Genomic DNA, 144179 nt, shown 5'->3' on the forward strand with positions numbered 1-144179 from the left:
TCCCGCCCATCCGTAACAAACTCTGAAATCAACCCGACGACCCGCTCCTGTTTCTGCATCCCAGACTTCACAACCTCGGCCTGTGCCCTACGAATAGCATCTAACACCGGAGTCATCACCGTCAATCTCAAACATACGTCCCGCAATGGAGTACCCTCCGCCCTACGACTCAATGCATCGGCTACCACATTAGCCTTGCCTGGGTGATATAGGATCTCACAGTCATAATCCTTAACCACATCTAACCATCTCCTCTGACGCATGTTTAGGTTGGGTTGATCCATCAAATACTTCAAACTCTTATGGTCCGTGTATATGGTACAACGAACCCCGTACAGGTAGTGACGCCAAATTTTGAGGGCGAACACTACTGCCCCCAACTCTAAGTCATGCGTGGGGTATCTTGCTTCGTGAGGCTTCAGCTGCCTCGATGCATAGGCTATCACATGGCCCCTCTGCATCAACACCGCACCCAGTCCCGAAATCGATGCGTCGCAATATACGACAAAGTCCTCCATCCCTTCCGGAAGGGCCAGAACTGGTGCTTCGCACAGTCTCTGACGAAGTGTCTCGAAGGAAGTCTGCTGCTCGGGTCCCCATGAAAACGTAACACCCTTTCGGGTCAATTTGGTAAGTGGCACCGCGATCTTGGAGAAGTCCCTAATGAACCTTCGATAGTACCCTGCCAATCCAAGGAAACTCCTGATCTCCGCAGGTGACTTCGGTGCCTCCCATCTCATTACCGCTTCCACCTTGGCCGGATCGACCAATATCCCTGCCTGATTTACAACGTGCCCTAGAAATTGAACCTCCCGTAACCAGAAGTCACATTTGGAGAATTTTGCATATAGCTTCTCCGACCTCAGTACCTCAAGGACCTCTCTCAAATGTCCCTCATGCTGCTCCCTAGATCGCGAATACACCAGAATATCGTCGATGAATACAATCACAGACCGATCCAGCATCGGCCTGCACACCCTGTTCATGAGATCCATGAACACTGCTGGGGCATTGGTGAGCCCAAAAGGCATCACCACGAACTCGTAGTGCCCATACCGCGTCCTAAAGGCTGTCTTCTGGACGTCCTCATCCAGCACTCTCACCTGATGGTACCCTGATCTCAAATCAATCTTGGAAAACCAAGATGCCCCTTGCAACTGATCAAATAGATCATCGATCCTCGGTAACGGATAGCGGTTCTTAACGGTCACCTTGTTCAGCTCCCGGTAATCGATACACATTCGGTGTGAACCATCCTTCTTTTTGAGGAACAGAATCGGTGCTCCCCACGGCGATCTACTCGGCCGAATAAATCCCTTCCCCAACAACTCTTGAAGTTGCGAGGACAATTCCTGCATCTCAGGAGGTGCAAGACGATAAGGTACCTTCGCAATAGGCGCAGCCCCTGGAACTAGATCGATACCGAACTCCACTTGTCTCGCAGGAGGTATTCCCGGCAAATCCTCGGGAAAAACATCTGGAAACTCGCGCACCACTGGAACCTCCTCCACCGTCTTCGGTCTCTCAGAACTCTCCCGCGTATCCATCACATATGCCACAAATCCGTTACATCCCCGCTGTAGACATTGCCTCGCCCTAGCGGCCGAACAAAAAGCTGATATCGAACGGGTACCCTCGCCGTACACCGTAAGAACTCCCCCACTAGGGTCTCGTATAGTCACCAACTGACGCTCACAATCGATGACAGCGCTGAATCGGCTCAACCAGTCCATGCCTACGATGACACAGACATCACCCATCGCAATAGGAATTAGGTCAATCGGAAATGCGACCCCGAATATCTCTAGCACACATCCCCGAAGAACCTCCGTAGCACAAATCACCCTCTCAGCCGCAATGGAAACACTCAAAGGCCGACATAACGGCTCACGACTAATGCCGATATGCTGACTAAAAGCTAACGATACAAACGACCTACTCGCACCCGAATCAAATAATACTAGAGCAGGCATAGAGTTCACAAGGAAAGTACCTACACATATATTAACATAAGCATAACATTTCGACCTTAAATTAAATACATGAATGATAACATACCTGCCACAACATCGGGCGCAGCGCGGACCTCCTCCGCAGTCAGCTGAAAGGCTCTACCGCGAGCCCTCGGGGCCTCGACCTTCACCGGTCGGGTCTCAGTAGTCCGGGTAGTAGATGTAGTTCCCTGACGAAGTTGCGGGCACTCGGCCTTCCGATGGCCTGTCTGGTTGCAGTGAAAGCAAACCATAAACCCCTTAGGGCAATCCCTGGCAATATGTCCCTCTTTGCCACACTTGTAGCAACCACCAGCTCGACACGCCCCCTCGTGACTCTTGCCGCACTTCGCGCAAGTGCGACCCTTCGAACCTCCTCTCCTCGAATCAGCGAACTTAATCCGCTTGGCTGCCGGCTGAGACTGGCTCTGATACCAATTGTAACGTCTCAAATTTTTAAATAAATTTTTCATTAAAAACAAAACATCATTATTCGACAAAAGGGTTTATTCCAAGTTTATTTCGAAATTTATAAATAATAAATCTCCAGGATCTTCAACAGTGGCAGTGTGTACGTGTCACGCCGGCGCCTTCCCACGGTCATCACTAGTACCTGAAAAACATAAACACAACTAGTAAGCATAAATGCTTAGTGAGTTCCCCAGTATACAACTTACCCACATACGCCTTCCGGCCCGGACCTTCCGGTCCTCATAACATTGCCTTCCGGCCCATAACATATCGCCTTCCGGCCCGTATAGATTGCCTTCCGGCCCATAGTATTTCGCCTTCCGGCCCATAATAGTATAAAGCATAACACATATAGCATAACACACATAACACACAAGTCATACATCATACCGTTCTTTCTGTCACATAAAGTCTCGCCTTCCGGCCCGTATAAGCATACATCACATATAAGCATACATCACATATAAAGCATCTACCTCTCTAGACATAGCATAATATAACACATACGACCTTCCGGTCTCACAGTCAAACCCTTCCGGGTGAAGTATAGTGAGAAGACTCACCTCGTAGTATGCAAGCTATAAACCCTTCGAGCTACTCGCACTCGATCCGCTAATCCGCAGGTTCCCTATAATACCACATACCTCTATTAATGATCTTATCAAACAAGACAATTGACCCTACTAAGTTACATACAGGTCAACGGTCAATCTTGACCAGACTCGTCGAGTCTAAAGGGTAACTCGACGAGTATAGACACCCTGACACTACTCGCCGAGTCTGAAGAACGACTCGACGAGTTCCTGTAGATCTTCAAGCTACTCGCCGAGTCTAAGAACAACTCGACGAGTTCCAACAGGTCTTCAAGCTACTCGCCGAGTCTGAAGAACAACTCGGCGAGTCCTAGTGAATCTTCAAGCTACTCGCCGAGTCTGATCATTGGACTCGGCGAGTCCTCGCCATGCAGCCAATCCGCTGCCTCCTGTATTTCGCATGATTCCAAAACATATAGATATGGGACTTCCTGGACCTTCACATATACTATTACAGGGGTTTTTAACGCCTATAACAACAATATAATCTAACAAATCCTTAAATGGGTTTCCTAAACCCTAACTCGCATACAACGTAAAAGTTACAGATTTCGATCCGAAAATTACCTGGAAACGTGTTCCCTGTGTCTCCAAACCTCCAGTACTCGATTCCTTTGATCACCACCTTGCTCCTCCTTGTCTAACAACCTCTTCAAGCCTTCTCAAGTCCTCTCTCTTGCTTCAAATGCTCACACACTCCCAAGAGATCTTCAACCGGCCAAAAGACGCGACATGACGGCCATAAGATCGTTATATACGATCAGAAAATGAAACGGCTAGGGTTCAGCTGAAACAGCGTCGACTCGCCGAGTCCTTACTTGGACTCGTCGAGTCCAGTCGCGTATCTGCGACTGCGACCAAGACATGACCCTACTCGGCGAGTCATGCACCTACTCGCCGAGTTCCCTCTAAAATGTGCCCAAAAATAATTTAAAGAAATACCTGGATTTCCGGGCTGTTACATTCTATCTACTTCAAATCTACTTAGTGAAAGCGTTTCCTCAGCATTGTTTTCATGAATCGAAGAGAAACCTTATGAAACTTAGATTTTTATAGTGTATGTGTTCCTATCCATATGAATTTGTCAAAAACATAACCACAAGAGGAGATTAGTGACAAATCCAAACTCATATGGAATGAACTTGTTCAATCTTAACTTCTTGCCACATGGCAGCCCAAGGGCCTACCATTGCTTCCAAGTAGTTATGCAAACAACTGAGAACTCGTAGAACTCACATGCATAGTCAATTTTTAACTGGAATGAGCACAAAAATAAGAATATGTCAACATGATAGGTTACAAACCTCAAGTCGTGTGCTAGTGATAAACAACAAGCTTTATTCTTAATTAGTTCTTGGGACCCTTTTCAAGATTATTAAGACTCCCACTGACTCCATGACATATGAGATTCTCTTGTCAAGAACCATTCCTTGACAAAAAAATATTCAAGAGTTAGTGTGGATTCTTATAAAGAAAAACACTTTACACTAATGGTCTTAGTTGGTCTTTGTCTTATCCAAAACATCACAACTTACCAATTTCAAATGTACAAGAGTAGAGAGCATTTTTCTCTATATTTGACAAGTGTTATAATCCTTTCTTAAGATTATGTCACTCAAGTTACAATCTTGGTGGGTTACTTTAAGACTCAATTTTGGAACGAAGTATGATTCATCTTTTGATTTAACCATTTCAACAATTCACGATTCCTCTTCTTAGTCAAACAAATGCACTAAGATGTCCTTAGAGGATCAATTGTGATATGGTTTTTCATAATCATTAAGATCATAAAACATGATACTAAAGTACTCTCCTATCTTTTCAGATTGGAGAAACTTTTATCTTTCTGCCTAATTTGATTCTTCTCATTCGTTCTGCCATACATTGAAACTTTTCCAATGTTTCAGAATTATATGTAAACTTGTAAACACAACCATATTTACTAAACTTTAGTAAATCATGACGAATAGCCTTATCGTTCTTTGTGGTGGACCTGATCAGCGCACAACCAAGTGTGCCCGATCTCCTAGTCCTTCACTTGACTCATATATACATGTGAACAAGGAATTAGTCTTAATTTCCCAAAGATGAAGATTCTCATTCATCACACAATATAAGTTGCATAATTCCAAGTTTCTATCCAACTGAAACTTGGGTGATGAAAATATTTCCTTATTTGGTAAATTATGACACTATCACAAATGACATAATCAAATCCATTTTCCAATATTTCTATCAATGGAATCATATAAACAACAATTTTCACAAATCCCATTGTAAGGATACTTAAAATAAATAAAATCAAAATTTCCCTTTTTATTTTAAAAATGCGGAATTTTTTTTCCTTATAATGCACATAGATATGAAAACTATGTTGTTATCTATTCCTAAGCAATCTATCATAATTCTTAAGCATCAGCTCAAAATTCTGATCTTCGAATCATGCGACCGAAATCCATCTTTGCGATCAGATTCAACATACTCTTCTTCTAAGCTTCCGTTCTTTTTTCCGATTCTACAAAACATCACAATGTGACCTAGTCACATCATGTAATAAGAATCTCCAAGTAGGAACTTAATAGAGTTAGATAGTGGACTTTACCAGAAGCATAGTCAAATTTTTTACTTTTACCATCCTAGTGAACTTTCAGGTAAATAGGGCAGCTTTGCAACCAATGCCCCTTCTTTTGGCAATAGAAACATATGGAATCTTTAGTAATGGTACATGTGACTATCTCAGACACAACCTTTCTCTTTACCATTTGGTCAACCGGGTTGACTATGGCCGATCCCTTTCAACTGGGAAGAGAAGACTTTTCTGGACTTCAAATGTTTCCATTGTCAATGTCCATGTAAGTTTGGGAAGTAGATCTTCAATCAAATTTGCTTTACCAGTGCTCCAAATCATTGCTGATTTAGCAGTATTAAGCAAATAGGTAAGATCATTAAGGGTCATGTTGTGATATGTCATCAGGGAGTGACTAAAGAACCCATTCAATAGCCAACTTTTTCGAGACTTCGACACTTAACTCTCCTAGCTTGTCAATATGTGACTTCATATCTAAGATGTGAGCACATGTATACAATGCTTGCCAATAGGGATTGAGTAACCTTAAAATTTTCAAGAACTTGTGGGTTAGGGAGAATAATTGCAGGAGGTGGAGGAAGTGAAGTATGATTTCGAGTCCCATTAATGCACCACAAAGGGATTAATCTTTCACCTTGATCGACATGTGGGATATCATCTTCATTAGGAAAGCTTTATCCAAAAGGATAAGGAAGACCATAGTTGTCATAACTAGACATCTATGAGGGAGAAATTCAAGCTTAGTTGATTTAAGTCCTTAATATAACACCCAATATAAGATATTAAGGCTAGGACCTAACACAAATTTTATAACTTGGAAGATGGATGTCGTAATCTAAGCTACAAAATATTTGAAGGTAGGTAAATGACGATTTACCAATTTCCACCATGAAAAATGAAATTTAACATTAGATTTTAAATGAATTGAAACTCCTAGATCTTTTGAGATTCATTGAACTCTTCAATGACATGTTTAAATCTCGATTGTGCCCTTCAAGTTTGTGACTGGGATGGCGAGAATCATAAACAAGGAGTGAATAACCATGAAAATTAACTTGGTACACTTAATGTTATAACCACCTAATCAATGTGTCGGTTAACGACACACGCTCCATTGATCTATGATTAACATCAAGCTACCCTTTGCCACACTTTCTCAGTCCCAGATTAGTGTGTCGGTTAACCACACACGCTCCACTAATGACTTAACAAGGTGCAAAGTGCAATATCATGGGTTAGCACCGTATTCACATTTTCCTAAGTAACTAAGATTAGGAATTTACAAGTGTTTAGTTACTTAGTATTTTATAGGCAGTATCCTTATACCCGCCCTTATAGATCGGCTTCGTGAATGAGGCCTACTAATGGTAAGACTGACTTGTCTTATACATATATAAAGTATTAACTTTTAATATTATAATAACATAAGGGTGTATTCTACATATTTAAAAATACTTGGTGTTTTAATCTATTAATTTAACTATACTCTTAATTTAATTAACCTTAAACCATGTCATTATGGAGTTATTAACTTTCTTTTAGTTAAACACTTTAATTAATTTAATAAAGTCCATAAGGTTTGAATTTTAACCTTTTAAAATTCTAGGATTTGCAATTCAAGTAAACATGAGAGAGAGTTTACAAATTCCAAAACTTGAGGGCAAGTTTTGAAACTTGTCAAAACTTTTCAAATCCATAACTTATGAGTTTAAAGTGGTTTAATGAAAAACCCTTCAAGTTCCACAACTTGAAGACAAGTTATGGAAGACTTTAAAATCATTTAAGAGAATAAGACTCTTCATTTTCATAACTTATGGAACTTTATGAGTTTTAAAATTCTTGAATGAGACATTTCATGTAACTTGAGGACAAGTTACAAAACTCATATCAAGAATATTTTAGATCAAACTTTGAACAATAACTATCATCATACAACTTTCTATTGATAAAAAACAAACTCATAAATTAAGATAATTCATATCAAACAAATTTCAAAAAACAGCCTACTCATATAAACTAATACAAGTCTTGAAACTTTGACAATTATCTAATAATTGGAAGAGAATCATCATACCATAACAACAAAATCAAATTTTATGAACAAAAACATTTTGTGGTAATGATTCTAATTCAAAACAGGCCAAAAAACTCGAAATTCTGCTGTCTGGACTGCCACCTCGTCAAGTCCCATACTGGGGTCGACGAGTCCAAGGCAAAATGCATGCTACTCGGTGAGTCGCCCAGTGGACTCGACGAGTTCACTGGGCAGAAGGCAAAAATTTCGATTTTTTCACTTTGAAAACTTATAAAACATCAAGTATATTAGAAAACAACCCATGGCTCTGATACCATTGTTGGGTTTTAGTATACTACAACATCCTATGGTGCACATACAACCCTAAATGCCTTGGATCTATGTTTTCTCTAATTATACATGTAATGGTGTTTCCAAAGCATTAAGCCTATAACTAGCATGCAATTTGTCATAAACAATATGAAATACTAGTTGGAATGACATACCTTTTATGTAGCTTGAAACCTTGTTGTATTTGTCTTAAAGAGCTTAGCACCAATAGTGTGGATGCCTCAAATGGAATCACAACACACCATGGACAAAGGTGGCTCTTGAGAGAGAATCTCCAAGAACCAAAAACACCTCCATGAACTCCCAGAACTAGTGTATGAGTTTTTTTTAGCTATAGAGCACATATTTATATGTAGGATTCCAAGGTTCATGGGTATAACCCAAATCCATACCCATGGGTTTTATGATCCATGGTTCATGTGGCCCAACTCTTTATGTATCCCTACATAAACTTGTTCCAACATGGATCATAAGCCCAACACATATAAATATAACTAATTACCATAATTGGTCCCCATAGATTTAATTAGTCTCTTTTGATCACTAAACTAATTCTTGATCATTACTAATTAAATCATATGATTTCATATTAATATATTATAACTTATAATATATTAATAAATCATAAATAACCTCTTCTCTCAAAAGTCCGTCTTAACAAATTGTCCTGATTATATGCAACCCAAATGGACCATGCTACTCTCGGGTTAAGTACATACCAATTATAGTTACGGAATTAGACACCTAATCCAACAGAACCTTGGATGTTCAGGAGGATGTTGGGATGGTCGGGGTAACCCGGGAGCAGGAGATTTATTTGGAGCGCCTGGGGAAGAGGGAGCCAGAGCATGTGCAAGCAGTTGAGGGTCATGCGAAGAGACCCAAGACTTCAGATCAACGATTGAGGGGACAACAGGGTCGGGTTCGGTACAGCTCGTGCGGGAAGCAACACGATGGGGTTTGTCGTTCCAGAGCATGGTCTGCTTCAAGTATGGAAGGTTTGGTCATGTCAGTCGGGATTTTCCTTAGGGAGCAAGTTTGTTATGTTTTCGCTGCAATCAAGTGGGCCACAAGAAGGTCGACTGTTTGATGTTGATGGGTGAAGCAGTGAGTGCATCTGCTCCGGTATCTTTTAGGATCTAGGATGGTTGTGAGGATGGGACAGGAGACCCAGCGGGGAGGAGCCGAGTATTGCAGTGTCAGTCAGGGGAAACCATGTTCCATCTAGTGTTATTGCAGTTATGTTTTCTTTTGCTTTCTTCTTGATTATTAATAGAATTTATATTGATTTGGAATTTTTCTTGGGTTTGGGCACGCGTTATTTCTAGTTTTGGTTCTCTGCTATTGTCTGGGTTATATCGTCAATAACTATTATATGCCATTTTTTGATGGCAAGAGTTACTAGTGGGTCGTATTTTGATGAGCGGGATTAAGTTGTTCGGGGAGTTATTCCGGTCCTTTGTTGGGTTCAGTTCAGAGGGTTGATGAAGAGATCTTTAGTCGATTCAGCAGGATTAGTTCTTCAGCAGAGTCAGAGTTCAGTCGTGTTATATTTGTATTGGTATGACCATCAATTGTCCATGGAAGAACATGTGGGTTCAATCACTACCATTGCTATGGAAGGAGTAGTAGCAAGGAGATGGTGGTGATAATAGCATGAGTCGTTTGGTCATTATAAGTGCCAAGGGAATCTTATTATCACAATGATTGTAGATGGTTAGAATTCATAAATTCTTTTGACGACAGGAAGTTTGAGTGAAGATTCGCCAATTCAGAGCAAGGCTGATGGTCTTAAGTCGCCAACATAAAGGGCCTGCAGAATTGGTGCGGTATCATGGTAGGTGATTGGGATTATCATACTTGTTAAGATTTCGAGAGTATTCTTTTGGATTTCAAGGGGGGGGGGGGACAATCATCGAGTTTGGCTAGTAATGGAATGCTAGTATTGGGGTAAGCATAGGTTATAGCCGGATCATGTTATATGAAGATAAGATGGGTTGGGAATCCATCAAATTTTATGATATAGGAGAGCTTCATCGAATCCAAGTGGAGCAGAGTTGATCAGAATTTTTGGGAGTTGGATTGGGTGTGGAACTAGGGGATGTTTCACATCCCAACCAGGAGTAGAGACGACACAAGTAGCCGCCTCGGTTGAAGTTGTGTAAGTTGGGAGTTCAGGAAACTTCCATAAGATGGTCGGTGTCTTCTTTGTTATGCATAGTAGGCTTGTGATCGAATCTAGCTTGAGGGTTGTGCTAGAGTCTCGTTTTTTGTTCTTGTTTGATGAAGGCTTTGGGGTTTCGAAGCATGACCCGAACACCTGATTGGAATTCAGTTGGTTGCAGGTTTGACTAAGGATAATTGGGGTTGAGATGATTCGAATGTGGTAAGACCTATTGGATTTAGTGTCTAAGCCCATAACTATAATTGGTATGTACTTGATCCGAGAGTAGCATGGTCCATTTGGGTTGTATGGCACCAGAACAATTTGTAAGGATGGACTTTTGAGAAGAGGATATACATGATTTATTAATATATTATAAGTTCTAATATATTAATATGAAATCATATTATTTAATTAGTATTGATTAAGAATTAGTTTGGAATTAACTTTATGATCAAAAGACACTAATTAAATATAAGGGGTTGATTTGGTAAATCACTTCTTATGGTGTAGACCAATGATCCATGATTCCTTATGTTGGGCTAAACCCATGTGACAACCCATGGATGATTCGTGGAGGTTTAAACCCATGGAGCATAAGGAATATGGAAAGTCATGCACATTAGGGTTTACATGGTGTAACCCTTGTTTTGCCACACTATATAAGAGACTGTAAGGATACCAAAATCGGCAACTAAGTGATCTTAGAAGAGTGCTAGCCGAATTTGTGAAGCAAGGAATCCTCTCGCAAGTCCTCCATTGTTGGTGGTGTTGTGTGAAGCATTTGAGGCATCACATTTGGGGTGCTAGGCTCTTAAAGGTCCAAAGGAATCAAGCTACAAGAAAAGGTATGAGTTCTAACTAGATTTTGTTATACTAGTACCCATGTTTGTATGCTAGTTAAGGAAATGATTTGGAAAATAATTTTGCATGTATAATTAGAGAAAACATAGATCCAAATCATTTAGGGTTGTATGTGCACCTTAAGGTTATTAGGATGCTCAAAACCCTTCAGTGGTATCAGAGCATAGGCTTGTTTTCTATTATACTTGGTGTTATAATGATTTTCAAAGTGTAAAAATCGAATTTCTTCCTTCTGCCCAGTGAACTCGCCGAGTCCCTTGGTTAAATGACCAACTTGACGAGTCCAGTTCATGTACTCGCCGAGTTGGTGCTCCAGTGGGCAAATTTTCGACTATTGGCTAGAAATTGGATTAGGATCATTATCCCAAACTGTTTTTTGGACCTTGAAACTTGTTTTTCAATAGGGTAATGATCATGCATGTCCAATTAAAATATAATTGTCAAAGTTTCAAGATTTATATTTGTTTATATGATTTCTTGAAAATTGTTGATGTGAATTATCTTTGCTTATGAGTTTTGCTAGATCATAAATATTATTTGACATTTCTTGTTATTTTAATTGTTGATCTAAATGCCTTTTAATGGACTCCATAACTTGACCTCAAGTTATGGAATTCCAAAAATCTTTTCCTTAAAAGTCATTAAAACTCATAAGTTATAGAAACGAAAGGTTTTTAGTTTCAAAACTTGCCCTCAAGTTTTGGAATTTGTAAAGTCACTTAAGATACTTTAATTTCAAACTCTAGAATTTTAAAAGTTTAAAATTCAACCCTTATACTTTATAGTATTATAAGTTTAATAATATATATATATATATATATATATATATATATATATATATATATATATATATATATATGTTGGGTTTTATGCATAAGAAACATTCCTATGTGCTCATACAAACCCTAATGCTTGGATCTAGGTTTCTCTATTTTACATGATTAGATTCCAAGACTTACAAACCTAGATCTATCATATATAATTCAAAATTATCATAAAGAAAATAGATCTAAGTGGTTTACCTCTTCCAAGTAGCTTAAATCCTTGTAATCTTCTTGATCTTGAGCTTAGAGTCACAAATGTAACTCCTCTAATGGTTCACAAACCCCACAAGCAAGAAGGCAATATGAGAGAGGGTGAGAGATGCTAGAAATCATCCTAGGATTCTCTTAGAATCAAGTGGTAGCCGATTTCCATAGCCTAGGGGTCTTATTTATACTACTAGCTGTTAGGGTTTCAGCCTAAACTCTAATGGACAACTTAATCACCAAGCAGCCCATAGAACCTTCTAGATTAGGGCCCTTGGACGAAAATATGATGGATCCCCATCATAATTTCGTTCCCCCTTAGTCCATTAGGTTCTCTAGCCCAAAACTCAACTATCATGCATTTGACAGTTTATACCCCTTTATTTAATTAGTCTCTTTTAGTCACCAAATTAATTCCAAATTAATTTATGACTAATACTAATCAAATAAATATGATTTCTCCTTTAATATATTATTCTTATAATATAGTAATAAACCATAACATTCTCTCTTTCTCCTTAAATTACCTTGTTAAGTTGCTTTGGAGAAGGCAACCCAAAAGGACCATGCACAACCGGGTCAAGTACATACCAAATATAGTTACGTGATTAGACACTAATCCAACAGTCTCCCACATGGATAAGTCTAATAACTATATCTCACATATGACTTCAGAATTCGATTAGCAATCGTAGCTCTTATACTCTGCTGTCAACTCTGATCAATTTGTCCTTTAGATAAGGGATCGTATAATCATCTGTTCTAGATATCATGCTGACAATGCTTATTGTCCAGCACTTGTTCCTCGATTTCCGATTTGTTTGACATAGAATTTAGTTGAACACATCAACTTCATTCTAACTGAGCCCGACACATAAGTCAAACCAAATCATCAAGTGGCCAAGATATCACTTTTATTCTCATAGAATAAAAGGAACAGATCAACTTCGACTCATATGCATCTATTATTCACTAATTGAATCATGCACAATAATGCGTTTTATAAAATCAAGTTACTGATGCGTTTACACATCATCAAGGCATAACCAACCAGCAAACAACAACCATATCTCTAAGTTTTAAGACTATATGATATTATTGCTTTGCGATCACTTAAGGCAAAACACCACGAAGTGATACCAGCAAACTCGGGTTTATTCCAATGCTCAAATCATATTCATAAGCACTCATGAACTTTGCAGCAAACCTTTGCTATGCCCAAAACCTTTTAGACAATCTACAAACAGTTCATGACAGTCTTCATTCATATCTACTTCCAAAATATGACCGACTGTGGACTGTTTGAATAATCCTATCATTCAGGAAGTCAAAACATGCAAAATGGAAACAATAGATAAATAACCAACACAAGATAGTAGTTTTACTCATAAATAACACAATTTTTGTAACACCCGAAATCAGAAAGGTCAAGAAAGGAAAGGAAAAACCCTAAGTTAAAGAGGGTTGCCTCGTCGAGTCCAGGGAGGAACTCAGTGAGTTGGAGCGGGATCCAGGTGTAAAGCAAGTGACCGACTTGGCGAGACGGCAAGTGGACTCGACGAGTCAGGTCTGGGTTGGGAAACCCTAATTTCGGGACTTGGTACCTTATTTAAGCATCTTAATCTCTTCCCTAGGGCTCATTTGCGGCCCTATAGTCCAGAACCAGAAACCCAAAGCCTCCATTGTTGCTCAATCAATCTTTCTTGCCAATTTGGGTGATTTGAAGGAAGAAGGAGGAAGGCACACATTGGGGATTCAAGAATTGGCAGTAGATCCATAGTTTGTGAGGTCTTCCAGAGCTTTTGAAGGTAATGAGTCGCTACCTTCCCTCTTTTGCATATAGATCAACCTTTATCATGGGATTTGGGGCTTTTAGGACAAGTTTATGAACCATTTCGAGTTAGAAGCCCAGATCTGAAGTTGCTACTTCAGATCTATGTGTATCTTGGCCTAGAGAATCATAAAGCACCAGTCTATGGGTTGATTGTTGAGCCCCTTTGTCTCAAACCCTAGTTTATAGTGATTTGAGCCTAGATCTCGTTAGCTACACGTAAAGTTTGCCACTTTACGTAAGGAATAGGCTTTAGAAGAGTGGATCTACAGTTTGGAGTCCATGCATGACTCAAAAGTCCTCTGCATGTATGTAGATCTGAATGGACTCGGCGAGTCCTTTGAGTGGACTCGGCGAGTAGCATGAAGATGGGGAGGAACTCGACGAGTGGGATGAACAACTCGTCGAGTCGGATGAAGTTAAGCATGAACTCGGCGAGTTGGAAGAACAACTCGACGAGTTGGTTGAAGATTGCCTTGGACTCGGCGAGTCTATTAGTGGACTCGGCGAGTCAGGTCGCGAAACCCCAATCCCTTCGAGTTGAGATTCGAATCAGTGAGTCGGGTGGAGACTCAGCGAGTTGGACAGGTCAGGACTCGGAAATAGTTGGACTCGGCGAGTCATGGACTGACTCGGCAAGTCGAGTCGCGAATAGAAAGACCCTGAGCATATGAACTCGGCGAGTCATTAGGTGGACTCGGCGAGTAGGGTTGACCTGGAAGGTTGACTTTGACCAGGACTTTGACTTTGACTAGAGTTGAACTTGTTGACTTTTAGAGGACTGTCAGACTAAGTGTCATATTGATATTGGTAGCTCGGAGAGCTGGAGGAGCAGCGGCTCAGGGGATTGTCGATCAGCAGCCAGAGGATTATCGCCGGAGCAGCAGCAAATAGCTTCCAGAGCCATACACTTAGCAGCCAGTTCACGAGGTGAGTTTCCTTCCAGTAGGAACGGGTCTAAGGCCATAATGCCGGCCCGTTTAGCTAGCAGTAGTTTTCGGATTTTGATCCGATGCAGTAGTTAGTATGTTTGATGCCTTCGTGGCTCAGACAGGATTTATGTGTTATGTGTTCCGGGCTACGGCCCGATGCAATATGCAGTATATGTGTGTTCATGCTAGTTGATATGTTTATGTTATGTGATGTTCAGTTAGTTCCGGACTTTGGTCCGATGCAGGGGGCAAGGCCCCAGTTAGTCCGGACTTCGGTCCGATGCAGGGGACAAGGTCCCAGTCAGTTAGTCCAGACTTCGGTCCGATGCAGGGGACAAGGTCCCAGTCAGTTTCCGGACTTCGGTCCGATGCAGGGGGCAAGGCCCCAGTTAGTCCGGACTTCGGTCCGATGCAGGGGACAAGGTCCGAGTCAGTTTTCGGACTTCGGTTCGATGCAGGGGGCAAGGCCCCAGTTAGTCCGGGCTTCGGTCCGATGCAGTGGGCAAGGCCCAGTATGTGCTTTATATGTTATTGTATGGTATGTGGTAGATTGGGGGAGTTTACTAAGCTTCGTGCTTACGGTTTTCAGTTTTGGTTTCAGGTACTCAGTTTTCAAAAGAGGAGCTCGGAGAGATTGCAGTGCACACACCATAGTCAGTTAGCCTGGGAAATGTTTTACTCTGATAATGAGATTATGTTTTGAATCTAATACTCGAAAGTTATGTTATGACTTATGATACGTTTTTATAAATATGGTTTTAGTAATGTTTTAAAAAGAAATTTTTAGTTATGATTTTTGGGTTGTTACAAGTTGGTATCAGAGCATTGGTTTGAGGTATTCGGGCGCACTCCCGAGTGTGTCTGAACTCAAACTAAGGAAGTGGTATGGAGTTTTCAAGAGAAAAACCATGGTTACAAAAGTATTTTGAGAAAAGAAAACATTTTTAGAAAAATATAAGGAAAAGAGTTTTAGAAAAAGCAAAAAGAGTTTTGAAAAGAGAAAAGGGTGTGGTGCATGCAATCAGCCGAGCTCAAGTAAGTACTCCCAAATTACCCATACAAGTTATGTTATGATTATCAGTATCAGTTTCAGTTTCAGTAGAACAGCATGCTAGAATAGGATTAAGGATCTAGGATGATGCCTTATGTGCCTGCTTTATGTGTTCAGCTTGATAAGAATTCCATGCTAGTAATGAGTAGACAATGGTAGGATAGCCTGTGTAGGTTATGCCTGATAGTATGAGCTTAGCATTGTATGCTAGTACAGTTTCTTGTTATGAGAATAGTTTTGCCTGAGTATGTTTCCTTTATCCGAATGCTGCTTGCTTTGTGCTTTGTGGGACTCTGAGTGATGGGAGTTAGCCATTAGGTGAATACGTCACATCACATGTGATCAGGGTTGAATAATCTCAGAGTGCTGGATTTGGCCCTACTGCGCATCTCTCGTCTGAGTCTAACCGTTGTAGAGACGAGACTTTTACTCGAAGGATTATCCGAGCCTCACTGCATGTGATGGTATTCAGGTGGTGGCTAATTGGCATTACGAGGAGGCCTTCAGCAGCTGAGGATTGGTTTGGGTGGAATCAGAGGTTCCCTAGGGCAAGCCTAGGATGAGAGTAGCAGAGATCAGTAGTAGAGAAAAGGGGACTTGGTGGAGTTGAGGTAACTCTTGAGGAAAGTACGGATAGATGTGGAAGGTAGTATGGGCCCGTACTACTGAAAGCAGAGGATCCGTACTCGATTCAAGAGGGGCCAAGACAAAAACCAGGGAACTAGTAGAATGTGTGAGAGATTCCGCAGCAGTAGTGTGTAAATTGATCCGGAATTGTTATATTTTTCCAGCATGGTGACATTGCGCGAGCTACCAGTTGGCAGTTCAGGTGCCGGGGAGGGATCTAGCTCGGGCTTTAGAGCCGGGCAGCTTGATGATCAGATGAGGGATTTCATTTCCGCCGAGATCATGCGCAACATCATTGATCAGACTCCAGTGATTTTCGGTTCGGTTAGAGAGGCCATTGTGGAGCTCATGGACAGTCATCTTGAGGCCTTTAAGGTCGGGATAGTTTCAGGACAGATTGGGGCTCGTCTAGATCCCGATTCTTATGGAGTTCAGGGATCCATTAGGGATGGAGATCCCATTTCTAGTTTTTACCATCAGGGGACAGGAGTGAGTGGGGCACCCTGTCTCCAAGAGAGACCTCTGTATGATTGGATAGTTGAGGAAGTTTCGCGAGCCATTCGCGAGGATCTGCCTGACATGGTCATGAGGATCACTGATAGATTGATCGAGAGGCTCCAGGGTCTGACAGCTGTTGTTCATTCGACGGGCAGGGAGTCGGAAAGGAAGAGGAAAACAGATGAGACTCAGGTAGCCACAGGTTCGGGTAAGAGGCTCAAGGGTTCGGATTTGAGGACGAGGAACTATCAGAGCCACAGTCGATGTGGGAAGTGTGGTAGGACGCACATGGGTACATGCAGGCATAGAAGTGGTGGTGATGCTGGATGTTTCAAGTGTGGCCAGATTGGCCATTTTAGCAGAGATTGTACTGTTACCATCGCCCATGGACTTGATCCGATATGTTTCCATTGCAGTCAGAGGGGCCACAAGAAGGCCCACTGTCCGAGTTTGTATACAGCAGGGTAGATTCCAGCTCCTGCCCTTGGGACTTCAAGTACCGCCAGTGGTTGCCGAGGCCGGGCAAGGGCGCCCACGGCTCGGAGCCGAGTTTTCCAGTTGATTTCAGCAAGGATTCGAGCAGCACTGAGTGATGGAGGTATGTATCTTTTACCTCCCTATCAATTATTATTCATGTTATTATTTGTTATGTTGTTGCATTGATATCAATAAGTATATGTGTTGGGGGTATTATATTACCTACTTGTGACGGAGTGTTATGCCATCTGCATACCATGGGATTAGAATGGTGAATTGGAGGTCGTTCCCTCTAGATCAGGTTACTTCAGATGCGGTGACTGTAACATGTATGTGTAAGATCCAGTAGTGCCTAACTACTTGCGGAAGGTGTTAGTCGGGTAATGATCAGTTATATTCTCAGTAGTGATAATCCAGAGTTTTTAGTGGTGTAGCTAGCGGTCAGTAAGGAAGTGGGTTGGGGATGTGCACCCCAAACACAGGTTCTTGGGATGTAGTCCCTAAAGCAAATACAATTAAGGATCGAAGAGTGCTCAGTCAGAAAGCAAGAAGGGTGCGGATCTGATAAGAGTTAGTTGGAGCGCTGGCAAGGGTAAACGTTGGCGGACATCATATCGCCCTTTTAATGGAAGGAAGGTTGGGAATCCTTTCGACCAGTGAGCAGTAAGGAATTATCCGAATCCAAGTGGGGGAGAACCCTCCGGGTATACAAGGATAAGAGCCACGTAGACCCAGAATGAGTGCGCGGCCTCTGAGAAGAAAAGATAATAGCATAGTGATTGATGGATTGAGAAGTTCAGAATTGGGAGTTCGCGGACCTTCCCAACAGTTAGTTCATGTAATCGAGAGGGTTAGAAGCTGGTTGGGAATCCAGGATTGGAGGACCACCTGTATGGCTCAAGTGAGTCGGAATGAGGATCCTGAGAACGGTTAGCAAGAGATGCTTTCGTATTAGTAGCCAGTGACAGAGTCAGCATGCAGAATTGTGTAGATTCAAGAGTTGGGAGTTTGGAAACTTCCCAACAATAGCTTCTTGTATCCGGATTAGTAGACGGTTGGTTTGGGAACCAAGCCGAAGAATTCCTCGACGAAGCGCTAAGTATATCAAGGATATAAGATGTCGAGGTTGATGCAGTATTCAAAGACTGAGGGCTGGTTTTGAGAAATCAGGATGAGAAATCCCTAACAGGACTAGGGATAGTTAGGATGTCATCAGATAGTAGTAGTAGTGTTGTAAGTCTGTGGGGGTAGCTGTAGCATTCACTAGCAGTCAGAAAGTAGTAGAGTGTTGTAAGTCTGCGGGGGTAGCTGTAGCATTCACTAGCAGTCAGATAGTAGTAGTGGTGTTGTAAGTCTACGGGGGTAGCTGTAGCATTCAATAGCAGTCAGATAATAGTAGTAGTATTGTAAGCCTACGGGGGTAGCCGTAGCATTCACTAGCAGTCAGATAGTAGTGGAGTGTTGTAAGTTTACGGGGGTAGCCGTAGCATTCATTAGCAGCCAGATAGTATTAGAGAGTTGTAAGTCCGCGGGTGTAGCCGTGGCCTTTATCAGATTGGTAGGCAGCATGAGCGCGTTGTTGGACGCGGGAAAGCAGTAGTTCCCACCCGTTCGGGTGCAGCAGTGAGGATATGGGAATCCACGGGTTAGATTTTGGATTTCCCAAATGGTTCAGTTATGGCTAAGTCAACAATTTGGCTATAGATCGTCACATCAGTTATGAGATCAGAGTAGCAGTGGACCGTTGGGGTTTGGGTATGTTAAGGGCTACCGTCAGTCTGGGAGCCATCATGTTGTTAGTCGTGGAATTGATGATGTCAGGATGTGACGTATGGACCCGATCGGTTGGATCGGAAGGTTGTTAGAGCCACAGTGACAGGATAACTAGTGGAAACTAGTTCCAGAGAAAGATTTCGTTTAGAAGTCATGGGAGCAACTAAGTGAGGAGTCCTTTGACTCCACAGTTGAGTTGGAACTCAGCGTTGCAAATAAACGACGAATGACTAGAGACCAGGAGGGTCTCGAGATATTTGGGAAGCAGCCATATGTCAGTTCAGTGTTTCAGGTAGTTCAGTGTTTCAGGCAGTTTAGAGTTTCAGGCATGTTCAGTATTGCAGGCAGTTCAGTGTTTGGATAGTTTCAGAGTTTTGGACAGTATTAGTATTTGTGTTGGAATGCAAGTGCTGACGGTATAGTTGGTTGATTTGGAAATGGCAAGTCCCTCTCAGCAGGATCAGTTGAGCCTTCTGCCAAGTATAAGTGATCTGTAAGGATAGCTAGGCAGGTAGCTTTTCTTTCAGGATGGAAGGCTCGAGTTAGTAGGAATTGAGTAGTCAAATGAGAGATAAGTAGGCTGGTTCCAGCAACATCGATTCAGTATGGATGGCAGAATGGATAGAACAATTATATATAGTCGAAGTATCTTCAGGAGTCGCTGGGAGCGACTAGGAGATTGCGATGGAGTGTAGTGACCGGTGGGAGTCCGGTAACTCAGATATCGGCAGATTAGTTAGACTTGGGTAGTCTCAGTGCATCCGGTAGGCGGATGAGGGGCAACAGGATTTTCAGTCGGAGGAAGTAACATTGAGGAAATTATGGAAAAGAGAAGGATTCAGTATGTACCAACAGTAGTGACCAGCACTGTGAGTGGCTAGACTGATGGACAAAAGGGTGTTAGTTTTCCCAGACAGAGAGTTGGAGGCAGTTCGCAGAACAGTTGGCCATAGCAAACTTCGAGGACGAAGTTTAGTTTAAGTGGGGGAGAGTTGTAACACTCGAAATCAGAAAGGTCAAGAAAGGAAAGGAAAAACCCTAAGTTAAAGAGGGTTGACTCGTCGAGTCCAGGGAGGAACTCGGCGAGTTGGAGCGGGATCCGGGTGTAAAGCAAGTGACCGACTCGGCGAGTCGGCAAGTGGACTCGACGAGTCAGGTCTGGGTTGGGAAACCCTAATTTCGGGACTTGGTACCTTATTTAAGCATCTTAATATCTTCCCTAGGGCTCATTTGCGGCCCTATAGTCCAGAACCAGAAACCTTAAGCCTCCATTGTTGCTCAATCAAGCTTTCTTGCCAATTTGAGTGATTTGAAGGAAGAAGGAGGAAGGCACACATTGGGGATTCAAGAATTGGCAGTAGATCCATAGTTTGTGAGGTCTTCCAGAGCTTTTGAAGGTAATGAGTCGCTACCTTCCCTCTTTTGCATATAGATCAACCTTTATCATGGGATTTGGGGCTTTTAGGACAAGTTTATGAACCATTTTGAGTTAGAAGCCCATATCTGAAGTTGCTACTTCAAATCTATGTGTATCTTGGCCTAGAGAATCATAAAGCATCAGTCTATGGGTTGATTGTTGAGCCCCTTTGTCTCAAACCCTAGTTTATAGTGATTTGAGCCTAGATCTCGTTAGCTACACGTAAAGTTTTCCACTTTACGTAAGGAATAGGCTTTAGAAGAGTGGATCTACAGTTTGGAGTCCATGCATGACTCAAAAGCCCTCTGCATGTATGTAGATCTGAATGGACTCGGCGAGTCCTTCGAGTAGACTCGGCGAGTAGCATGAAGATGAGGAGGAACTCGACGAGTGGGATGAACAACTCGTCGAGTCGGATGAAGTTAAGCATGAACTCGGCGAGTTGGAAGAACAACTCGACGAGTTGGTTGAAGATTGCCTTGGACTCGGCGAGTCTATTAGTGGACTCGGCGAGTCAGGTCGCGAAACCCCAATCCCTTCGAGTTGAGATTCGAATCAGTGAGTCGGGTGGAGACTCAGCGAGTTGGACAGGTCAGGACTCGGAAATAGTTAGACTCGGCGAGTCATGGACTGACTCGGCGAGTCGAGTCGCGAATAGAAAGACCCTGAGCATATGAACTCGGCGAGTCATTAGGTGGACTTGGCGAGTAGGGTTGACCTGGAAGGTTGACTTTGACCAGGACTTTGACTTTGACCAGAGTTGAACTTGTTGACTTTTAGAGGACTGTCAGACTAAGTGTCATATTGATATTGGTAGCTCGGAGAGTTGGAGGAGCAGCGGCTCAGGGGATTGTCGATCAGCAGCCAGAGGATTATCGCCGGAGCAGCAACAGATAGCTTCCAGAGCCATACACTTAGCAGCCAGTTCACGAGGTGAGTTTCCTTCCAGTAGGAATGGGTCTAAGGCCACAATGCCGGCCCGTTTAGCTAGCAGTAGTTTCCGGATTTTGATCCGATGCAGTAGTTAGTATGTTTGATGCCTTCGTGGCTCAGACAGGATTTATGTGTTATGTGTTCCGGGCTACGGCCTGATGCAATATGCAGTATATGTGTGTTCATGCTAGTTGATATGTTTATGTTATGTGATGTTCAGTTAGTTCCGGACTTTGGTCCGATACAGGGGGCAAGGCCCCAGTTAGTCCGGACTTCGGTCCGATGCAGGGGACAAGGTCTCAGTCAGTTAGTCCGGACTTCGGTCCGATGCAGGGGACAAGGTCCCAGTCAGTTTCCGGACTTCGGTCCGATGCAGGGGCAAGGCCCCAGTTAGTCCGGGCTTCGGTCCGATGCAGGGGACAAGGTCCCAATCAGTTAGTCCGGACTTCGGTCCGATGCAGGGGAAAAGGTCCCAGTCAGTTAGTCCGGACTTCGGTCCGATGCAGGGGACAAGGTCCCAGTCAGTTTCCGGACTTCGGTCCGATGCAGGGGGCAAGGCCCCAATTAGTCCGGGCTTCGGTCCGATGCAGTGGGCAAGGCCCAGTATGTGCTTTATATGTTATTATATGGTATGTGGTAGATTGGGGGAGCTCACTAAGCTTCGTGCTTACGGTTTTCAGTTTTGGTTTCAGGTACTCAGTTTTCAAAAGAGGAGCTCGGAGGGATTGCAGTGCACACACCATAGTCAGTTAGCCTGGGAAATGTTTTACTCTGATAATGAGATTATGTTTTGAATCTAATACTCGAAAGTTATGTTATGACTTATGATACGTTTTTATAAATATGGTTTTAGTAATGTTTTAAAAAGAAATTTTTAGTTATGATTTTTGGGTCGTTACAATTTTATTTATTCATCAAATGTCAAGTACAAACTGTCTATTACACGTTTCCTATCTAATCTAAACTTATATCATTCTTCAGCCCAATGCTTCTAGCGTGCTGCAAGTGTTTGGCCCTACTTAGTCTCTTCGTAAGGGGATCTGTTGGGTTTTCTTCTGATGATACCCTCTTTACAACGAGGAGTCCCTCTTCTACCCGATGTCTGATAAAATGGTATTTTCTGTCGATATGTCGAGATGTACCATGATCTCTCGGTTCCTTGGTCAAGGCAACCGCTCCTTCATTATCACAGAAAATTTCCATCGGCTCCTTTATGGATGGCACAACTCCAAGGTCTCCAATGAAGTTCTTCAACCATATAGCCTCCTTCGACGCTTCGCTCACCGCAATGTACTCTGATTCACATGTTGAATCAGCTACGGTCTCCTGCTTAAAACTTTTCCAAGTCACTGCTCCTCCATTCAGGGTAAAGACCCAACCCGACTGCGATTGGAAATTATCCCGGTCCGTCTGAAAACTAGCGTCACTGTACCCTCTTACCCTTAAGTCATCACTCCCACCGAGGACTAGAAACCATTCCTTGGTCCTTCGCAGGTACTTAAGGATATTCTTAACTGCAATCTAATGGGCTCTACCAAGGTTCCCCTGATATCTACTGACCATGCTTAAAGCGAAGGCCACATCAGGGCGAGTACAAGTCATAGCGTACATGATAGAGCCTACTACGGAAGCGTAAGGTACTCAGCTCATATAAGCTATCTCTGCCTCTGTACTCGGGCTCTGAGTCTTACTCAGCTTGGTATTGCTTTGGATTGACAACTCCCCTTTCTTGGAATTTTCCATACTAAAACGCTTTAGTACCTTGTCCAAGTATGTATCTTGACTGAGTCCTATTAGTCTCTTTTCTCTGTTTCTTACTATCCTTATTCCCAGAATATAAGCAGCCTCTCCGAGGTCCTTCATAGCGAAACATTTCCCAAGCCAGGACCTGACCTCCTGCAAGGTTGGGACATCGTTTCCTATGAGTAGTATGTCGTCGACATACAATACGAGGAAGCTCACTATACTCCCACTTATGTGTTGTGATTTATTGTGATATGTGATATGCATGATTCAGAGTTTACAGAGTTAGGACCAGTGGGTCCACAGAGTTATGAGACCAAGAGGGTCCCACGAAGATATTCGACCGGAGGGTCAATAGAGTTACAGCCTTGAGTGGCTGATATGTGTTTATGTGGTATTTTGGGGAACTCACTAAGAAAATATGCTTACAGTGTTATGTGTGGTGTTTCAGGTACCATCGATGATCGCGGGAAGGCGCCGGCATGACTCGTACACACGCACACTGGAGTTTATATGTTTTGATCTTGGGGTTTTGTATTAAGATAATGATGATACAATGTTTTAAAATGTGGATGTGAATGAAATTATATGATTTATAAAATGCGAAAAATTGTTTAAATTTTTACGGTGTTACGGAACCGTTAGTTATTGGTTAACAAAAATCAGAAACCGAACCAACGATTTTTAAAATGGTTTGGTTATTATGGTTCGGTTATATTGGTTAATTTGGTTTTGGTTCAGTTTTTCGGTTAATATGCTCACCCCTAGATCTAATCATGAAGCTTTTTGTTCCCCATATTAGATATTCCTAGCTTTTCTATTAAACCAAAAGCTAATATAGTAAGGGTCTTACATTATTCTAAAAGGTTCAAATTAATTACCCAACCATAATAGTAAACCAAAAGTCCACTAGTTTGCCCTTGAGTTGGAGGCTGATTGTCTCATTAGGGCCACCAATCAGTTCATAACCTATGAACACAACTGGTACACTTGGCCTATGACTTAACGCCTTCAGCTCTGCCCCTTTGGGTGTTCATCAATCGCGAATACTGTGGCATTTGCCCCAAAACTACATATCAGAGTCTTAATGGAATGGCACATGCTACAACAACTTTTGTTGAATATCACCGCTGGTTTTTTAGATATAGGGGCGTTATGCAGAAAAAAAAATCACTACAAGGATTGAGCCCTATGTAGACGACAATTATGGACTCTGTCTAGACGACTTGTCGTCTCTAAAACTTATACCGACGACATGTAGTCTGTAAAAATTCGTCGGTATAGGTCCGTCGCTAAAAGTCGAAAATGTTGTCGGGATAGGTGTCTTCGGTATAGCATAGCCAGTCCAGACGACACGACGCCTATAAAAGGTCGCCGGGATTGATTTTCGAGGAAATAAAGAAAATTTTTATTCGGACCCTATACCGACGACTTGTAGTCGGTAAAAGTGTGACCTTATAGAGATGACATTTCTTGGAAAACTTGATCAATACGGACGACATGTCGTTTGGAATGGAAAAATTGTATTTACAGTTATAAAGCTATGCAGACGACATGTCGTCTCTATAGCCATTTTTTTAATATTTTCCACAGGTTTCGTTATATATACCAGTTAAAACAAATCCAAAAGGGATATTTGCAGAATAATATAAACATAACATAATATACCATTAAAATCCAAAAACACTTAATAAACATAACATATCATTCATAACATACCATTAATTTAATTTGATTTTACAATTAATTTAATATTTTATTTTTATTGATTTTTTTTAAATTAATTCAACTTTACTTTATAATTAATTTAAAACTAGGGAAGAATCCCGCGTTGCGGGGTTGGATTTGTAAAAGAAATTCTTCAGTTGAATTTCAACATTTGACTATTGTACTATTGTTATGAACTACAAAATTCATACACAAATAAAAGTGACCAAAGGGATGCCGACTAAATCCTCCAAAGTGCTACTTTTTTTTAACCCCTTTGCATTTATTATTGCTAATTGTCCAAAAGGCTGATACTTAGGAACATGGCTTCCTTCTGCAAGTCCTTCTTAGCTGATTATTGTGATTACTGTTAAAAAGCATGAAAATATTAGTTAAATAGGTCAATATTGATCACTCTGTAGTTATACGGTTAGGTTTTTGGAAAAAAAATGAAAAGAAATTACAAAAAAAATAAGAAAAAAAATGTGAAAATACAAAGTACATTGTTGTTTACTTCATTTACCATCTAAATATGGAAAATGCACTAAATGGCAATGTACTTTTGCTTTTGAGTGAAGAGGGCATGATACCTTAAAAAAATCAGTAATTTTAGCTGCCCGTTCTTTCTGTTCAAAAGTGATCTGGGTACCTTGGCAGATATTACATGGGATCCAGTTTGTATAACGAAGCATTCATATGATTCCAAAGCTTCTGGCACCTAAAAAAACACATTGAAAAACTCTTACATCAACACCAAAATTATTATCATGTCCATATAGTTCACTTCAATAAGATGAAAGAGCATACAAAATCAAGTTGAACAACTTTATTATTATGCACTGCAGTTCCCAATTTTCATGTCGTACCTTGAAAACACCCAAAAATGGGTAAAAAAACAGCCATTTCCTTAAAAAAATTCTTGTTCTTTTTCCATGTGAACTCGGGATTTTGCAAGCTGAAAGAAGAAAAATCAATTTTTAAATGAGAGATATATAACAAAACTATTGAATTGAAAGCTTCTTTACCTGTAAGAAGATACTTTGGGGCTTGATGTGAGAATCAAAACATTCTTTTGGTATCTTCTTAACCTGACTCCTGTCTGAATGTGGACAGAAAACCATCCTAAATCCAGTCAAAGCAATCACATGAGAAGGCCATGGTCACAAAATCAAAGCTATAGAGCCATAAAAAAATCGAACATAATTGAACCAAAGAACACATGTATGAAGAGGAAGATTATTTTACCTATGCCTATAAGCAAAGCAAAGAACCATTTAACTCCCACGTAGTACCAAACATAAAGCTTTCCTCTTCGTGCCTGCAGTTAGAACAGGTTAATAATTTGCGGTTGCTAATTAGATTGAAGTTGACAACAACAATATTTTCCCATGGACAACTCTTCACACTATAAAATTTGCGACAACCCCAATGGGATTACCTGAGGATTGCTCGTGAAACCTACCGACAATCCTTGTGAGGCACTGTATGTAACAGGTGAACAACCCTAATCAAGGAAAAATAGGGGAAAATAAAGGGAGGAACAATTTCGCCCCGCAGTAGAATACAGATGAGTAGAACATGGGAAAGGAATAGAGATTACAGGTTCCTCTTATCTGGTGGTATAGAAGAAAAAATCGGACATCCAAAGAGTCGAAATCCAAAAGAGAAAGGGGGAGAAAACCTTTGGGAAGCCGACTGGGATCGCCGAAGCAATTGAGAGGAAAATGCCTAGGCAGCCGACCGGAAAATGAAGACCGAAAGGGTTTTTGTTGCAGCTAAACCCTACAGAAACGACATGCCGTCTCTATAGGTAAACGAAAACGGCGTTGTTCCTCCTAGTTTCATTAAAAAATAAAATAAAACAAAACAAAAATGCATTTTCATGCGGATTGGTCCTATCGTTTTCGTCTGTCATCTGGATAGCTTGACCAAAACGACATCGTATTTCGTTTTTGCAAGACGGATAAAAAATAAATCAAAATTAATTTTTAAGCACCCTATAAAGATGACATGTCGTCTGCATAAGCTGACCAAAACAACATCGTAATGCTTTTCTGCGACAAAGAATTAAAATAAATCGAAAATATGTTTTTAATTCCTCCTCCCGACGACATGTCGTCGGTATAGAAATTCGATATACCGCCAATATTTTTCCCCTTCCCACCGAGCCTATGCAGACGATTTTTCGTCTGTATAGCTTTTCTGGTCAACGACATATGGTCAATGTTTGAAAACTCTGTCCAGACGACATGTCGTCTCTATAGATCGACTTTTCCCGACGACAAATGTTGTCTGGATAGGTTTCGTCTGCAAAGGGTTAGATCCTTGTAGTGAATGTTTGTTATGTGAATGAAGACCTTACATTGAGGAAATGGGAACTATATATAGAGGGTTAAGGGTGTTGGAACCAACCTATGTGAACAAACCCACTATAGAAAGAAGATTATAAGAACAAAGTAAAGCAACACTTTGCTGCATGATCTGTTGTAAGGAGAACAGAAAAGAAAAAAAAAGGCAAGAAGATGGCACAGCTTTCACATCTTATTCTCTGCTTGAAATGGAAATTACAGAGCGACTCCTAAACCTAGCTTATAAAAGAGAAACTAGCCCAGAAAACAGAAAACAGGGGAAAGTAACAAAGTATCCTAAATGTTAGCTGTATATTTATTTGTGCTTTGTAATGTATCTTTGTATTTTTGGTATCTGTGTGGCCCTTCTATATTTTGCCCACAATCATAGATCTTTCCATATGTTGTATTATATATTGGTGGAATGCATTTTGTATTGACAGGGAAAAAACTCTCGTTAACAGGGAAAAAACTCTCGTTAACATGGTATAAGAGCATTAAATCAACCCTAGCCGTTTTTTTTTCCTGCTCTGTTTACTGTTCTTCTCCTCTTAAGTCAATTCTATGGCTTCTCACCTTGATAAGATGTATGGAATCACCAACATCAAGTCATATGTTCCTTTGATCCTTGATCTTGACAGACTAAACTACGATGCATGGCGTGAGTTCTTCAAGAATCATTGTACTGCATATAAAGTTTTCGGTCACCTCGATGGCACCAATCATAACCCAGCCGATCAAGATTGGTGTACTGCTGATTCAATCGTGAAACAATGGCTATTTGTCACTCTCTCTCAACCTCTCATCCAAACCATATTGACACCTGATGCGACGGCCGCTCAATTGTGGAAAGCCATTGAAGACCTTTTTCGTGACAACAAAGAAGCAAATGCAATAGAACTCGAGAATCAACTCAGAAACATTGTTATAGGTGACTCCACTGTTATGGAATACTACACACACACATCAAAGCCATCTCTGATCTCTTAACCAACATCGGTTCCAAAGTTCCCGAACGCACTCTCGTCACATACGCTCTTAACGGATTGTCATCAAAATTCGATCACATCGCCAATACAATTCGTCACAGAAATCCGTTCCCTACACTCCTGGAGATGCGATCTATGCTCTCCATTGAAGAACAAACACTTTAAAATCAACAAAATCGGATACCCCAAGCCTCTCATACGGATTCTTCATCATCTCACCACGTTTTAAATGCCAATCATCAAACTCAATCTTCTAATTCCAGCAACATCCGAGGCAATAATCATGGTGGCGGTCGAAATAGGGGTGGTGGTCGAGGATGGAATAGTGGCAGAGGCAGACATGGCCATCGCAATAATGGAGGCGCATTCTCGTTTCCGTCGGCAGCTCCTCATCCCAGCGGACGCTGGGTTTTCATCCCAGCCGACCAGCAATCTGGGCTCCTTCCTTCACCTAATCAGGGTGCTCGCTGGCCCACTCCCTTGCAAACCCAATCAAGACAGCAACCAATTTGGGCCAATCAGCACACAACCCTACAAGCATTTTTTGCTGGACCTCAACCACTTCAGCCATTTAATTGGCAGCAGGCCCAGAACTTTGCGGATCAACCCACAACATTCCCTCAAGCTTTCACTACTATGAACCTTCAGGACCCCGGAACGACAGATTGGTACATGGATACCGGGGAGACTGCTCATCTTCATGCTGACTTAGGTATACTCAATTCCATTAAAAATAATTGTAATAATTTTTCAGTCATAGTTGGTGACGGATCTCGCATTCCGGTTACCCAGGTCGGAAACTCTTCTCTTTATCAACATCCTTTTCGTCCTCTAAGTCTTAAAAATGTCCTTATTACACCTCAAATTATTAAAAATCTCATTTATGTTCGAAAATTGACTCGTGACAGTAAATGTTCTATTGAATTTGACGAGTTTGGTTTTTCTGTGAAGGATTATCTCACCAAACAAACCCTCATTCGATGTGACAGCACGGGCGACCTCTATCCCTTCTCAAAACAACTTCCTCAAGTGTTTCTCAGTGTTAGTTCTTCCACGTGGCATCAACGACTTGGTCATCCCGGCACTCAAGTCTTCAACCATTTACTATCAAAAAAGTTTATCTCTTGTAATAACAAAGATCCTAGTATCTTATGTCATGCTTGTCAACTTGGCAAGCATGTCCGTTTGTTGTTTCATTTATCTCAAACTGATGCTAACTTTCCTTTTCATGTCATTCATTCCGATGTTTGGACTTCCCCTCTAATAAGTCATAGTGGAATAAAATATTATGTTATTTTTCTTGATCAGTATGCTCATTTTGTGTGGGTGTATCCGTTACGAAACAAATATGATGTTTTCTCTAAATTTCTCCATTTTCGAGCATACGTTAATAACCAATTCAAAACCGATATTCAAAATTTTCAATGCGATAATGGCAAAGAATTTGATAACCAACACTTTCACCACCTTTGTGCCACTAATGGCATTCACATGCGCTTCTCTTGCCCCTATACGTCCCAACAAAATGGTAAATCCGAACGTATGCTTCGAATCCTCAACAACATCATTCGAACCCTGTTATTCCAAGCCCATCTTCCACCTACTTATTGGGTGGAAACTCTTCATATGGCAGCCCATCTCTTAAATATTCTACCCTCTACCACTCTCAAACATGACACTCCATTTCACAAACTCTTCCAGAAACACCCCTCCTATACTCACCTTCGTGTTTTTGGATGTCTTTGTTACCCCCATCTCAACAACACTAGCAAACTCCAACCCCGATCCACTCCATGCATCTTCCTTGGTTATCCTTCCAATCATAAAGGATATCGATGTCTCGATCTTCATACCAAAGAAATCATCATTTCCCGGCATGTTGTTTTTGATGAATCAGTCTTTCCTTTCGGCTCAATGACCCCTCATCAGTTTCCCAATTATGATTTCCTTAATATTGAAGATCAACGGAACTGTTTTAACGATCCAACCATTCCCTCTCAACCTTCCCTTCATCATCCCGACCCAAGCACAACCACCGTCGATACCACCACCCAACACCTTGAAAGTGACATCGACTCCACTCCCTCCTTGTCTGCTTCGGCGTCTTCTCCTTCTCCTTCCACTCAACCCCCTCTCACCCAAAATAACCCCCCACCACACTCTCAACCCTTTGTTCCTACCTCCACTCGCACTCATCATATGCAAACCCGTGCTCGTCATGGAATCGTCAAGCCCATTGATAAATTAAACCTTCACACCCAGCCCTCCCAATCTCCTCTTCCCAAATACTACTCTCAAGCATTTCAAGACCCAAACTGGCACAATGCTATGACGGAAGAATTTAATGCACTTATTTCTAATGGGACTTGGGTACTTGTGCCTTGGCCCCCCACTGCAAACGTTGTTAACTGTATTTGAGTTTTTAAGAAGAAACATAATGCAGATGGATCTTTCGCTTGATATAAGGCACAACTGGTTGCCAACGCTCGCAGTCAACAAGTTGGCATTGATTGTGATGAGACTTTCAGCCCGGTTGTGAAACCGGCTACCATCCGGACTGTCCTTAGTTTGGCTATTTCACACCACTGGCCGGTTCACTAGTTGGATGTGAAAAATGCATTTCTACATGGTCACTTACAGGAGACCGTTTACATGCATCAGCCCCCGGGCTTTCGTGATCGATCTTTTTCAGATCATGTTTGCTTACTTCAGAAGTCCATATATGGACTCAAGCAAACTGCGAGCGTGGTATCATCGGTTTGCTCAATTCATTACAGGGTTCGGCTTTACTAACAACAAATCTGATTCCTCTTTGTTCATCTACAAACAGGGTGCTCAGACTGCGTATTTATTACTTTATGTTGATGATATCATTTTGACTGCATCATCTTCCATTCTTACATAAGGTCATCACCACTCTTCGATCAGAGTTTGCCATGACTGACCTAGGCACCCTGAACTATTTTCTAGGTATTGCTGTTACTAGAGACAAACATGGTATGTTCTTATCACAGCAGAAGTATGTCACCAAGATCCTTGAGCGGGCTAAGATGCTCAATTGCAAACCAGCTTGCACTCCCGCTGACACATCAGCTAAATTTGATGGCACAGGTCCTCCTGATCCGACTCTCTACAGGAGCCTTGCAGGAGCTCTTCAGTACCTCACATTCACGAGACCTGACATCACTTATGCAGTTCAACAGGTTTGTCTTTACATGCATGATCCTCGAGAGCCTCACTTCTCCGCTCTCAAGCACATTTTGAGATATATTCGAGGTACTCTTGATCACAGTTTACAACTGTATGTATCTCCGTCTCGTGGTCTTATTGCTTTTTCTGATGCCGATTGGGCTGGTTTCCCCACCACACGTCGCTCCACTTCCGGCTACTGTGTTTTTATGGGTCAAAACCTCCTCTCTTGGTCGTCCAAGAGACAAGGTACCATTTCGAGATCCAGTGCTGAAGCTGAGTATCGGGGAGTTGCAAATGCTGTTGCTGAGAGATGTTGGTTGCATAACTTGCTTCGCGAGCTTCACTACCCACCTCCTTCTGCTACACTTGTGTATTGTGATAACGTCAGTGCCGTTTATTTGTCCACCAATCCGGTTCAGCATCAACACACAAAACATATAGAGATAGATATTCACTTTGTGCGAGATAAAGTCGCTATGGGTCAGATTCGAGTTCTTCATGTCCCGTCTTCGTCTCAATATGCTGATATCTTCACCAAAGGACTTCCTTCCACATTGTTCCTTGACTTTAGATCCAGTCTGAACGTCCGTTCAAGACCTTCCGTTCTGACTACGGGGGGATGTTAGCTGCATATTTATTTGTGCTTTGTAATGTATCTTTGTATTTTTGGTATTTGTGTGGCCCTTCTATATTTTGCCCACAATCATAGATCTTTACATATGTTGTATTATATATTGGTGGAATGCATTTTGTATTGACAGGGAAAAAACTCTCGTTAACACTAAACTCGTGCAATCTACAGCCAACATGGCTTTGACATGATCAATTAAATTAAGGAAACAAAATGACTAAACCACCCTTCTTATTTACAGATTATTCCAACAAAGAATACCTTATCTAATGCCAAGGATAACTTAAAAGGAATATGATGTTGCTCGTAAAAGATACCTTATATATCTAATGCCTGAGATTACTCTTAAAACTAATGGAATGGTGGACTTTGTAGGCTGCATGTGTAATTGGTGCAATAATTAGTATTAAAAAGTAACGGGAATAATCGGACAAGGGATCGAGAATATATCTTTGTTAGCTAAAGATAGAAATTGGATTTTAGATTATCTTTACTAAGACTCCAATGTGTGCATATCTAAAGTAAACCGAAAGTTTAACGACCAAGGAAGTCAGAATTTTGAAATAGTTGGATGCTTATTAAATGATAAAGTCCGTACAAGTAAGGAAGAGGACTATCCCTAAGGATTTAATCACTGTTTCTTAAGATCACTTAGTTAGTTAGTTAGTGAGTGCCACGTCCACTAACTCTTCTTACTGAAGAAACCACTAAGGACGCCATGTAGTGGCTCCAACTGAAGAGGTAGTGAGGAAGACATGCTGTAATACTTTTTAGCAGCAGTTACTGAAACTGTGGCCCACATAGTCCTTTTGTGAAAATATCCACTGTTTGTTGTTTTGTTGAAACATGTTTTGGGAGAACAAATCCAAGTTTGAATTGATCACGAACAATGTGACAATCAATGTCTAAGTGCTTGGTTCTTTCGTGAAATATTGGATTTTTAGTAATGTGTATTGCTGCTTTGTTGTCACACCATAAATCCACCGAAATTTTCAACTCAATCTTCAAATCCTTTAAAATGTAACTAATCCATAAGAGTTCACATACGGTTGCAACTAAGCTTCTATATTCTGCTTCACAAGACGATTTTGATACAGTTTTCTGCTTTTTAGTTTTCCAGGACACCAATGAACTTCCAATGAAGATACAAAAACCTGTTAATGATCTTCTTGTATCACTGCAACTTGCCCAATCTGAGTCACTAAATGCAGTTATGTTATTTATTGATGAATTTGCTTCAAAAAACAACCCCTTTGAGGGACAACTTTTCAAATACTTTAACACATGTATTGCAGCCTTCCAATGTACCGTGGTTGGAGTATGTAAGAACTGGCTCAATTGTTGTACAACATGACTTATGTCTAGCCTTGTGAAATTGAGATACAAAATTTTTCCAACTAACTTCCTATATCTCTCTGGATCTTTCAAAGTCTCCCCACCTTCTGTACTCAATTTTATGTTTTTGATTGTTGGACTTGATACCGGTTTTGCCCCTGTTAATCTTGTCTCAGATAATATGTCCAATACATATTTTCTTTGATTTACATATAGCCCTTTTTCAGTTCTGAGTAATTCAATACCCAAAAAATAGCTTGCATCTCCCAAATCTTTAATTGTGAATGCTGCATGTAAATGATCTTTGACCTTGTGAATTTCTTCCTTATTTGGTCCAGTGATTAGAACATCATCAACATAAACGACTAATGCCATAAATATTTCGCCTTTACCTTTTGTGAACAAACAATGATCATGTGAAGATTGTTTAAAATCAATTTCCAACAATTTATTGCAGAATTCCAAATGCCATTGTCTACTGGCTTGTTTCAGGCCATAGAGAGATTTGTTGAGCTTGCAAACCTCTCCTTTTTTTGCTTTTCCATACCCTTGAGGAGGTTGTAAATACACCTCTTCATCTAGAAATCCATGTAAGAAAGCATTATTGATGTCCAATTGATTTAATAACCAGCCTCTTGATGTAGATAAAGCCAATAAAATTCTAATTGTAATCACTTTAGCTACAGGAGAAAAACTGTCAAGGTAATCAATTCCATAAATTTGATTATACCTCTTTGCAACTAGTCTTGCTTTATACCTTTCAACTGACCCATCTGGATTAAGTTTAACTTTGTAAACCCATTTTGAACCGATCGCTTTCTTGTTTTGTGGCAAGGGCATAACTGTCCATGTCTGATTGTTTTCAAGTGCATCTAACTCTTTATTCATTGCTTTGATCCATTCTTCATTTCTACAGGCTTCATTATAACTTGTGGGTTCTTGAATTTGAGAAATGGTGGATAAGAGGCTTTTATGTGTTTGGGTTAATAAATCTGAATGGTAATAAGGGTATGTAGGAGGAAAATGAGGAGATGTGAATTGCTTGGTATTTGAGGTTGTAGCATCAATAGTGTTACAATGCATAATATAATCATTATGCCAAGAGGGTTTCTTTCTTTCTCTTAAACCAAAACGAAGATTGTCTGCTACAGGAACATTTTGGTGATTTTCATTATCAATATCATTTTCTTCAGCATACATGTCTTTTTCACATTCTTGTTGTTCTGGAAAGTTGAAGTGTTCATCTTCATTGATAATATCAAACTCATCTGGATTATAATCATTTGCTGGAATGAAATCATTTGCACACACTTCAAAATCTTCAATTTCATTCGAAATGACTAATTTTTCATCACTTGAATTTTCTTTTATGCTCTTGTAAGGAAACAATGACTCATAAAAGATGACATCTCTGGACATAATTATCTTTTTGTCTTGTAAATCATAGAGTTTGTATGCCTTCTGTCCATGATTGTAACCAATAAAACAGCACATTGTAGCTCTTTTTTCAAACTTCGTTTTGTGAGGTATGGTATTTGTTGCAAAGCAGAGACACCCAAATACCTTGAGATTATCATATGTAGGATCTTTATTGTATAGCTTCTTATATGGAGTTGACCAATTTAAAACTTGTGTAGGAGTAATGTTGATGATATAGGTAGCCATCAAAATAGCATGTCCCCAAAAATGGATTGGTAATTTTGAAGAAAACATTAAGATCTTGCCACTTGTAACAAATGTTGGTGTTTTCTCTCAACTCTTCCATTATGTTGAGGTGAATAAGGAGCAGTTCTTTGATGAACTATTCCTAATGAAGAGAATAAATTTTGACAATTGTGATTAATGAACTCACTTCCATTATCAGTTCTGATAATTTTGACAGTTGTGAGGAATTGATTTTTGACATATACAAAGAAATTAGACAAAGTCAATAAGACTTGAGTTTTGTCAATGAGTAAGAAAGTCCATGTTGATCTAGAAAAATCGTCAACTATTGTTAGGAAATATGATGCTCCTGTGATAGTTTTTGATCTATATGGTCCCCAAAGATCCACGTGAATCAATTTAAAAAAAGAATCAACACAAGAGTCACTAACATGAAATGGAATTCTTTGTTGTTTTGCAAGATGACATGGAATACAAGGAAGTGACTCATCAATAGATTTCTTAGGAATAAAAGTCAAATGACTTAATACAGACTCAGAACTATGGCCTAATCTCTTATGCCATATGGAATAACATTCCTTATTCTTGAAATGAGCAACATTACAAAAATTGAATTTCAAATTCTTTGAAAGATTACAAGAATTAAGAATGGACTCTATGTTTGCAGACTCTAAACTAAACTTGTTTAGAACATAGAGATTGCCCATGACCTTTCCAATGCCAATGATTTTAGCAGTTTGAAGGTCCTGTAAAACACAATAAACAGGCAGAAAAGTGAATGCAATGTTAGCAGATGTTGCTAATGCTTTCACTGAAAGAAGATTACATGTGAATTGAGGCACATATAATACATTTTTTAGTACAACTCTAGAGTTAAGAGTTATTAAACCTGTATGAGTAACAGATTTAATAGAACCATCAGGTAAAAAGATAGGGGTATAATTGGAAACAGGAATTGGATGACCAATAGAAGAAAGTTGAGCACACATGTGAGCAGTTGCTCCAGTATCAAGAATCCATGTGTCAACATCAAAATGACTAGTTTTGATGGAATTGAATAAGGAAATATTCATACCTGCAAAGTCACCAAAATGGGACAAATTTGCAAAGTGAGTATCAAGATGTTGGTTGTTCTTCAAGAACTGGGTAAATTGCTGAAACAAATTGTTCAACGACTCGTCATTGTTGGGATTTGCTGATGTTGCTTGAACATTTTCTCCGACTTCATGTAAAGGATTTTCATTTTGTGCATAAAATGATGTATTGGCCATATGAGCAGAATTTGACCCAAACTTCTTTTTCTCTTTCAACTCTTTATACCAATCAGGATAACCATGTAGTTTGAAACATACATCCTTAGTATGACCACCAGATTTGCAATGATCACAGTACTTATCAGAATTAATTTTTCCTTTTTGCTCAAAATTTTTCTTTATTTGGAAGGACTTCTTGGTATTGTTGCTATATTTTGGTGTTCTAGCAAGCATTGCGGAAACTTCAGTAGGATTTGCAAAGTTAATTTGCACTTCTCGTTGTTTTTCAACACTGAGTGCCATGGAATATGCTTTATACACACTAGGAAGAGGATCTAGAACCAAGATTTGGTTTCTTAAACTATCATACGTGTCGTTCAATCCCATAAGAAATTGCATCAATCGTGTAGAAGAGTTATGATCAGAAATAGCTTTTGCAGAGCTACAGGTACATGAAGGAATTTGAACAAGAGAATTCAATTGATCCCATAACTGTTTAAGATTGGTATAATATTTTGAAAGTGATGAATCACCTTGACTGATTGAAGCAATTTGTCGTTGCAATTGATAAATCAACGGACCATTGCTCTCACCGAAGTGTTCTTCTAATTCAAGCCACAATTCTCTTGCAGTCGTCGAGAAAATGAAGGCTCCGACTATCTCTTTTGAAATTGCGTTCAGAATCCAAGATCTGGCCATACAATCATTACTTATCCATTCATCTTGTCAGTACCAACAGATTCTGGTTGTTTCGAGGTTCCATCAACAAATCCGGTTTTCTTCTTAGCTCCGAGAGCTAATTTGATCGAGAATTTCCACTGCATATAGTTTTCATTTCCAGTGAGGAGATTTGAAACAAGAAACATCGTGTTGTCATTTCCTTTTGGATTAAGAACAGATGAAGAAGCACTGTGTGCATTCGAGTTTTGAATCGGAATTGAATCCATTTTGATGAACTCAGATCTATAACGAGGATAAGAAAAAAAAAAGAAAAAAAAAACAACAAAGATCAAAGGATCGTATGCTCTGATACCATTCCAATATGAGTAATATGATAAGAAAAAGAAGTAACAGATGAAAAACTCCATTGATTTACATAATGAAGCTCTGAAAGCTAATTACAGAGTACAACCAACAGAATGAAATTTACGTCTAATTAAATCTGTTTTAACAACCTCTACATATTTACAGATCTAACCTTCATGAATCTAAATATTTACAGAATAGAGAATTCGAGGTCTATCTTGATCCAGCTGATAGATGTATTGGATGAATATATCCCCTCATCTTTGTTGGGTGATGATGGTGATGGGTCAAATGAAACCGTACAATAGGGTATAAAATAATTTATTATTTCCTGGTCCTAGATATGGCCACATACATGCACAACCCAAAAGCCAAAACATGAGGAAATTTCTCACATGTGGTATGAATCGGAGGAATCATTTGTATAACTGGCCCAAGCTGAAAATTAAGGGACGATTATATAGGCTCACTAACTTATACAAAAATCGATATCAATAAACTTATATTTCGACTTTTGTAGACATTCATTCATATTTCCCTTGTCTTGAGTGCTCAAGTGAACTTTCTTTACCATAATAATATATACCATTTCAACATTTTCGTCATGGTTTTTGGCACAGAATCTGCCAATATAGTTTTAACTTTACATTCTTTGTTTTCTGATTAAAAAGGCGGTTAGTATATATGGACAAACATAAGACAACCGAGTCCTGGCATCACATGTCTTTTTTCTATTTTGCTGCATCTTTATATAACGCTTTATATGGTGTGGGGGTGAAATAAGATAAAACTTTTGTAAGAAAAAGCGGCTTCAAACTTCAAATATAGCTTGCATAGCATGGTCACATAAAGTAAATTCATGATATTGCTATGAACCCTAAACATGTTTTTTTGGAACTTATTCTTTTCAGTTACAGATATTACTTCTCCAAATATAGATCAAGAACCAAGATCAGTAGTAAAGCATGGAAATCTCCCCATTTTGTCATCATGATCTTAATGGGACAGAAAACTGCTGTGTCATAATTAATGGTATCTTGATTTTTCTATCCATATGTCATTTTGCTTCATCATAGTGACTCACTGGTATGCACAAGTTTTCTGTGTACATGAAGAGGAGACAAATAAAATAAACTGTAAATATTCCCTTAAAAGTTAACTGGTGAAGTATGATGATACCTATATTATTGATAGGTATCTCACTACATGAACAACATAAAAGGAACCCAAGAACGGATTCAATTTATCCATGCATGTGTTATTATATATAGGGTCTAATGCAAACTATTAGTATGATGTATACGGGTACTTTGAGGTTATCCAAGTAAAATCTTGTAGAATATAATTGATCAAAGTAATAACATCAATGATCAATGACTGAATGACCACAACAGAGCCTTTGAAGTATAAGCTTCTATAATGGTGGGAAGGAAAAATTGAAAATTTTGAATATTTCTTGTGCTTCAGTTGCTTCTAGTTGCAATTAGGCCTCCTGACTCTGATGGGCAACCAGAATACGGTAAATTTTTATAGTGGCCCTAGCATTTAGATCGGTGCTAGAATATGAATGTTGTGAAGCATATTAATTAACACACTTTTTAACATCAAATTCTAACACTAAGAACAGTATAGCTCCTCAATAACATCGTATCTCTCATTGCTTATCAAAAAGTAACGAAATTACATATGGAAGTTAACACATAAGTTATCATTGCCTCATTGGCAGGAGAAGAGCAAAAAAGAAAGCTGAAAACATTTCTTTCTGTTCCTGTTCTAATGACTAGAACGCATCAATCTGCTGTTCATAGTTGTGTCAAAATAGCTCCAATCTCTACAATATTGTAGGAACTCTATTCTTCAATATGTTTGACTAAAGCCATATAGCATTAGCATTGAGGAGTAACTGTACAAGCTGACCCTTAAGATGAAGGCTCATTATTTCATTGGCACCACCAATGAGCTCTTCTCCTATGAACACAGCTGGCACACTTGGCTTGCAACCTAATCCTCTCAGTTCCTTCTCTATCTGCTTCCCTTGTGGATGCTCATCTACCTCATAAACTGTAGGATTTGCCCCAAAACTGCTTATCAGTGTCTTAATGGTGTAGCACATGCAGCAAGAGCTTTTGCTGAATATAACCACAGGCCTTTCCTTCACCAGTGCTCTAACCAAAGCCATTTCTGGAAATTCTAGCAGTTGATGTTTTATAAAAGTATTACAAAACAACACTAGATTTAATTAGTAGAATAAATCGTTGCAAGTGAGGTTGTTAGAGGCTGTATGTAGAAAATTTGGTGTGATGTTTGCTGTGAGTAATCTAAGCTACTGCCATGGCTATATATAGTGATAAGTCTTGAACTTTTTGGTCGGTGGTACTTTTTAGATTCTGCAAAAAAGATCATATTCTTTATCAGTCTGATAGGAAATTACTGTTGTGTAGAATATAACAAATTAAAAGTGGCTTCTCGTTGGTTGATAAACATGGCATAAAAGTACATCCAGGAATGACATCTTTAACCTTAAGAATCTGTTATAAAGTTCTTGCAACTACATCTGTGGGTGGGTGGTTTGGTAATTACATGTCATGTGTGAGCGTATATTTGTCAACTAATTTAAAGCCTAGAGCTTTATTTTTTTTTCTTAGAACATCTGTTTAGATGAGGAAGATGCTTATCCATTGAAATGCTGATAAGGTCAAGCATTTAAAGAAAAGCTCAAGGACATGATGCATGGAATTGTCCCACAAATTATCATCCATGTGAATCACTTGCTTAGTGTATACACAATGTGCACAAAATGTTATTTCTCACATCAAGTCATTCTTTGTGAATAGGCTTGTTTAGCATCAAACATATGTTTATTAAGTTTAGCCTACAAGTTAATTAGCACAAAAATTGCAAGGAAATCATAAGAATATGATACAATCTCTAATTTCACATGCCCTTATACTTTATTGTCTTATTTTGTGATTTGGATGTTCTTAGTTGCGGGTTCTAAGGCTATACGGTGTGGGGTGCGGTTTGGAACCGCGATGCAGCCACGTGGACCGCAAACACCGCCCCCAGGGTGAGGTTTCGTGCGGCCAAAACCGCAGTGCGGCTATAGAAGACCGCGTAATCTGATTGGTCGGGTTTCTTCCATGTTTTCTTTCATGTATTTTTTTTTTCTTTTTAACCATTACTCCATCTCTCTCTCTCTCTCTCTCTCTATATATATATATATATATATATATATATATATATATATATATATATATATATATATATGTGTGTGTGTGTGTGTTACTATTTTAACCATTTACACCACATTCACACCACCTTTACACAAATATTTACACAATCTTTTCATCCAATTTTTTTTTGAAAAATGTCTTCTTCCGAAAGGCCTAGCAAAGAAAAAACACCAGTCAGAAACACCAACACCCCAATACCTTCTTTTTAAAATTATGTTTTTATTTAAAAAAGAAGTTTTATTAAATTAAAATAGTTAAAAAAAAAACAAAAAAGAAAAAAGAAAATAAAAAGTGTGTCACCACTCCCTTGGTGTGACAAGAGACCACACTTGTGTGGTAAAAAATGACGTGGCGCTTATGTGGCGGGGAAGGGAGTGCGGTTTCGATAGCATCACTCCCTCCAGCCTAAAAATGTAGTGAAAGATCAGCCCCTCTTTCTCTCTCTGCCAGTGTTTTGTTTGTCTTTTTGTGAAAAAGAATTAAGAAATTGTGTTGTACACTTGAAAGTACATATGAATCTAAGTATTAGATGCTGTGATCTTACTGCAGCCTTAGGGAAGGATAACGATTTCCCATGTGGCTACAGGACGATTTGCATATATAACTGCCTCAAAACAAACTGAAGGGCCATTTATGTTTGACACTTGACCAACACATGATTATGTTGGTATTGCCATTTCATCAGTTTATTCGTGTGCATTTGTTAAAGATACCTCTTTATTTATTTATTTATTTATTTATCAAAAGACACTTTTAATAAATATATAATTATTAACTCTTTTTTGACTACTATGCACTATGTTAATGAAGAATGAAATAGATTTGCAATTGATTACTTGTCATTTTGTTGCACAACATCTGTTCATGTGCTTGTGAAAATGCAAAAGATCACCAAATTAAGCTTTTTTCTGCAACAAATTGACAAGATTTGTGGGTGAGAATGCAAGAAATTGTACGCTTAGAACATCTCCAATGAGAGCTTAATTATTTATAACTTATTACTATTCATTCAATCGCTTCACAATCGTATATAGTTTTTTTTTTCAAAAAAAAAAAAAATACTATTCTATATATCAAATACTTATTATTTATCTATTATAATATTACTTTCGTAAAACACTAATTATTTAAATAAACATGTTTAAAAACTCTTTTAGGTTTAAAAAACCAGTTTTATTTTAAATTTCAGTTTATTTTAACAGCTTGTTGATTTTAAAAACCAAACAATTTTCTTTTTATATATTGCCGACGTTTGGTACACCTTTTTTTCCTATAAAATTATGCATATCTGGTCTGTAGATTGTATTTCTTTTACCTCTTAAAAACAAACAACACCCAACACAACAAAAAAAAGTCCATAGAAAGTTAAAATAGCTCACAAAGGTCAGGTCTATCCCTTCTAGTATAAATGAACCTCAGGAAAAGTGTACCAAAATCCCATTTGCAACTTGTTTTAAGCAAAAAATGGTTGCATTTAAGCTAAGAACATCCTTAATGGTAAGCCTATCCTGTAACCCAACTTGGTGATAGGCCAATGTGAATATGGATGCAAATATACTAATCTTGAAAATAGTTTTACGACATATCTATAATCAAGAAATTATGAAACTTACCAAACACAAATATCTATCTATGTAACATATGTTATTTGTTTGTATTTAAAAAAGAAACTTACAACATAGTAAAACATTATTAGATTTTCTTTTTTAAAAAGAAATAAAGAAATCAAGATGTTTCCTTTCTTCTTTAAAAAAAAAAATCCTAAAACCTCTTCGCTAGACTCAATAAAAGTTTAGTAGAGTTTTGTCAAATCTTGTGACATCATAAAGTGTTTTTCATTAAAATCCAAACCAGTTATATCTACCCCTCATCTTAATTAACATTTTCATTTTGGAATAAAACACACACACACACACACACATATATATATATATATATATATATATATATATATATATATATATATATATATATATATATATATATATATATATATATATATATATATATATATATATATATATATATATATATATATATATATATATATATATATATATATATGTGTGTGTGTGTGTGTGTGTGTGTGTGTGTTGGTTCAGGCCCTGTTTCACACAACAAAAACAGAGTAAAAAGAGAGAGAGGATGCAAGGCAATTTTTCTGTGTTTATTCCAATTCTATTAACTCATCGACTACAAGTATATTTAAACAAGATAAATTCACCCTCCCTGCGTCTTAATCACTTGTTGCTTGCTTTAAGAACACAAAGTTCTTATGTCTTGCCCTTGCCAAAATTTCTATTTTCTTTCTTTTCTTGTTTCTTCTTGCTACTTGCTTTCTTGCTTACTTGCTTACTTGCTTACTGAATCTTGCTAACATACAACAACCTTCTGCTGCTGCATCTTTCTTCCTCTCCACCTGCTTGCTATCTTCGGGATCACACCATCACAGTCGGACTGTCAACACCACTGTGAGCCATTAACTCCACAGCAGAGCCGGAACATACCACAACCAAGAACCACCATGATTTGATCCTCCTTTCTGTGTTTCTTTCTTTCTGCCTTTCTGTCTTTCTTGATTCTTCTTTCTTCATTCTATCTGCTGATCTCACATGTTTTTTTTTTCGTTCTCAGCCCTGCAGCCAAAGGCTGCTCCTCCTTTCTCTACACCGACTCTCAAACCTGCTTCAACCTGCTCTGATACCAAATGTTGGTTCAGGTCGTGTTTCACACAACAAAAACATAGTAAAAAGAGAGAGAGGATGCACGACAATTTTACTGTGTTTATTCCAATCCTATTAACTCATCGACTACAAGTATATTTAAACAAGATAAATTTAACTACTTATCCTAAAATTACTGCACCTACTGCCCACTAAATCTCTACCTGGTATACTTAGTCATACTCCTAACAAAAGACTAAAATACCACTACAAGGAAAACGATCATTAGCGGCGACAAAAGTCGCCGGTAATAGTAATAGCGGTGACGCGTCTCGCCGGTAATAAGTCGCCGCCACTACTTCGTCGCTATTGATGAACTTGTCGCCGCTAATGATAGATGTCGCCGCTAATGATAGACGTCGCCGCTAATGATAGACGTCGCCGGTAATTACAATTTTCATTTTTTTTTTGTAATTAACGATTTTGGTTACCGTTAATAATGTACTCGGTAATTACATAACAACATTCGATTAAATATCAAAAATAATAGTGTCGACGCTAATTACAAAACAAACATCCGATTATAATTAATTAATTATCAAAAGTCATAATATCCGATTAAATATAAAAAGTAATAATGTCGCCCTGTATTAGTGTCGCCGATAATTACAAAAAACAACCAAAGTTTTACAATCTACCAAGTAGCAAAGCATGACAACGTATGCAAATAAAACTCATCCTGGCCTACATACCATCATCTTCGTTCCCATCGTTTCCTCGATTATTTTGGGATTGAAAAAACGAATACAGTTCATCCCTACATGCCGGGTCGTTCAACATTGCACGAAGATTTTCCAACTACATAATTAATAACAACATATATAAACTTATAAGTTAAGTTATCAAACATAAATAAAAACTATCAAAATACATTGCTATTTTTAAACTAAGACAAAAAACCAAAGTACGTTGTTATTTTTTGCACTTGGGACAAAAACCTAATTACCAAACTTTTTAGCAAATAATCACCACAAACAAAAGTAGATTGTTTTACCTGTGATGGTATGCTGATGGTGGCGAACGCTGTGGAATCGGCAGGAGAGCAAAAGGTTTACGGTCGATGCCTCTAATATGGCCACGTCGCTCTCCTAATACTTTCTCAAACGCAACTCTTTCTTAAGCGGGTGTTAACTCACTTTCACCTTGAGTTTGTTCTAACAGCTCTTCAACTAACCGATTTTGTAACTCCGAAAAGTGAGTAACAATTAAGTATAAATAAACATTTAATTATATGATAAAATTATAATTAAATACTTACATATTGTTGTTCCGCCTCAGCAGTAACAAATACACCATTCTTATTGGTATGAGCTTTGCGAAACGTTTCCACTCTCTTCAGGTTCTGTTTAACTTTAAAAGTTAGATTATATTTTAAATAAATAATGACATGTATCATACGTTACCTTCTTATAGCAAGTACTGCTATACGAGCTCGACCCCCCACGATTCACATTTGTTTGCTTTTCACGAATTTTTTTTGTTCCTTTCTGAAGCAATTATGTGTTCGTCTGTTTGGAAATACTTAACTGCTTTCTTCAGTTATCAACTTCCATACCCTTTGGAGGGTTGGCTAATGCTCCCGGGATATCTTCATACCCTCCGACTGACATAAAATATTCTTTTGCGTCAGCTTTACGTTCCCGATAACCTTGTAACAAAGCTGCTTGAAAACTCTTTGTCAACATTATAAGTTAATTTGAAGATTATAAGTTAACTATATAACTTATTGGTTAACATTATAAGAAAGTTTCTAGTATTTGTATATAAGTTTTTAAACAATTTTATAACCTTTTTCTCGTGTTTTTTTTTTCAATTATAACAATAATTTTTTTTTTCAATTATAGCATCCTACTTATACCAAAACCACATACTTTTACATAATACACAAGAGCATGAAATTCACATACTTTTACATACATATACCACATATACACCAAACACAAATACATTCACATACACACAAAATAACATCCTACTTAAACTAAATATACATAATTTCACATATATAAATAATAACATCCTATTTATACCAAATACAAAAATTTCACAATCATATACCACATTTAGAACAAACATACATACATTCACATACACACAATAACATCCTACTTATAACAGATACATATAATTTCACATATATATAAATAATAACATGATATATATACTTCTACCAAATATTCATATACCACATATACATCAAACACACATACATTGATATTTACACACCAAATTCACATATATTCATACAAATACCAAATATACAATCTAATTTTCACATAATGTTCACATATAAATACCAAATTCATAAAAAAATGAAATAATAGAACCTGTAGTGGCGGAAATCAACGAGTATGTAGCCGGAAAAATTGGTATTCACCCGAAAATACCCTCACTGGTAACCCAAAGACAACACCACCAAAAACACTGAAATTGAACAATTTATTGCAATTTAATCATCAAATTCACCTCTTAATAATCACCAAATGTCCCTAAAGGCTAAACTACAAGTGTAAGTAATACAACAATCAAATTCATTTTTTTTTTCTAATCCAAAGACAACACCACAAAAAACAAGAATTTGAACAATTTATTTCCATTTAATCATCAAATGCAGCTACACAATCGAAATTAACATACAAATTAAAAAGGAAACAACATAATCAACTAACCTTTCTTCAAGAAATGAAGGTAGAAATTGGTCCCAAAAGCCCTAACCATCCCTTGATCCTGAATCTCACACAATGTGGGGAGATATGTAGTTGGAACAACCTAATTGAAGAAAAACTCGGTAGAAGCTGAAAGAGGCGATGTGTGGGATGCAACAAACATAAAGCAAAGTGGGAGAAATGAAGAAACTGTGTGCGTTTTTTTATTATCCGTGAGAGCCTTTAGCGGCGACACTTTTAGCGGCGACTATTAGCTCTTTACCGGCGACAAATGTCAATAGTGGTGACAATCTGGAGGGAAGGGTACCGCGTCATTTTTTAGCTAACTATTAGCGGCGACATTTTCAACTTTTAGCGGCGACACATATGTCGCCGGTATTAGGTTAGTGCGGATAAGGGTACCCCAACCGTTGGATTGGATGTTTGATCGAATGGCTTAGATGTAACGGAGGGGGAAAACGCGTATTCGGGCGATAACCCCTTTAGCGGCGACTCTATTATGGCGACGTGGACTTTTACCGGCGACTCTAGCATTTGTTGCCACTAAAAGCCCATGTCGCCGATAATAGTGTCGCCGCTAAACGGTGATATTCTTGTAGTGATCCCTGAATAAAACACATGACTTTGACTTGGTTTGGATTAACACCAACAATATATATATATATATATATATATATATATATATATATATATATATATATATATATATATATATATATATATATTTGCTGAATTCATGTGGTGCTTGGTTAAGGTTTGGTTGATCTGTAACTCCATTCACTTAATTTTGTCTTATTAATATTTCACACAAACGGTTTTTCATTGAAACCTACAACTAGTTTTGCTTTATATTATCTATCTTAAGTTTTCGTTTAGGCTTGCTAGCTCTTTTAACTCTCTTGTTTTTCTTAGTATACCTGACATTTATGAACATGAGATTACTAATATTAGTATATAAATCTATTTTTCAATCTACATTTTTCCAACAAGTTTTTTTTTAAAGCTGTAGTAGTTGGGTCACGTAAAGATACATAAAGAGGGAAGTCTACACTCTACTGTACATGTGATACGTGGATAATGGGTTATCCACCAGAATCATTGGCTCATCATGGTTGGCCATGCCTGTACATATATATCTTTATGAAGTGACAAAAGCTTCATCACTTTATATGATTCTTTAACAGTAATTTGTCATCCAGAATATTTGAAAAAGACAAGCTTTTATATGCTAGATTCTACTAGACACTGACTGAAGAAATAAAGATTTGAATGTTAGTGGAAGCTATTTCTTTGCCAGCATGCTCATATTTAGCAATAAAATCCAAATTTACTAGAATTTACTTTAACAAGAGCCGGTGAACAAATTCTTGAATTGAGAATTTATCTGAATTGACTACTTTAACAACGTTTCTTTCATGCAAATGCCTCCCATGATGGATGGTTTTTTGCTGCTCAACAAAGTATTTCTGTCCTAAATTAGAGAATATCACTACTACAAAACAAAGGCTTTTGCTACAGGAAAATAGCGACGGAAAATTTCCGTAAGAAATAACCTACAAAATACCTACGGAATGGGAAACCCTAATTTAGTAACGGAATCGCTACAAAATAGCTACGAAATAGTTACAAACGAAAATCTGTAGGTATTCCGTTAGTAATTAGCTACAAAATTGCTACGGAATAGCGACGGAACTAAATCCGTAGATATTCCGTAGGTAATTTGTTACAGATTAGCTACGGACTATTGACGGAAGAGAATGACTACAGAATAACTACTAAATAAATTTATATTATTATTATTATTATTATTATTATTATTATTGTTATTATTAGTATTATTATTATTATGTTTCAATATTTGAGTCTTACAACTATTTTTTTTGATCGTTTTGTTTTTACATATATAAAACACAAACTATTAAAAATAATAATATTTAGTATATCATGTATTTGCTTAATGATGTTAATTATGCCTTAAGAACAAACATAGATAACTTTTTGTTTATTATGTGTATAGTAATGGGTTTTAATGATGCATACGTTTGTATCTGAGTTTATGTTATATATAACTTGGTTAAAACAAAGCCATCAAACTATATTGAAGTTGTGAAAAAACTAAAACGAAAAAAAAAACAACATTTGACCTTTGAAAAATAAAAAAATGAAAAAAGACTGTAGGTAATCTGTAGGTAATACCTACGGATTACCTACTGATTACCTTAATCTGTAGGTAATCCGTAGGTATTTTTTATTTTCTATTTTTCAAGGATCAAATGTCATTTTTTTCGTTTTATTTTTTTCACAATCCAACAGATGTAGGTTAACCCCCCATTTTCTCTTTCCTTTTCATATGCAATCCGTTTAAACATGAAATGTATTCTTAGTTGTTATGTAAAAGAAGTACTACTAATTTTTATTATTAGCTTTATATTTCCACTTTTTATTAAATAATAGGAAACTTGAAGCATCTTATATGTCAAATGATATAGGGAGCCCTTGCTGGTGAATTTGAAATACTTCACAGTGAAAAAAAGTGTTAGCTTTAACAAGGATGGAACATGCTTCATATCAAATGAATTGGTAATAATCCTTTACGTACTATATACTCCTGACTTTTATAAAGTATATATTCAAGTAGATATGTTTTGTAGCATAGGTCATAATCATGTCTCTGTTTTTTTTTGTGTGTGAAGATGACATATAGATAACACACGTTTTTTGAAATTATTTGTCAAATTCAGAAATTTGTTTGACTCTTTAAGTTCAGCACAAGTTTTATGTTTTTAATTCTGATATGTTTCATAATATTAATTCCCAACACTTTTATTCTCAATGACACCTCTATATTGCAGTGTAATAACACCTAAAGGTCCCCAGACTGCAAATCTTGATCATATTTTCTTTAATAGAAAGAACATAATTATGGTAAGTATCATGTTAATATATAATTACATGCTTCTTGGTTTTGGTTCAGTCATAGACCAACACAACATTTGTATATACCTTATCTACCCATTTGTGTAAGGAGGTACACAAGTTGATTTTTGTCCATATTGTTCTTTAGGTCTACAAATGTAAATTAATATACTTGATATATCTATCTTATCATACATGATTTTAGGCTAATTTAAAAAAGACCAAGTTAATCATATATTTCATAAGAGAAAGAAGGAGACCATGTGATGAGAAATAATAACCCAATAGTGTTTCCATGATGCTTGAAAAATGCAGGTTATCTGTATGCAACACAATGCTTGATTATGTTATGTTGTATAAAACACCATCTTCATTGCAGCCCCTTCCCCTGAAAATTAGGAGACAACCCCCATAAAGTAATCCATGGACTAGAGATATATTTTTAGTTTTTATATTTAGATAGCAGAATATTCAATTTCTTTCCATTTTAATTTTATGTTTAAGCCAGAATATCCTAATGTCGCATCCCTCAGAACTACTGAAAGAAGTAAAATGTGTAAATGGTAGTATATGTTAACTGAGTATTCTGTTTAAGTTATTGCGTTAAGTTTTATTTTTTATTTATTGATTATGACCGGGGCTGTACTGGTGGTGAAAAAATTAAGTGATGGAGAGCGGCAATGAGATGGCAGAAAGGGGAAGGATTTTTACATTCTTTCGATCATTATTCTCTCGAATCGTTTTGATCACATATCCAACCTCAAAATTGAGAAAAACATATGACTTTTTGCTTCTTTGGAAACATACTTGACAAGTTATAAATTGAACTCCAAAAAAAGTTGCAACTTCTTGCTAATAAATGAAAGTAAGTTGTTATTTCTTGCATTTAATGTTAATTGGTAATTTTCCCGTGTCATTCCAATGATTTACAATTGGTATTTATACAATATCCTATCGCAATCTATAATGAAGATATGGTTTATCAACTATAACAATACTTCCTCAATATGAGGAATGATATCTTCGGCTAATATAGCCCCGCAATCGAATCGGGAGGATGACGAACGTTGAGACTGTTCTTGAAATCGTCAAAGAGAATGAAAGGTAGACCCTTTGTGAAGATATTCGCAATTTGATAGCGAGAGGGAATGTGGAATACACGGACTTGACCCCAAGCGACCTTTTCCCGAACGAAATGAATGTCTAGCTCGATGTGTTTGGTACGTTGATGTTGAACCGGGTTGCATGATAAGTAAACAACGTTGCCATTGTCACAATAGACTAGTGTGGCTTTAGTTGGAGGGACATGAAGCTCTAACAGCAAATTTCGGATCCAACATGTTTCAGAAAGGACATTTGCAACTCCCCGGTATTCTGATTCAACACTAGATCAGGAGAGTGTTGGTTGACGCTTGGAGGACCAGGATATTAGGTTATTGCCCAAGCAGACACAGTAACCAGAAGTTGAGCGTCTTGTATCCGGGCAACCTGCCCAATCGACATCAGTATAGGCAACAAGTTTCCTGGAAGGTGATTGGGGTGGTTTCCGGAGCATTGTTGACAACCAATGGGAGAGGCGTAACTGCGTTGGGGGCTGGTTGAATGGAGTGGGACCACATTAATGGGTGTGGGTATGATGGTAGTTGGGTTGTAGGGGTCGGTGATGATAGGTTAAGATAGGGAAAAATAGTTTCATCGAATATTACATGGTGGGATATAATAATGGTTTTATTTTGCATGTCAAAAAATTTGTACCCTCGGTGATTGATGGGGTGGCCTAAGAAAATGCAGGGTCGGGAACATTTTTGGAGTTTGTGGATGGTGGGAGATGGAGTAAGTGGGTAACATAGACAACCGAAGGTACGGAGGTGTGAATATGAGGGTTGAAGATTATATAGAAGATGTGTAGGGGTTAGATTGGCAATAAGTTTGCTGGGAAGAATTTTTAACAGGTACGTAGCATGTTGGAGTGCATGGTGCCAAAAATGCATGGGTACATTTGAGTGGGTGAGAAGAGTGCGAAGGATATTATTAATGGATCGTATTTTGCGTTCAGCTTTTCCATTTTGAGGAGATGTGTGCGGACAAGAAAAGCGGAACCGAAGGCCATTTTGAGAGCAAAAATTGTGAAATTGTTGGTTATCAAACTCACGACCATTATCACATTGTATGGTTTTAATAGTGTAATGGAATTGTGTTTTGACCATAGCAAAGAATTGGATGAAGATGGAAAAAGCTTGGGACTTATTTGCTAGGGGATAAGTCCATAAATAATTGGTTTTGTCATCCAAAATAAAATATAGTAGCGGTGACCACTAGACCTTAACACAAGGGAGGTCCATAGATCCGTATGAATAATGTCAAAAGGTAAATGAGTAATTGACTGGCAATTAATAAAAGGAAGCTTTATTTGTTTACCCAACACACAAGAACGACAAACAAAAGATAAAAGTTTTGATCTAGGAAAATTTAAAGTAGAACGTAAAGAAGATAAAACATACGCGCCCGGGTGATGATGCCATAGGTCTCTAGTAATTGCAGCAAAAGTAGAAGGTTGTGTAACTTGGGAATTTGACTACAGCTTGAAAGGGTAGAGAGCAACGATACAATTGCAACGGAGGATTGGAGTCCGCGTTTGGAAGTCCTTCACATCAAAACCAAACGGGTCAAATTCTACGGAAACATTGTTGTCAGTAGTAAAGCGACGAATGGATAAAAGATTTTTAATGGCATTTGGAGTGTGAAGAACATTTTTTAGAATAAAAGGAGGAAGAGGGAAAGGAAGTGTTTTATTACCGGTGCCTTGAATTGGAATAGTGGAACCATTACCGACAATAACATTCTGAGAAAGACCATTATTGATCTAAGACGTGAAGTTACCTGTGTTGGGAGTCGTGTGTGATGTTCCTGTGTCATTCCATGATTTACAATTGGTATTTATACAAAATCCTATCGCTATCTATAATGAAGATATGGTTTATCAACTATAACAATACTTCCTCAATATGAGGAATGATATCTTCGGCTAATATTTAATTTATGTTAAACGCAGGAAAATAACAACTAACTTACAAATTAGAATGTCCTAATGAGTAATAAATTTAAAGTACAGACTGTGTAGTCAAAAGGGTATTGGGAAGAGAAATTTGCTCATTTCCTAACATCCCATCTCATATATGGCAAGTATGACATTGTTCTTTTTCCATTTAGTCTTGAAAATGCATTAATGTGAGATCAATACTTGAATATTTAACCTTGACATCACTTTTTTTGTCCAAATTTCAGATGAACAAAGTTGACATTATTGTCGTTAGAGATTCAACATAATAGATGTTGCAACCATTGCTAATCAATCACTAAGTTATTTTGGTTGCTTGCCACATCTTTTTATTAATGATTTCTAATAGAGGCTTAAAGATTTATAGAGTTTTTTTAGTAAACAACTCTTATTGTAAGTCTCATAGTTATTAGAAAATATAGCAATTCAAAACTTTATTTTATTTTAGTATTATCAAAATTTTCAATTTACTGTATGTGAATTTTTAATATGTATATGTGGCTTTTTTTAGTGGTATGACATCGAAACCGATTACATTGCTATTTTGTTGTTAAGTTTTTCAATTTATTGTTTAACTAGAATATTATAAAACTTTATTGTTATTTAAAAAATATTTTTAGAACTTTTTTGCATTTGTTTGTAAATAATAACAAAGAACTTATTTTTACTCTATATGAAATAGTAATGTACTTTCATTTAACCCTATAAAAAGCAATATATTTCGATTTGAAATAGGGTTAAATGCCTAAAAAATTGTCATAATGAAAGTAGGCATTGTATGAATAAATAAGTAAAATTACATTGTTATTTTTTAGTGTTTAAACCTCTAAAAAACATCTTACTTCCATTTAAAACAATTTTAAATGCCAAAAAATAGTTGTAATAAATGTAGACTGCTCTAAATGAATTGCTATTTTTGCATTAACCCTCTAAAAAGCAACATACTTCCATTGAAATTAATCATTGTCCGCTGAAAATAACTAACTGTAGAAACAAATTATTTGCCGCCCATTGCTTTGCATCTGTGGTGGCGGAAAACACAAGAGATGGTGTAGTGGTGGCGGAGTCGCCGACGGTGACAACAACAGTCGCCGGTAAAGGAAATCAAAAACTGAAAATGACAATTTTTGTGCAATTAATCACTATTATAAGCAAAAAAATCGATGTTACAAGAGAAAGAAAAAGAGAAGTGAGCTGGAGATGCCTTACCGTCGCCAAAAATGCTCTACAGTCACCGAGAAACTGAAAATGGGTCGCCGATATCTCCTTTTCCTGTCGGAATCTCACAGTGGGGAAGAAAAAACGTGATGTCGCCGGTGGTGGCCTAAATCAGTGTGACTCGTCGAAGAAGAGGGAAGAAAAAAACGACAACGAATATAGAAGAGAAACAGAAGCATAAAGGGAAAAGAGGCGTCGACTTTTTTGGTTAACTGCAACGAGCAATACCGGCGATGCCAAAACCTTTAGAGGTGACTCGATTCAATTGCGGCGATAGCTATGGAGGGAATTATTACAGTGTCTTTTATTTGGCCTTTAGCGGTGACAAAAATCGCCATTATTTAATTTATGTCGCCGCTATTGGGTTTAGGCGAAACGGACTCCCAGTCATTGGATTAGAATATCTATCGGACGGTTGGGGGTTGCCAGAAAGGGTTCATGCGGATCGGTCCCCAATGCATTACTGGCAACACCTTTTCTTAGCGGTGACTCAAGCTCATGTCGCCGCTAAAAGTCCGTGTCACCCGCAAAAGTGTCGCCCGCAATGATATGATTTCTTGTAGTGATATTGTCTGCTAAAACTTGTTTGAGAAAAAAAAATGGAACGTTGTTAAAAGCCACGAGTTGGATATTCTTACAGTCCTTGAAAATGGAAGGTTAGGAGGCCCTCCATTTAAATTTAATGTTTTATAGCACAATTATCTGTTCCATATGTCACAAGTAACCACAATAGAATTTGGATATTAGTTCTTACAGTCATATAAATATGACTGGTACACTTGGCTTACATCCTACTGCTTTCAATTCTCTTTAATATCTGCCCATTAGGATGTACATATCTAGCTCAGAAACTGTTGGCTCCCCCCACCAAAAAAAAACTGTGAATCAGAGTCTTAATTATGTAGGACTGGGACATGCAGCAAGAACTCTTACTAAAAGTTACCAGTGGTTTTTCAGCAGCCAACCTTGTAAGTTGTAACCATGGTCATTATCTGAATAAAAAAACTGACATAATTAATAAGAATCATAAAAAGAAAAATTAAGGGATTGACGGATATGATTGAGCTATATATTAGAAAGTGCTTGTTGTTTGAACTTCAGTGCTGCTTTGAGGAAATTAGAGCTAAAACCAAGACTATATGTATAGAGTCTCATGCAGGCAAGGGTGTTTCACTGATTTTGGTGGAAGATATGACAGAGGGACTGTACGATCTAAGAAAAAGACATCGACTGTTTCGAGATTATGCATCCATGAGGGGCCTAGCAGTGCACATGTGTCATTGGTGCATTCATTTTTACAAAGATGCCAAAAATTCAAACGAATATATTTTGGTATGTACTCAAATGAGAATAAGATAAAGTTTTAGCTAGGCATCTCAATCATGGCAGATTTTCTATTTGTTATAACTTATTTTCTCAACTTTTTTAATGTTACTGGCCTCAATGTTAATTGTAGCAGAATTATTTGTTTCATATTACACATGTGTAACCACAATAAAATTTTGAGAAGGGTACTCATGATATTACATATTCTACAAGGCTCACATCACTCAACCATAGTATTCATATTTCATAAGCAATGTTGAGTAATGTTTTGATTTTTCAATATCTTTATTAAACCCATATGGCATTTGCCTTTTTAAGCAAGTCCACCAGCTTGCCCTTGAGTTGGAGGCTCATTATCTCATCAGGGCCACCAACGAGTTCATGACCTATGAACACGGCTGGGACACATGGCCTACTACTATCCAACATCTTCAGCTCTCTCTCCATTTGCTGCCCCTTTGGGTGTTCATCTATCTCATATACTGTAGCATTCGCCCCATAACTTCCTATCAGAGTCTTGATGGAATGGCACATGCTGCAAGAGCTTTTGCTGAATATCACCAGTGGCTTTTCAGCACCTAAGTTGGTAACCAAGGCCATTAGTTTATGAGAAACGAAAAGGAACAAGGGTCTTGTCAAAAAGGAGAGATACAAGCAGCCTTTATGTAGAGAAATAATGTTATTATTAGAACAAAGACCTTACTTTGAAGAAATCGGAGCATCCATCGTGACTATATATAATGGTTTAAAAGTAATGAATTGAAATGAGTGGGATATATATTGTTCTTAAAAGAAACCTTATCTGATGCTGAGATTACTCTTACAACTAATGGTATGCTGGACATTGTAGAGTGCACGTGTGATTGGTGCATTAGTTATAAAAAATGTGGATAATCGGAGAAGGGAGAATATATGTTTGTTACCAAAGATAGAAATTGGATTTCTGGTTATCTTTTATAAGATTCTAATATGTAAATATTTAAAGTGAACCGAAAGTGTAATGACAAAAGGGAGGTGGAATTTCTAAATAGTTAGATGCTTATTTAAGATGATAAAACACATGGAGTCCGTACAAGTAGGGAAGAAGATACTACATGTCTCTTTTTACACTTGTAGCAATTAGACATCTGCAATAATGCCAGATTATTCTTAAGGAATTAATCAGTGGTTCTTAAGATAACTTGATTGGTTAGTGAGTGCCACATCTACTAGCTCTTACCGAAGAAACCACTAAGAATACCATTTAGCTTTTGTAGAGAATTTGAGGTCTATCATAGATGTATGGGATGGATATATCCCCTCATCTTTCTTGTCTGATGGTGGTGATTGATCGAATGAAGTTGTACGATAGGGTATTAAATAATATTTTATTTACTGATACTAGATATGGCAACATACATGCAGCCCAACAGCCAAAACTAAGGGACATTTATATACATTCACTAACTTATACAATTTAAATGCCTATTACTAGCTTGTCCTATATATCAAATATAATTCTTTTGCGTAGCAAAAAGACCTAAAACCAAAAGCAAAAAGCACCTGATGATTAATTCAGCTGAACCTATTTTCTTCCATTCTCTTCAACTTTTTTAGGCTTGCTGCTAGTTATATATCAGTCCTTCAGTGAACTTGTTTTACCATAATGATTTATTATTTTAATCTTATCCTCATGGCTTTTGGCATAAAAATCTGCAGATATTAGCTCAACTTTCCCTTTTTCTTTTCTGAAAAAAGTGAGGTTTGTATGAGTGGTGGTGGAGCCGGGACCATTGTATAAAAATTAATTAATACATAAATAATAGTAATTATATATTAACTTTCAAGGTTTTTTTTTTTTATTTTTATTTTTTATTTTTTATTTTTAGGCAAATTGGATGCCAAAAATGTTAAAGTGGGGACCATATATGTAAATTTTTCTAAATAAACTGCTTTTTTTTTTTTTTTTTTTTTTTTTTTTTTTTTTTTGCATATATTATATGGTGCTAGTAGCACCGTGCTACACCCTTTTAAGTGGGGGCAAGGCACCCCACTAAAAATGGTTGCATCCAGTGGCGGACCTATGTAGGGCCTTTGGGGTCCTGGGCCACTGCTCAATTTCCGGCACGCAGTGTAAATTTTTTTTTTTTTTTTTTTTTTTTTTTTTTTTTTTTCTATTAGATGCACCCGCTTGAAGTACAAGGGACATCCCTACTAAAACTGTCTGCGTCCGCCACTGGTTTTAATTTATGCATGTGTGGATTAACATAAGACAGTCGAGTCCTGGCATCACGGCACTTTTTTTTTTAGAATGGCATGTCTAATTTTTCAAAATGGAGAGAAGAAAAGTCATAGCTCTGTATTTCATCTTTAATGCTTTATATGGTGTGGGTGACTGGGTGAAATAAGATAAAAATTTTGTAAGAAAAAGCGGCTTCAAAGTTCAAATATAGCATGCATAGCATAGTTACTTAAATCGTATTCATGATATTGCTATGAACCTTTCTTCATTAAACCTGTTTTGGAACTTATTCTTTTCAGTTACAGATCTTACATTTTCCAAATCTAGATCAAGAACAAATTTACGAAGACCAGTAATAACTCATGGAATTTCCTCATTCGTTATCATCTTAATGGGACAGAAAACCATGTTATAATTCATTATCACACTTTTTACGTCAAATTATAACACTAAGAATAGTAGTAACTCCTAAATCATGAAAAACATTATATATATATATATATATATATATATATATATATATATATATATATATATATATATATATATATATATATATATATATATATATATATATATATATATATAAATTTGCACATAAGTTATCCTTGGACTTGGAACAGCAATGAAGGCTGAAAACGTTTCTTGCTGTTTCGGCTCTAATGACTAGAATGCATCAATCTGTTGTTCTTAGTAGTACTTATAACACAAGTCCAACTTCTATAATATTCTTGAATATGGTTGACTAAAGCCATATGGCATTAGCATTGAGGAGCAAGGGTACCAGTTGACCCTTGAGATGAAGGCTCATTATTTCATTGGCACCACCAATGAGCTCTTCTCCTATGAACACAGCTGGCACACTTGGCTTGCAACCTAATCCTCTCAGTTCCTTCTCTATCTGCTTCCCTTGTGGATGCTCATCCATCTCATAAACTGTAGGATTTGCCCCAAAGCTGCTTATCAGTGTCTTAATGGTGTAGGACATGCAGCAAGAGCTTTTGCTGAATATAACCACAGGCCTTTCCTTCACCAGTGCTCTAACCATAGCCATCTCTGGAAATTCTAGCAGTTGATGTTTTGGGAGGCTATATATATATATATTGTAGTAAGTTTGGTGTGATATCTGTTGTGAGTAATATAAGTTGCTTCCATGGCTATATATAGTGATAGGATTTGAAAATTTTGGACAGCGGTATCTATTAGATGCTGAAAACATCATATTTTTTATCACTCAGCAGATGATAGGAAGCTAGTACTATTGTGTAGTATAACAAGTGGCTTCTCTGTAGGTTTTTATATGATAGGCAGAAAAGTACATATCTAAATGACATCTTTAACCTTGAGAATCCATTGAAAAGTTATTGGAAACTATTCATGGATGGGTAGTTTGGTAAATACATGTCACGCGTGAGCGTATGTATATTTTTCAACTGTACAACCCAGAGGTTTCTGATATTTCTTCTCAAACCACCTGCTTAGATGAGGAAGATTTTTATCCAAGTGGCACCCACCTCCACTCCTAACCCTCAGAAAGTAAAAGTTGAAACAATATGAAATTTAGCATCTGAAATCATGCATGGAATTGTCACATATATGATAAAAATTACTAAACATCCGTACAAGTACTTATATTCTTTACTTTATTTACTCCACTCAATGGTACGTACGAAATCATCATCCATGTCAAATTACTTGCTTAGTGTATACACAATGTGCACATAATGTTATTACACATCATTCTTGCGAATATGCTTGTTATGGCATCAAACAGTATGGTTATTAATTTTGCCTATAAACTAACTCAAAAGACAAAAGGAAATCAGATGTCTTCTCTAATTTCACAATCACATTCCTTTTAACTTATGCGTGTGTGTATGTGTCTGTGTATAGGTATATACATACATACAAACATAGACGCTAATCTCATTGTGTTTTTTTGTGATTTGTGGATGTAGTGGAAGTTCACCCACTCTCTCTTTCTTGCCATGCCATGCATGTTTGTCTTTTTGTGATAAAAAAACTGAGTTGTACAATTGATCAGTACGTACGAATCTAAGCATCAGATGCTGTGATCTTACCGCAACCTTAAGAAAGGAAGGATAATGATCTGCCATGTGGCTAGAGGAAGATTTGCTTAACTGGCTCAAAACAAAGTGAAGAGCCATTTATTTATGTTTCTTGACAGCCGCGTGATTATGTTTGTATGGCAGTTCTTCATTTGTTTTAAGACATCTCTGTCAGAAGACTCATTCAAAATGTGTATAAATGTATAATTATCAACACCTTTTAACTGTTGGGATTAAGACCAAGAAACATTGAATTAAAGCAATAACATGAACATTACATATCAAGAGGAGAGATGTTTGTATGTGCAATAAATATAGTCTTTATTAATTAATCAAGCATCAAGTTACAATTACAAATATAACACACACACACACACACACACACACACACACACACACACACACATATATATATATATATATATATATATATATATATATATATATATATATATATATATATATATATATATATATATATATATAGAGAGAGAGAGAGAGAGAGAGAGAGAGAGAGAGAGAGAGAGAGTTAGCTTCAAATGTTTTCACTATCTATTGTGTGCATGTATGATTGATTCTGGACCAATCATTTTAGTTATTTTAAGAAAGTAATTAATGCATATTAAATGCTGAAGATGTAATTAATACTCATTATATCTTCAACATGTAATATGCATTAATTACTTTCTTAAAATAAATAAAATGATTGGTCCAGAATCAATCATACATGCACACAATAGATAGTGAAAACAAAATAACCTAACCCTATATATATATATATATATATATATATATATATATATATATATATATATATATATATATATATATATATATATATACACACACACACGTAGTAAACATCACAACATTTAATGAACCGATGTGACTTTTGACACCAAAATATACCGGTTTTAACAATAACTTTCTTCCCATCTCTCCTAACTGCATTACTTCTTAAAATTACTAAAATAACCCTAAGTCTAGATTATATTTCCAACATTCCCCATTAATTTAGACTTTTACCACTTCAACCAACAGGGAATTCCTGGTATTTCACTTCACCCATCATCTTTCTTTGTTTTTTGTTGCTAGTCATTATCTGCTTGTGTCTTGTGGTGTGAATCATCATTCATTTCCACCGTCAACATACGATAGCAGACCGTTTTCATTCTCATCTTTTGATGCTAGTTAATGAAAAGAAATTGTTATGTTTTTCATAAGTTCCATAATCATATTTTCTTCCTCAAGCCTACACTTGATATCCTTCACAAAACTAACCACAAACCCATAGAAAGTCATATAAAACTCATCATTGTAACACTTGTGTTTCGAGACTAAGCATTGATGCGATGATTTAATACTAAGGGACAACAAATGTAATTCAATTTGAAGTGATAAAAAGGAATTATTTGAGTATTATGTGTTTTATACTTGTTTATAATGATATAATAAATTAAGAATGAAAATAAACGTTAAAAATAAAATGTTAGATAAACCCGATATCTATGAAGAAAGTGGTAGTGGTTGTGACAAGGATTCCGGGGATATAAAGAACGCCGAAATCCGATTTATAACGAAGAAATTATGACATGTCGAAGTTTTGCAACAAAACCGGTACGACGCTGTGTGACGTGAAAAGTGAGTTCATGATAAAGTGCTTTTTAGCCTTAGCGATCTAAACGAAAGTCGTGGTATGCATTAAACCGAGAGCGTGCATAAAAAGAACGTCCAAATCTGACTTCGTATAAGAAAGTTATGAATTTTCTAAGATTTGACATAGTAGTGTGCAACCTGGAGTTCGAATTTTAGATCGAGTGGTTTTTAGCCAACACAGCCTAAACGAGACAAATGAAAACGGATGTCGGATGACAAAGTTATGAATTTTTAACGGACTTTTCATGTCCCCGCCTGTTAAAAATATAACTTTAAAAATCAAGTCAAAATTAGCCGACAAAGTCTAAACGAAAGTTGGAGAGTACGTCTCTACCTACGCATGGATATTAAGAACATAGAAAATGGAGCTTGTATGAAAGAGTTATGATTTTTAGAATTCGGGAATAGAATTTGCGAGCTGTCCGAGGAACGCCCCGCGCAAGAGGAAGGAACACGCAGTGTACTTGCATAATTGGTCCGAAGCGAGCCACGACTATCCATCCGATGATCGACACGTATTTGTACGAACGCGCTGCATACCCTCGTACGGCCAGCATTCCAAGGTACGCGCAACATTCCGAGGTACGCACAGCGTACCAGCGAAGTTACGCGTAACATAGACCAAGGCTTCGACCTATAAAAGAGGTGCGAAGGCAGTCGGGTTTCTCACACCTCCCACTCATTATTTCTCTCCCTACTCTCTCTCTCTAAACCTCCCAAACACCCCCCCCCCAAGCCTAGGAAACTTCCCTAGCACTAAAAGAAAGCCCCGGAGCGCCCGAAGGTTCCGAGAAAAAGAGTTTTTCGGCTCGGAAAGTTCTGCCCCCACAGAGGCCGATTTTCAGCAAACCTCCCTGTTTCGTCAAAGGAAACCAGATTTTTAAGAAGCGAAGAGTTGTCCAAGTTGGAATCACCTCTTTATTAGGTGAGTGCATAGTCCCTTTCACGAACATGATTTTAATACAAGTATTAAATTATATGTTTATTTGTGGAATATTTGATACTGCCTGAAATATGTGTAAAGAGCATATATGATAAATATATGCTGATTTAGGATACAAATTAGACCTAAATAAATTAAGAGGGATATTGTGTAGTATCTCCTTGTGAGTACAAGTGAGATATACACGGATGGATAACTTTAGAACTTGTCATTGATCCGAGAGTATGGATTAGAGTTAGTCAGTTGTCCTTATTCTGAGAGTATGGTTATGGCATAATTACTTGTTATTAGATCCGGGAGCATGGATCAGACATACCCGATCCGGGAGTATGGATTAGATAAAAAGGTAAATTTTAGATCTGAGTGTATAGATTAGGTAAAAAGGTAAATTTTAGATTTAAGAGTATGGATTAGGTAAAGAGGCAAATTTTAGATCTGGGAATATGGATTAGGTAAAGAGGTTAATTTTAGAGTATAAATCGTGTCATTGTGAGGATCGATAGGGTGTGGTAAAGTTTCTTATATATGGTGAAATCGTATATTTTGTGAGTCCATATATATATATATATATATATATATATATATATATATATATATATATATATATATATATATATGTTGGATTAGTGTCTAAGTCCATAACTATTTTGGTATGTACTTGACCCGATGGTGCATGGTCCTTTTGGGTTGCCTTCACCAAAGCAACTTGATTGGAGAAATAAATAGAGAGAGAGGTTATTATGATTTATTAATATGTTATAAGAATAATATATTAAAGGAGAAATCATATTTGTTTAATTAATATTGGTCAATAATTAATTAAGAATTAATCTTGTGATCAAGTGTAATTAATTAAACTAGAGGGGCTGAGTTGTAATTATGTGATAGTTACAAAATAAGGTAAGGATTATCTTATATATATGGTGAACGAATTTGAGGTGTAAATCCCTTAGAATTCGACTAGGATAAGGGTTTCTAAGACTTATCTTATGGTTGCTTGGTGGGCAAACAACTAGATAAGGATAAGGACTGAAAACCTAATCCCAACCCTATATAAAGACCCCTAAGGCCTTAGAATTCGTGTACTTCTTCCCAAGAGGATCTAAGGAAGAATTCTAACCTCCCTCCTCTCTCTTTATACCTTCTCCACTTGCTTATGGTGTTTGTGAGCCATTAGAGGAGTGACACTTGTGACTCTCAGCTTTTCAAGGTCAATTCAAGGAGGAATTAGATTGTTATTGCTATATAACAATCAAGGTATGTTCTTAAACCTATTTACATGTGAATTCTAAATTCCATATGCTAGAATTAGGGTTTATAGTCTTGGATTCAAAGCATGTACAATAGAGAAACCTAGATCCAAGCATTAGGGTTTGTATGAGCACATAGGATGTCTTATGACCAAAACCCATCAGTGGTATCAGAGCCTTGATTGGTTTCTATTGTATTGATGCTTGTTGTAACTAAAAAATTCGATTTTTTGCATTCTGGAGGCTGGACTCGCGGAGTCCAAGGTGACTCGACGAGTCCAAGTCTGACTCGACGAGTCAACTCGTCAGAAGGAGGGTACTTCGGGATTTCTTGCTGTTTTTGCTTATGGATAGTTGCCTTATCATGTTAGATCAATATTAATCCGATTATATGATATATTTGACTATATTTTTGATCTAATTGAAGATATTTATCAATTAATAAGATAATTGTTTCCTTATAAGATAATTGATTAATTATTTTGAGTAATTTGATAAATTGTTTTGCAAGAAATCATCAAATATGGATAATTATGTGATTAAATGTTAATTTGAATTATTTGTTATTTGATCCTTGTAGTTATGAAAAGTTTCATATTTATCCCTTTAAGTTTTATAGTTTTAAATTTGAACCCAAAGGTTTTGTTGTTTTGAAATTTAAATAGTTAAAACCCCAATGGTTGAAATGTTTCAAAATTTGCCCTCAAGTTATGGAATTTAAATTTTGATTAAATAGTTTAATTTTGATGCATATTTAAATTCTAAACCCTAATATTTGAAATGTTTCAAAATTTGCCCTCAAGTTTTGGAATTTAAAAGTTGATTAAAAGTTAATTAGGAATGTTAAATTCTAAAACCCTAGTTTTGAAAAAGTTCAAATACACCCTTATGGTTTTATTAATTAATTAAGGTGTATAATTAAAAGAGATTTAATAAATCCATAAAAGTTTAGGTTAACCATTTAATTAAAAGTATAATTGTTATAGTTAACCACATAGTATTTTAAAAGTTATAAAATACACCCTATACTATATATATAACATTAAAAGTCTAACATTATATATATGTATAACTAAAGATCAGTCTTACCGTTAGTAGGCCTCATTCACGAAGCTGGTCTATAAGGGGTGTTTAAGGAAATTGCCTATAAAATGACGATTGAATGGGTATCCACTCTTACCCACCGCACTCTTGACTAGTGGAGGGTCGTTAGCCGAACGGGTAGGATGGGACGAAACCTTCCATTATAAGTATAATGAAGTATATAAGTAACTAAATGTTTTTCAAATTCCCAATCTTAGTTACTTAGGCAAAGTGATTTGATGCAATTCCATGAAATTACACTTTGTGCCCTTGCGAAGACGTTAGTGGAGCGTGTGTGGTTAACCGGCACACTAAATGGGTCTAAGCAAAGGTAGCAAAGGGTGACTCAATGTTTGTCATAGTTCGGTGGAGCGTGTGTGGTTTACCGGCACATCGAATAGGCGACTGTAACATGTGAGGGCACCATGTAGTTTGCATGGTTATTCACACCCGCTTTGTGATCCTCGGCATCCCAGTCACAAACAAGAGGGGCATATCGAGATATAAACATGCCATTGAAAGTTCAATGTATCTCAAAGGATCTAGGAGTTTTCATAGATTTAAAACTTAAATTTCTTTTTTGTTTTTCATGGTGGAAATTAGTGAATCGTCATTCACTTACCTTCAAATATTCTGCAACTAGATTACGGCATCCCTTTTCTAGGTTGTAGCGTATTGTGTTGGGTCCTAGCCTTGGAATTTCATTTGGGTGATCTACCAAGGACTCAATCAATCAACTAACTTGAATTCGTTTTTCTCCCGTTTTGTAGATGTCAAAGTTCGACAACTATGGTCTTCCCAAATCCCGTGGAACAAGCATTCCACATGAAGATGATATTCCACGATTCGATCGAGGAACAAGAAATCATGCTTCACTTCCTCCTCCTCCTCCAATTATTCTCCCTAACCCACAAGATTGTAAAATTGAAAGGTTCAATATCACTCGAGCCCTTTTGGCAAGTAAACGTAAAGAAGGTAAGTCGGTGTGTGCACACGTCCTCGGGATGAAGTCGCACATTGATAGACTAAGAATGATGGGATCCGTTATTAGTGAAGAGATGGTTGTTGATTGAGTTCTTCAGTCACTTCCTAACTCGTATAGTGAGTTCGTAAGAGAGTACTATATGATGAACCATGACGTGACCCTTATAGATCTCACCTCTATGCTTATTGCTGCCGAATCAACAATGGTTTGGCGCAATAGAAAAGCAAAGTTAATTGGTGAATCTGCCTTCAAGACCTCTATGGATATAGACAATGGCAATGAAAGACATGCAATGATCAAAAAGTTTGATCATAAGAGAAAGGCGATGTCTGAAGTAGTTCCATGTCCTGTTCCAAAAGAGTCGATTTGCTTTTATTGCCAAGAGAAAGGGCATTGGAGACGAAGCTGCCCTATTTACCTAAGAGATCTAAGAGATGGGAGAGTCGAAACGTATGACTCTAATATAGGTAAAATCCATTTACTAACTCTTTTAAGCTTCTATTCTAGATTCTTAATACATAATGTAATAAGATTACAATTGATGTTTTGTAGGATCGAAGAAAAGAAAGGAAGCTTAATCTAACCGTGAAGGAATGGATTTCGATCGCGTTTCTCGAAGATTAGATTCTTGAGCTACTACTTAGAGTTAGAATTAGATTGCTAAGAAAGATGTATTAGCATAAGTTTTTCAATGAATTGCATTGTAAGGACAAATTTTTCCGCAATAAAATAAATTTTGATTTTAAATTTTATTTATTTATCCTTACAATGGCGTGTATGAAAAATTGATGTTAAAATGGTTCTATTATTAGCAACAATGGATTTGGTTCTTATTATGTTATTTATGGAAAGTCGAGAATTTACCGAATAGGGAGAGTTTCTCATCGCCCAAGTTTCAATTGGACAGAAACTTGGAATCATGCAACGTGGATGCACGATGAATGAGAAATTTCGTATTTGGAAATTAGACTAATTCATTGACAAAGTGTCAAGTGAAGGACTAGGAGATCGAGTACACAAAGTTGTGTGTTGATCAAAGTCCACCATAAGAGTAACGAGATATTCGTCATGATTTACTAAAGGTTTAGTAAATATGATTATACTTATAAGATTAAGTGTAATTCTGAATTGATTGAAAAGGTTTAAATCAATAGTAGAACGAATAACAAGAATCAAGTAGGCATAGAGATAAAAGTTTCTCCATTCTAAGAAGAAGGGAGAGTACCTTTTATGCTTTATGATAGGTCTTAATGATTAAGAACCATATCTCAATTGATCCTCTAAGTGAGTCTTGGTACAATTGTATGTCCAAGAAGAGGAATCAAAGATTGAAGAAATGGTCAAATCAAGAAGTCAATCATACTTCGTTCCAAAACAAGTCTTAGAGTTAAGATTGTGACAATGAGTGAAAAGTATTAAGAAGGTTTAAAACATTCATTAAATGTGGTAAGTTGTGATGTCTTAGATAAGACAAAGATCAACTAGGACCAATTTATGAGGAGTTTTGATAAAAACTACACTAACTCTTGAATATTTGTTTGTCAAGAAATGGTTATTGACAAGAGAACCTTATATGTCAAGGAGTCAGTGGGAGTCTTAATGGTCTTGAAAGGTCTCAAGAACAAATCAAATAAACCTTATCGATCATCACTAGCACACGAGTTAAGGTTTACAACCTATCGTGATGACATTATTTTGATTCTGTGCCAATCTAATCGAGTTAATTATGCATGAGAGTTTTATGAGTTCTCATTTTGAACGCATAAAAGGCAAAGCACCTTAATCAATGAAAGGTACATTGATAAGAAAAGGTGAGCTGCTTAACTACTTGGAAGACATGGTGGGCAGTTGTGCTACCATAAGGCAAGAAATCAAGATTAAGAAAGCTCAGTCCATATGAGTTTGAATTTGTCGTAAACTTTAGTTTTAACAAATTCACATGGATAGGAACACATACACCGTTTAAATCTAAGTGTCATAAGATTTCCTCCTTCATGAAAATGATTGTGAGGAAATGCTTTCACTAAGAGAGATTTTAAGAAGATAGTGATTGTAAAATTGCATTCTCAAATTCAATCATGGTTACGGCATCCCTTTCCATAATTTGAATTGTGAGGTTTGGCAATTAGTCTTAATTGTTTAGACACACATATGAACTATCAAAGGCAAAGGTGTATAAGTTCAAGAAGCCTTGATAAAAGATTATCAAAGCACTATGTATTAGAAACATGGACTTAAGAAATGCAATATGTATTGTCTTTCTGGAAGTTAAGATGGTTAAGAATACATGTCGAAGCTAGTGGGAGCATAAGTGTTATGTTTTATAATAATCATCATGATAGTGGGAGCATAAATGTTATGATTGTATGATTATTAAGGAAAGTATTGCAAGGTTAGCAATATTAATTATAGAAAACAAGAGTCATACTTTGCAAAGTTGTAAGAGTTGAAAGGTTGTTTTGCTATAATTAAGGGAGAGAATATTATGCTTCATTTCAAATCTAAAGGATTAGGTTGAGAAATGTTAATAATTTTAGTCAAAGGTACATAGTGTGTTCTTAAAATTTCGATTATGATTACGGCATCCCTCTTCACAATTCGAATTTTGAGAACATAGCAAATAAAACATTATGCGTCGTGTCCCATACGCTTCGGGTATAGGATCGATTGCAAATGCTTTAATGTTTGACCATTCTAAAATTTTCCAAATGTCGAGCGCATTTAGAAGGAAAAGGGACTAGAATTGGTTTTGACTAAAACAATTAAACAACTATCAAAGGACAACCCAAAGTTCGACGAGGATTGGTCGCTTGTAAGTAGTTGGAAGTATAGTATTGGAAAATATGGAAATGTTTCCATATTGGATGGACCATATCGACATCATTACGAATAGATAAGATTATATTAAGAATGAGTTGTCATATGGAACATAAGGAAGTGTGTCCAAATTGGGAATTGAATATTGAGAAATCTATGACTAGATTAGAAACTTCTATGCAAAAGGATGTTCAAAGAATGTACTTTGAGTGAGAGACATCACGTCTATGGAATTGTCTTGTAACAATCTCCGATAGAGGACTTTATAATATCATTGGCGATAGTCTTTGTGACTTTGGTGCAATGACATTACGAAAGGTTAGTTGCATAGAATGTTAGAATCTAGCATATTCTATAAGTAGCAAGAATTTGATATTCTCTAACTTATGAAAAACGGATTTGGAGTTGTGAAATGAGAATGATTGAAAATGTGTTCAATGTGATGTATTTCATGAAGTAAGAACCATAGGAAAACATTGTGTGCATGCTAGGAGCATGGGACAAGTGTTGGAATTCAAGTAAGAAGTTGATTACCCGAAACGACAAATAATGAGTAATCAATATGGTGATAAATAAAAGGTGTTTTATTTATACTCAAAAGTTTGAGGCCATATGGGATTAGTATTATTCTTGTGTTTCACTTTGCATGTTTTGACTTCCAGAATAATTGAGTTTATTAAGAATAATCGAATTATTCGAACGGGCCACGGTCATTCATATGTTGGAAGTAGATATGAATGAAGACTGTCGTGAATTGGTGTGTGGAGTGTCTAGAAAAGTATTAGACATAAGCAAATGTTTGCTGCAACGTTCATGAGTGCTTACGAATATGATTTGAGCATTGGATTAAACCCACGCTCACTTGGATCACTCCATGAATTGTATCACGAGTAATTAGTGAGACGATAACATCTTATATTCTTGAAACCGAGATGTGTGAGCTGTATCTTGCGAATCGGTTGCACATTGATAATATGTAAACGCACCAGTAACTTGGTGTTATAAAACATATTGTTGTGTGTGATTTGGTTAGTGAGTGCAAGCAAGCATGGTATCAAAGTTTATACATTCCTTTTATTCAAAGTAGGATAAAAGCGATATCTTTGGGCCCCTCGATGGTTTAGTGATGACAAACGTAAATGCTCGGCCAGGCTAGGGCTAATTTGATTTGTTCAGTTAGTCAGTCGTCATAAATCGGAAATCGAGATATAGTACAAAGAGGATGATTTGAAATCATATCTCATATGATATCTAGAATGGAGGAATATATGATCCCTTATCTAAGGACACGCGTATTTGATATGATCAGAGTTGACAGCGGCTTTGGAAAGCTACGATTGCAGATCGGGATCCGAAGTCATATGCAGAATAATTGTTAGACTTATCCAAGTGGGAGACTATTGGATTAGTGTCTAAGTCCATAACTATTTTGGTATGTACTTGACCCGATGGTGCATGGTCCTTTTGGGTTGCCTTCACCAAAGCAACTTGATTGGAGAAATAAATAGAGAGAGAGGTTATTACGATTTATTAATATGTTATAAGAATAATATATTAAAGGAGAAATCATATTTGTTTAATTAATATTGGTCAATAATTAATTAAGAATTAATCTTGTGATCAAGTGTAATTAATTAAGCTAGAGGGGCTGAGTTGTAATTATGTGATAGTTACAAAATAAGGTAAGGATTATCTTATATATATGGTGAACGAATTTGAGGTGTAAATCCCTTAGAATTCGACTAGGATAAGGGTTTCTAAGACTTATCTTATGGTTGCTTGGTGGGCAAGCAACTAGATAAGGATAAGGACTGAAAACCTAATCCCAACCCTATATAAAGACCCCTAAGGCCTTAGAATTTGTGTACTTCTTCCCAAGAGGATCTAAGGACGAATTCTAACCTCCCTCCTCTCTCTTTATACCTTCTCCACTTGCTTATGGTGTTTGTGAGCCATTAGAGGAGTGACACTTGTGACTCTCAGCTTTCCAAGGTCAATTCAAGGAGGAATTAGATTGTTATTGCTATATAACAATCAAGGTATGTTCTTAAACCTATTTACATGTGAATTCTGAATTCCATATGCTAGAATTAGGGTTTATAGTCTTGGATTCAAAGCATGTACAATAGAGAAACCTAGATCCAAGCATTAGGGTTTGTATGAGCACATAGGATGTCTTATGACCAAAACCCATCAATATATATATATATATATATATATATATATATATATATATATATATATATATAATTTAACATTGTGGGATTGAAATCCCTATGTACTCACCAGGTTTTCCAACATGACCCACTCAGTTTATTTGTATCACAGGTGTCGATACGAAGCTACATTACACTGAGATTAAAGGAGATGTTAATCACTAGTGTAAATGAATGTATGGTCTATTTATGCTTATGTTTCTGTATTGATGATGACATCCCGAAGTTTTAATATAAACTAAATACATTTCTTTGGAAATGCTTTAATAATATATTTATCATGTTTTCTGGGAACAAATTTTGCAACACTTTTCTTTAAAAGTATATTAAGCGGTGATCGTGAAATGAGTGTCTATCATATTTTAGACACGAGTACTAGTTTATTATAGGAAAGATGCCTAAAATGATTTTTTGTGCTAAATGCTTTATGTTTTCCTTATATGCTATTATTTGTTCGGATCTATAGTGTATTACCGACCGGATCTGGAAACCTTACATGTTCAGGATTCTAAGTGTTCAACTACAATATTAGAACTAGCATGTAACGTTTCAAAATGATAAGGAGGATTTAAACGTCTATCATAAATAAAGATCTAAATCCACCTACTTTGGTGTATAGATCGAAGTGGTGAGAACCCGAAGTGGACTCGGAAACGCAATTGGGAACAGGAATCAACAGGCTCATCCCTAAGGGATTGAGCAGGTGCCGATAGTAGAAGCTGCACCTGAGCCAGTCACGATGGCTAGAGTACAAGCCATGATTCGGGCTACGATGGCCGAATAGAGGGAAGGGATGAGACATTTGTTGCTAAATAATAGGGATAAACCTTCGATGCCTGTTGAACAACCATAACTGAATGATGGGTAGTCAGAGGAAGGGAGCTACAGTAGGACCGTTGGTCAAGCTGAACCGCCAGTGGTTAGAAGGAACAACCAAGATGAAGGAGTTGAGAGAAATGGACACAAGTATAAGGACTTCACAACTTGCAAGCCATCGAATTTCATTGGGAAAGAAGATCCAATTAGAGTTATGGACTGGATCTTGGAGATGGAGTTGACATTCATAACATGTGGTTGCAAGGGAAAGCTACAAACCACATATGCAGTATGTTAGTTCAAAGGTGGCACTGTTCATTGGCGGAACACGTTAGGAAAGATCATAAGCCCCAATAAGCCACTACAGTTGACATGGGCAAAATTCTTGGTACACTTTAAACGCTAGTTTTGCTCAGCCCAAAACATGCTAGTAGGGGTGTCCGTTTGGATGGATCGGTTTGATCCGATCTAATCAGGTGAATCCAAATTGATTTCGGTTTTCAAAACATGGATCCGAATATTCCAAACTAAATTCAAATCCAATCCGACCCGATCCAATTACAATTCGATTGGATCGGTTTTTATAATTCGGTTTTCAAAAATCGAAACATTTTAAAACGACATATAAGTATAATATTACCCAACTTTACACAAGAAGCAAAAACAAATTATTTTGTTGCGATTTGAAATTTATAAACAACTAATAAGAAGATATATTATAGTTAAATATTTTATAGACAGAAAACTTTTGAGAGAAAATGGATATTAATGTTTTTTTATCGGGTGAATCGTTTTAAACCTTTTTGAATAAATAAATTACTAAATAACTATAGATATATATTATAAATAGATAAATAATAAATGTTTATTCGGTTCTTTTTGAATATTTGGTTCTTATTTTATAAACCAAAACCAATCTGAAATCCAAAATAATAATTCGGTTTTATTGAAAACCAATCCAATAATCTGAATATCCAAACCAAATAGTCCAATCCAAATTGTCCAATTGTATAATTCGGTTTTATCCGAATAATGAACAACCCTACATGCTAGAGCTGGAGAATTAGTTCTTGACGTTAAAGAAGGGAGACATGTCCATTGATGAGTATACCAATGCCTTCACAAATAAGATGAAGTTTGCATTGCACATTGTCCCTGACGAGCTAAAAAAAATCGATAAGTATACGAAGGGACTACCATGGGAGTACAATGTGCCTATACGCTAGGCACCTACTCTTGAGGCAGCCATCTGGGTTGCTAAGTTTGTTGCATAAATGATTAAAGGCAGAACCACCAACAAGGTTAAAGTTGGCGAGAAGAGGAAATTTGAGGGTTCTTCAAGATTCGACAAGAGAAATATGTTCCCAAACTCTGAACCAACAAAAAAAAGGTATGGGGATAACAATGAAGAAAAGTGGTGTGACAAGTGTAGACAGAAACACATTGGGAGATGCTCTAAGGAGGTGACCTGCTTCAAATGCGGAAAGACTAGTCACTATGTCGATGAATGCACAACCAAGAGAGAAGTATGCTTTAAGTGTGGTGAAGAGGGACACTTCAAGCAAGACTTCCCAAATAGGGAAGGAGCTACGAATCCAAACATTCCACCAAAGCCAAAGGAGAGAGCATTCCACATGATCCTCAACCAAGCAGGCGACAATGCAAAGGATCACGAGTAAGGGACTTTATATCTGAGGATCAAGGTATAAATTAGCCATGTGGATAGTATCATGTGGTGTAGCCTATTAAAGGCATAGTATAAGTTGAACTTAAACACCTATGTAATCATTTCAAGAAATGATGTAAAGATTGGTTATGTTATCCGATGTGTTAAATAACTATGTGAAATTCTTGTATGATAACTTGGAAAACTGTGATACAGATCACTAATCATGGCAACCATCCTATAACCAGGATACTGATCTAACCGATCTCTAATATAGCAACCATCCTACAACCAGGATATCTAACAGATTACTAACATAACAACCATCCTAAAACCAGGATGAAATCTAACATATCAATAACATAGCAACCATCCGAACCCAGGATGTAAATCATAAAGGGCCGGCTTTGGTGCCTTAGACCATGTTGATATAGTGAGGATAACTCACCTGGCATTGCTGAAGTCCCGCAGATAAAACTCCAGCTGCTGGTTGACAGATTCCCAAACTGTCAACATCAAACAATACCCAATTAATAATTGGGTTCCAAGCCCAAGGTCCAACTCACACTCTAAAGGCCCAAAAGTCAATTAATGGGCCAAAGCCCAATATATGGCCCAATTTTCCAAATTGGGCCTTGACCTCTACATGGTCTTTCCTTAAGGCCCTTCCAATTATTCTACTCAAAGCTCTTGGTATTCCCATGGCCCAATATCACATAATCATAAAGGCCTAGTTATGGGCCATCTATGGCCCAATTTTCGAAATTTGGCCCAAGTCTCTCACATGGGCCTTATCCTAGAACCCATATAATTATTTAGTCCATTTGCGTATTCTTGGAAAACCCATTCATAGTCCAATCACCAAAGCCCAATAGGAAGGCCCAATTCAAGGCCCGAGTGAGATTAGGGTTTTCACATGAAATGTTGATTAGGATTAAGTATTTCTTACTTAACCCCTTAGGAACTTAATCCATTAAGTCCAATATTGCCTTAGGTTAATTTTCCAATGATTATTAATTAATATTTTAACTCTACTAAATAATTCCCGTGCGTGTCTCGATAAATCCCCAATATCAGGGTTTTAAGCCATTAGGGTTTTCCAAACCCTAATTAGGGTTTCCTACCCAATACTAGCCCATTAGTCAATTGGTTGGGCTTTAAGGTCACTTTAGGCCCCATTGAGCCCACTGGGGTTTCATGCATCCCAAACGAATCAAACACAACAAGACAAAGAACACCGCCACCCGACACGACGACCGATGGCAGCAACCACCACCCTACGGTGGTGGTTTTTTGAGTTTTCGTTGACTATTCCTACCCTATTATAGTTTTACAATGCAGATCTCAAACAACACACACACATACAACCACCTTGTGGTGATCGGTGGTGGTAGATGGTGGCAACCACCACCTCACAGCGGTGGTGGTAACTTCTTCCCAGATTCCGGCCAAGGGTTGCTTACACACACCCTACATCGCACACACTACACTACACACTGTTAGATGCATTTTATATGCATCTTTTAGCACAATTTCCTATGAATTTCATTATAAAAAGCTAATTAATTCCTAATTATTCTTATGTATTTCGTGTTTCATGATTATTTTGTAGAATTCCCGTACTGCTCACGTTTGTTATGACTTTTCAGGGCTATTTGGAGCACATGGATGATTGCGCGAGTTCGGGATGCGTTTGTGGATGCTTTGGAGCTTAACTGGAGTCTAGACCAAGGAAGGATGCCAGAAAATTATCAAGAACTGCTAGGAAGGAGGAACGGCGAACAAAAGAGCTGAGAAGCAGTACATGCGATCGCACCTTGTCTCCTTGCGATCACAAGTTTTCATTTGCGATCCCAGGTTTGGTCGCAACTTGCCTTCATGGTTTTTCCGAGCCAAAAAATTCATCAGCTTAGGAAAAGTGATACATGCGATCGCAGGTTGTGCCCTTGCGATCGCAGGTTGGTCAATTTGTGTCAAAATGGCAACATACTTCATTAAAAATTTCCATGACACGTTTTGGGTGATATATGCGTTCACGGGAATGCCCTTTGCGATCGCAGGTACAACGTTTTGACAGCTAGACATATAAATACAGCCTGATATTCTTCCAGTAACCCTAATTGGCGATTTCTGGCGATTCAGAGGCGATTTTCAGAGGTTTTCAAGTGAAGAACGTAGATCTAAAAGATACGATTCAATTTCTATTCGTAGTTTAGTAAGATCTATCGTCTAGATTCTATTTCCACTATTTGTAATCCGTTTTTAGCTATGTCAGGCTAAAAACTCTAATTTCAGTTATGCAAGACGTAACCTTTTCGTATAATTAATCATTAGGCACTATGTTTGAGTATGATTACTATTTAGTTTGATCAATTCTATGTTAAATTGAGTGTTTGATTTTGATTTCAATTTCTGTTGGCCACTTAAATTGTTTGTAAATCATTCTAGTCACCTAACTGTTTAGATTCGTAATTGTGTAGATTAATTAGTAAAAAGTGACAAGTATTAGATTAATTCTGAGTTTAGGGTTAACTCTAATATGAAATGATCAAAGAAGTTTTAACGCCTCCGAGCATATGAGAGGTATTGAACTTTACTGGGAATTACACTGTGTCTAATGCAACTTTTCTTTGTTAATCAAGAGCTTGTTTGGTTAATTTATTAGAAAGTTAGATTTAACAAAAAGAACTTATTTTGATTAAATGATTTTTGCAATAAAGGTCATTAGAGCTTGTTAATGAACTTTAGTACCAGTTTAAACAAGTGTATAGTCAAATATTGTGTTGAAGGTTAATTATATGATTAGGGGAGTCACAACGAAACTAGAATTGTTTTCTCTTATTTGAATTTTCATTACTTTAAATTTAGTTATTCTTTTGTCATTTTCGATTTCTATTAGTTTAATTTTCAGAAATAACCCCCCCCCCCCCCTTTATGTTTATTGCATTCATCAAGAATTAGATCACACCTTACGGAAAGAGCTGTAAACATTAGGACGTGTCCCTAAGGATCCGACCCTGCTTACCTATACTACCTGTTAATGCAATAAAGCAGTTTATTTTATATTTTTATTTGTTTAAATTGTGTACGACAACGGTCTTAACACACACACATCCTTTTTGCTCGGAAAATAAACCAAACACCCACCAATGGTGGGTGGCGACGACAGTAGCAGTGTTGACACAGACAGCCACCATGGTCAGCCACCATGGTGGTTCTTCTTGACTACTAAAGGCGTCTGGGTACAACGACTTCTTCAGCTGCTTAGAGTGGCGGCGGTAACAGTGGTCATGTCTACGAAGAAATGGAGAATTGAAAGGTGTTGCAGTGGTGACAAGCGCGGCTGGGCTTAGCACCGATGAACAGAAAGAGGTTACAACTGGGAGTACAACAACAACAACCACGGTGACAGCTTCACGCTTCCGACTTCCAATATAGCGCGATTTCACCCAAGGAAGGGGTTACCGTCAGTCTTCGACATCATAGGTATAGCAGCACCTTCGTTTTCGGTGAGGCTTTCTACGGCCGTTCACGACGTCACAGCTAGCATAGGTTGTGTTGTTGTGGTGGTGGTAGTCGATGACTCCAGCAGATGGTGGTTTGCGACTCGGCAGAAGGGTGTAGTGATGCTAGAGTTGAAGACAAAGGAAGGGATGGCAGCTGGTGTGAAGGGAGACATGAGGTGGCGGCTACTCATCCGATTAGGGTTAGGGTTACAAGGGTGGATGGCTATATACCCACTACATCCAAACTTTGGTCCATAATGATACTCTTAGTTCCTCCTTCCTTATTTTCTTTCAATATAAATCCCAAATTTACCATTTGACTCCTCCATGACAAATTCTTTTCAGCTTAGGTACATAATTTACTCTTTTAGCCCCCAACCATTCAAAAACCTTTCATATTAAGTCCAAATGATACCAAACACTCCCTTACTTCTAAAATCCTTTGCAAAATAAATCCCGAAATTACACTTTAACCCCTGGAGGTTCAAACCTTGTCATTTGTCTTCACGAAACCAGCACCCCACTAAACATTATTCGATTTTGGGCTACAATAATATGAAATAACAAGAAAAATCACTTCTCGGGGTTCCGGGTTTATTATTTTATTATTATATTTAAATGGGATGTTACAACTCTTCCCCACTTAAATTTGATTTCATCCTCGAAAACGTTCCTTATCATTCATTACATGCCATGCAACTTGAACTATATGGCCACAACTATAATCATACCCCAGCCCTTCCAAGGCAACCGTACCATCCCTCGCACGGTCCTGAAACCTGATGATAAATGAATTCCTTGCAATATGATTATATCTACTAAATCTGAAGTCCGAAGTCTCGAGGTAGTCTGGCTGTAACGCCCGTAGATCCGGGCTAGTCAATTTAAAGATAATGGGGGTCGAAAATGACTTTTTGACATAAGATTATTCAAAAAAAATAATCTTAACCAAGTTGTAGAATATTTCTAAAGGGTTCCGTACATATAAATAACGCCAAAATCCGAGTTATAACGAAGAAGTTATGGCACGTCGAAGTTTTACGACAAAACCGACACGATACCGGGAGACGTAAATAGTGAATTTTTGATAAATCACTTTTTAGCCTTAGTGATCTAAACAAAAATTGTAGTATATGTTAAACCAAGAGCGTCCATAAAAAGAACGCCCAAATCTGACTTCGTATGAGGATGTTATGAATTTTCTAAGATTTGGCATAACAGTGCACGACCCGAAACTCGAATTTTAGTTCGAGCGGTTTTTGGCCTACGCGACCTAAACAAGAGTTGAATATCTCCTTAATAGGAACTCAACGATAAAAAGACAAATGAAAATAGAGTCCATATGTAGAAGTTATGAATTTTACGCGGACATTTAATAGTATAATCTCCTCCTACTATTAAATTTAAGATCGGTCGAGAATTAGCCGATGGAGTCTAAATGAAAGTTGTATATATTGTTTTTACCTACGCGTGGATATAAAGAACATAAAAAACGGAGCTTGTATGCGAAAGTTACGGGGTTTAGAAGTCGGCAGGGTGCTTTGCGAAATTGGGTGATGTGGCTGAATATGGGCCAAGGCTTTCTCCCCAAGGCAAGCCACCAGAAGGTGACATGTGGCATGGACTCGATGAGTAGGTCATCCTACTCGACGAGTAGATCTGTTTTCCAGTCTATAAATAGAGGTTTCGAGTTCCCTCATTCTTCACACCATTCCAACCTCTTCTCTCTCTCTCTCTCTCTCTCTCTAAACTCTCTTACTATCTCCCACCCCCCCCCCCCCTAAGCCTAGGTAAACCCCCTAGCACCCGAAAGAAGCCCTGAGGCTCCCAAATCCGCGAGAAAAGAGTCTTTTAGCTCGGGAACGCTGCTCCGGTGAAGCCCGGTTTTCGAGAAAACCCGTTGTAAGTGAGTTACGCCTAACCTATCTTTAGTATAGCTTATGTTTCTATATAGTAATGTTATTAGGAACTTACAATGAGTATTTGAGCTATTATTATGAGTTATATAAGTGTCGTTATAATATCTTTTTAACCACTTGCGGTACGGGGAATCTCGTTTGGAGGGCCGCTTTGGTTGCTGGATTCAGAAGTGCTATATGCCAAAATGATCTCGCCCTCCGGTGTTCCATGTGATGGGTTTTAGCCATAAGAACATCCTATGTGCTCATACAAACCCTAATGCTTGGATCTAGGTTTCTCTATTGTACATGCAATTCATCCAAGACTTTAAACCCTAGATCTAGCATACAATCAATCATATTAACTATGAATAGGGTTTAGATCTTACCTTGATTGTTATGTAGCAATAACAATCTCAAATCCTCCTTGTAATGACTTTAGAAAGCTTAGAGTCAGAATTGTCACTCCTCTAATGGCTTACAAACACCAAGAGCAAGAGGATGAAGAATAAGGAGAGTGGAGGCTGCCCAAAACGTGTGGAAACCCTAAGGAACAAGTTCACCACGTTTTTGAGTCTCAAGGGTCCTTTAAATAGTGAGGCTATTAGGTTTATCTAACAATGAAACCCTAATTTGGATGCTTAAGCCCTAAGCAACCCATGGACTCCTTCCTTAGAGGCCTAGGACGATTTCTAATGGGTTTCCCCATAGAATTCATCCACCCCTCTAATAGGGAGTCCATTAGCCCAATATTCAACTATCACACAATTGACAGTTCTAGTCCTTTAAGTTTAATTAATGTCTTTTAGCCACAAACTTAATTCTTATTAATTCTTGACTAATATTAATTAAACAATATGATTTCTCCTTTAATATATTATTCTCATAATATATTAATAAATCATAATTAATCTTCTCTCTCCATAATTCATCCTATCAAGTTGCTTTGGTGAAGGCAACCCAAAAGGACCATGCACCATCGGGTCAAGTACATACCAAAATAGTTATGGACTTAGACACTAATCCAACAGTCTCTTACTTGGATAAGTCTAATAACTATTCTGCGTATGACTTCAGATCCTGATCTGCAATCATAGCTTTCATAAACTACTGTCAACTCTGATCCTATCAGAAGTGTGTCCTTTAGATAAGGGATCATATATTCCTCCATTCTATATATCTTATAGACTAAGACATGGATTTAAATCATTCTCTCTGTCTATGTGTTGTTTCCCGATTTTCGATTTATGACGACTGACAACAGACTACAATTAAACACATCAAATTAGTCCCGGCTTGGCCAAGCGCTTAAGTGCCATCACTAAATCATCGAGGGGCCCACAGATATCGCTTTTATCCTACTTAGGATAAAAGGAACGGATAAACTTTGACTCAATGCTCGCTTGCACTCACTTACCGAATCACAAACAACAATATGTTTTATAACACCAAGTTACTAGTGCGTGTACATGTTATCAATGTGCAACCGAATCGCACGATACAACTCACACATCTCGGTTTCAAGAATATAAGATTTTATCGTCTCACCAATCACTCGTGATAAACTCCACGAAGTGATCCAAGTGAGCGTGGGTTTAATCCAATGCTCAAATCATATTCATTAGCACTCATGAACGTTGCACCAAACATTTGCTTATGTCTAATACACTTTAGAAAATTCACGACAGTCTTTATTCATATCTACTTCCAACATATGAACGATTGTGGCCCGTTCGAATAATTTGACTGTTTTAAACCAATTAAATTATTCAGGAAGTCAAAACATGAAAAGTGAAACACAAGAATAATACTAATCTTATATGGCCTCAAACCTTTGAGAATAAATAAAACACCTTTTATTTATCACCATATCGATTAATCATTATTTGTTGTTTCGGGTAATCAACTTCTGACTTGAATTATAACTATACTTGTCCCATGCTCTTAGCATGCACACAATGTTTACCTACGGTCCTTACTTTGTGAAATAGGTCAAATGAACACATTTCGAATCACACTCATTTCACAACTCCCAATTCCTATCACAAGTGTAAGAATATCAAATTCTTATTACTTATGCTAGATTCTAACATTTTATGCAATGATTCTTTCGTAAAGTCATAGCTCAAAATCATCAAGACTTGGCTAATCTCTATCAGAAACAATTCTATAGATATGATGTCTCTCACTCAAAGTACATTCCTTTGAACATCCTTCTTGCATAAAAGTTTCTAATATAGATATACATTCTCAATATCCAACTCCCAATATGGAAACATTTCCATATTTGCCATATGATAACTTATTCTTAATAAAATCTTATCTATTCATAATAATGTCGATATGGTCCATCCAATATCATACTTTCAACTACTCACAAGCGACCAATCCTTAGCGAGCTTTGGATCGTCCTTTGATAGTTGTTTAATTATCTTAGTCAAAACCGATTCTTGTCCTTTTTCCTTCTAAATGTGCTAGACATTTGGAAAATTTTAGAATGGTCAAATATTATAGCATTTGCAATCAATCCTATACCCGAAGCGTATGGCACACGATGCATAATGTATTACATAAAGATCTGATACTTTATCAATCTTTTGCCATAATATTTTATGTGTCACGTTCTCACAATTTGAACTATGAAGAGGGATGCCATAATCATAATCGAAATTTTAGAACGCACTATGTATCCTTGACTAAATTTATTAACATTCCACAACCTAAGCCTTTAGATTTGAAATGAAGCATAATATTCTCTCCCTTAATTATAGCAAAACAACTATTCAACCATTACAGCTTTGCAAAGTGTAACTCTTGTTTTCTATAATTAATATTGCTAACTTTGCAATACTTACCATAACAATCATACAAGCACAAAATTTATGCTCCCACTATGATGATTATTATAAGCATAACTCTTATGCTCCCACTAGCTTTGACATGTATTTAGAAACAACTTAACTTCCAGAAAACAATTCCTATTGAATTTCTTAAGTTCATATTTCTAATGCTTTAATAATCCTTTATCTAAGTTTCTCAAACTATACACCTTTTCCTTAAATAATTCATATGTGTGTCTAAACAATTCAGACTAATTGCCAAATCTCACAAATCGAATCATGGAAAGGGATACCGTAACCATAATCGGATTTGAGAATACAATTTTCACAATCACTATCTTCTTAAAATCTCTCTTAGTGAAAGCATTTCCTCACAGTCATTTTCATGAAGGAGGGAATCTTATGACACTTAGATTTTAATGGTGTATGTGTTCCTATCCATGCGAATTTGTCAAAACCAATGTTTGCGACAAATCCAAACTCATATGGACCGAACCTTCTCAATCTTGATTTCTTGCCTTATGGTAACGCGACTGCCCACCATGTCTTCCAAGTAGTTAAGCAGCTCATTCTTTCTTATCAATGTACTTTTCATTGATCAAAGTGCTTGCCTTTTATGCGTTCAAATGAGAACTCATAGAACTCATATGCATAATTAACTCAATTGGAATGGCACAGAAACAAGATAGTGTCAACACGATAGGTTGTAAACCTCAGGTCGTATGCTAGTGATGTTCGATAAGGTTTATTTTGATTTTTTTTCTTGAAACCTTTCAAGACCATTAAGAGTCCCACTGACTCCTTGACATATGAGATTCTTTTGTCAATAAACATTTCTTGACAAACAAATATTCAAGAGTTAGTGTAGCTTTTATCAAGACAAAACATTTCACAAAATTGGTCCTAGTTGGTCTTTGTCTTATCCAAGACATCACAACTTTCCAATTTCAAATGTGCAAGAATAAGAAAACCTTTTTCCAAATTCTATATTTGATGAATGTTATAAACCTTCTTCAGACTTGTCATTCAATGTTACAATCTTAACTCTAAGACTTGTTTTTGGAACGAAGTATGATTGACTTCTTGATTTAACCATTTCTTCAATTCTTTATTCCTCTTCTCAGACATACAATTGCACTAAGACTCACTTAGAGGATCAATTGAGATATGGTTCTTAATCATTAAGACCTATCATAAAACATAATAAAAGGTACTCTCCCTTCTTCTTAGAATAGAGAAACTTTTATTTTTCTGCCCACTTGATTCTTCTTAGTCGTTCTGCCATTGATTTAAACTCTTTCAATCAATTCAGAATTATACTTAATCTTATAAGTATAATCATATCCACTAACCCTTTAGTAAATCATGACGAATATCTTTGTCACTCTTGTGGTGGACTTGATCAACACACAACCTTGTGTGCTTGATCTCCTAGTCCTTCACTTGACACTTTGTCAACGAATTAGTCTAATTTCCAAATATGAAATTTCTCATTCATCATGCAACCAAGTTGTATGATTCCAAGTTTCTGTCTAATTGAAACTTGGGCGATGAGAAACTTTCCTTATTTGGTAAATTCTTGACCTTTCCACAAATAACATAATTAAGAATCAAATCCATTATTTCTAATAATAGAAACTTTCAAACATTAATTTTTCATATACGCCATTGCAAGGATAAATAAATAATATAAAATCAAATTTTATTTTATTGCGGAAAAATTTGTCCTTACAATGCAGTTCAATTGAAAAACTATGTTAATACATACTTCTTAGCAATCTTATTCTAACTCCAAGTAGTAGCACAAGATTCTAATCTTCAAGTAATGCGATCGAAATCCATTTCTTCACGATTAGATTCCACTCACTTCTTTCCTTAAGCTTCCTCTCTTTTCTTCGATCCTATAAGACATCGAAATGTAATCTTGTCACATCATGTATTAAGAATCTAGAATAGGAACTTAAAAGAGTTAGTTAATGGATTTTACCTAAAGCAGAGCCATACGTTTTGACTCTCCTATCTCTTAGATCTCTTAGGTAAATAGGGAAGCTTCGTCTCCAATGCTACTTCTCTTGGAAATAAAAGCAAATTGACTTCTTTTGGAATAGCACATGGAACTACTTCAGACTTCGCGTTTTTCTTATGATCAAACTCTTCGATCATGGCATGCCTTTCGTTGCCATTGCCTATATCCATAGAGGTCTGGAAGGCCGATCCACCAATCAACTTTGCTTTTCCAGTGCGCCAAATCATTGCTGATTCAGCAGCAATAAGCATATAGGTGAGATCAATGAGGGTTACGTCATGGTTCATCATATAGTACTCTCTTACGAACTCACTATATGAGTTAGGAAGAGACTGAAGAACCCAGTCAACAGCCAGCTCCTCATAGACAACAGATCCCAACATTCTTAATCTATCAATGTGTGACTTCATCTCTAGGACGTGTGCACACACCGACTTTCCTTCTTCATGTTTACTTGCCAAAAGGGCTTGAGTGAGCTTGAAGTTTTCAAGCCTTCGAACTTGTGGGTTAGGGAGAATAATTGGAGGAGGTGGAGGAAGTGAAGCATGATCTCTTGTTCCTCGATCGAATCGTGGAATATCATCTTCATGTGGAAAGCTTGTTCCACGGGATTTGGAAAGACCATAGTTGTCGTACTTTGACATCTACAAAACGGGAGAAAAAATTCAAGTTAAGTTGATTAGGATCCTCGACGTGATACCCAAATGAAACATCGAGTCTAGGATCCAACACAATACTCTACAACCTAGAAGAGGGATGCCGTAATCTAGTTGCAGAATATTTGAAGGTAGGTAAATGACGATTTACCAATTTCCACCATGAAAAACGAAAAAATTAATTTAAGTTTTAAATCTATTGAAAATTCCTAGATCTTTTGAGATTCATTGAACTTTTCAATGGCATGTTTAAATCTCGATATGCCCCTCGATTTGTGACTGGGATGCCGAGGATCACAAAACAGGGTGTGAATAACCATGCAAACTTACTTGGTGCCCTCAATGTTACAATCACCTATTCGATGTGCCGGTTAACCACACACGCTCCACCGAACTATGACAAACAATGAGTCACCCTTTGCTACCTTTGCTTAGAACCATTTAGTGTGTCGGTTAACCACACACGCTCCACTAACGTCTTTGCAAAGGCATAAAGTGTAATTTCATGGAATTGCATCAATTCACTTTTGCCTAAAGTAACTAAGATTGGGAATTTTGTAAAAGCATTTAGTTACTTTTGTACTTCATTATGCTTATAGTGAAAGGTTTATGTCCTATCCTACCCGTTCGGCTAACGACCCTCCACTAGTCAAGAGTGCGGTGGGTAAGAGTGGATACCCATTCAATCGCCATTTTATAGGCAATTTCCTTAAACACCCCTTATAGACCAGCTTCGTGAATGAGGCCTACTAACGGTAAGACTGACTGTTTACTCATACATATATATAATACTAGACTTTTAATGTTATATATAGTATAGGGTGTATTTTACACTTTTAAAATACTAGGTGGTCTAATTTAATAATTATACTTTTTATTTAATTAAATGTAAACCAAAACTTTATGGATTTATTAAATCTCTTTTAATTATACACCTTAATTAATTAATAAAACCATAAAGGTGTGATTTGAACTTTTCAAAACAATACTAGGGTTTTAGAATTTAACATTTCTAAATTAAACTTTTAATCAACTTTTAAATTCCAAAACTTGAGGGCAAGTTTTGAAACATTTCAAAACATTAGGGTTTAACTTATTTAAATTTAAAAAACAAAACTTTTAAGTTCAAATTTAAACTATAAAACCTAAAGGGATTAATTTGAAACTTTTCCAAACTTTATCAAGAATATTCTAGATCACATAATTCAAATAAGGCAATTAACAATTAATTGGTGGTTATCTAATTAGATCTAGTTCAAATTCTTGCAAGATAATGATCAAATAATTCAAATAATTTAACATTTATCAAATAAGGTAACAGTTATCTAATTAGATGACCAAAATCTTTTATTTTGACAAAGATAATCATAAGGAATTAATAAAATTCGAATTTTATTAATTTTAAACAATTATGGCAATTATCCTAAGCCAAAATAGGTAAAAATCCTGAAAACCCGCCTATCTGACAACTAAACTCACCGAGTCCCCTTATGGACTCGCCGAGTTCACCCTACTCGACGAGTCCACATTGGAACTCGATGATTTTGTCAGGAAGATGGCTAAAAACTCGATTTTACAACAAGAATGAATGTACTAGACATCAATACAATAGAAACCAATCAAGGCTCTGATACCACTGATGGGTTTTAGCCATAAGAACATCCTATGTGCTCATACAAACCCTAATGCTTGGATCTAGGTTTCTCTATTGTACATGCAATTCATCCAAAACTTTAAACCCTAGATCTAGCATACAATCAATCATATTAACTATGAATAGGGTTTAGATCTTACCTTGATTGTTATGTAGCAATAACAATCTCAAATCCTCCTTATAATGACTTTAGAAAGCTTAGAGTCACAATTGTCACTCCTCTAATGGCTTACAAACACCAAGAGCAAGAGGATGAAGAATAAGGAGAGTGGAGGCTGCCCAAAACGTGTGGAAACCCTAAGGAACAAGTTCACCACGTTTTTGAGTCTCAAGGGTCCTTTAAATAGTGAGGCTATTAGGGTTATCTAACAAGGAAACCCTAATTTGGATGCTTAAGACCTAAGCAACCCATGGACTCCTTCCTTAGAGGCCTAGGACGATTTCTAATGGGTTTCCCCATAGAATTCGTCCACCCCTCTGATAGGGAGTCCATTAGCCCAATATTCAACTATCACACAATTGACAGTTCTAGTCCCTTAAGTTTAATTAATGTCTTTTAGCCACAAACTTAATTCTTATTAATTCTTGACTAATATTAATTAAACAATATGATTTCTCCTTTAATATATTATTCTCATAATATATTAATAAATCATAATTAATCCTCTCTCTCCATAATTCATCCTATCAATTTGCTTTGGTGAAGGCAACCTAAAATGACCATGTACCATCGGGTCAAGTACATACCAAAATAGTTATGGACTTAGACACTAATCCAACACCATGTCAGGCCCCTGTCTGTACATAGTGGGTGAAGAGTATTTTTTAATGCTTATATAATAGTAATAATAGCTAGACTATTAATTAGTCTCGTCAAACATTAGACTAAACTCTAGTTGTAGTGATACTAGGTTTTGTCCGACGAAAATTGTTTTAATAGTAACGAAGTGTTGTTCGAGTGTCGAGTCACCACCTTATCAGGTGAGTGTATAGTTACTTTCATCTTACACATAGATATGAAGTATTTAATATAAATTACATGCTATGTGTGCATATTGTTTGTATACTTGCCGTCTATGCTAGGTGAAAGATTTTTATACATGTTTTAAATGATTTAAACTGTATATGTATTTTATATCTACAAAATGTGTTGGGTAAAACATCGGTAGATGAAAATAGTTGTTGTGTGACAAAAACAAAATGATGAGAGGTGATATAGACCATGAGATAAGGGTGAGAGATGAACCATGAGAGAAGCCTTTTACACAAGTGTTGACCCCGTCATCTAGCAAAGTATGGATGACAACTACAGACTATTCTAGACAGTCCAGTGGAACACTAGCAGGCTCGCAACCTGTAGGTTTTATTTGAACTATGTATTCACCAGTTGTACTCTAAAAACCCATTGACATGTCTTGTGAGTGGATTCTTGGAAACGATATTGTCGATAAATGACATAAAAACCCATTGACATGTATTGCGAGTGCATTCTTGGAAACGATATTGTCGATAAACGAGATAACCCTAGAAGCTTTGGATTTAGTGGTTGATGAGCAAACTCTGGCAACTACGGATTTAGTGCATGTTGAGCAAACTCTAGCGACTATGGTTTTAGTGCCTGTTGAGTAAACCCTGGAAACGATTGATTTCATGCCTATTCCTTCGGATGATTCTTAGGAATGAATGAACAAGAAATAGTTGATTCTTAGGGTAGATCCTTAAGAGTAAGGAATAGAATGGGGATGGGTAATTGGGTTAATTGTTTGATGATTAGACATAATAATTATATTATCGTGGATTGAAAACCCTATGTACTCACCATGTTTCCCAACCTGACCCACTCAGTTTATTTATATCACAGGTGTTGATATGAAGTCACATTACATTGAGAGATTAAGGAGATATAAATCACTAGCGATATTGAATGTAACACCTGTTTATACTTATGCTTCTGTATTGGCAATGACATCCCAAATGTTTTAAAATGAATAAAAATACTTTTCTTCGGAAATGCTTTGATAACGTATTTACCGTGTTTTACTGGGAACAAATTTCGCAACATTTTTATTAAACGAGGTACTCTGATTTTTATAAAGCATAAACAAATCGGTCTTTTCTAGTCGTGAAAATGGGGATGTCACAGTTGGTATCAGAGCATTAGTTTAAGCGAACTTGGAATAAGGATTTATGTCTAGACCTAAACGTAGAATGCTAAGAGATGATCGTGAGGAGTACGTCTAATATATTTTAGGAAGGACACCTTAATAGACACGAGCACTAGCTCATTTAGGGAAGATGCCTAAATTGATTTTATGTGCTAAATGATTTGCGATGCTTTATGATGTTATCGCTTGATCAGATCTATGGTCTGTTGCCGACTGGATCTGGAAACTTTATGTGTTCAGATTTATAAACGTTTAATTACGATATTAGAACTGACATGTAATTTTTTCAAGCAATAAGGAAGAATACATGTCTAAACCTTCCTCTATCTATATTCTCGTCTCGATACACCAAAAAGCTGATTTGGTGTGCAGAACATCATGGTGAAGACTCGTAGTGAATTGAGTAAATGGAGGAAATGAGAAGGCTTACGATTGTGAATGATACCTATCGGAAGATATCATAAGAGTGATATCTTTCCTTTAGAATGCATCTAATAAATAATACGTCTAGTATGGGAGAAGTACACGTTCGATTAGCAGAAAGAAAGATCTTTGGTATAATCCATGAAGTTATCCCATCCTATGACATTTCCATCACCAACTGAGTTGGAGCAAAACTGATGATTGAAGATACGCATGGAATAAGTCCTAGTGGAGTCTAGGGAAAATTATATGATTGTTTGGACACATTTGTATGTGTTAAAATTGTTTTTGTGATAATGACTTGGAAACATCAAAGTTACGGTTATTACTTAGGATGAATAGATAACGTATGGAGTCATCATGTGAGCCTTGTTTCGTTGATGATTCTGGGATGTAATCATCCTAAGGAGGAGATAATTGTAATGCCCGTAGATCCGGGCTAGTCAATTTAAAGATAATAGGGGTCGAAAATGAGTTTTCAACATAAGATTATTTAGAAAAGCAATCTTAACCAAGTTTTAGAATATGTCTCCAGGGTTCCGTACATATAAAGAACGCCAAAATCCGAGTTATAACGAAGAAGTTATGGTCCGTCGAAGTTTTATGGCAAAATTGGCATGACACCGAAAGACGTAAATAGTGAATTTTTGATAAATGAATTTTTAACCTTAGTGATTTAAAAAAAAGTTTTAGTATACGTTAAACCGAGAGCGTCCATAAAAAGAACGCCTAAATCTGACTTCGTAAGAGGAAGTTATGAATTTTCAAAGATTTGGCATAACAGTGCACGACTCGAAAAACGAATTTTAGTTCAAACGGCTTTTGGCCTACACGACCTAAATAAGAGTTAAAGATCTCATTGATAGGAACTCAACGATAAAAAGACAGACGAAAACAAAGTCCATATGTAGAAGTTATGAATTTTACGCGGACATTTAATAGTATAATCTCCTCCTACTATTAAATTTAAGATCGATCGAGAACTAGCCGATGAGGTTTAAATGAAAGTTGTGTATATTTTTTTACCTACGCGTGAATATAAAGAACGTAAAAAATAGAGCTCGTATGCGAAAGTTACGGGGTTTAGAAGTCGGCAGGGTGTTGTGCGAAATCGGGTGACGTGGTTGAATATGGGCCAAGGTTTTCTCCCCAAGGCAAGCCACCAGAAGGTGACATGTGGCATGGAATCGACGAGTAGGTCCTCCTACCCGACGAAAAGAGCTATTTTCCAGCCTACAAATAGAGGTTTCGGGTTCCCTCATTCTTTACACCATTCCGACCTCTTGTCTCTCTCTCTAAAATCTCTCTCTAGCCCCCAAACCCCCTCCCCTAAGCCTAGGTAAACCCACTAGCACCCGAAGGAAGCCCTGAGGCTCCCAAATCCCCGAGAAAAGAGTCTTTCAGCTCGGGAATGCTGCTCCGGCGAAGCCCGGTTTTTGAGAAAACCCACTTTAAGTGAGCTACAGCTAACCTATCTTTAGTATAGCTTATGTTTCAATATAGTAATGTTATTAGGAACTTATAATGAGTATTTGGGCTATTATTATGAGTTATATAAGTGTCGTTATAATAACTTTTTAACCACTCGCGGTACGGGGAATCTGGTTTGGAGGGCCGCTTGGGTTGCTGGATTCAGAAGTGTTATATGCCAAAATGATCCCACCCTCCGGTGTTGATATGAAACCCTATGTACTCACCATGTTTCCCAACCTGACTCACTCAGTTTATTTATATCACCAGTGTTGATATGAAGTCACATTACATTGAGAGATTAAGGAGATATAAATCTCTAGTGATAATGAATGTAAGTTATGTTTATGCTCATGCTTCTATATTGACAATGACATCCCAAATGTTTTAAAATGAATAAAAATACTTTTCTTCAGAAATGATTTGATAACGTATTTATCATGTTTTACTCGGAACAAATTTCGCAACATTTTTATTAAAAGAGGTACTCTGATTTTTATATAGCATAAACAAAATCGGTCTTTTCTGGTCGTGGAAATGGGGATGTCACACTGGCTCCCTGACAGACCACCTACATTGAATCATCATCGAATTCATTGCACTTAACTCCCAACTGGCTACTCAAAATCTGATAATCTGGGGTTCCTACTAGAAGACAGAGTCACGGACCAAATTTCCTTAAAGAACACTTATACTTGACAGAAACTCATCCGGAATACCGGATTCCCGCCGGGTTGCTGAACCAACGAGCGATCGTGCAGTCGCTCCATGCAATTGCCAAAAGAAACTTCGACTACTAATTTCCCTATCTATATCGCCACTCATGGCTCCATCAATCCTTCTGGTCCATCCAACCATAATAGTCTAACAATCTGTCGCCATCGAACCAAATACGAAAAGTGAACGCTACCAGAATACTGTATTCTTACATCATGTCCAGTCTCCAACGACTTACTGTTTCCTGATTCTGATTATGTCGTGGGCTACCCATAATCTTGAGAACTGGCCCGCCTTGGCCTAATCATCTGAAACAATTCGTGAATGCTACGGGTCCTTCCTCAGTCTAACAACACTACCCTCACTATCTGACCGTTAGGTCTAACAGATTACATACAGAGTCTTCGGCATGACTGGACCGCCTCACCGGGCCTTCAATCTATCTGGACCACTCTCAGAACCTTCAACATGTATGGACCGCCTTTCTGGGCCTTCAGCCTGTGTGGACCATTCTTCGAGCCTTCGGCCTAACTGGTACGCCCCGCTGGCCTTCAGTCTATCCAGACCGCTCTAAGTCTATTGTGCATAAACCTGGACCCATCTCGGTGTCCTTTCCCATATAGCCAATTCTCCCCCACTTGAGGTTTTGAACTCCTACTCCAATCCGTGGACTATAATCTCGGCCTAACTGTAGACCTCATGTTGATCGCCCACTCTCTCAGGAAACCGTAGTCTAATCCCTAATCCGCGTATCTACCACATACGCTAAATAACCCGCACACTCATGTTGAATGTACTGTCGAGCCATGATAGCTAACAAAACCCACAATCTATCAATCCAAAAACCTGCAGAGGCGAGCACACACTCGACCGAACACTCGAACTGAGCTCAATTCATGACTAGAACTCCAAACTGATTCCCCAAATTCTGCTATCAAGCATCGAGAGGACCCGACACACATGATGTAGAGTTTTACCAAACTCCTAACTCACACAACTCTCAAACCAACAACCACTTGGGCTGCCTTTCTTCCTTACAAGGATGCGAAACTTATCCTATTTTCGAAACCACTACCGCTTCTGTATCCTGGGGTAACTCTCCCCCGCTTAGATTCGACTAAGCCTTCACAATACATGAAAATTTGGAGGATTCCAATCCTTTTCACTTTCCAACTATCGATCTGATGACAACCAACTCCTTCCAACTAGTGCTCCATTACCGGCTGATCCCAAATGATCACACGCTTCTAAGAACTAGATGAACACTTCCTGAATCCAAGGGAGACCAACAGTCCCTAATGCTCGAATGATCCCACACCCAAATCTTGAAGTCCAAAGATAGATGTTCCAACTAATATCTCAATAATGAGCTACTTCCCTTGGCGCTTTCCTCCGCCAATCAATAACAGTTACTGAAACTATTGAATCCTGACAATGTTGAATAACCATTCTGTGGGACCCGGTGTGCAGACCTCCCATATAATACCCTTCTTCCCAGGCTGTTCCAAACAAATCTCCCATTCTTGGCTCTAGAAATTATATCATTCAGGGTCTCGCACCCTAATTCGTTCACCAGCTCAAACGTCCACAACTAAACCGCAGTAGCTGAAGCAACCTCTGCCCTAAACCGGGCTACAAACTACTCCCAAGACACAGTCTACAATCTAAAAAAGTTAAATAGGTCGCACAATCAATCCTTACCGCCCGATACAAGACATCCAAGGCGAATCGGATCTTAGCTCCTATGGGTCGGGACGGTAATCGCGTACGCCTCACAAGATACTCATGCCATATCAATCCACCTGCGCTGAAATGATCTCGCCAACCCCTGCGACTAACTGACCCGAGCTGGAACACAACCTGATCTGGGGTCCCAAGTATTCTCACTCCTTCGAGCTCGAAAACTGAAAGGGCACAATCCTTGCCCTATAAAACGACATTCCAATCCATAAATTAACCATTCTACTTCTAGCTACAAAACCCCAGCTGAACATAATCATCACTCCTTTCTGGAGTCCCCATGACTCACATTCTGGCCTCGAGCAAAGCCCCTGAAGCCTCAAATCTAGAAACTCATGTGCTAGCCTCTCCCGCTCAACCCACAGAATGTAACGAGTACGGAAAATCTCCATGATCCCAAGGAACTGAAACCCTCTACTCATCATAATATGTCCCAGTAACAAGTTCCAGTACTGGAAAGCTCGACCAGATCCTCCCCCTGCCGACATTGTAGCTATTGAAGCTGTTGCAGCATCCTCTCAGCAATGGTTGCAGAGCGCTCGTTGAACTACTCAACCATGGCAGTCTTGTTAGTCCCAAACATCTCTGAAATCTGAACCTGAACAATCTCCCTGATATGATCTTCTGATAATACCGGCCTATCCTGGCTGCCAACTCCCAATCCTAACCCAGAGCTAGTCTCAAGACGTCTCGTAACCACCACTCTAATGATACATCAGAGAGATCTCGGATAATCCATATAATAATAGGGAACCAACTCCTAACTAAACCCTAGGGGTTGTTACTTCCTTGCTACGCGTATGGGTCCTGTGCTTTTAGTAGTACGGGCCCATACTACCTTCCAGACCTACCCATATTTGTCTTAAGTATCACCACAACACCCTAACAATACACATAATTTTAGCGAGCGCTCAATCCTCACTCCTAGAGGAATTCTAAATATCTCACAACTGGCCTCTCGGCCTCTCACAACCCACCCATCAAACTTCCACCAACCCTGCAACACTCGTTTATGCTAACCATACATAACGTTGGGCCCTATAGGCTTTCGAATCCCTGATCCTACCCTAAGCCCTTCATGAAATAAAAATAGGAAATATGGCCAAACCAAACATTCTCGGGCTATAAGATCTTAATTATGTACAACTGTGATGCATATACTAAGCAACTATAGTAATGATGTCAATTCCATATAAGGAAAAACTCTAGGCTATTAAGCATCATATAATCGGACAATTCTATCATGCAATTCCTAAAGATCCCTAGCCTAGTACTAGCATGTTGTTTTAATCATATCTCATAATTCAAATAATCCATAAGGTATTTTGGGGTCTATCCGCAAGCTCCGACTGATCGTACACTTGCATCCTCCTTTTATTATTTTGAAAACATTTTTAGAAAATTGTTTTATAACCTTGTCCCCAGTTTGATACTGGAGACACATGAGTGTTTCCTCCAATTCACTCAAACCAAGACTCTGATACCAACTTGTAATACCCATAAAATTCAAGCCAATTTAAGACTTTTTAAAACATTTAAAACCATTAAGTTATTACAGTTTACTTTCAAAACAATTTAAACATTAGAGTATCCCAAGAATCAATCATGAAAATGTAAGGAGGTGAAAGATCACACCTTCGCCTTCCCGCGATCATCAGAATACCTGAAACAATAACTGATAAATGTAATCTCGAAGGCTTAGTGAGTTACCTCCAAAATACCAACGCCATATAGATATAACCATGTCATATAAACATATAAGCAAATAACATGCATAATGAGCCATCAGTATGATTGTACCAAATCCCGGTCCTCAGTCTAGTCTATCTGGACCACTCTTTGAGCCCTCGACACGTATAGATCGCCCTCCTCGGGGCCTTCAGCCTATCCGGACTGCTCACTGGGCCTTCGGCTTAACTAGATTTGTCCGGCCCGGGCCTACAGTCTACCCGGTCTGCCTAGGGTGTCTTGGCCTACTGCATACATCAGGACCTGCCTCAACCCTTTCCCCAAACAAATAAACATATGCACATAAACATCATACGCTAGGATGCAATATCAGATAATCATACCTATCTAACAGATCACTAATCATGGCAACCATCCTGTAACCAAGATACTGATCTAACCGATCTCTAATATAGCAACCATCCTACAACCAAGATATCTAACAGATTACTAGCATAGCAACCATCCTAAAACTAGGATGAAATCTAACATATCATTAACATAGCAACCATCCTAACCCAAGATGTAAATCATAAAGGGCCGACCTTGGTGCCTTAGACCATGTTGATATAGTGAGGATAACTCACCTGGCACTTCTGGAGTCCAGCCAAATAAAAATCCAGCTGCTAGTTGACAGATTCCCGAACTGTCAACATTAAACAATACCCAATTAATAATTAAGTTCCAAGCCCAAGGTCTAACTCACACTCCAAAGGCCTAAAAGTCAATTAATGGGCCAAAGCCCAATATATGGCCTAATTTTTAAATTGGTCCCAGACCTCTACACGGTCTTTCCTTAAGGCCCTTCCAATTATTCTAGTCCAAACTCTTGGTATTCCCATGACCCAATATCACATATTCATAAAGGCCTAGTTATGGCCCAATTTTCCAAATTGGGCCCAAGTCTCTCACATAGGCCTTATCCTAGAACCCATATAATTATTTAGTCCATTTGCTTATTCTTGGAAAACGCATTCATAGTCCAATCACCAAAGCCCAATAGGAAGGCCCAATTTAAGGCCCGAGTGAGATTTGGGTTAAGTATTTCTTACTTAACCCCTTAGGGAATTAATCTATTAAGTCTAGTATTGCCTTAGGTTAATTTTCCAATGATTACTAATTAATATTTTAACTCTACTAAATAATTCCCGTGCGTGTCCTGATAAATCCCCAAAATTAGGGTTTTAAGCCATTAGGGTTTCCTACCCAATACTAGTCCATTAGTCAATTGGTTGGGCTTTAAGGTCACTTTAGGCCTCATTGGGCCCATTAGGGTTTTATTACGTCAATTAAGGTTTCCTTGGGCCCATTAGGGCTCCATTGGGACCACTAGGGTTTCATGCATCCCAAACGAATCAAACACAACAAGGCAAAGCACACTGCCACTCGACACGGCGGCCGGTAGCGGCAAGAGGCGGCAGCCACCACCTTACAGTGGTGGTTTTGAGTTTTCTTTGATTAATCCTTCCCTATTACAGTTTTACAATATAGATCTCAAACAACACACACACACACACACTAAGCTAAACAGACACACACAGCCACCTTGTGGTGGCCGGCGGTGGTAGATGGTGGTAGCCACCACCTCACTATGGTGGTGGTGACTTCTTTCTCGATTCCAGCCAAGGGTTGCTTACATACACCCTACATCGCACACACTACGTTGCACACACATCTTTTTTTCTCAGAAAATAAACCAAACACCCACCTATGGTGGGCGGCGACGATGGTAGCAGTGTTGACAGAGACAGCCACCATGGTGGTTCTTCTGGATTACTCACGACGTCCGGGTACAACAACTTCTTCAGCCGCTCAGAGTGGCGACGGTAACGGTGGCCATGGATACGAAGAAATGGAGAATAGAAAGGTGTTGCGGTGGTGACAGGCGTGGTTGGGCTTAGCACCGATGAACGGAAAGAGGTTGCAACCGGGAGTACAGCAACAACAAACATGGTGATAGCTTCGCCCTTCCGACTTCCAATATAGCGCAACGTTACCCAAGGAAGAGGTTACCGTCAGTCTTCGACATCGTAGGTATAGCAGCACCTTCGTCTTCGGTGAGGCTTTCTCCGGCCGTTCACGACCTCACAGCTAGCATGGGCTGTGCTGTTGTATTTGTGGTACTCGACGATTCCAGCAGATGGTGGTTTGCGACTCGACAGAAGGGTGTAGCGACACCGAAGTTGAAGACGGAGGAAGGGATAGCGGCTGGTGTGAAGGGAGACATGAGGTGGCGGCTACTCATCCGATTATGGTTAGGGTTACAAGGGTGGACGGCTATATACCTGCTACTAGGGGTGTTCACGGTCCGGTTTTTTCGGTTTTTAGGTAAAACCGAAGCCAAACCGTTAGTAACGGTTTTTGTCAAGCGAAAACCAAAACCAAACCATTGAAAATTAAAACCGAACCAAACCAAGCCGTTACTAACGGTTTGGCTCCGGTTTGGTTTCACGGTTTGGACTTTTTAGGCCCATTTTAGTCAAGCCCATTAGACTAATTTAGAAAAAATAAAATAAAAAAATATTGCACTATTAAAGGTATTAAACCGTGCTCCCTTCAGGTGAATACATGTTGTGTTTGCTCCTTCAGGTGGAACCGGATGGTATATGTTTTGTTATAAAAACATTAAAGTTTACATATTAATACAAATACGGAGAAACAAAATGATTAAAGAATAATTTAATTTATTATATCGGGAACCAATCAAGCTGATGTCTGTGTCTCTGTGATATAGAATTGTTGGATGTCCATCCACCTCTTCAACGAAGCTACCATCTTGGCTACATTTTCAAATTTCAAATAAAAAACAAGTAAATAAATATCTATGCAAATAATCGTGTAAAATATAAGACTATACTACAAGTGTAGGATATATAAGAAAATGGGTCATACAAGGATATCAACTTCAAGTAGTTCTTTAAAGATACAAAGTCTTGCTTGGAATTTTACATGATAGATATAAGTAACAATTCAAATACCCATTGATTTCAGTATTTAAATTAGAAGAAAAAAAATTACCATTTTGGCATTGAAGGAGTCATCGGTGTTTTCTAGAAAATGTCTAATTGTTGGTATTCTGGCTTGATAATGTTGAACTTTCTTGGGTCTAATCCAATATTGATTCAGAAGGACCCGTTACTAAATTGATTAATAAAATTTGAAAAAAGGAAAAAGATAATCAAGAGGAAAAGAGGAAAAGAACAATCACCATTTCCAATGGTTGTTCTTCGCATCAAACTTGGACGTGAATCTTTTCATCTTCACATGCACTATACCTACAAATCAAGAAATATTTATAAAGATTGGATTAGTATCAATTTTCTCAATTACTTTTTTAAACATCATTTATCAGAAAGAAAGGAAAAAAAAAGGGGGGGGGGGGGGGGGGGGGGGGGGGGGGGGGGGGGGGGGGGGGGACTTACTGGCTTTTCTGGTCTGATGAGGAAGCATTCCTTCCACTATCCATCCCATATTTATTCAAAAGAATGATATTTATTTACATTAGCAACCAATGACTCCTGATGCTGTAAAAGATTAACAAATCATTAGCTTTCACAAAAACATATGTAAAGTTACAAATATACCTGATCAATAACATGCCTGATTTTTTCTTTCGAAATAAGATCCTCCTGGATGTTGATAGTTGCCATCTAAAACAAGAACAATTTCTTATTTCTCAAATACTTTTTGAACAAACATCTAAATCTGTATCCATTTGAGTATGAATTAGATTATCATAATCATATTTGATTAGAAGCTAGAGGCTTAGAGCTCAGATCAAGATCAAAAAAATAAAACGATTTGTTTAGAAAGGAAGAACGAGAAGCGAACCTGCAAGCGGAGCTGGGCTCTTCTAAACGAGAAGCAAACCTATAGTCGGAGCTGCTGCAGGCTGTGTCAAGGTGTAGTCGGAGTTGTTGCAGGCGGCGGCGAGGTGTAGAAGAACTGAAGAAGCGAAGAACAACGAAAGGGAAATGGCTTCAACTCTTATGAGTTCACTCCTGATCTTGCGTCTTTTGCGATTAGGGTAAGAGCAAGAAAAACTTACTTCCCGTCTTTGGATTGTGGGATAGTTGGATTGGGCTTGGACTTCACAAAAGAAACCAGGATAGAATGATTGGGTTGTGATAATTAAATGTGGTTGGTTTTAATTTTATTATTTATATATAAAAATTAATATATAATACAACAAAATATAATTACATATAAAAAATAAAAAATATATATATAAAAAACTTACGGTCCGGTCCGATTTTTATACGGTTTGAGATCTTAAAAACCATAAGCCAAACCGTTCACTACGGTTTGAAAAGTTCGAAACCGCAAGCCAAACCGTAAAGAAAAATATAAACCGTAAAACCAAACCGATGACCGGTTTGGCCGGTTTCACGGTTTCAAACCGAGCCACGAACACCCCTACCTGCTATATCCAAACTTTCGTCCATAATGATACTCTTAGTCCCTCCTTCCTTATTTTCTTTCAATATAAATCCCAAATTTACCATTTGACCCCTCCATGACAAATTCTTTTCAGCTTAGGTACATAATTTACTCTTTTAGCCCCAGCCATTCAAAAACCTTTCATATTAAGTCCAAATGATACCAAACACCCCCTGACTTCTAAAATCCTTTGCAAAATAAATCCCGAAATTACACTTTAACCCCTGGAGGTTCAAACCTTGTCATTTGGCTTCCCAAAACCAACACCCCACTAAATATTACTCAATTTTGGGCTATAATAATACGAAATAACAGTAAAAATCACTCATCGGGGTTCCGAGTTTATTATTTAATTATTATTATATTAAAATGGGATGTTACATCAAATTTTAGATCGAACGGTTTTTAGCCGACACAACCTAAACGAGAATCAAAGATCTCGTCAATAAGAGCTCAATAATAAAAAGAATGACGAAAATGGACGTCGGATAACAAAGTTATGAATTTTTAACGGACTTTTCCAATCCCGAACTGTTAAAATATAACTAAAAATAAATTCAGAATTAGCCGACGGAGTCTAAAGAACCTATGCGTGGATATAAAGAGCGTCGAAAACAGAGCTTGTATGCAAGAGTTATGAATTTTAGAAGTCGGGAATAGAATTTGCAAGTTGCTCGAGGAACGCCACGCAAAAGGGGAAGGAACGCACAACGTACTCGCATACTTGGTCCGAAGCGAGCCACGACTCTCCATCCAATTATCGACATGTATCTGTATGAATGCGTTGCGTACCATCGTACACGCAGCGTTCTGAGGTACATGTAGCGTACCAACAAAGTTACGCGCAGCGTAGACCGAGGCTTCGGCCTATAAAAGGGGTGCGAAGGCATCCGGGTTTCTCATAACTCCCACTCATTATTTCTCTCTCTACTCTCTCTCTCTCTCTCTCTCTCTCTCTCTCTCTCTAAACCTCCCAAACACCCCCAAGCCTAGGAAACTTCCCTAAGAGTAAAAGAAAGCCTCAAAGCGCCCGAAGGCTCTAAGAAAAAGACTTTTTCGGTTCGGAAAGTTCTGCCCCCGCAGAGCCCGATTTTCAGCAAACCTCCCGGTTTCCTCAAAGGAAACCATATTTTTTAAGAAGCAAAGCGATGTCCTAGTTGGAATCACCACTTTATCAAGTGAGTGCATAGTCCCTTTCATGAACATGATTTTAGTACAATGATTAAATTATATGTTTATTTGTGGAATATTTGATATTGCCTAAAATATGTGTTAAGAGCATATATGATAAATATACGATGATTTAGGATGCATAGTATACCTAAACAAATTAAGTGGGATATTGGGTAGTATCTCCTTGTGAGTAAATGTGAGATATACACGGAGGGAATAACTTTAGAACTTGTCATTGATCCGAGAGTATGGATTAGACTTGATTAGTTGTCCTCAGTCCGAGGGTATAGTTAGGACATAGTTACTTGTTATTAGATCTGGGAGTACGGATCAAACATACCCGATTCGAGAGTATGGATTAGTTACTTGTTATTAGATCTGGGAGTACAGATCAGACATAAATTATCTCATATTTCAAAAGCAAACATAAAAAAAACATATATATGGATCATAAAAGATGATAATTTATCTGAAATTAACGAAGAAGATGAGTGAGAAATAGAACATATCCTTACTCTACCACCACAAGAAACATCAACATTACCAACCACCATATGTTGTTATCAACCATCGCCAGCACCAACCACCAGTGCCAATACCGCCAACATCCTTCCCTTTAAAATCAGATCTGGATAAAAAAGTCAGAGCTCACAGTTTAATAGAAAATTTCAAACACCAAGTCACAACTTAATTCAATATTTCATACACTATTCACAGCTTAGTGCATTAAAAAAAATACACATTCATAGCTTAATAACTTACATATGCACAAATTAATACATAAAAAACACGTAGTCACAACTTAAAAACATACTTGATTTTGTTGAAGCATTTCATCAAACATTTTGTGTGCACTACATATATAAGATCTATAATCACCATTCCAATCATATATGAAGTAGATCTGATGTGGTGGTGGAACCATCGCTAGTCACCTCGAAATGCTTCGTATACACTAGATCTATGTCTAAATTACAATAAAAACATCAGATATGATCACATCTAAAAAATTGTTGTGTCTTTTGCTTCAAATCTAAAAGGTTGATGGTGCTTGGTGACTTTTCCGACGATTTGAGGCAAGGAGGCGGTGATGTTAGAATAGATTTGATGAAATGGTGGAACCACCACTTTCCACTATAAAATGTTTCATATACACCAGATCTATGCCTGAAATTGCATCAAACACAACAGATCTGAGCAGATCTGAGAAATCGGTGCAACTTTGGCTTCAGATCTGAAAGATTGATGGCAGTTGATGACTTTTTTGGTGTCTTTGACATGAAGAACACAAAACCAGGTGTGTGAAGTAAAGAACATGAAAATGGATCTCTACAGAACTCCTTCAATCTCGTCGAAGCTCGCAAATTTCAACATCAACGGTTTAAAAAATCATAGATCCAAACCGAAGCTCACGGATCTGGAGGTCGTTAGTGGTGGAAAACATAGACTTGAACAAGATCTTTAGATCTGAACGAAGATACGATAGATTTGATGGTTTTGGACAACAAGCAAAGATGATGTTATAATGTTATGAAGGATGCGATTGGAAGTGGTCATTGATCTGGAGGCCGAAAAGACTTTCGTCAAGTAGTGGTCAAAAGTTTTTATCTGGAACGACACTAGTGTTTCAGCTTGAGAAGTCACTGGTGGCTAGTAGAAGCTCATAAAAATGACACGACGATGGTGGTAGGTCGCAGATGTAACGTATGGCTTCAGATCTGAGTGACTGGAGGTGGTAGTGGTGAGTTTAGTCGGCGGTATGAGGCAGTGGTAAAACGACGACGACCCCGGTAGGTTGCAGTAGTAGGTAGCGGCGTTAGGTGACGGTGCTAGGTGGTAGAGGTGGTATTAGCTTTATCAGCTCATGAATGTTCATGAGAGAGTTAGAAAGAGATGAGAGAGTTTGAAAGTGTTTTCGAAATTTGAATGTATGATCTAGCTTTTTGTTTAATGGTTGTAATGTTAGGAATGTGTAGTGGTTCTCATTTGAACTTATATATATATATATATATATATATATATATATATATATATATATATATATATATATATATATATATATGAGAAAACTTCATAAATAGTCCCTATGGTATCTCAAAATCTGAAGTTTAGTCCCTAAGTTTAGAAAACCTTACAGATAGTCCCAGTGGTTTCAAAACTTTTAACAAATGGCCCTTTTCGCCAACTCCGTTAGCTTTTGGCTGTTAAGTAAAGGGCATTTCTATCATTTCACTATCACATGGACCATTTATGAAGTTTTGCCTTATTTAATATACATATATATATATATATATATATATATATATATATAATATTAAAGGGTCTCCCTCTCCTCTCTGTCATGGTTTCTTCCAAAAACCCAAACCACACTACATAAAAAAACACCCTTTTACGACATGCAATAGGTGTCGTAAAATGCTCAGACGACATGCAAATGCGTGTCAAGGAAGGCCTTGTCATAACGAAAGACGACACGCTTTTGCTCGTCATTTATTTACGACACGCATTCACGATGCGCAGTTATGACACACATTTACGGCACGCAATGTGTATCAAGGAAGGCCCTATCATAAAGGAAGATGGCACACATTTGTGTGTCGTAACCTTACAACGCACATTTACGACTCGCGTTGCGTATCATTAAAGCCTTTGTCAAGAAAGGCCATGTAATAAATGAAGATGACACACATTTTTGCGTATCGTAATTTTAAATGTTTAAAAAAAATATTATTTCTAGATTTACTAATTTTCAAATTAAATTTGCATTTAATGTCTCATAATAGAAAATAAAATATCACATACAAAAATACAATCTATTGCATAAAATTTAATGTCATACAAGTAATCGTTTCATGGAAAGATAAAACAAATCAATAGAAGTTGTAACAGAAATTTACAAACTAATTAAATACAAGAAATATGAAAAACTTGAAATCCCTGAGATTAATAGTTCTAATAGAAGCTTCATGTGAGACAGTTGGACCAGTAAGCAAGGATGTTCCCTAATCCACAATAGCAGCACAAGAACACGTACATGATATCTTTTGCTAGAAAGTGTCGATCCAAAACTATTGTTGAAGGTAGCCATGATACTTGTTAACATTTAAGCATAACAAGAAACCAATCAGTGACTATAATAAGCTAGAAAACAAGCAACTAATAAACTAAATAGGCAACTAATTAAGTCAAACTATGACTGTGTATTCCAAGTTTCTAAAGACTATGTTATTCCTGGTTTCGAACATTGCATATAAGATACTATACAATCATGTTTACAATAAACTTTAAAGAATTTACAAGTTTAAAATCAAAACAAACATATGCACAACAATGATATAAATTTATAATTTTTTGTCATTTAGAATTTACATTTGGAGAGAATGATAAAATGTTGATTTATTTTTGTTCATACAACACTCTCCAGACAATACTTAATTGAAGAAAAGAACAAGGCTAAACTTACAAGAAAAAGAAGGAAAAAAAATAGTTTTGAGTGTAAATTTCAAGATAAAGTCACCTGCACCCCAGTATGAATATCCAAGTGTCAATGAGTATGGAACTGTTTCAATCTTGCATAGTTTCTTTAACTCATCAAGATTATTGGTTGAAATATCTGACAGATCTGCTCCAAAAAACCACAATTACAAAAAATGAATCTCAATATATATAACATGAAAAAATCAAAAGACAATAAAACTCGCAAAATTTTCAAAGTATAAAATATGAAAGTGAGATTTGTTAACTTACTCTTCTTCAAATGAACCTTTTACCCTTATATGAAAATTAAGGAACAGAAACCTCAGATACCAGTCTTTGTCTTCCTTCAATATTAGCAGCTAAAGCACACCAATCATCAACAGATACCTCCATTGGAGACCTAGAAAAAGGTTGACCATGGTGCCTTTGAATATGAATTGTAGATAAGATATGAGCATGAGTATCCTCTAAGGTAGAAGAAGAAGACCATGTAGGAAAAGCAGCAAAATGACCTCTTCAAGGTTCTTGTTGTGTAGATAGACATTAGATAGTTCGTGCCCACGCAGAGATGCGATACCTTGCTAGAGTTGCAGGAGGCCGCCAGACGGCGCGAGTTAGAGATTGAGCTTCTGTTGAAGAAGCAGAGACAGACCCCGACGCAATCACAGCCTACGCCAAAGCGATTTAGGGCACTGACTACAGGCAGGAGAGCCAGAGGGTTCGTACTTGTGGAAAGTACAGCAAGGTACATGATGAGGTTTTTCAATCTTCTTCAGGATGCCACAAGTATGGAAAGGATGGTCACATCACGAAGGATTGTAGGTAACAGATTGCATGGGTTGGTGTCAGACTTTGTTACCATTGTGAGCAGGTGGGCCATATGAAGGCCCAATGTCCCCTACTAGTTTCCAGGCAGGTGCAGGCCCCAACACCATCTACCCTAAGGATTATTGGCGGGGGTCAGGGTAGAGCAGAACCTCCGAAGGCTCAAGGACATGCCTTTCAACATACAGCCGAGGAGGCCAGGACAGTACCATATGTGGCGACCAGTATGTCTTTTCTCCTATCTATTTGTTTATGATTGTATTATGAGCTTTCGTTTTCTTTCTGCACGAGTTATTATGATATAGGAGATGCTAGGGAGAATTTATTTCCAGTGGATCATAGATGGTTAGGATCCGGATATGCATTCGAGGATAAGAGATAGGATAGATAATCGCCAGTCTAAGGCGAGCAGTTGTAATTCAGAAATTCAAAGATCATCAGCGGGAATTCAAACTATTTTGAAGTTTGTTACTTCGTATTAGGACAGTTAAGTTGCATATTAGATTCGCCGTGCTCTAAGTGGGGGAGAATTGGGAATTCTTGGATGGGACGTTAGCTATGGGAGATGCTATTTGTTACAGTTCAGATAACGGTTTCCAAAGTGGTTGGGTTGAGGCAGTCCAGGCATGCTGAAGACTTTGTACGGGTTTGTTAGTTATATGATCGGGTACTGAGTATATATGTGTTATGGGGTATCAACTTCTTCTACAAGTGGATAGTGTAGGGTGAGGTTTCAGCACTATGACACTTGTTGACGTTATGAAGGACATTGATTAGGCCTCCTTGGGCAATGGAGGAGGTGGGTATCTCTAGGATGGAATGTTGAGCAACTGAAGTGACGATAGTATTGTTGATAGGTTATCAGGGAGCATTCTAGTCATGAGCTGAGGGTCGGCGAGGGCATACCAGACTCATGACGTGGGCTCAGAGGCAATCCAGACCTATGTTGAGGACCATGTAAGGGTATTCCATACATAGGCTATAGGCATAGAGATTGTGATGGTTAGGCGTCTTGTTGGGGCGCGTTTGAAATGGATGTCTTGTTGGGGTTCGGGTGAGTTGTACCCAGTTGTGTTGAATCAGAGGATTTTGGAGGAGATACAAGGATAGATCCTTGGATCTCAAGTTATGGGTTTAGACCCGATGTATTCAGTGGTATTCCAATCTAGGTTATCCCATCCCGATGGATGATCGGAGCCTATGATAGATTGGACCTGACGTGTTTGGTATTCCAACCCGAGGGTTGATTGGGCTAGACATGTGCGTGATGTGAGGGTATTCCATTCCGAGGATGATTGGACCCGTCGTAGGCATACATGGTATTCCAGCCAAGGCTGATTGGGTCAAGTGTGAGTGTTAGTGTTTTTGAGATGGTTGATTATATGTATAATGGTTTAGGAGTTAAAGGAAGCAAAGAACTTTCGATAGCAGAATATGACCCATGGTTCTATTTTCAGGTAGGAACTTTAGGTTCCCAAGGTTGAGTGGTCCGTTAATAGTAATGGGAAGGAACTAGCGATGGTTAGTATGAGTGGTCTGTCAGGGAGTCCGACCAAACTCAAGTTTCCAGATTGCTAGTTTTAGGTGGAGTGGGGTTGTATGCCGCATGGGATTATGGATTCGTCTTCTCTGGAAAGAAAATATTTCCATTGGGTTAGTCTCCTTCGAAAGTCTTTGGATGTCATGGTTGTGGAGGTGACCCTCAGGATGTTGGGTTGCTGGGGATGGTAAGGAATGATTTCGACGACGAAACCGAATTTAAGTGGGGGAGAGTTGTAACATCCCATTATCAAGTAGCTTTAAATTCATCCCTCAGATTATTAACTATATCATTTTTGGCGCTTGGTTTGTAAGGAAGTGGCAAAAGGAGGCCCTGGTGGCAAAGTGGTAATTTTGGAAATCGAAGTAGTATGCTAGGCGTACATGTGGTACACTTGGCGTACTAGGGCACGCCCTAGTACGCTGGGCGTACGAGTGTCAGGATGGAACCCTAACTTTTAGGGTTGTAGAGTATTTAAGCACCTTATGGACCATTTCCTCTCATCTCTTTCAGCCTCCACACCTCCCTTAGCCGACTTGAAAGAACCCTAGCCTCCTAGTGATCATTCTTGAGCTTGGAAGTGTGTTTTTGTGCCTTTAAGAAGAAGCTTGTGCATTAAGGATTCAAGGAAGGAAGATTGGCTTGTAGATCTTCGTTCATCATCTGCTTTGGGAGCTCCAGAAGGTATACAGTTGTTAGCTTTGTGCCTATTTCTTCTAGATCTATCCTTGGTAGATTATTTGCACTCTTTTGTCCCATAACGTCCCATTATAATGCATGGTTCGTTTTTGACGATTTGAGTTGTCCTTTCATTATTTGTATAGTTCGGGAGTTTTGGTAAGACAGTAATTCGGGAATTCGATTCTTCGGTTCAGATCGACATTGCGAGGTGAGTTATCCACACTGTACTCAAAGGTCTAAGGCACCAAGACCGACCATTTGATTTGTTATTTGGAATGGTTACTATTGTGATATGTTAGCTCGGTATCCTGGTAGATAGGATGGTTATATGCTAGTATGATCAGTTAGATCAGTATCCTGGTATTTTGGACGTGATTATTCTTAGAGACCTATAGTTGGTCTAACTGTCTGTATACTATTAGGTGATTACCTGTTATGTGTGCACATGCTTGTTATGGTAGTTGAGGGTATTCCATCCTGAGGATGAGTGGGCCCTAGTGTGTTGTCTTTATAGACAATTGTATGATTATCTGATATAGGTGCACATGTTTGACTAGTTGTGGGCATTCCGACCGATGATTGTGGGACGAGAGTATTCCATCTCGAGGATGATTGGACTCATAGTATGTTGGCATTCCAACCTGATGGTTGAGGGCCTAGGGTATTCCATCCCAATGGATGATTGGACCCATAGTATATGTTGTATATGTATTGTGTGTGGGCATTCCAACCCGATGGTTGTGGGCTGAGAGTATTCCATCTTGAGGATGATTGGACTCGTAGTAGATGGGCATTCCAACCGATGACTGAGGGCCTGGGGTATTCCATCCCGATGGATGATTGGACCCATAGTATGATGTTTGTTATTGTATTGTGTATTGTTGTGTGTATGAGTATTTTGGGGGTAACTCAGTAAGCCTTCGAGCTTACATTTATCGATTTTGTTTCAGGTACAGCGGATGACCGCGGGAAGGCAAAGGCGTGACCGTACACTTCCTCGATTTATGGTTTATGATTTCTGGGAACTCTGATGTTTAGATTATATTGAAAACAAATTGTAATAACTGAATGGTTTTAAATGCTTTAAAAAGTTTTAAATTGGCTCGAATTTTATGGATGTTACATACAATATATGGGAGAAATATTTGTAACACCCTATTTTCTGAGCTAGAAGCTTTGGGCTTTTAAGTAAAGTTAAAATCCTTATTTAAATAAAATAAATAATAAAATTAAAATTAAATAACAAATTGGAAATAAATAATGAGGAATAAAATGATAATAAACCTCATTACTAGTTTAAAATAAAATAAGATAAAATTTTGACAATAAGGTAAGACGTTCGTAGTAAAGGACCAATAGTGTTAACTTGGAGAAACTTGTGTTCGACCAAAGAGTTTAACAAAATAATCAACTTGGACCAATTTTGTATATGTTAAGATCGGGAAGGACCATCTGTGATATAATATGAATTTTAAGTAATTTGGGAACCATTTTTGAAAAGATTTAAGAGGAGGAGGGACCAAAACTATCAACTTTTCAAAATTTGGGAAAACGAATTGTGATCCTTAGGTTGATGCATCGTGAAGTTATCACAAAGTTGTATCTTATTAACGTTAAACAACCTTTTTCTCACTCATTCTTGTCACTCTCGTCTCCAAACGACTTTGGTTTCCCTTCGACCTCCGTGATTGAAACTCCAGTGCTTAGAATTGCTATATGAAGCCTTTCCAAATCTTGCCATCATCTTGCAGCTAGAGGCAATTTTCTTCCTTTTCCTTTTAATTTCTTGGCATTGTTATGAATCTCTAACTCCAATCTCTTACTTAATCCATGATGTTTTCATGAAATTAGTGATGTAATTTCACTCTTGGGTCCATGTTCAAGCTCTAACTAGCTAATAATTGTGAGATTTGGAGAATGTGTGTTGTTTTGATCAATTTTACAAACCCTAGAATGTCAAATCTGAATCTAGTATTTGTAATCTAACTTTGAACTTGATTATATACTTAAGTATGTAAGTAACTTCAGTTCAGTGATCTATTTGTTAATTTTGACTTATGGCAAGAATGCTTGGTGTTTTGATTAAGTATAGCTCTATGTGTTGATTTGGGAATCCTCCAACTCATAATGGCATAGATCTAGTTTCCTAACTCCAAGAAATGTTATGAGCTTAAGTTTATGTTAAATTGTGTGTTTCCATTCAAATCCATGGTCCATTTGACAAATCTATATCCAATGGCGAGATTTTGGCAATTGAATGCAAAACCTTACTAAAATGGATTATAATTAGGGATTCTTAACCTTATTGGTCTTTTAAATAGATTCCAAACTCAAAATCATGCTAAAATCTTATCTCCATGTCAATTTATGTTATCCTATCATTAAATGGTGAATTATGATGACATCTATGCATTAAGTGTGTCAAGTAGTGCATTTTTGGCATCATACTTCAATAGAGTCAATTGGAATTGTAATTCTTTGTAGTTGAGTGATTAAGATCCTAAAACCTTACCTCCTCTATTCCTTATATGATTTAGGTTCAATTGAAATAAGTAGATCCTTATTTGAACTACATCTTTCATACATAATGAATTGATGATGCTTATATTCTTACTCCTTTTTATCATCAATTTGGATTAATGGAATGATATTTATAAATTTGTGTTTAATTCAAGTATTTGATCAAATGGGGATCCTTACTATGTTCATATAATTTGTTTCAACCTCTATTGGAAGTTATTTGAGTCATTGGAATCAATCTTAATGTTCTTTGAAAGTTATATGTCTAAATGAGAAACAAAGGAATTTATGCATTCTGTTACATCTACCATTTTAATTCAAGCTTGGGTCTTGGGTTTGATTCATTCTTCCTATTCCCTTTGGCTTCTATGATCCATACTAGGACTTATGAAGTGTAATTTGGGCTTAGTTTGTCATAATAACATTAAAAGATTGTTATGGTCTTGTAACAACCTTATGATGATACTAGGTGATTGAATTGGTGGCATAGAGATTAAGTGGTGCAACTCAAGTAAAGGAGAACTTTGGTATTGCAATCTTAGGATTAAGGCAAATACTTTTACTTTGGAACACTTGTCCCCATTATATGAGTATTTTGGCTTGTGATTTCCTTATGTTCAAATTGTGTTTTCTTTATTAAATGGTTATATTTATGATTTGGGAACGTCATTTATTGAGTTAATTAAGGACATATTTTGAAAATATCACATTGTTGCGGGGTAAATTTATCGTATTCCGAGTCCATGTACCCTTTGATCTTTATTGTGAGATAACACAAATATACATCCCTTATTTTTAATCTTGTGTTTTGAAAACCATCTAACGTATACTTGATTTCTATTTGCTTATATGTGCATATACTTGTTTGCATTCATGAAAAAAGGTTTTTGAAAGTGATTTCATAACAAAAGATAAATATCTATATTGAAAATATTTTGGCATCCAAATTGTGTATACATACTAGGATGGGCGACTTAAGTGTTCATATCTAGGATCCAATGCATTTTGAGTTGTTTTGAGTAAATTTATAGATAATCCTCACTTACATAAGTAGAAGTTTTCTACCCCTTGTGTGGGACTAGGGATATGGCTATCTAGTTCCTAGATCGATGGTGGGAGAGTCACTTAACTAGATAATGAAAAGGAGAGTGTGTTTTTTCCGATAGAACATGTAGATGGGAGACTCATCTTCTCTAGCAACTTGAGGAGAGTGTCCTCAAGTGTCCATTGCCATTTATTATCGTGAGTTTGGACTTATTGAGATTGACATGGGTTAGGATAGTTGCATGCATTGCATTATCTATTTGAGTTGTTTTGAACTTATGTAAGTATATATCTATCTATGTGATTTTGGTGTGGGTTTTGATTGTTGAGAATTGCTTAATCAAAGCATAACTAATTTGATTCATTTATCTATTTGTGAAGTTTTGACATTTATAACAATGTACTTTGGGTATTGTTATATTTCATCCCAAGTTATCTATTGATGTTTTGTTGTTGTTTTGGGAAGGTGCGGGTTGTACATTTCTATATGAGTTGAATGTTCACTCATACACTATCGGTATAATGTCTAACCCTAAGATTGTAGTCACTAGGCTCCCAAATCAACTTGTTACTAAAATTTTTGGTGGTTAGTGATGATGGTATAAGTTATAGGATTCACAACTTTTTTGGACATAGACGACTAATATTGAAGTTTATAACTTAAAATGTGGTTTTTATATCGTACAAAGACACACTCACTTGTTTTATTAATCAAACTTAACTGTGTTTTGAAATTTTATTTTTGGGACTGTTTTCTGCGGATTAAACTCTTAGTTTCTTTTAAAAGTATCTTTGTTAAAATGCTATTTTAAAATAGTCCAAGCGCGGGGTATTTCAATATCAACACAGGAAGACCATACATGATATACATGATATGTGAGATATCCATGTTTAATTACCAATATTCTGTTTTGTACCCTTTTTTTCTAACATTCACTTGGAACACATATGTACATTATTTATTGCCCAAAAAGTCTTGAGATTTGAGTTACCAACCAGGCATCTTATAGCTTATTCTTTTTCCAACGTGCAAGTAGTCATCATCGTCTTAGAATGTGATGTATATATTGTTTGCAAGTGATTCAAGGAAATTAAACAAATTTGGGGCGTGCTTGGTTAAGATTTGGTTGATCTATAACTCCATTTAGTTCGTCTTATTATCTCACTACTATATGAACATATTTTACATTTTCCTCTAGGCTTGCTACCTATTTTAACTCTCTTAGAATACCTTAAATTTATGAATATGAGATGATTAATAGAGTACATGTCTATCGTTAAGTCTAAATTTTTCCTCCAAGTTTTCTAAAGTTTTAGTAGTCGGGTCAAGGAAGATGCATAAAGAGGGAAGTCTCAATGCTTGCGCACATGAGAGACGTCTTTAATTGGGTTAGCCAGAAGAATATATGGTTGCCCATGCCCTTACATATCTTTATGAAGTGACAAAAGCTTCATCACGTTATATGATTCTTTAATAGTACCATGTTATCCAGAATATTTAAAAGGACAAGCTTTTATATGTGAGATTCTGCTAGACACCGACTACAGAAATAAAGTTTTGAATGTTACTTGAAGTTATTTTCTTTGCTAGTATATATACTTTAAAAATAACCAGTGAACAACTAATGATAATTACTTTAAGAAGAACCAGTGAACAAATGTTACCGGAAAGTATTTTCTTTTCAAGCATGCTCATATTACCGAGGAATTCTCTTTGAATTTCATCAAGCTGGCTGATAGAATAGTTTAATCGGTGGTATATATATTTATAGTGGTAATTCATGACACGGCATGACAAAAATACATCACATCAAACGAAACTGGAATTTGAATTCATGTTCATGTTAAGTGTAAAAAAATATAATGCCGTGTCGTGTTTAGAATCCGACACGAAATAGACACGATTTTGCATTTATGTGTCGTGTTTATCGTGTTATGTATGATTAAATATTAATTAAATAAACTAATTATAATTTTATGTTATCTTCGTTGTGTCGTGTCGTTTTTTAATTGCTCGTTTTCATGATAGTTAAAAAAAACACGACATTGTGTCGTGTCTCGTGTCGTGTTCGTGTTACATACAACATTTTCATGTCATGTGTTACCAGACAAAAACACGACCAGATTGCTCAATTTGCCACCCCTATATATATTCGTTTAGATGAACAGTGACATAATGATAGGAAGCACAATCATGAAGTTTATCAAATAGTTTAAAGGAACTTATATGTTCCATATTCCCTGTACTTTTTTATTCTTACCTTTTTCTCTTCAACAATGCAATTAGTGTACCATGGCTAAGCCTTACTAATCTTACATTCATATCTTTTCCAATACTGATTGGCTAAGCCTTCAAGCAATATTGGAAATCTTTTTTCTATTTCTTCTCAAGCAGCATCATTCAGTGTAGTAGACATTTTCCAAATGAATAGGGTAAACCATTGAACATCTAAGAAAGCTATGAGGAGTATCTTCAAGACTTAACAGAGTCCAGAAAGAGACCCACATAACATTTGAACCCCAGAGGTTATGAGGCCCGACTCATATGGATGGAAATCTCTCAACCGCAGTGTGCCCCATCAGTCAACCCCAATATTGCTGTTTTGATCACGTGCAATTTTGAACTTCCCCCAATTTTGACTTATTCATGTTTTAAATTATTTTTTTAATTGTAAAATCACGATGATTTCCTTGAATCACCTGGTTGATTAGACACTTAAAATCCGTCCTTTATGAAACACTAGACACTTTTGTGTTTGTTATTACTTCCGTTTTGTGTCGATGTTGAACTTGGTGCAAGCCCAATAATTCATGAAGTTTATCACGATGCAGATTTGAGTATGCCGTAAGAGGAATAGGCTGTACTTCTGCCACTCGGAAGGTGGTCAGACCATGCGGTGCACCGTCTACCACAAAAAATTTCACACACAAACCTTTTTCATATTTGAAATCCTTCAAATCAAAAAATAAATCTAAATAACCCTCAATTTACTGCTCGTAGCAAATCGCGTCGGTCTACCGATCATAAATGGAACCCTTTTTCGATTTCGCCATGACCCCAAGCCCAAGCCCAAGCTATCAACAAATACCACAACAATTTTACGCGATACAACCTCTTACCCCAATAATAATAATAATAATAATAATAATAATAATAATAATAATGAAAGTGTGACATAGTGTTGTATGGCACCCACCAGTTTTGTAGAGTGAGAAAAAAACAATAACATGATACTGCAAAAGTGTGGTATGGCATCTACTAGCCTCATATGAAGTAAATAAATAGCAAGAATTTCATTTATATTTTTACAAAATTTAAATATTACTTTTATATCCTTATAAATTTAAAATTATATATATAGGTCTAGGTTATAATGTGGATAGACAATTATTGTGTGGACGTGTAGACAGTGTTATTCTACGAGAATTACTAAGAGAATCAGTTGTTTAGTAATGCGAATATGTTCAACCTTACTTAAATATCGTAATTTTTATGCAATCTCACTAATTCTTATTTATTTTTGTTCTCACACATCTTATTTTCATTCTGACAGAAAACGATTCAATAAACATTCTGACAACAGTTTAACAAAATGAGAATAATAATAAAAAGTCTATAATAACCTTATAGACAATTTAATTATTGAGAACGTGTGATAGTGACAATAATTATGTACGATTGAATGTATTAATATTATCAAATAACATATTTTCTTTGTTATTCTCACAGAATAGCATTGTCCACGCGTCTACACAATATATGTCAATCCACATTTGAACACACACACACACACACACACACATATATATATATATATATATATATATATATATATATATATATATATATATATATATATATATATATATATATATATATATATATAGACAAAACTGCAAAATTAGTCTTTGTGGTACTAAAAAAACTTTTGATATTCAACTTGCATGGGTGGTACAAAATCAAGGTTTTCCTTGGGTTTTGGTCCCTGGAGAACTTGAAAAGACTTGTTTGCCCTTTTTATTTCTTTTTTGTATTCTTTTTATATTTTCTTTCATAATCTACTAATCTCCATCTCCATGCTTAATAAAAACCTCCCTTAAATGCCACATGTTTGTAACGACCCAAATTTCACGTCCAAAAATTTCATTTTAAAAACATTACTTTAGAGAAACATTAATTGTTAAAAACATTGATTGATCAAACCATAACAAAACGTAAGCCATGTCTAAAAATCAAATCATACAATCATCATAATATCAGAGTATAAATCCCAGAGAATCTCGTAAGTGCGGAATCCGGGTGTGTGTATGATGTGCCGCTACCGCGCCGGCTCCTTCCCCTTCGACGAAGAGGTACCTGAAACCAAAACCATAAACTGTAAGCACAAAGCTTAGTGAGTTCCCCCATCGTACCACATATCATACAAACAATTAACACGCATACTGCCAGGCTATTCTGGGGTGCCTGACTACCCGGTACGACCGTTCTGGGGTGCCGTCCTACCCGTGTCAAGCCATTCTGGGGTGCTGACTACCCATGTCAAGCCATTCTGGGGTGCTGACTACCCGTGTCAAGCCATTCTGGGGTGCTGACTACCCGTCGGTCCTAACAACCGAACACATGGACTGATCCCCTCATACTACCCCTATCGCATATAACATAACAAGCCAACATGCAAACATATCATCACATATTGTCAGACGTATCTGGGGTGTCTGACTACCCTTCGGTCCTAACAACCGAACTCGACTACTATCACATACAACATATCATGCTAGCATATAACATATCAGGTAGTAGCAACCTAGATGATATCACAAAGACAATCATCTATCATACGTCTCCTACTGGTGGGTCGGCATTGTGGCCTTAGACCCACTGCTACAGGAAGGTAACTCACCTCGAATAGGCTGCTGGTTTGTGTGGGAACTGGCTGTCTGCTGCTGCTGCTGCTAACGTCCCTCGACTGTAATTCCCACAAAACGATCAGTCAAACACGCTAGATGTTCTTAGGGTAAAATGACCCTTTTACCCCTCACCAAGTCAAAGACCATGTCAAAGTCAACTTCCAGTTGACTGGACTCGCCGAGTCCAGAGAGCAACTCGCCGAGTCCATCTCTCGCTGATCCGGTCCCACTCACCAGGTCCCTCTTTCACCCACTGAGTCACCCCAGACTCGCTAACCGGGACTTTGAGGCCGACTCGAGTACCAACTCGCCGAGTCCTACGAGCAACTCGCCGAGTTCCTCGAGCAGGTCCTCTGCTTGCTTCCAATCCACACCAAAACACCCCATTTGAGGGTTTGGGGGTTTCGGGACTACGTTATATGGTTAATTCCGAGCACAGGTACGAAAGGTTGAGCCTTTGACGCTTAAACCCCTCGTGTTCTGTGGATGTTCATATTACTCGCCGAGTTTGAAGAACTACTCGGCGAGTTCCAGGCAATCTTCATAGGACTCGCCGAGTTTGTTCATCCAACTCGCCGAGTCGACGACCATCTTCATAGAACTCGTCGAGTTCCACCTTGGGACTCGCCGAGTCCTTCGACCCACTTCCTGAGTAGGCCAGATCTAGGACATGCAACACTTCTAGACCACAGATCCATGGTCCTAGGGTTCATTTACCACGTAAAGTTGTAAACTTTACGTGCATGCATGGCCCTATGAGCTCAAACATGCACTTCCAAGCTATACAAGAGGTCCTATGCTCACTGGGGACTTCCATTACCTCAACCACAGAGACTTTATGCTACTATGAAGTCCAAAAGGTCCACATCCAAAGTTCTTACAGAACATTAGCCATAAACACATAGAGATTCAGGTTTTTAGGGCTTAAAACCTCTTTTCTTAGGGACAAGAAGGGGACTAACGAGCTAAAGATCAAGTTAGGGTCTTTTCTACCTGAATGGAGGCCTTTCACAGAGTAGATTACGGATCTCCTTCCCTTCTTGCACTCTTCAATCTTCTACTTCTTCTCCCAAGCCCCAAAACACCTTCAAATGCTTACAATCACCCACAAGGACACAAAGGAGGCTAGGGTTTCGTTCTACAAGTCTCTGGGAGTGCTAAGGGAAGTGGAAGCTGGGTTAGATCGATTAAATAGGGTGCAAACACCCGGGTTAGGGTTTAAGTCCAAACAGGGTCTACTCGCCGAGTCGGTCCCTCAACTCGCCGAGTCCCAGGCTAAATATGCAAAATAAAGAGATTTAATAATCACGAATACATACCAGGAATCAGGTGCTACAATGTCCCTCTTATAGAGCTCATTGTTCCACGTGTCACTCCTGCAGGTAACTTATCACTTATTTTCCCGCTTATTTTTTTCAGCAAGATCCGTCCTCAGAATTTGAAATTGATTTTGAATATCCGTGATTGTAGCATGATTATGCGACTTTTTCCCCTCTTTCCTTACCGATCCCCTGAATATTGGGATTCAATATTTTCAGTTCAAAATCCCCTTCGCCATTTTTGAAATCCTGCTGATCGGTTTATCTCTCATATTGATTCTCATATACCTATATCTATATGCAAGGGTTACATGTTTTTGGCCGCATCGATGGTTTTCCTCCATACACCAATTACAATCTACTTTCCGACCACCTTCCCATCCCAACAATCGGTTTAAGGATTCGACAATGGCACTTCACGTCTGCCCCTTTATTTTCTATCCCTCTAATGACTTATAGATCGAGCATCTACAACTCTCCTTCTCTCTATGTCTAAGAAAAGCGCTAATCTCATCCACCACCAATATCTTTCACCATCACCACCATGAACTCACCACTGGTCGACGCCATCCAGAGACACCACAGTCTTAATCTCAATGCCCTCAACAACAACCACCATCGCATTCTTGGTGCCTATATCTAGAAACCCTAGATCTTTGGTACGAATTGTTTGGCTTCAAAACTTAAATATTTTTTTTTTAACTTCTTAAATCTTGATTCCATGTTTGATATGTTTTTTCCAATGAGAGATCGACCCTTCCAAGACATATACCCACCAGTATGAATCAATTGAAGGGGAGGCTACCCAGGGCTTATAAGGTATTTCCAACTTTCTGTTTTTACGTGCATGCCTAAAGAAATATATGTACATTCCTCTTTCTTTACCACTAATGAAATATGTATATATGTATTGTGTCTAACATCAAATAATTTCTTTGTGGTTTGCTATTATCCAAATTGGTATCCTCTGTTGATGAACATTTTATAATGGTCTTCAAAGTACAAAGCTTTGTATAAGCTAATTGCACCGCACTTTGGAGACTGATCAGTTGTTTTTTTGTTTGTTTTTTTTTTGCAACTTATAGGTTGGTATAATGCAAATTGTAGGAAGTTATCCCAGTAGCTTTGCTGATAAACCCAAGTCAATGTACATTGTAAAAGAATTAGAGCTAATGAAATTTGTTTTTTTCATGGCTTAATCATGTCGTATTAATTTAATTGTTTTTTTTTTGTTTATTGGCTTTTTGAAGTGATTAAGGTTAAAAAGATTGTTTCTGGAATAAGATAAGATGGAACAGAAAAATGGTGTCCACTTATTTTAGAAAAAAGATGCTATTTGTTGGCAAACAATATCGGATTGCATATGAAAATAACTCACCTTCTTCTAGCTTAAAATAATGATTTTTTTTCGAATTTTGAGAAAGTCATAAATATTATGGAAGTTGGTCAAACTATGATTATCAATTGACTTTCACATCTTAAGGATTTAGATTTAGGCTGAAAACATGTTTTTTTTGGTATGCACATTACATATTTGGTTTGTGTATTTTCTCAGTTTGATCTTCAAAGCTAGCATAATGTAAAAGTGAACGACAATTTTTTATGCTATTTATCTTTCAATAGGTTTACCTTTACATTTATCTCACTTAGTACATGCTTTTCATACAACCTCTTACATATGCTTCTCCAAATTTGATTATTTTGACCCTCAAAATCAAAATTACAACTGTCATCCAATCACCACAAAATCAAATAATAATAAAAAATGCTTTCATGTATTATGTATACATGATTACATTCTTTGAGGAATTATAAAAGATAAGTTGTTTATAAGATTAATAGTTTCAATTTTGTTATTTTTTAATAACTAAAAATACAATGCCAAGTTTCAAATAAACAATAAACAGTAACTTAATATTTAGTAAGTACGAAAAATGTTATTAATTTGAAAAAAGCAACTAACATATAAAAGTATTAATTTATGCCTCAACTATTGAAGGTCAATATTCCTAATATCAAGCGTTTGGTCAAAGCATAGTTTTTCAATTCATACGGAACATTATAAAAATATTTTTTTTATTATGAACAATAAATAATATCTTTAAAAAAATTACATGGTTTTGTCTTTTTTTTTAGTATGAAGCGAAATTAGAACGCTAACATGCACAAGTAATGAAATTACAATGCTATTTTATGTTTTTAAATTAATAGAAAATTTCAATAAATAGAAGTGCAATGCTGTTAACGAAAATTGAGTAAAATGTTATTAATTAAATTATGGTTATTTATGATTAAAACTATATTTTTATAATATCTGTATTATTTAAATTTATAATACACGGGTTAGGTTTTAAAAATAAAAATAAAAATAAAGAATTGGGCGCCGTAATGCGGTTGTCTTCATCCTTCTAATATACAAAGGTCTGTCTCTTTCTCTCACACATATTTGACAAACGTATGCATTCTTTGATTTTTAGTTCCCTCACTGATTTGATGAACTGATTCGGTGAGTCCACCTGACACAAGAGCAATAAGATAAACATATTTGGTTTTGAAAGAGTTGAATAGATTTCATAGCTTTTGGGGTTTTTCAGGTAACTGGGTTTCTGCTTATAATCATATGGGTTTTTCTTTAGCTGAATTTGGAATGATAATATTAGTCTCCCACAAATTTCTTTGATGTAAATTGGCTCCAGATTTTGTGCTAAGTATTTGAGTAATTTCCCCTGTATCTGAATTTAAATTTGAAAAAAAAAAATCGAACCTAATTGTTCTCAAAGTGAGAATCGTTTTTGACCAATAGTTTAATATAATATTCAATTTTTGCAAATTTCCTTACGATTTGATACACGATAGATTTAAGACAAATATGGTTTGTTCTCTGATAGTCGTAGCCTTCTAGTTAAGAGTTTGAATGTCAAAGGTCAAATACCGATTTCTCTCAGATGCAATACAGTCAAATCTTGAGAATTCATGTTGAATTTTTTTTTTTCTACAGTCACACATGAACAATCCCATCGACTTTGAAGGTTCTTGACACACACACACGATGACTTTGTGCTTTAGGGTTTTCTTTTGGGTTCCACAAACTTATCGTGTTTCTGGACAGGTTTTAGGGTAATTATTTTCGATTTCATTTCTGGTCACACATAATTTCAATTTCGTTTATGGGCACACACTAACACCGACCATCACCACACCTATTGTGAATCAGATTTTAAGATCAAAGTTGAACGTCTTTGCGAGTACAGCTCTTATAATATTTGATACATGCATAAGAGGAGAGGGGCGCTATATATGTTTTGGCCTTCTGGGCGAACAATTCAGAAAAGGGCGAAGTCTTTTCTCTTGATTTTCTGAAGTTGTTAGGGGCACCGCAACACCTTTGTTCTTCGAGAATACATACAAACCCACACATTTGGTCTCGGGTGATTCAAAGAGACGGGGATAAAAAGAATGTGATAAATATCTTCTTAAATAGGTTCTAATGCTAATTTTAACATTAGATATCTACTGATGGAGGTGAGATTCGTAGCCATCAGTGACATGAGAACACTTTCCTTCTATATGGCTTTCATTTTGAATCATATAAACCCAGAAACAATGATACACATGTAGTTCTGGTTAAACCAGAAAAACAATTATTTTCATGATTTCACACAAAAGGATTGGGTAGGGGACAAATTATTTTATTTATTTATTTATTTTAATTAAAATAGTATTATAATAATTATAAAAAATACAAAAAAGAAAATAAAAGGGCATAATCATTTTTTCATGTTTTTTTGGACAAATCACGAAGATGTTTTGATTTTGGACCTTCCATGCAAATGAAAATGTTTTTTGGATCCTATCCAAAGTTTTTTGAATAGCACAGGGACCAATCTTACAGTTTTTTTTTCTCTCTCTCTCTCTCTCTCTCTCTCTCTCTCTCTCTATATATATATATATATATATATATATATATATATATATATATATATATATATATATATATATATATATATATAGGGTTAGGTTATTTTGTTTTCATTATCTATTGTGTGCCCGTATGATTGATTCTGGACCAATCATTTTAGTTATTTTAAGAAAGTAATTAATGTATATTACATGTTGAAGATATAATAGGTATTAATTACATCTTCAACATTTAATATGCATTAATTATTTTCTTAAAATAACTAAAATGATTGGTCCAGAATCAATCATACGGGCACACAATAGATAGTGAAAACATTTGAACCTAACTCTCTCTCTCTCTCTCTCTCTCTCTCTCTCTATATATATATATATATATATATATATATATATATATATATATATATATATATATATATATATATATATATATATATATATATATATATATATATAGGAGTAGGATAAAATGAGAATACCTAAAAGTTTGAGAACGCAAGAACGGATTATAACCTTCTAAATAATTAAATCTAGGGCTATTAATAACCGGGTCATTTATATAAATTATAAAACTGATTAGTTAAATATGTAACTTTGAAATGGTGATAAGGGTATAATAGGAAATCCGAATACTATAAATAAAGTAAAATTGAGTAATATAACCCCTATAAACGACCTTTTTGACAAAAATAACCCATAATTGTCTTTTTGGAAAAATGACCACTTGATCTAAAATATCGTGTTCCGGAGCACGATGTTTTGTTTCGGAGGTGTGCTCCGGAACACGATATTCTAGAGTATTTATGATATTTTTCTAGAGGGGTTGTCGGTTGGTAGGGATTAGGTCTTGTGAATTACGTTGCTAGCATGACTTTATAACCTATGGACGTAGATGAAATGGAAAGTCATATTCATCAAAATCTCTTAACATAACAATATATAAGATGCAATAATTTACTATAACCTTTTATATTATAGTATTATTCATTTAGGATTTATAGTTATATTTATTTGTGATGAAAATCTCTTTCAAATCCATTTTGAAGAAATTTACTCTAAGAGAGTTTTTTTACATAAATGATTGGTTACTTTTAAAATACCAACATAAATGAAGAATATTCTAAGTTAACAAAAAGAAATAAATTAAATTTAGCAACATGGAGTTAAAATCGAGTCTCATCCCTTCACATACATGCCCACAATTGCACAAATTTAAGAAACACATGTCCACAATCGAATAGATTTAAAATTATAAATGATTAACACTTATGAGACTAACTATCACTAACTTGGACTAACAAGGGTGGCAAAGGGTAGCTCGAGAATATCATAGATCAATGAAGCGTGTTTGGTTAATTGACAGATTGATTAGGTGGTAAATGACTCTAGAATGTCAAGCTAATTTGCATGGTTATTCACACCTTGTTTGTGATCATCGGTATCCAAGTCACAAACTTGAAGGGCATAATCGAGATTAAACATGCCATTGAAAGGTTCAATGAATCTCAAAAGAATCTACGAATTTCATTTCATTTAAAACCTAATTGTTCATTTCGTTTTCCATGGTGGAATTGGTAAATCATTATTTACCTACCTTCATATAATTTGCAATTGAATTACGGCATCCCTCTTCCAAATTGTGAATTATAGTGTTGGGTCCTAGCCTTAATATTTTGTTTGGGTGTTATATTAAGGATTGCTTATCTAATCTAAACTTTGTTCCTTTTCTTTTTCAGACATCTGGCTCAAACAACAGTTCAGGCTCGAACTCCAACTCATCAAGCTCCTTTTCTCTTATGAACATTTGTGGGAGGGTCACCTTCGATGGGTCTAATTTCAATGATTGGATCCGCAACATTCGCATGGCCCTTCGATACAAGGAGAAAGAATACGTCATCGATGAAAAGCTCAAAGAGATAGATGAAAACAAAGCTTTTGCTGAAGAAATAGTTGTGTATAGGGCTCACGAAAAGGACGCGACAAAGGTGTCGTGTATAATGGTAGCCATTATGACACCGAAGTTGCAACGGTTCTACAAGGACTACTGGCCTTACGAGATGTGCCAAGATTTGATGGAAAAGTACCATCAAAGTGCGCATCAAGAAAGGTAAGAAATTGTCGCCTCATTGATAACGACCAAGATGAAAGATGGAGAGTCCATCATGAGCCACTTTCAAAGGATGCAAAGGTATGTGGATTGTCTGTTCAAGTTGAATGTCAACTTTGACGAAGAGTTGGCGATTGATATCATTCTCCACTCTTTACCTCCCTATTATGATTAGTTCAATATGACTTATCATATGAAAAAGGAGGAAGTCACCTTGAGCAAACTTCAAGGTCTGTTGAGAACTACTGAAAGTGGGTTGAAAGGAAATGTGTCGCATCCACTCCTACTGTTGCTGCCCTAATCTTGGCTATTGGACAAGGAAATGGGAAGAAGAGGAAAGCTCCCTCTAAGAATCGCAAGGGAAAGTCTCATGATGGATCTTCTTCAAATGGATCCAAGGGAAAGGGTGGTTTTGCTGCTCCTTCATCTGATCCAAAAGAAGCAGAGTGCTTTTACTGTCATGACAAAGGGCATTGGAAACAAAGTTGCCAAAAATACTTGCAGGACATTAGGCATTGGTTTAGACAAGCCATGTTTATGTGTTGCATATCGATTCATCTATTGGTTTAGACAAGGCATGTTTATGGCATTGTCGTCTTGGACATGTCAATAAGAAGCGCATAGCCCAAATCCAAAAGGATGGAGTGTTGGAGTCGTTTGACCTAAAGTCAAATGATATGTTCAAATCTTGTTTGCATGGAAAGATGACTAAATCACCTTTCATTGGTACTTGTGAAAGAGGTGAGGGATTGTTGGATCTCATACACACCGATATGTGTGGGCCTTTCAGATCCACCACAAAGGATACTAACTGCTTATATGTTACGTTCACCGACGATTATAGCATATTTGGGTATATCTACTTAATCAAGTACAAGTCAGAAACCTTTGAAAACTTCAAAGAGTTTAAACAAGAAATAAAGAATCAATTGGTCAGGAATATAAAGATGCTCAGATCCGATATGGGTGGAAATTATCTTAGTATCGAGTTCTACGACTATCTTAAGGGGTGTGGAATTTTTTCACAATTGACGCCATCTAGGACACCGCAGCTCAATGGTGTGGCTGAGTTGCACAATTGAACCTTGTTAGACATGGTTCGTTCAACGATGAGTCGAGCTTCGCTGCCTATCTCATTTTTGGGATATGACTTAGAGACTACCACCCATATACTTAATCTAGTCCCAACTAAGAAGATTGCCAAAACACCTCACGAGATATGGACATGGAAGGTTCCCCCATTAGCACATATCAAGGTTTGGGGTTGCGAGCCTTTTATAAGACGAGAGACTCATGACAAGCTTGAACCTTGCAATGAGCGGTGTATTTTCATCAGCTACCCACAAAAATATTTTGGATATTTTTTCTACAAACTGATTGACAACATGGTCTTTGTAGTGAGGAGATGGGTTTTTCATGAAAGAGAACTCATATGCCAAGAGGATAGTGGGAGGCAAATTGATCTTGAAGAGCTTCAAGAGTCAAGCGATAAAGGAACCTCTAACACTAGCGCTCAACTTGAGGAAGAGATTCCTGTTGAACCAGTTGACGAGTCCTTACCTCTAAGACGTTCCAGTAGAGTTAGTGTTCCACCTATGTTGTATGGTTTCCATATAACAACTGAAGGTGATACGTTTATCAGCGATAATATACTGATAAATTTGGATTAACCTAACAACTACATGGACATCGCGATTCAGTCTATGTATGAAAATCAAGTTTGGAACTTGGTTGACAATGTACCGGGTCGCAACATAGTAAGGTGCAAGTGGATATTCAAGAAGAAGACCGACATGGATGGGAAAGTGCATATGTTCAACGCACAATTGGTTGCGAAGGGCTTTACTCAAACCCGGGGGTTAACTATGATGAGACCTTCTCATTAGTGGCCAAGATCAAGTCTATTAGGGTTATGCTGGCATTCACTGCATTTCATGATTATGAAATTTGGCAAATGGATGTCAAAACTGTTTTCCTTAATGGGAAGCTGGCTGAAGATGTTTACATATGTCAACCAGAAGGTGTTGTGGATGCCAAATACCCCAATAGAGTGTGCAAGCTTGAGAAATCCATTTATGGATTGAAACAAGCATCTCGCTGATGGAATCTTTGTTTCGATGAGAAAGTGAAAGAGTTTGGATTTTCAAGAAGCAAGGATGAGTCATGTGTGTATGTCAAGGCTAGTGGGCGTATAGTTAGCTTTCTAGTTTTGTATGTTGATGACATACTACTCATAGGAAACGACATCCCAACCTTGCAGGAAGTTAAGTCCTGGCATGGGAAGTGTTTCACTATGAAGGATCTAGGAGAAGCTGCTTATATAACGGGGATAAGGATATTGAGAAACAAAAGTAGGAGACTAATAGGACTTAGTCAAAGTACTTACTTGGACAAGGTGCTGAAACATTTTAGCATGGGGAATTCCAAGAAAGGGGAACTGCCAATCTAAAGCAATACCAAGCTGAGTAAGACTCGAAGTCCAAGTACTGATGCCGAGATAGCGGAAATGAGTTGAGTGTCATATGCGTCTGTCGTTGGCTCGATTATGTTCGCTATGACATGTACTCACCCTGATATGGCTTTTGCTTTGATCATGGTTAGCCGTTATCAAGGGAACCCAGGTAGAGCTCATTGGACTGTAGTAAAGGACATTCTTAAGTACCTGCGAAGGACTAAGGACTGAATCCTTACACTTGGTGGGAGTGATGACTTGAGAATGACAGGGTATAGTGACGCCAACTTTCAGACTGACAGAGATAACTTCTGCTCTCAGTCAGGCTAAATATTTACCCTAAATGGAGGAGCAGTTAGTTGGAAAAGTTCCAAGCAGGAGACCGTGGCTGATTCAACGTGTGAATCAGAGTACATAGCAACGAGTGAAGCGTCGAAGGAGGCAATATGGTTGAAGAACTTCATTGGAGACCATGGAGTTGTACCAGCCATAAAGGAGCCTATGGAGATTTTCCGTGATAACGACGGAGCGGTTGCCTTAACCAAGGAATCAAGGGATCATGGTAGATCCATACATATTGATAGAACATATCACTTCATCAGACATCGGGTAGAAGAGGGACTTCTTGTAGTCAAGAGGGTATCGTCATAGGAAAACCCAACAGATCCTTCACAAAGGGTCTGAATATGGTTAAGCACTTACAGCATGCGATGAGCATTGGTCTGAAGGATGATATTAGTTTTAGTGATTAGATAGATGTTTAGAAACTTGTAATAGATAAATGTAATTGACATTTGATGATTAATTAATAGAGAATTATTTATGAGTAAAGTTTACAATCTTGTGTTAATTGTTTACTATTGTTTCACTTTCACATGTTTTACTTCCAGATCAAAGATTTCAAAAGTTATCTTGTTCTCTTCCTTAACAATACTGGCAGAGGAGTATGCCTTAGATAGTAGACAGATTGGAACAGCCTCCATCTTCATCAGAGCGACAACCAATGGAGAACACTTCAAGCATTCGACGATCGGTAAAAAGATAAGCTTCATACTTGTAGCTAAGATCATTAACACAGAAGTTGTGTAACCATAAACCTTAGTGGTATAGCTGAGAGTCTCAAGGATTACTTTTGTGACAACGAATATGATAGAGAATATTGTAAGATGGTGTAGGGAAATGAAAGTACCTCTGTTATGCGAAAGTGACCAAGTAACTCTTAACTCAAAATGAGAAGAGTAAGGTAGCTCGTGACTAATGTGAATTTAATAGCCTGATTGGGAAGAAACAATAGGTATGATTGAGTAATTAAGGCTTCACATGGAGTCACTTGAGGCTTTGGTCAACATGCAACAGCATGCTTCTAGGGAAACTTAGCTAATGCATAGATATAAATATTTATACATGCCCCATCACCCAAATTAAGATATGATACAAATCTATGCCTCCAAGATTTTTTTATGATATTTTTAATGTTTTTGAGATTTGTGAAAATAAAATAAAAAAAAACACAAATAAAATATTTTTGTATTTTGAAAATTTCTGAAAAGAACTAAAAACAGAAAAAACTGAAAAGTGAAATAAGGGATAAGAAATAATATACAAAAAGTACAAAAGGATATTGGAAAATCCGAACCACGAATGAACAATTGACTGTGAATTAATGCAAGCGTTTGCACCGATTCGCTATGATAAAGTAGATTGCAAATGAATAGTGGACTACGAACTACTACGAACGTTCGCACCGATTCACAATGATAAAGTAGAATGCAAATGAACAGTGGACTATGAATTACTACGAAAATTCGCACCGATTCGCAGTGTAATCATTATGTATGCGGAAGTGGTTTTCAGAACAGACTCAGCTTCCATCATTCCTAGGCCTTGAAGAATTCTATTGATGGTTGTTTTAGGCAACGCTTTTGTGAATATGTCAGCTAACTGATAAGAGGATCTTACGAAGTGAATTTCAATGTTGCCATCTTTTACGCGATCCTTAATGAAAGGATACCTCAGTGCTATGTGTTTCGTCTTTGAGTGTTACACTGGGTTGTGACAAATACAAATAGCACTTTCAGAGTCACAATATAGTGGGAGTCGTTTCACGCTCAAGCCATAATCCTGAAGTTGACTTTGAATCCAAATGACTTGGGATGTACATGAGGCATCAACTATGTATTCAACTTCAGCTGTTGATAAGGACACAAACGTTTGCTTCTTGGATTGCCAACTGACAAGCTTGTCATCGATAAATTGGCATCCTCTAGTTGTGCTCTTTCTATCTAATCCACATCCCCCAAGGCCATCATCCAAAAATGCTTGTATGAAGAAGCTTGGGTTCGCAGGATACCATATGCCAAGTGATGAAGTTCGTTTCAAGTATCTAAAGATATTCTTGACAGCCACCATGTGAGGTTCGCGAGGATTTTCATGGAACCTAGCACAATAACAAACATAAAACATAATGTCAGGTCTACTAGCTTTTAGATACATCAATGATCCTATCATCTGACGAAAAAGGGTCATATTAGCAGCTAGTTTTTCCAAAGATGGTGTCAGTTTCATTCCGAATGCCATTGGAACCTTCGCTTTAGAGTCTCCCACCATGCCAACTTAGTGAGCAAAGTCTTCATATATGCTTCCTGATTTATGAAAATACCTTATGTTCCCTGTCTTATATTCAATCCAAGGAAAAAGTTAATTGGACCCATGGAGCTCATTTCAAATTTAGTTTCCATCAATTTTCGAAATTCAGCTGTTAGGCTGGGATTCGTAAAACCAAAAATGATGTCATCAACATAAATTTGAACGATCATGAAGTGGTCACCCCCTTTCTTGCGAAAGAAGGTTGGGTCAACCGAACCTTGTTTACATTTGGACATTTTAAGGAAATGCGTGAGAGTTTCGTACCATGCTCTCGGAGCTTGCTTAAGACCATAGACTGCCTTGTCTAAGATGTAGCAGTGGTTGGGATACTTTTCGTTTATGAACCCAGGTGGTTGTTCCACATATACAGTCTCTTCTAATTCTCCGTTCAAGAATGCACATTTAACATCCATCTGAAATACCTCGAAGTTCTTGTGCGCTGCATATGCCAAGAAGATGCGAACATATTCCAACCTTGCAACTGATGCGAAGGTTTATTCATAGTTGATGCCTTCTTCTTGACAATACCTCTTAACCATGAGTCTCTCCTTGTTTCTTATAACAATCCCTTCTTTATCCAATTTGTTGCGAAACACCCATTTTAAACCTACAACCGATGCATTTGGTGGAGTGGGAATCAACCTCCACACTTTGTTTCGTTTGAACTCATTGAGCTCGTCTTGCATCACTTGCACCCAGACAAAATGATCAAGAGCTACGTTGACGGTTTTGGGTTCAACCTTGGAAACAAACGAATTAAACATACAAAATTCCACTTTAGAGAATAGTGCAGTTTATTATTTCGCTTTTAGCTGAGATCTCGTAAGGACTCCTGTAGAAGATTCACCAATTACTTGAGTTCTTGGGTGATCTATGGTCCATTTGATTAGTGGAGGATAATTTGGATCATCAGAGGGATCCAGTTCAGCATTTACTTCTTTCACTTCTAATTGAACGTCCAAATCCTCATTCGCATCTATACCCCCCCTCGAATGATGAGAAGTCATATTCTTCAGGAATTGAACTATCTCCCTCCCCCTGCGATGGAATGTTAATACCGTGTGGTGTAGATTGATCCCCTTAGGACTTGCATTGGAGTCAGAATTCTCCCCCTGTAATGTAGTTTTCATGTCTTGAGGAATGTTCGCACTTGGTGGCTGTTGTGGCAAATCCTTCGTAGCATCATCAATTATTTTCTTCAATTCATCCTTTTTGTTTTCGGCTGCTTTTGATTCGGATGAAATGGCATTCTCTGGCTCATGAAAAAGTAACATAAATTCCTCATACATATTGGCTAAAGGAATCATGGTCGGACATTACTTAGGAAAGATTTCCTTCGATTGATTCTCATTCGTCTGAATCCTCTTCAAGTAGTTGTCGTCAAACGTGACACAGTAGGTTTCTTCCATCATTTTGGATCATTTGTTAAGAACCCTATAAGCCTTAGAGGTCAACGAATATCCTAAAAATATACCCTCGTCAGCTTTCGCATCAAATTTGTTTCGTTGTTCCTTGGAGTTGAAGATGAAACACCTGGAGCTAAATACATGGAAAAAATTAACGTTAGGTTTGCATTTATTGATGATTTCATAAGGAGTAATTGAAAATCGCTTATTTAGGATGGATATGTTTTGGGTAATGCGTGCAGTTACGATGACATCAGCCCATAAATAGAGAGGTGGACATGTAGATGATAGCATGGTTCTCGTAGCTTCGCACAAGGAGCGATTTCGTCTTTCAACTACACCGTTTTGTTGTGGAGTGTAAAGAGCATAAAAGTTGTGTGAGACTCCATTTTCAGCAAAAAATTCTTCAAAAACTAGGTTTTAAATTCCAGCCCATTATCGCTACGAACATTACGAACCAACTTTCGCAGTTTAAGCTCAATTTGCTTTATGAAATCCTTGAGTTTTGGTGTGGCATCAGATTTCTATTTAAGAAAGTACATCCAAGTAAAATGTGAAAAATCATCAACAATTACAAGAATATATACTTACTACCACCAACGCTTTCGATTGTAGAAGGTCCACAAAGGTCTATGTGTAGAAGTTCCAAAGGTTCGATGACTTTCGTGTTTACTAGTGTTGGATGACTTTTTCTGCTTTGCTTCCTAATTTCAAAGGCTACACATAAATGATCCTTGTAGAATTTTAAAAGTGGAATCCCTTGCACATGATCACCAAGAACAAGCTTGTTGATGTCTTTGAAGTTGAGGTGCGAAAGTCTTCTATGCCATAGCCAGCTATCGTCTGAGTGAGCTTTCGTAAGCAAGAAAATGGCAGGCTTTCCTTGTATCGGATTTAGGTTTAAAGGATACATTTCGCCTTTGTGCTTAAACTTTAGAAGAACTGCTTTCATCTTCTTTTTAATAATTTTAGATCCTTCGTCATCAAATGATACTTTCAAGCCAGTCCCACAACCAATTGAGAAACACTTATGAGGTTGTGTTGTAGTCCATCCACATATGCTACCTTACGAATTGAAAATTCTCCATTCATTATCATCCTATACCCTTTAATCTTTCCAAATGAGTTGTTTCCATACTTTACATTTCCACCATCTTTGAGAGCTCAAAACTCTCGCAACTCCTCCTTCCACTCAGTCATGTGACGCGAGCAGCCGCTGTCGATTTACCATTCAGTGTCAAACTGCTCGTCACGTATAACCTGCAAGAATCAAGCAGATTTAGGAACCCAAAGTTGCTTGGGTCCTTGTGAGCCTTTTACGAAGCGAGGAAAAGCAATTGCAAGATTAACCATATAAATACGTTTAACTAATGTGGTTTTATCTTTCTTTGTTATGGTAAATACTTTTATTTTATCTTTTATGTTCGTTTCTTTTGGAAATGATTGTTTTTGTTTATTTTGGATTTGGCTCTTGATGAACCCTTTTTGAGCTTTCTTTGAGTTAGAGGTTATTTTCTTGATTGGAACTTCAGAATGCGAAACTAACTTTCCTTTTCCTTTATCATCCTTGGATGAGACTTTCGTGGGTAGAGAATGATGATGTTTTGATTTTTCCATAGGTTTCTTTGGATGAGAAGGTTTTTGAACAAAGTTCCTTTTGGGTTTTTGTGGATTGCAAGAATGACAGTGCGGACATTAACTAGGGTTCGCATGAAAACGAGCTTTCGCATTTTGATTTGAAGATTTTTCATTGCGAACATAGTTGGGATTTTGGGATTACCAAAATTTCTTCTTTTCATTGAGATTTCTTTGATATCTCAAATTTCTTTGTCGTTTTTTATTTGCAAGTTGCTCTGAGGATTTATGAATGCTCGCCATGAATTTCGCTTTTGTTGCATGAGCTTCGTTCGCCACTGACTTAGGTTCGCTTTGAATATCCTTGGTTCCACTTGAACTTCCTTTTTCAAAGCTAGAGCGATTTTTTAGTGGGTCTGCCACATATCATTCTTTCACTCTCCAAGAAGTCTTTTCTGACAGACCCTTCGTTTCGTCTGCATTGTCTATAGGAGTGGACCAAAAGTAATCACCGCAACCATTTTTGTTGTCATAGTTGACAATGGATGTTAATTCAACAGTTCGATTTTTATCCAGTTCTTTAGTAGAAAACACTTGATTAGGGACAATTTTCACTTTGGAAAAGACCATTGCTTTAGATTTTTAAAATTTCAGGTTTATTTGGAGAAATACGTGCGAATTCAACCGAATTTTCAGAAATAAAAGCTTTCGCAGGTTCACTTTCGTTTTTAACAAACTCTGAGCAATCAATATCATCTTCCACAAATATTTCTCTCATATCACTGTCCTCATCAAATTCTGATGTACTTTCAACATTAATTTTGTTTTCTGAACTTAATTTCGCACTCAATGAATCGAATTTCTGCATAGTATCAGATTTTATTTGCTTCTTATCATTTTCATCCAAAAGGTGTTTTAACATATTTTTGTGGTCTTTGGACTTAATGTATGATTCAATTCGTCCCGGTCCTACTCTGTAAGCATCAGAAGTCTCGTCAGATGAGACGATGGATTCACACTTGTAACAACCGGCATCAATCTCGTCTTCCTTTAATTCGAGAAATGGTAAAATCATCTTGTGAATTTTCTCACCAATCTCACAATCAAGGTGCAACTGAATAATGTTAAAGTAAAGCCTTTTAGTAATCAAACAAAAAATTTTATGTTGTTTTAAAAGCATCAAATTGTCTCGTTGCAAGTAAATTAATTCATCTCTAGAATTAGATAAATCCGACTCGATCTTCTCAATCCCTATTCGCCTCTCTTCACTTTTTGACGAAACACTGCTAATTTGATCAATTAGGTTAGAGGTTGTCAAACTGGTTCTTTTTAAACTATCATTAATGTTTGAAAAAGTAAATTTTAGGTCGTTTAATTTAGTCTCGTATCTAGACACATGTATATTGAGAGACTCAAGAATTAGATTTACCTTGTTGATCAGTTGTTCGCATTCATTAATCTGCTTAGTGACTGGTTTTCGCTGTGAAATAGCTATCATCTCCTCTTTCACCCTCAGTAGTAATCCCATGCATCTGTGACCTTTCGTCTGTTACCATAAAGCACCTTCCTCCAAACTGCAAACTTTCTTCTTTTGCAACGAACTCCCTGCCATGTGTGGGCCTGTGAACCTCGTCATCTTCTGAGTTAGTTTACCAGATTTCAACTCCTCCAAACTTGTTTTCTGCTACATTTTCCTGCACATTAGAAGCAAGCATAGAGTTATCATTATTATTCTTCTTCTTGATTTCCTCTAACTTTCGCATGTGGTAAGCCTCATCATCTTCTCCTTTTTTCTCGTTTAACCTTCACAGCATACACTCCTTTGCTAAGTGGTTTTTGCCGTGGCAATAGTTGCAATCATATCTGGAGTCACCCATGAGCTTTTTCTCTTTCTTGTCTTCATCCTTTTGTGAACTTTTTGCATTTTCTTCTTTCACCTTTTCAGAGGTATAACTGCCCTGCCAATTTTGGTTCTTGTTTTGGTTGAAGTTTTTCTTTGCGAATCTCTTGGGCTGCAAAACCATCATAGCAAACTCTTCTTTAGAGAGTTCGCATTCAAGGAGCTCAAAATCTGAATCATCCTCTTCATCTATCTTCTTACCCTTCGCAACAAAGGCCAATGAACCCATTCTTGAGACAACTTTCGCTTCTTTAGTCATTTCATCTTCGTGTGACCTTAGGATACCAACAAGCTTGGCAAGTGTAAAGTTCTTCAACTGCTCATGTGCCTTCACTGTAGACACCACTACTTTCCACTCTGATCGAAATCCATTCATAAACGTGACTTTTTGTTCTATTAACTCTCATCTAATGTCGTGTTTTGTCATTCTACTCAAAAGATGATTATATCAATTAAAGGTTTGACTTAAACTTTCTTCGCCTTCTATGAAAAGGCACCAAACTCAGAAAGCAAGAGCATTTGTGTTGAGTGCTCAAGATCTGCATCTGTTGAGTAGAGTTCCTTAAGTCGATCCCAGATGGACTTAACAGTATCACATGAACTAACTAGACGAAAAGTATCGGCCTGCAAAGTGAATCTAATGATCCTCATTGCTTTAATGTTGCTGATTACTTTCTCTTTCTCATCCTGAGGAACATCCTTTACATCAAGAAGCAGCTGGCTGTATTCCTTCTGAGTTTTGATTACCCTTCTAGTGTCAGTTCGAACAAGAGCTCACAGAGTGATAGCGTACCAGATAAGATAACCATTGTCTTCCTGACCAAGAACATAATATTCAAAGTGAAGAGGCCAAAATTCGTATTCACTGGGAAATAGGATAGGAATCCTTGTAGTTGAACCAATGGCGCTAGACAGATTGATTGAGTTGAAGTGATAATCGTCTTGCTACATGATGATGAGGTCAATAAAACCTATTAAGAATCAGATGTGTAAACTAAGAAAATTTATAGGGTAATATCAAGATCACTGTATGCCGTCAAAAACACTGTAAAGACGACTGCACAAGATCCTATATTAGTGGAAACCTTAATAACTCAATAAACAGAAGAGATGCGTATAGATTACACAGTCTCCCCGCTATGATGCCATTTGTTAGGATTAAAATCCTTAAAGATCATTTAGATTCAGAACAAGTAAAAGCAAGAACACAACAATGATCCAAATAATGTTGAATGATTAATTGTCACGCCTCAGAAGAACTCTATCAAGAATAGCTACTGTATGTTGGGCGTATAAGGCGTACATTGCACGTACATGGTCAATAGGCCCGTATCTTGTCAACTAATGTGTACAATGGGCGTACAGCTAATTACGTTAGGTATACTCAGCTGGGTTGACTCAATTGACTTTTTAGAATCTTGACTTTTACCTTATTTTGACCAAGATTAACCTACGGGTATGTTGGATTGTGTTTGAGAATTGGTCATTTGGATAGATAGCTGACAATCAGAGCTGACATTCAGAGTCGGGACCTCATCAACTATTGTTTAGATTGAGAGCTGAGTTTTCTTCACTGTATTTGTAGGTCGAAGGCACCAAGTCCGACCCATTAGATTGGATATCCTGTTATATGATAGTATGTTATTATGTTGTAAATATATGTAATGGGTTTTGAGCACTACAACATTCCTATGGTCCAAATGAAACCCTAATTCTTTGGATCTAGGTTTTTCTCAAGTTATACATGTAAATTATTATCCAAAGCATAAACCCTAATCTAGCATACAATTTTCGAAATTGATAACTTAAACATAGGTAGAAGTATACCTTTTCTTGTAGCTTGTTGATCTTGACCTTCAAGAGCTTAGCGCCCCAATTGTTGCACCCCAATTGTTGCACCCCTAATGGAGTCACAAACACCAACTAACAATAGAAAAACAAGAGAGAGAGAGAGGATGGAGGCTAGGATTTTTGGCTAGGGTTTCTTCTAGGAATAAAGTGGTGGAAATTCTCATGCCAAGGGCTCTTTATATAGTTGTGCTGCTAGGGTTTTAGATTGGAACGCTAATTCTCTGCTTAGGCCTTAAGAATCTATGGAACCCTTCTAGAAGGCCCCTTGGATGAATTTTTCTATGGGATTCCCATAGAATACGTCCATCCCTTCTATTAGGAGTCCACGGCCCAACTTGCAACTAACAGTAAACTGCAATATCAGTCCCCATACATTTAATCAGTCTCTTTTGATCACCAAATTAATTTCTGATCAATACTAATTAAATAATATGATTTCTCAATTGATATATTATTCTTATAATATATTAATAAATCATTTATCATCCTCTTTCTCATAATCCATCCTGTCAAGTTGCTATGGTGAAGGCAACCCAAATGGACCATGTTACTATCGGGTCAAGTACATACCAATTATAGTTATGGGCTTAGACACCTAATTCAACAGTCTCCCACTTGGATAAGTCTAATAACTATAACTGCAAGTACAAAATAAAAATACGATTAACAATCGTAGCTCTCAAAATCCACTGTCGAACTCTGACCTAGTCAATGACGCGTCCTTTAGATAAGTGATCATATAATCCTCTGTTCTGCAAGATATCGTGTGGACAATGACATGGAACATAATCATTCTTAATGTCCAACAATTTATTTTCCCAACTTTTGATTTTTTTGACATAGAACTTAATTTAACACATCAATTCAGTCCTGACTGAGCCCGACATATAAGTGAACACAAAATCATCGAGGGGCCCAAGATATCGCTTTTACCCTCCTAGGATAAAAGGAACATATAAACTTTGACTTATATTCTTGTACTATTTACTCGTTAAATCATGCACAACAACACGTTTTATAACACCAAGTTACTTATGCGTTTACGCATTATCAACGCACAACTAACTTGTAAACAACAACTCATATATCTCGGTTTAAAGATTATACGATATTATCGTCTCACAATCACTCGTGATAAGTTCCATGAAGTGATTCACATGAGCGTGGGTTTAATCCAATATTCAAATCTTATTTGAAGAGCACTCATGAACGTTGCAGAAAACTTTTGCTATGTCTAAACACTTAGACAATCTACAAACCGCTTCTATACGATTCTCGGGCTTCCTCTAATAGCAGACATGATCAACCCTGAGTCCATCTCCTACGGTGTCTTGTTAGAGATGTTCTACCAAATGGTGTACACAGAAACCCTAATTGTTTTCTCCAAGTTCCAAAAACCTAACCTGCCGCCACAGTGGAATGGTCTCTTCACTCTTCTATTCAAGGCGTTCTTTGAAAGGATTATAGGTGATTCAAATCACACTCTCAACAACTCGTCATAGTGAAGTCTCCTGTGTACGATTTTGGTCCCTTATCATTCAGTGGGCAATCGACAAGCTTAAAATTCTAGTGATGATGGATGCTCTGTTGTCTACAGTCTCAACTTTCCACACCACCGGTATTATTCTCGCTGATAACTCTAAATTTTCTTTTGTGGGATCGATTCCAGAGGCTATGTTCAGAGATGTGTCTGCTACTAGTAAGATTTTGGAAGGTTTTCGCAAACTTGCTCCTTCTGTGTTTCATACTATTACTCTAGAAATGCAAGTTATCCTTACAGAGGTAGATAAACCCAAGAAAGGTAGGTAACAAGGAAAGAAGAAAGGGAAAAAGAAGAAGGGGGCTTAAGAGGGTCCATCGGCTTAGGCTCAGACTCCAATAAAGTGAAAGCGTCAAGCTACTCCATCGAATCGACTCCAAAGAAGCGAAAGGTAAAACAAGAAGCTTGCAAGCGAAGGTCTCCTACTTCCATAGAAAGTGAAGATTCACAATCTAACACCTTATCAGATATTCTCAATGAGGTAGAACCACCTGTTCACAACGAGGAGGGAGAATCGACATGCAATGAAAAGTCTACTTCTAATCCTAAGGTAACTCAATCTCACACAGACTTTATTCCCTGTCCTCCTTCTTTACCTAACACCACTACAAAACCCATTACCATTGCACCATGTCCTTCACCAGTATCTTCTTCACCTAAAACTACTATTCCTCTATCTACTCCTCTCTTTAAAGATTCCACAACCCCACCAACCACCTTAGACATACCTCCTGTTTCTGTCAACGCATCTGATGCAGGGGCTGGAGCATCAGGTTTTGCCTCTACTCATATCTCTCCACCAGTTTCCCCTTTTCGCACTGGTGATCATGATATGATCTATGGGGATAGTGAAGATGATTTACAAGGATTCACTTTCAGTCCCTTCACTATTAGACTGGCAATGATGATGAGGTTCCAGTAACGAAGGGGCAACTTAAAGCTATCCATGAAAATCTTGATTCCTTGCTTTAGTTTGCAAAGCCTTCCTCATCTGATGACTACTCTCAAGCTTTTCTATCAAGCATATTCAAGCTTTTCTATCAAGCATATTCTTGAAACACTCACCAAAGAACACTTGTTAAATCTTGAATGAATGAACATGGCAGTTGATGCATCCACGTCTGTTTACAATCAAACGAACAAAAAATTCGATAAACTAATTTCTAATGCTCAAGTTTTTTATGGAGAAATTTTAACAGTCCTTTGAGTCCAACACTGATACAACCAACGAAGTAATTTCTACCTTGAGCACTTCTCTAAAATCTAAAAGGTTTAAATTTCAAGACATTCACAATGGTCTTAAAGATGACCATGACAAGTTTCAATCTTCTATTACTTCTCAACTCTCAAAGCTTCAACAAGATTTGCAAATGAAAAGAAAAATCATGGATGCCCTCGCTATCAAGACTGAGAAAGTGAAAATTCTCTCTACTGAGCTGGAACAGTCTGAGAAACAAGTCAAAGATCTATTATTAGAGAAGGCTGTCATGAAAAGTTGTATCACCGATGTCACTGCCTTACTCTCAGATCTCATTGAGGCCAGGGATTTGATGATCCCACTCACCGTGCGAAAGCATCTGGCTGAAAAGCTAAGCCCAACATTCTCTATACTTCACCGCTTGGAGGGTGTTCTGGAATCCTCTGGCATTCCAAAACAAGGGGGAGATCAAACAAAGCCAACTACTGAGAAGCCAAAACCTACTACTAAGCCTGTCGTTAAAAGTGAATCTAAGCCAAAGGGTAAAGAGAAACTTTTCTCTAATGATCCTATTATTGATAATGAATAAGAAGAAGAGTTTGATGAAGCAGAACTTAAAAGGCGAAAGGCTAGTGAAGATGAGATGGACGAACAACAAAGAATCATACGAGAAGTTGATGCCAAGGAGAAGTCAGAAAAAGAAGCTCAAATCCCACTTGAAAGTAGAAAACTTTTGTTTCCAAAGTGGACTTTGAAGTATCTTCAGAATGAAGCAGTTGATATGCCTAGCTAATATTGGTTAGAACCTATCGTGTCCTTTGATCTTCAAAACACTCAGGACTCGCAACTGGATCTTCCATTGACTCCGAAAACCTTCAAGTTTCACTCTTTTATCAAGTTTACGAATGTTCCCTCTTCTCACAATGGAGTTGATCAACTTCTTTTCACCTTCTATCTCAAACACATGAATCCCCAATACGAAACATGGATCGCGAGCAAAATAATGACAATCAAGGTCACTGGACCTATCAAAACTGACAGTTTTCTGAATGCAAAAATCAAAGTTGACAGAGGTACTGCGAGTCAAGTTCATGAATTCACTCTCGCAAACTTGCCATGTGTCAATCTTTACGACTGGATCATGATCTACAATATTTTGATGCGAGAAGAACAGAAGTACTAACCTGTTGTCAGTCACCTCAAGCTGATGATCACTTCGTATATTCAAGAGGTGGGAACTATGGATATTGAGATAGCCATAGTTTTGCGAAAGAAGCCTTCTGTAGTTCCCAAAGAGTATCCAAAAGATGTTGAGAAGCAGAAACTTGGAGAGATTTACAAGGATGGATGGTATATGATTTTTCAGGCACGAGATCGTAATGACTCTGATTATCTCAACGCTTGCTTCTTCCTTGATGATAAACACCTGTACTCCACTTCTTGTCTTGAGCATATTCTGAGTATGAGAAATAAATTCAGAGGCAACAATGTTGGTGATAAGAAATGCTTTTCGGATATGATTTGTTGGTATATCCAGGTTCACAAGGCATTGTTGAACATAATTCCGAAGGTGTTTGAAGTTCAGAAGAAAATCAAGAAATGATGTTCCCTCGCCTCAAATGATGCAAAGGGGGAGATTTTTAGGATTATAGTGTTGCGTCTTTAGGCCTTTTCAATTTAGTTTATCTTGTAAACGAGTTGGTCCTGTCCATTCGTAATTATCTCTAGGGTTAGAGTATTTAAGGTGAATGAATGCATCATATTTTGGTTAACTCTGATTTTATTCTGTAACCCTAATCACGCCTCTATAGTAGCAATTCTTGATAGAGTTCTTCTGAGGCGTGCCACTTAATCATTCAACATTATTTGGATCATCGTTGTGTTCTTGATTTTACTTGTTTTGAAACTAAATGATATTTTAAGGATTTTAATCCTAACATCTCCGAATCTTGAGGGAAAACACTATTACCCCCAAATCCAAGTCATGAGTAGGATACCACACCTCATGTGGCTTTAGCTGTTGTTGAGCATATGCAATCACTCGCCCTCTCTACATAAGGAATGCACCCAAACCAGTGATGTATGCATAACAGAATACCACGAAATCCTCGAGACCCTCTGGAGGGTCAACATCAGGGCCTCACATAACCTCTGTCACAACATCTCAAAAGCAACCTGTTGTTCAGGGCCACGTCGGAAATCCGCTCCTTTCCTCATTAAAGGAGTGAAAGGTAATGCAATATTGGAGAAGTCCTTAATAAATGTCTAATAATATCCCGCCAAACACAAGAAACTCCTTATCTCTAAGGGAGACTTCTGAACCTCCCAATGCATCACAACCTTGATCTTGGTCGGATCGACCAAAATCCCATCTTGGTTCACGAGATGTCCCGAGAACTGGACCTCTCGTAACCAAAACCTACACTTTGAGAACTTGGCATATAGTTGTTCCCACCTCAATACTATCAAAAGCTCGTGAAGATGCTCCTCCTGCTTCCCTCTGGTCTTGAAATACACCAAGATATTATCAATGAACACAACAACTGATCAGTTGAGCATCCGTCTGCATGCCTAATTCATCAAATCCATAAACACTATAGGTGCATTGGTTAGCCCAAATGGCATCACCACGAACTCTTAATTCCCATAAAAATTCTGAAACGCGGTCTTGTCCATGTCCTCCTCTCTCACTCTCACCTGATGATACCCTGACCTCAAGTCGGTCTTGGAGAACCAAGATGCACCCTACACCTGATCAAAGAGGTCGTCACTCCACGAAAAGGGATAGCGGTTCTTCATCATTAACTTTTTCAACTCCTGATAATCAATGCACATCCAGTGTGAACCATCCTTCTTGACATACAAAATTGGTGCTCCCCACAAAGAACTGCTCGGTTTGATGAACTTCTTGCCTAACAGCTCTTGAAGATGAGAGGAAAACTCCTGCATTTTGGGTAACACCAAGTGGTACGGTGCCTTGGCAAGTAGAGTCGCACCTGGCACTAGATTAATCTTGAACTCAACCTGCCTTTCGGTAGGCATACCGGGTAACTCCTCCAAGATTACATTGGTAAACTTCCTGACAACTAGCACATCTGAAAACGAGACCTGCTCTCCCACCCGAGTATCATCCATATAGGAAAGATAACCCGCACAACCATGCTGAATATACTGTCGAGCCCTGGATGTCGAATAAAACCCTGATCCAACCCTGGTACCCACTCCTTAGATGATTTTTTCTCCCCCACTTGGGGTTACAACTATCACTTGATGAGCCTCACAATCGATGATTGCACCAAACCTGCTCAATCAATCCATACTTACTATCGTGCATAAATCCCCCATGGGGATATGGATCAAACCAATCAGATGAGGAACCCCATAGGTTTCCAAGACACAGCCCTGGCCCACTAAGCCTATATATGCTAGCAAAGTAAATCTAACAAGCCACTACACAAATAGCTATCCATTAAAAAAAATCAAATCGAGGATCAAAATTTCATACCTGTGGTTTCTTGCGCTTCAACCTTGACCTCCCGCGGGACGGTGGACATCTGTTCTTCCACTCCCTCCGCTACCCATGTAAAACAGTCAGGTTTGAGATGACCCGACTGGTGAAAGTGGAAACACATCCGATCCTTCTTGCAGTCATGAAATACATGCCCTCTTTCTCCACACTTATAGCATTTGAACTTATGACGAGCAAACCCGTGGGTTCCCCCACACTTCTCGCATATATTATAGCTTCCTTAAATACCGGTACTCAAGTTAGCAGCCTCATCCTCTTTCATCCCTTGCTGATTGGGCCCTCCTTCTCTTTCTGAGCTTTGTCCCGACATCAAGATATCCATCGGTAGTCATTTTAGCAGCACCTCTCACAGTCTGCAAAGCCGCAATCCGCTGCTAGAACTTAGCAATTAGCCTGAAAGAGATCAGATCCATGATAACAGACAGTTCTTCTTGCAAAATCTGAAAAAACTCCACAGTAATCATCTCTCACACCTGATCAATAGTCAACCTCAGCCTATCTTGACCACTAGCTCCAGAATCTAAACCAGATCCCCTTGTGAACTCCATATTGGAAATGAACCAATTTGTAGTAGAAATGCCACAATACACATATAATCACGACATCCCAAACATATGAACCCTCAGGGTTTGTGACTTCCTTGAGATGCGTGCGGGTCCCTTGCTTTCAGTAGTACGGGCCCATACTACCTTCCACACCTATCCATATTTTTCTCAAAGGATCATCACAACCACCCTAACAACACACATTAGAATATGCATACATCATATCCTCGCCCTCTCAAGAATGACTAAACATTCCAAAACTGGTCGGCTACATCTATACTCACTTATAGTGATACTCCCAACACCTACTAACGCATCATAAGCACTACATACTCCTAAGGCTATCCTAGGATCCACATCTTACCCCACCATCAACTGCCAAACGACACTCATTGGTGTCATTTAACTACTGCATAAATATAATCACATGTAATATAACTTAAATAATATTATATTAAAAGATTCAACCCTACAACAGTTGGATTCAGACAAGAGTTGCACAGTGAGACCAAATCTAACATATATTTATAACATAATAACATACTATCATATAACAGGATATCCAATCCAATGGACCAGCCTTGGTGATTTTGATCCATAAGTACAGTGTGGAAAACTCACCTCTCAATCTGAAAAATAGCTAATGAGGGGCCAACTCTGAATCTTAGCTCTAACTGTCACCTATCCACCCAAATGCCCAATTCTCAAACAAAATCATAAATACACAAAATACCTGTTGGTCAATCTTTGTCAAAATTAGGTAAAAGTCAAAATTCCAAAAAGTCAACCGATTTAACCAAGCTGAGTACGCCCAACATACTCAGTTGTATGCCCAGCATATGCGTTGGTTGACTAGATAGGGGCCTGTTGACCACGCACGTGCAGCGTATGCAGCTAGCTACCAACCCAACTCATTAAGAGCTTAATCCTTAAGCCTGTAAGTCCATTTTCCAGATCCAAGTCCAAAATTACGTCCTTGACCATGAAGTTTCAACCTTTATATTCTTGCAAGGCCATTACATGCCCAACACTAAAGATCCTAACCTCTTAATCCATTAAGACAACTTAGGCCATGCAAGAGAAGAAACTAGTGTCCAATATTACATTTTTATGACTCAAGAGGCTCCAAAACCTCTGAAATGACAACTAAAATGGATTAGAGTAACCCCCACTCATAATACCAAGCTTATGGGACCAAAAGAACATAAGATCAAGCCCAAAACAATATCTAAGTATAAATTCACCAAGTTCAGAACTTCATACCTCCAAGTGATGTCAACTGATGATGTGATTCTGGATCTAAGGTGCTTCACTTAGATTTCGTCCTAGGGTGTTAGGTGCTTCACTATAGGTAATCTTTAAGAAACCATGTGAAAAAACATATGCATAAATTAGATTTTGTCCTTGAAATTTTCTCTCGCTTCTACTTCATGATGAACTCCCCCACAACAACCAACATGAACGAAAATCCGCTGAATCAATTGGCCTAGAGTTTCTCAGCCAAACGCCGGCATGCAACCCTGAACTAAGGGCATTACCGCAATAAAACTAACTGATTACATACTAAAATAGACCACAATCCTGCTTGGCTCCGACAATCCAGCTAAGTTATCCACTATCAACACTCGGACTCACCCCCGATCAGACGATAACAGACAAGCAAACCCTCAACCCGAGCTCCTAACACCCTAGGGTCTAAGCACAAGCACGCCCTGCAGATGCTATCACAACTAAGACTAATACAAATCAAAGGAAGAAAAATCCAATAGCTGACGATGATCTTGCTATGAAACCATAAGATTTGGCAATTGCGCAGAGTCTCAAACTTAAAGAAATCCGACTAAGAACTGAATCTCAGCATAAAGGATGTCTGCTGGGAGGTTCAACTCTCCCCGACTTGAAATATGCTAGAAACTGAGAACTTCATAGACCTTCGATATCCAGACTAAATCGAACTCCACCACTGGATCTCAACTATCGATATCGATATACACATGAGAATCTAAACCCACACACCATTCATACATTCTAACTTGCATACAATCAAGGAAAAAGATAACTAATCCATACATAAAAAGAGATCGATTTAAACAAAGCTAAATAAAATAATTTCATTTAACTGACCACCCAAGATTACAACTAAACTTGAAACATAGACGGAAGTTTCAGACGCACACCAATACTACCACAATTGCTGAATAGCAGAACTGCCAACTAAAATCTCGGTCCTCGAGACCCTGGCGGTCCCTTGACGACCATCAGGTAACTACCAAGCTAAGGGCATAGGATCCAGAACCTTACTAAGAAAAAGAAAATGAGCTCTGATGTGGCCTTCCTAACTACAATGGCCCTCCTCGCCACACCTGTGGCATACAAAAGGTTTCAGCCTCCCTCCAACTGATCCTGAACTCTAGCTGGCAGACCTGAACTGCTTCGATGCAGGCTAGGACTGATCTGAAGCCTGACACTGCTCCCTCTCCTAGGTCTCTATCTCAATCTCTCACCTCCTCGCGACATCCTAAAGCTCAGCGAGAGAGCCCTATTGATGGGTGGACACGAACTGTCGGATGTCCATCTTGAGCATAATCAAGCACCGAGTCATCTGAGCCTACTCTGAAGCAACGAACTCAGGACTAAACAAAGGCCTATCAGTGAACATCTTGGTGATCTCCGTCACTGACTCAACTGTGTGTCTCAGATCTAGATACTCCTGGGCTATTCTCTCCCTCTCTACTAGGGGAACATACCTTTCACAGAACATCTATGAGAACTGCTCCCAAGTCACCGCGGCCCTCTGCTCAGGAGTATAAGAATTAGTCACTAGTCTCCACCAATCCCTTGCCCCCAACCTGAGAAGGTTTAGGGTGCATTTGACCTTCTAATTATCCGAACAAAAACACGTGAAGAAACAATCCTCCACGTCAGACAACCATCTCATCGCCACAATCGGTTCCGAGACCCCCATCAAACTCTTGGTACTTCGTATTATTGAAGTCCTGGTACTGGAAAGCTCTCTCCCCTCGAGCCCTAATGGTAGAAACAGTCGCAGTGGCTACAACAACAACAACCTTAGAAAGTGTAGCATATTGGTCAGGCTAGTATTCCATCATAGTGGCCTTGACAAGCCCAACTAGCTCCGATATCTGCCCCCAATAAAAGAAACAACCTCCTCATGAATGATCTCCGTGACCCGGTCCTCAGACAATGCTAGACCATTCTAGTCTTCTGATCCTGATCTTGATCCAGATCTAGCCTCAAATCGTCTCGTAATCGCCATATTGAAAATAACCGGGGATATATTAGATAAAACGCATATCACACTAAGGGGACCAAATTCCCACAAAACCTTAGGGTTTCTGACATCCCTGCTACACGTACGGGTCTTGTGCTTCCACTAGTACGAGACCATACTAGCTTCCACACCTACCCGTATTTGTCTCAAAAGATCATCACAACAACCCTAACAATACCTACATGAATACACATACACTCTATGCTCTCATCCTAGAGGAAGGCTAGACATTACACAACTGGTCGGCAGACCCCACACAACTCGCCCATGAAACTTCCACCAATCTTACAACACTTGTGTATGCTAATCATACATAACGTTGGACCATATAGACAGTCGAATACCTGATTCTAACCTAAGCCCTTCATCAAACAAGAACATGAAATAACTCTAAACCAAACATTCTCAGGATATAGAATCTTAGTTATGTACAACTATTCTGCGTACACTAACCAACTACAGTAATGATGTCAATTTCCTACAAGAAGAACCCTAAGTTATCATGCATCATATAATCAGACAATTCTATCATGTAATTCCTAAAGATCCCTAACCTATCACTAGCATGCTTTTCTATCAAATCATATACCAGCAAGATCAAAACCCAGTAATATAACAAGTATGGGTATTTTGGGAACCACTCTCCTGTTCGGGCTCTCGTTGACTATAAACATCACATATTCCTGAAAAAATCAAAGTTAAGTCAATGTACACATTCCCGATCCCAAGCCAACAATCAAACACGGATATGACCATAGACCGAGCCCATGTCCTTAACCCAACTCTTTTTTTATAATTTATTTTTCAGAAACATTTTGCAAAAACTCTCAAATCGTAGTTTGAGACTGTATTCACACAAGTGTTCCTCCAATTAACTCAAACCAGAGCTCTGATACCAACTTGTAACATCCCGTTTTCACAACCAAATTTTTTTATTTTTATTAAGGTAAAACTTTCCAATTTATAAATCAATTATTAAGAAAACCATTTATTCCAAATTACTACTAAGTTATTTTTCAATCTTTTAGTTTATTCATGTCTATCGGTACCAGGTCTGATCAGATGTGAGCTTTTTATTTTTTTTATTTTTTTAATCCGAAATTATAGTTTTAGTAGC

General features: G+C 37.6%; 4 protein-coding genes and 2 long non-coding RNA genes across 13 annotated transcripts; 2 read left to right on the plus strand and 4 right to left on the minus strand.

Moving 5' to 3' along the window:
• Window positions 1-25161: 25161 nt before the first annotated feature.
• On the minus strand, window positions 25162-36427 carry LOC111892615 (retrovirus-related Pol polyprotein from transposon RE1). Of its 5 annotated transcripts, none has more exons than XM_042901972.2 (8): window positions 36288-36427; window positions 26734-35958; window positions 26491-26556; window positions 26298-26370; window positions 26078-26174; window positions 25919-26007; window positions 25643-25770; window positions 25162-25419 (listed from the first exon to the last, which is right to left on the minus strand). In XM_042901972.2, the coding sequence occupies exon 2, from the start codon at window positions 35258-35260 to the stop codon at window positions 32993-32995; it is 2268 nt and encodes a 755-aa protein (XP_042757906.1). In that variant the 5' UTR covers window positions 35261-35958; window positions 36288-36427; the 3' UTR covers window positions 25162-25419; window positions 25643-25770; window positions 25919-26007; window positions 26078-26174; window positions 26298-26370; window positions 26491-26556; window positions 26734-32992. The 5 variants fall into 5 exon arrangements, with proteins under 5 accessions (XP_042757906.1, XP_042757905.1, XP_042757910.1 ...); XM_042901971.2 differs by having other exon boundaries at window positions 26653-35958; XM_042901976.2 differs by lacking the exon at window positions 26491-26556.
• LOC122197969 (uncharacterized mitochondrial protein AtMg00810-like) lies at window positions 31326-32207 on the plus strand. The gene has a single exon (XM_042902197.1). It carries the CDS (start codon window positions 31326-31328, stop codon window positions 32205-32207), a length of 882 nt encoding a protein of 293 aa, XP_042758131.1.
• Window positions 36428-39124: 2697 nt separating the features above from the next.
• On the minus strand, window positions 39125-39796 carry LOC111892630 (monothiol glutaredoxin-S2). The gene has a single exon (XM_023888690.3). The coding sequence runs from the start codon at window positions 39668-39670 to the stop codon at window positions 39362-39364; it is 309 nt and encodes a 102-aa protein (XP_023744458.1). The 5' UTR covers window positions 39671-39796; the 3' UTR covers window positions 39125-39361.
• Window positions 39797-57446: 17650 nt separating this feature from the next.
• On the minus strand, window positions 57447-58112 carry LOC111893075 (monothiol glutaredoxin-S2). Its single transcript, XM_023889154.3, has one exon. The coding sequence runs from the start codon at window positions 58072-58074 to the stop codon at window positions 57598-57600; it is 477 nt and encodes a 158-aa protein (XP_023744922.2). The 5' UTR covers window positions 58075-58112; the 3' UTR covers window positions 57447-57597.
• Window positions 58113-95684: 37572 nt separating this feature from the next.
• Window positions 95685-97270, minus strand: LOC111892639 (uncharacterized). Of its 4 annotated transcripts, none has more exons than XR_006191686.2 (6): window positions 97008-97269; window positions 96761-96881; window positions 96599-96700; window positions 96385-96451; window positions 96195-96282; window positions 95685-95956 (listed from the first exon to the last, which is right to left on the minus strand). It is a non-coding gene; the product is annotated as an uncharacterized LOC111892639 (long non-coding RNA). The 4 variants fall into 4 exon arrangements; XR_002850598.3 differs by having other exon boundaries at window positions 96761-96826; window positions 97008-97265; XR_002850605.3 differs by having other exon boundaries at window positions 96599-96881; window positions 97008-97270.
• Window positions 97271-117505: 20235 nt separating this feature from the next.
• Window positions 117506-119007, plus strand: LOC111893084 (uncharacterized). Its single transcript, XR_002850784.3, has 3 exons — window positions 117506-117697; window positions 118102-118220; window positions 118318-119007. It is a non-coding gene; the product is annotated as an uncharacterized LOC111893084 (long non-coding RNA).
• The last annotated feature ends 25172 nt before the right edge of the window (window positions 119008-144179 follow it).

The sequence above is a fragment of the Lactuca sativa genome, chromosome 5 (assembly GCF_002870075.4).
Source record: "Lactuca sativa cultivar Salinas chromosome 5, Lsat_Salinas_v11, whole genome shotgun sequence".
Classification (NCBI taxonomy): domain Eukaryota; kingdom Viridiplantae; phylum Streptophyta; class Magnoliopsida; order Asterales; family Asteraceae; genus Lactuca; species Lactuca sativa.

Bases quoted from the DNA above. Each gene is read 5' to 3' on its own strand.
- LOC122197969 (XM_042902197.1), top strand. From the start codon at position 31,326: ATGACTGACCTAGGCACCCTGAACTATTTTCTAGGTATTGCTGTTACT.
- LOC111892615 (XM_042901976.2), bottom strand. From the start codon at position 35,260: ATGTTTTCTTCAAAATTACCAATCCATTTTTGGGGACATGCTATTTTG.
- LOC111893075 (XM_023889154.3), bottom strand. From the start codon at position 58,074: ATGATGTTTTCAGCATCTAATAGATACCGCTGTCCAAAATTTTCAAAT.
- LOC111892630 (XM_023888690.3), bottom strand. From the start codon at position 39,670: ATGGCTTTGGTTAGAGCACTGGTGAAGGAAAGGCCTGTGGTTATATTC.